The sequence below is a fragment of the Antechinus flavipes genome, chromosome 2 (assembly GCF_016432865.1).
Source record: "Antechinus flavipes isolate AdamAnt ecotype Samford, QLD, Australia chromosome 2, AdamAnt_v2, whole genome shotgun sequence".
Classification (NCBI taxonomy): Eukaryota; Metazoa; Chordata; class Mammalia; order Dasyuromorphia; family Dasyuridae; genus Antechinus; species Antechinus flavipes.
Genome location: NC_067399.1, coordinates 43,247,578 through 43,391,756, shown reverse-complemented (window position 1 = coordinate 43,391,756; position 144,179 = coordinate 43,247,578). Strand labels below are relative to the sequence as shown.

The 144,179-nt window shown below is 40.1% G+C and overlaps 1 protein-coding gene across 2 annotated transcripts; it reads left to right on the top strand.

Annotated features, from left to right (window-relative positions):
- The first annotated feature begins 46,654 nt into the window (after positions 1-46,654).
- Positions 46,655-133,131, top strand: FA2H (fatty acid 2-hydroxylase). Of its 2 annotated transcripts, none has more exons than XM_051974646.1 (7): positions 46,655-46,965; positions 99,614-99,706; positions 123,243-123,385; positions 124,731-124,837; positions 128,728-128,828; positions 130,041-130,293; positions 131,378-133,131. In XM_051974646.1, the coding sequence occupies exons 1-7, from the start codon at positions 46,696-46,698 to the stop codon at positions 131,452-131,454; spliced, it is 1,044 nt and encodes a 347-aa protein (XP_051830606.1). In that variant the 5' UTR covers positions 46,655-46,695; the 3' UTR covers positions 131,455-133,131. The 2 variants fall into 2 exon arrangements, with proteins under 2 accessions (XP_051830606.1, XP_051830605.1); XM_051974645.1 differs by having other exon boundaries at positions 46,660-46,965; positions 128,656-128,828.
- The last annotated feature ends 11,048 nt before the right edge of the window (positions 133,132-144,179 follow it).

Sequence of the window (144,179 nt, the reverse complement as noted above, 5' to 3'; positions counted from 1 at the left end):
GTATAGTTCTACAGTGTTTGATGAACCCAAAGTTCCAAGCTTTTGTGGCAAAAACTTGTTATTTGGCAAAAATTGCTGAGAAAATTGGAAAGCAATTTGACAGGAACTAGGCATAGACCAAAATGTCACACTGTGTACCAAGATAAGTTCAAAATGAGTCTGTGATTTAGATATAAAGACTGATATCATAAGCAAATTGGGGAAGCATGGAAAATTTTTGCTAATCAGATATATGTATAAGGAAAGAATTTATGACCAAACAAGAGATAGAAAGGATTATAGGAAATAAAATGAATAATTTTGATTACCTCAAATTAAAAAGAGTTTGAACAAACAAAACCAATGTAGCCAAGATTGGAAGGAAAATGAAATACTGGGAGAAAATATTTACATCCAGTTTCTCCAATAAGAGCTTTATTTTTCAGATATATGGAGAACAGGATCAAATTTATAACAGTTCAGTACACTCCCCAAATGAGAAATGGTCAAAAGATGTGAACAAGCAGTTTTTAGAAAAAAAAAAAATCAAAGCCATCTATAGTCAGATTTTTTAAAATATCCTAAATCACTATTAGAGAAATTCAAAGTAAAACAACTCTGAGGTAGCACCTCACATCTATATGACAGAAAAAGAAGATGATAAAATTTGGAGGGTTTGTGGGAAAACTGGGATCCTAATACGTTCTTAGTGGACTTGTGAACTTAGTGGACTTCAACCACTGTGGAGATCAGAACTAGGAAAATGTTATGCACAGCAACAATAATACTATAATATTGATCAAATGTAAAAGACTTAGCTATGGGAATCAATTAAATGATTCAAGACAATTCCAAAGAACTACCTCTAGAGAAAGAACTAGTGCAGATTGAATGCAGACTGAAGCATAATTTTTTCACTTAGTTTTTTGGACTTTTTTTTTTTAACAACATAGTTAATATGAAAATATTTTGCATGATTTCACATGTGTAATTGATATCATGTTTCTTTCCTTTTCAATGAATGGGGGAGCAATAAGAAGGAGGGAGTTAATTAAAAACAAAAAAAATTAAATGGATGTTAAAAACAAATAGTAAATATTAAAAAAAAAAAAGAAAGAAAGAAAAGAAAAAATATCACCTTGGTAGATGAATGGAAGATGAATTGGAATTCAGAGAGCTGTGAAACAAAAAGACTAAGTAAAAGTTTATTATAATAGTCCAGATGAGAGATGATGAGACTTGAATGAAAAAAAGTGGGCTTTGTGAGAGAAGAAAAGGGAATGAAGAAGAGAGCTCTTTTAAAGATAGTAATGGCAGGTTGTGAAATGCCAATGACAGACCAGCTGTATTGGCTCTCGCAGAGACCATGAAAGCAAGAAAATAGAGAAACATCAGTGTTTATAGTCAAGATATTTTATTATTGCTAAGCATTCTCTCTTAAGCTCTAAAACAACAATGTTGCTAAGGAAAGAAAAAGAAAACAAAAAGTAGATAAATCAGTCAAGGTATGAAGGGACCATGTGAATTTAGGGTTCAAGGAGAAACTTTAACATTCTCAGAGAAATAGCCTCTCCCCCTATCCATCCTGTTTACCATTCTGTTCAACACATCTGTTCCTGATCCTTCCTAGTCTTTGCCAATCTGCTGGCTGGCTCTTAGGAGGATTCAATGCAAGGTCAGAATGAACTGAAATCCTGCAACTAAGCAGGTGTGATTGCCTGGAGAGACACAGCAGGTTGGCAATGGATTGCACATTTGGGAAGAATTAGAGTAAGGAGTAGGAGATAACATCAAAGTAATGAGCCTAGGTGACTGGTGGAACAGCAGATCTTTGAGAGTGATGAGGAAATTTGGAAAAGAGAAGGAATGAGGGGGCAAGATGATGAGTTCTGTTTTGGAAATAACTACAGAATATTCAGTTCAAGATGTCTATAAGGCTGTTGGAGATTTGGGGCTGAAATGGAGGAAAAAAAATTTGAGTTTGATATAAAGATCTGGAAATTATCTGCATATAGATGTTATTTGAAACCACAGAATTTGAGGAAATCCTTAAGTAAAATAATAGAGAAGGAAAAGAGAGGAGTATCTAGGACAGACATCAGGGGACATTCACACTTGATCATGTAACCTGGAAGAAGAAGCAGAAAAATAAAATGAGGAGTGGTCAGATAAGAGGAGAGCCAGGAGACAGTATTTGGGAGAAAAGGTTGTTGGACAGCATTCAAGGCTGTAAAGAAGGCTGAGAACTGAGAAAAGATCATTGAATTTGGAAATTAAGAAACCAATGGTAACTTTAGGAAAGGGCACTTTTAGTTGAACTATGAGGTCACAAGCCAGATTGCTGAGGATTTAGAAGAAAGTGAGAGGATAGGAAGTAGAATCAGCAATGTTGACTGAATTCTCAAGAAGATTATCAGAGAAGAGAAAGAGAAACATGGAACAATTGGAACCAAGTCAAATAGGTTGAGGTGAGGTGTTTTTCTCTTGGAATTATTTTCCTCAGTGAGCTTTCGTACCTCCTTTTCCATTTGGCCAATTTTGTTTTTTAAGGCATTCTCCTCATTAGCTTCCCCACCCTCTCATATTTAGTGCTTTATTTTTTTTTTACAGGGTTTTCTTTTTCTTTTTTTTTAAGCTTTTTATTTTCAAAATGTATGCATAGTTTTCAACATTTGCCCTTGCAAAACCTTGTATTCCAAATTTTTTCCCACCCTTTCCCCCTTCTCCTTCCTTAGACAGCAAGTAATCTAATATATGTTAAACACATGCAATTCTTCTATATATAATTCCACAATTATCTTGCTGCACAAGAAAAATCAAATCAAAAAAGAAAAAAGATGCTCTTTAATTTTTTATATTTCTTTTTGTACCCTCTCAATTCTCTTCCTAATTTTTCCTCTATCTTTCCTATTTGATTTTCAAAATTCCTTTTGAGCTCCTCCATAGTCTGAGAACAATTCTTATTTTGCTTGAAGGCTTTGGATGGAGGACTTTTGACTTTGTTATATTTTTCTGTCTTCTTTGTCAACATAGTAACTTTCTGTGGTCAGAATCTTTTTCTGTTGTCTGCTCTTTTTCCTATCCTAGCCTATTACTCAGCTTTCAACTGAGTAGGCTCTATTTCCTGGGGGGAAAGGGCATTGTCCCAGGCTTCAGGGGTTTTGTGCAATTGTTTTCAAAAATCCTTCTAGAGACCTGACCGCAAGTAATCTTTTCTTGTTTTTTTTTTTTTCTTTCTAAGAATGATAGTAGTGTTTATAGACAGTAAGAAAGGATCTGGGAAGAAGCTGAAAAGGAGAAAAAGTGAAAATGATAGAAGAAGCAGTCTTCTGAAAAAAACAGAAAGGTATTGGATGGAATCAGGGCATATGCAGAATTTAGCTCCACAAGGAGAATGTTCTGTCTTCAACTGAAAATCAAAGTGAAAGAGGGAATAGAGAAAGAAGATAACTGAGTGATGTGAGATAAGAAAGGGCGAATAGAGAATGCTCAGTCCAATAACCTCCATTATTTTGATGAAATATGAGACAAGATTCTCAGTGGAGAGGGTGGAGGAAGGGTGTCAGGGATGGCTAGTGAGGTGGGGCAGAGAATTAATGGGAGGAGTAGAATGATTGCTTTGCCTATTGATGAGGGCCTATTAGAAATTAGCATAAATTTGTAGTGCACTTGGACAGTGTAGTTTTACAATTTCCTCCAGCTCGATCTAATAGTACATGAATATTAGCAAAGGAAGAATATGGTGGGAATCATTCAGGGTTGGGGTTTGACAAGAAATGATTGGAGAAGACACAAAAGAGTACAGTATTCAAGAGGCTAGGGTAGAATTGAATTGGTTCAAAATATAATTAGTGCAGGACCAGCTTAGGAGAACTGGAGGGAATGAAGGTCACTATATGGATGAAAAATGGGATTATGGGTCAGAAGGCAGAAAGAAAGATAGAATTTTGTTGTCATTTTTAATGGTGTAGAAAGTGAGAAAGAAAATTTGTGTTAATTTTAAAAGGGAAGGGACCCTCCAGAAGTAAAATGTTGTATGAACTTTCAGATGAGATCACTATATTTAAATTTTATTTAAGTGTTTTATTTTGTTACAAAAGAGCTTTCATAATGTAAGAGTAATCTATAAATGTATGTAACATAAAACCTAAACATATTAACAAAATTTTTAAAAATTTAAAAACTTGCATGATGGGGGGGGGGAGGGGAAGGAAAAATAGAATGATTACATATGATCAAATAAAGGAATTTCAGAGTTTGTGAACATTGAAGAGTTACATATGAGGGTGACAGAAAGACAAGGGTCAGTCAGGCAACATTTATTAAGGACCTATATTCCTGGTAGTTATGATACAGTAAAGAATTGGGTGACGGGAAATGAGTAGATTGAGAAACTGGAAAGTGACTTGCTCTTGATCCCAAAGTAAATATTGGAACAGGGATTTGAGCATCTTCCTAACTTGAAAGTTCATTAGGCCAGCCCCCCACCCCCCCCCCCAGTTGTACCTCATTTGCCTCAAGCCACTTCTTGGCCCCTACCCACTAAGGATGCTGATATAATTACATATTTGTATATTTATTTTCATTGTCACAGAGGGCATATCTGTTTTTCTTTTTGGCAGCTATTTGCCACCTTTGTATTCAGCCTGCCCAAGGCAATTGAAATTACAGATGAGCATGTGAAATTCCTGTCAATCCTGTAATAAAATCACTTACCAGTATAAGGATTAAGTCCTGTTTTGAAACTCAAAATATGAGAAGCTAGAGACGGATAAACCTGAATCATATAAATGAAAAAACAAAGCACTCATCAGCTACCTGAAATGATTGAACAACCACCACAACATGTGTAAAGCACAGTCCTAAGCATTGGGGCTACAAATAGAGCAGGGGCTACAAACAGTAGTAGAGTCCCTGGGCTCAAGGAGCTCACAATCTAATAATGGGGAAGGTAACACATATGGAAGGCTGTAGGTGCAAGTTAGATAGAAAAGTCCCATGATCCTTCGGATGCAGCCCCAAAGCATATGGTAATGTCCTTTCCTTAATGTCATTTCCTCATATAATTCTATTAATTTCTGAAGTTTTGTCCATTTGATATCATCAAGAGATCTTACTATTTATAGCAAGAATTTTATGGCTCTCTCTCCTTAGAAACTTCTCAGGAAGATGGCTGAGGGCACTGGGATGGAAACAATGTTTATTCCCAAGATTCCTGTATCCAAGATCATAGACTATGTCCATCAGGGTCTGAGAAGAGATGGTGCTCCAGGTGCTTCTGGCTACTTTTCTTTCTCTCCCTCACTCCTCTTCTCCTTGCTACTTCAGCTAAGCTAGCTTATCTTGAACTGTGAGAATAAAAGTGAATTCCCTCCTTTACCTCTAAAAAACAAAAATCTATGTTCCAACACCAAATCTCTCCATTCCCCCAAATTTGCTGTTAACTAAATTGTGGCAGTAAAGCTTTGGTGGCCTCGGAAGTCTTGGAAACAGTTTGTGAAAAGACTCCCCACCATGGGCAAACTGGAAAGTGGTGAATGCTGGAATGCTTTCATAATGTCCGTGGTTCAGGGGATAATATAGCAACTGGAGGATTAGTGGGGAGGGGAGAAGGGTAAATCTCTTACAATTAATTTGTCAGCTTTAGCCTTTCTTTTTTCTTTTATATTTCATCCATTATCTTTTTTCTATTTTCGTAAATACTTTGGGGATACTTTTTTGGGAGGTGCAAATTTTATACACTCTCTCGCTATGATTCTTTTCAAATATATAGAAGGAAATGACAAAAATACAAATTAATATAACTCTGAGGCACCACCTCAAATTCATCAGATTGTTTAACATGACAGAAATGGAAAACAACAAATTCAAGAAGGGATGTGGAAAAATAGGGACACTAATTCCATGTTGGTGGACTTGTGTACTGATTCAACAGTTTGTCCTTGTTCAGTCTTTTCAATTGGATCCATCTCTTTGTGATTCCATTTGGGATTTTCTTGATAAAGGTATTACAGGGATTTGTCATTTCCTTCTCCAGCTCATTTTAAAGATGAAGACTAAGGCACTCAAGGTTAAGTGATTTGCCTATAATCACAAAGTTAGTAAGTATCTGAGGCCAGATTTGAATTCAAGAAGACAAGTTTTCCTAATTCCAAGCCCAGGGTTCTATCCACTGTGCCACCTAGCTGCCCAATTCAGCCATTCTGGAGAGCAATATGGAACTATGCTCAAAAAACTATAAAACTGCTTATACTTTTTGACTCAGCAATACTATTAGTAAGACTCTATTCCACAGAGATCAAAGAAAAGGGATAGAACCTTTTATTTATATTTATAATAGATCTTTTTGTGATAGCAAAGAATTGGAAACTGAAAGGATGTCAATCAACTGAGGAATGGCTAAACAAGTTTAGCATATGATTACTATAGTGCTATAAAAATTACAAGGAGCAAAGGATATAAACAGACAATTTACAGATGAAGAAATTAAAGTCACCTATAGTCATGAAAAAAATGCTTTAAATCACTTTGGATTAAAGAAATACACATTAAAACAACTCTGAGGAACCACCTCACACCTATCAGAACATCTAAGATGACAGGAAAAGATAATGATAAAGGCTAGAGGGATTGTGGGAAAACTGGGACACAGATGCATTGTTAATGGAGTTGTGAACTTATCCAAGCACTCTGGACCACAATTTGGAACTATGCCCAAAGGGCTACAAAACTGTATATCCTTTGATCTAGCAAGTACTACTACTGGGTCTATATCCCAAAGCATTCATAAAAGAAGGAAAAGGATCCACATGAGCAAAAATGTTTGTAGCAACTCTATTTGTTATAGCAAAAAATTAGATGAGTGGATGCTCATCGATTGAGAAATGGCTGAATACATTGTGATAGATGAAAGTAATAGAATATTATTCCATTGAAAAAAAAAGATGTACAGGCTGATTTCAGATTTAGGGGATCCCTCAGATAGGATCATAAATCTCATAAATCCCACTTTTTCTAGGATGTCAGACCAGAGGGAGTCAGGTACAAGAATGGAACTGGGACATTCTTCTACTTCAGGATTCACCTTTGGGGGGCTTTCTCAAAAACTGAAAAAAGTTTGGCAAAGGCATTTTATTTTATTTTTTTGTTTTTTTTTTCTTAACCTCTCTTTTTTTAAAAAATAACTTTTTATTGACAGAACCCATGCCAAGGTAATTTTTTACAGCATTATCCCTTGCACTCACTTCTGTTCCGATTTTTCCCCTCCCTCTCCCCCCCCTCCAGATGGCAAGAGTCCTTTACGTGTTAAATAGGTTACTGTATATCCTAGATACAATATATGTGTGCAGAACCAAACAGTTCTCTTGTTGCACAGGGAGAATTGGATTCAGAAGGTAGAAATAACCCAGGAAAAAAAGCAAAGATGCAAGTTGTTTATATTCATTTCCCAGTGTTCTTTCTTTGGATGTAGCTGCTTCTGTCCATCCTTGATCAATTGAAACTGAATTAGCTCTCTTTATTAAAGAGATCCACTCCCATCAGAATACATCCTCAAACAGTATTGTTGTTGAGGTATATAATGATCTCCTGGTTCTGCTCATTTCACTTAGTGGCAAAGGCATTTTAAAGAGAAGCATCTTGTATCTCTTTGTAATGAATTTTGGTCATCATATTGTTATGCCACAGTTTTCTTTAACTGTCCTGACTCAGTTTCCCTGTCTCAGTTTCCTTAACTGTTCTGCAAGATAAAGAGAGTAGATTCCTGACTGTTTTGTGTCCTCAAGGATTTACAATATTCCTTTAGAATATTCCAAGATAACCCCGATATCTTTACTTCTTTGTCTCCGGATTTTTTTAGGGTTTTATGGCTTCCCCTCCCTGATAAAAACTTTCCCTCCCTTTCTCTTTGTCTCCAAAAAGGTATTTAAGAAGTTGGGGTTCCTCCATTCATTGCTGGAGAATGGTGTCTGGCAGCTGTATGCTGGACGCTGGATTCTTTGGGTCCTCCAGCCCTGGGACCAATATGCATTCCTTGGTCCCAGTATACTTATCTCTGTCTGAATGGATAATCTGAGACGAGAGAACTGTCCAGTCAATCTTACTCTCCCATTATTAAAATATTAAAACTCTCTAATCTCTCTCCTGCCTCAGTTTCTCCAGCATTACAATATTTTCTGGAGGATGGAGAAAGATGGCCAATTAATGGCAGTGTAAATTATCCGCACTACATTACAACTGGATTGATACTGCAGAAAGGAAGGGAAGTATGTTGAAACATCTTATGTTCAAGCCTTTATGACACTCTCCCAAGACTCTGACCTGAGAGAAAATTATAAAATACCTTCACTAATCCTCTTTTTAAACCCTTACTGCATATGAATAAAATGAGATAAGAACAGGGACTGGATATTCTTGATGATCAAATTTTATCCTCCATCAAGAACTCAGAGCTCTCTTAGACCCTTTGACTCTGGCCTCCAGGATACAGGAGTCTGCCCCTTTCCCATCTCACTATTCTACCCCTGTTCTCTGGTCTGGGACTGTGGCACAAGACTGAGGTGTCCAAGACCTGTGGCAATGTCAGTCTCCCACCCAACCCAGGTCACCTTCACCTAAATCCAACATCTCTTTCTCCTAATACTGCTCTCAGCCCTTCCCATACTCACCAGGAAACACTTTTTTTTTTTTTTTTTTTTAACCTCGACTGGCTTCTGCTCCCCTTCTACCTCTTAGGAAAGTTCCTGACCCCTCTGGAGGTATTATACATCTATATGTCCCATTCTCTATAACTGATTTGACTCAAATAAAGGAAAAGTTTGGTGATTATTTGAAAAATCCCCTTTGCTTTTCAGAATACTTTCACTTAGTATCCCTCCAATTTAATCTTACGTGGTCAGCTCTTAATGTGATTTTGTCTGAAACTTTGCATTATGGAGGAGAAAAGAACCATTTGGAAATATAGTCAAAAATATGGCAAGCTTAACAACTCAAAATATCCTATGGAGGCTATGGCTATTCCCAACAATGATCTCCACTGGAATTATAATAGGAACATAGAAGAAAGGGATCATATTTAATTGAAGGAATGAAGGCAGGCATAAAGAGACTAATTATGGAAAACTCACGGATTCCTTCAAGGACCTGGGGAGAGCCCATAAGAAATAGACTTGGAGAAGCCATTAGAAGTTATACAAGAATTGAAATGGACAAAAGACTGGCCCCCTAATCCCTGGGTCAAGGGGTCTCAGGCTTATAGGAAAATGTTGCTTAAACTAAAGTAAGGGAAGTGTTATGTTCAGACAGAATGCTTGCCTAATAATGTCAGACATCCTGTAAGCTCCCCAGCATCCCCCTTCTCAAGAGCTAGAAGTCGAGTCACTGTTGTAACTGCAAGGCAGAACAAGAATTGCGTATAAGCTTATCTCTATTGGGTTTGGGACAGTATTCTAAGAGGAGTCTGAGAGTCCTTCCCTTCCCCTGGCTGGTAAATAAACAATAAATGATTTCTAAATTGCAAAGCCCTTGGCTGTCCTGAATTTTATTGCCTGGGCTATTTCATTTGGAGGTAACCACTGAGATAAGCCTTTGGCTCAGTCTGACAGGAGTCCCTCTCCCTGGAGGGCAAAAGAGATTATGGATGCTAAGGGGTGGCCACTGAGAGATGTCCTTGGCTCCAGTTTCCAAAAATCTCTCTCTGCAGACCAGGCAAGTGAGATCCAAGTTTTTGAATTTATTCAAAATTGGCACAGAGCATCCTAAAAGCCAGTTCTGGTTAATGAGATTTTGAGGGGCCCCTGCAGCTGCCTAACTATCCTGCAGCCACCTGTCTGGTCTGGTGAATACTCCTATATCTGTAGCAAGTGGGGTAAGCTGGACACAGCACTAAAGCCTCCTTGCTGACCTCCACAGGACACTGTGTGATGGTCCTGGGTGTCTAAATCTGGACACATCTGGTTTGAGCTGATTCTGAGCGCCTTTTTGGGGCACTCTTCTAGTTGTATGTGTTCTGTGTGATTTGTCTGTTTTGTTAATTCTGTTGAGTTTTAAGAACAATGATTAAGAAATTTGGGAATTGGTTATTTGAAAATTTGCTTGTGATTTTAAACTTTTTAACCTGTTGAACTAATTTGTAAGTAAATGGAACTTGGCCATTTTAAAGTGACAGAAAAAAAATTTTTTTTCCCCTTAGAGCAGTTTTTAGAGCCTTCTAGAGTAGAGGGCAATAAAACCTTATCTGACTGAAACTCAGGAAGAAAAAAAATTGATTAGGAACTTTGGGATGATTATGAAAATTGTGAGAAATAATTTTGCTATTGCCTTTGCATGCTAGATCTGTTTATTCTGAGGATAAGATCTTGGAATTTGTGTGAATATTGATACATTTATTTTTTTTTTTTTAAAGCAGCCTGATTTAGTTAAAGAGGAAGGGAAAGAGCAATCCAATTCAAGCTCTGCCTGGACAGATAAGAGAGACAATTGTGGTCAGACAAACACTCAGGCAGAAAAAAAAAAAAAAAAGTTTGATTTGATTCAGTTTAAATGTTAACATTTTAAATTATGCGTTCTTCCGGTTAAGATGGCGGAGAGGAGGCTCACAGCTGCATAAGCTCCGCGCTTTCTCTCACTACCCACTTCATTACAAGCCTCTGAATCAATGCTTGACTGAAAAAAAACCCACATATAGTTACCAAGAGAAGCCATCCTTGAGATTCGCCAAGAAAGGTCTGTCTTTACTGGAGGGCTGGGACGGTTTTAGATCGGGCGCAGGCGGCGGGCAGTGGCAGTGAGAGCACGGGAGCAGACTGGAGAGGGGGTGGGGAGTGATCGCAGCCATCTCTGCGGGGAGAGCTTCGCTACAGGTTTGGATACTTTGCTCCAGGAGCAAGTCAGCAGCCCAGCAGAGAAGCTAAAAATACCGGGGCTGAAGAACACAACCCCAAACAGCTGGAGTCTCTCGGGACCTGGCCGCCCTCCCCCCCCCCCCCACAGTGACTTAGCACGCTCTGGCAACACAGTCCTGCTAGTGCCTCACTGCTGCCCCCTGCAGTCTGGAGAGGAAGCCCGGTAACACACCCAGCCCCTCCCCCAAAGAAAGACTCCAGTTTTTTCTGTTTTTCTTTGGTAGTTTGTCTTTGATTATTAGACAGAATGAGCAAGAAGCTGAAGAGGACTTTAACCCTTGACAGCTTTTATACAGAGAGAGAGCAGACTCTAAATCCTGAGGAGACTAAAAACAGACAGTCCCCAGGTGAATCCCCAAAGGAGGAGAGCATCTGTTCCTCAGCACAGATGAACCTCATAGAAGTGATTAAAAAGGCTCTCACAAGGGAGCTAGAAGAAAAATGGGGAAAGCAGAGTGAGGCTTGGCAAAAGGAGAGGGAAGCTTGGGAAAAGGAGAGGGAGGCTTGGCAAAAGAGCCTGGAGAAAGTTAAAGAGAGAGTGGATAAAGAAGTAAAATCCTTGAAAAATAGGATTGGTGAACTGGAAAACAAAATTGGCGAAATGGAAAAAAAATTCCACGGAACAAAAGAACTCAATTGGACAATTAGAAAAAGATCTTAAAAAAGTGAGTGAAGAGAATACTTCACTGAAAATCAGAATTGAACAAGTGGAATTGAATGACTCGAGGAGACAAGAAGAATCAGTCAAGCAAATCCAAAAAAATCAAACAATGGAGAAAAATGTGAAATACCTTCTGGGGAAGACAACAGACCTGGAAAACAGATCCAGGAGAGACAATCTGAGAATCATTGGACTTCCAGAAAAACATGATGAAAAAAAGAGCCTGGACACTATTTTCCAGGAAATTATCAAAGAGAACTGCCCAGAAGTCATAGGAACAGAGGAAAAAATGAACATTGAAAGGATTCATCAATCACCCACTGAAAGGGATCCTAAAATCAAAACACCAAGGAATATAGTGGCCAAATGCCAGAACCCTCAGATGAAGGAAAAAATATTGCAAGCGGCTAGAAAAACCCAATTCAAGTATCAAGGAGCCACAATAAGGATCACCCAGGATCTGGCAGCATCCACATTAAAAGATCGAAGGGCCTGGAATATGATATTCCGAAAGGCTAAGGAACTTGGTATGCAACCAAAAATAACTTACCCAGCGAGAATGAGCATCTTTTTCCAGGGAAGAAGATGGACATTCAACGAAGTAAGCGAATTTCATCTATTTCTGATGAAAAAACCAGAACTTAACAAAAAGTTTGATCTACAAATATAGAACTCAAGAGAAATCTAAAAAGGTAAAGATTAATCTTGGGAACTATATTTTGACTATATAGATGTATAAAGAATACATGTATACCTTGTTCTAGAAATTGATGTGGAAAGGACATTGTACCAGAAAAAGGGTAAAGTGGGGGTAGTACATCTCATGAAGAGGCATAGGAAACCTATTATATCTGAGAGAAAGAATGGAGGGGGATGAATATAGTGGGTATCTTACTGCCTTCAGAATTGGCTTTAAGTGAAAAATCTTAAGACATATTCAATCTATGGTGAAACTTCTCCCATCTCATTGAAAAGTGAGAAGGGAAAAGTGAAAAGAGAAGGAATAAGCTAAGCGGAAGGGAATACGGGAACTGGGAGGGAAAGGGGTAAGATAGCGGGAGGAACTCTAAGGCGGGGGGAGGGATACTAAAAAGGGAGGGCTGTGAGAAGCAAGTGGTGCTCACAAGCTTAATACTGGGAAGGGGGGGAAAGGGGAAAGAAGGGAGAAAAGCATAAACCGGGGTTAACAAGATGGCAAGTAATACAGAATTGGTCATTCTAACCATAAACGTGAACGGGGTAAACTCCCCCATAAAGAGGAAGTGGTTAGCAGAATGGATTAAAAGCCAGAATCCTACAATATGTTGTTTACAGGAAACACACCTGAAGCGGGGAGATACATGCAGGTTAAAGGTAAAAGGTTGGAGCAAAATCTACTATGCTTCAGGTGAAGTCAAAAAAGCAGGGGTAGTCATCCTGATCTCAGATCAAGCTAAAGCAAAAATTGATCTAATTAAAAGAGATAAGGAAGGACACTATATCTTGCTAAAGGGTAGCATGGATAATGAAGCACTATCTATATTAAACATATATGCACCAAGTGGGGTAGCATCTAAATTCTTAAAAGAGAAACTAAGAGAGCTGCAAGAAGAAATAGACAGTAAAACTATAATAGTGGGAGATCTTAACCTTGTACTCTCAGAATTAGATAAATCAAACCACAAAATAAATAAGAAAGAAGTCAAAGAGGTAAATAGAATACTAGAAAAGTTAGATATGATAGATCTCTGAAGAAAATGTAATGGAGACAGAAAGGAATACACTTTCTTTTCAGCAGTTCATGGAACCTATACAAAAATTGACCATATATTAGGACATAAAAACCTCAAACTCAAATGTAGTAAGGCAGAAATAGTAAATGCATCCTTTTCAGACCACGATGCAATGAAAATTACATTCAACAAAAAACCAGGGGGAAGTAGACCAAAAAATAATTGGAAACTAAATAATCTCATACTAAAGAATGATTGGGTGAAACAGCAAATCATAGACATAATTAATAACTTCACCCAAGAAAACGATAATAATGAGACATCATACCAAAATGTATGGGATGCAGCCAAAGCGGTAATAAGGGGAAATCTCATATCTCTAGAGGCCTATTTGTATAAAATAGAGAAAGAGAAGGTCAATGAATTGGGTTTGCAATTAAAAATGCTAGAAAAGGAACAAATTAAAAACCCCCAGTCAAACACTAAACTTGAAATTCTAAAAATAAAAGGTGAGATCAATAAAATTGAAAGTAAAAAAACTATTGAATTGATTAATAAAACTAAGAGTTGGTTCTATGAAAAAACCAACAAAATAGACAAACCCTTAGTAAATCTGATTAAAAAAAGGAAAGAGGAAAATCAAATTGTTAGTCTTAAAAATGAAAAGGGAGAACTCACCACTAACGAAGAGGAAATTAGAGCAATAATTAGGAGTTACTTTGCCCAACTTTATGCCAATAAATTCGACAACTTAAATGAAATAGAAAAATACCTCCAAAAATACAGCTTGCCCAAACTAACAGAGGAAGAAGTAAATATCCTAAACAGTCCCATCTCAGAAAAAGAAATAGAACAAACTATCAATCAACTCCCTAAGAAAAAATCCCCAAGACCAGATGGATTTACATGTGAATTCTACCAAACATTTAAAGAACAATTAACTCCAATGTTATATAAACTATTTGAAAAAATAGGGATTGAAGGAGTCCTACCAAACTCCTTTTATGACACAGACATGGTACTGATACCTAAACCAGGTAGGCTGAAAACAGAGGAAGAAAATTATAGACCAATCTCCCTAATGAATATTGATGCTAAAATCTTAAATAAAATATTAGCAAAAAGATTACAGAAAATCATCACCAGGATAATACACTATGACCAAGTAGGATTTATACCAGGAATGCAGGGCTGGTTCAATATTAGGAAAACTATTAGTATAATTGACTATATCAATAACCAAACAAACAAAAACCATATGATCATCTCAATAGATGCAGAAAAAGCATTTGATAAAATCCAACATCCATTCCTAATAAAAACACTTGAGAGCATAGGAATAAATGGACTTTTCCTTAAAATAGTCAGGAGCATATATTTAAAACCATCAGTAAGCATCATATGCAATGGGGAAAAACTGGAACCTTTCCCAGTAAGATCTGGAGTGAAGTAAGGTTGCCCACTATCACCATTATTATTTAATATCATATTAGAAACACTAGCCTCGGCAATAAGAGTCGAGAAAGATATTAAAGGAATTAGAGTAGGCAATGAGGAAACCAAACTATCACTCTTTGCAGATGATATGATGGTATACCTAGAGAACCCCAGAGATTCTACCAAAAAGCTATTGGAAATAATTCATAATTTTAGCAAAGTAGCTGGCTACAAAATAAATCCCCATAAATCCTCAGCATTTTTATACATCACCAACAAAACCCAACAGCAAGAGATACAAAGAGAAATTCCATTCAGAATAACTGTTGATACCATAAAATATTTGGGAATCTATCTACCAAAGGAAAGTCAGGAATTATATGAGCAAAATTATAAAAAAGTCTCCACACAAATAAAGTCAGACTTAAATAATTGGAAAAATATTAAGTGCTCTTGGATCGGCCAAGTGAACATAATAAAGATGACAATACTCCCTAAACTAATCTATTTATTTAGTGCTATACCAATCAGACTTCCAAGAAAATATTTTATTGATCTAGAAAAAATAACAACAAAATTCATATGGAACAATAAAAAGTCGAGAATCTCAAGGGAATTAATGAAAAAAAAATCAAATGAAGGTGGCCTAGCTGTACCTGATCTAAAATTATATTATAAAGCAGCAGTCACCAAAACCATTTGGTATTGGCTTAGAAATAGATTAGTGGATCAGTGGAAAAGGCTAGGCTCACAAGACAGAATAGTCAATTATAGCAATCTAGTGTTTGACAAACCCAAAGCTTCTAACTTCTGGGAAAAGAATTCATTATTTGATAAAAACTGCTGGGATAATTGGAAATTAGTATGGCAGAAATTAGGCATGGACCCACACTTAACACCATATACCAAGATAAGATCAAAATGGGTCTATGACCTAGGCATAAAGAACGAGATTATAAATAAATTAGAGGAACATAGAATAGTTTATCTCTCAGACATGTGGAGGAGAAAGAAATTTGTGACCAAAGATGAACTAGAGACCATTACTGATCACAAAATAGAAAATTTCAATTAGATCAAATTAAAAAGCCTTTGTACAAATAAAACTAATGCAAACAAGATTAGAAGGGAAGCAACAAACTGGGAAAACATTTTCACAGTTAAAGGTTCTGATAAAGGCCTCATTTCCAAAATATATAGAGAACTGACTCAAATTTATAAGAAATCAAGCCATTCTCCAATTGATAAATGGTCAAAGGATATGAACAGACAATTTTCAGAGGATGAAATTGAAACTATTACCACTCATATGAAAGAGTGTTCCAAATCATTATTGATCAGAGAAATGCAAATTAAAACAACTCTGAGATACCACTACACACCTGTCAGATTGGCTAAGATGACAGGAAAAAACAATGATGAATGTTGGAGGGGATGCGGGAAAACTGGGACACTAATGCATTGTTGGTGGAGTTGTGAATGAATCCAACCATTCTGGAGAGCAATCTGGAATTATGCCCAAAAAATTATCAAACTGTGCATACCCTTTGATCCAGCAGTGTTTCTATTGGCCTTATATCCCAAAGAAATACTAAAGAAGGGAAAGGGACCTGTATGTGCCAAAATGTTTGTAGCAGCCCTGTTTGTAGTGGCCAGAAACTGGAAAATGAATGGATGCCCATCAATTGGAGAATGGCTGGGTAAATTGTGGTATATGAATGTTATGGAATATTATTGTTCTGTAAGAAATGACCAGCAGGATGAATACAGAGAGGACTGGCGAGACTTACATGAACTGATGCTAAGTGAGATGAGCAGAACCAGGAGATCATTATACACTTCGACAACAATATTGTATGAGGATGTATTTTGATGGAAGTGGATTTCTTTGACAAAGAGACCTGAGTTTCAATTGATAAATGACAGACAAAAGCAGCTACATCCAAAGAAAGAACACTGGGAAACGAATGTGAACTATCTGCATTTTTGTTTTTCTTCCCGGGTTATTTATACCTTCTGAATCCAATTCTCCCTATGCAACAAGAGAACTGTTCGGTTCTGCAAACATATATTGTATCTAGGATATACTGCAATATATCCAACATATAAAGGACTGCTTGCCATCTAGGGGAGAGGGTAGAGGGAGGGAGGGGAAAAAAAAAATCGGAACAGAAACGAGTGTCAATATAAAGTAATTATTAAATAAAAAATTTAAAAAAAAAAAAAAAAAAGAAAATCCCAAATGGGGTCACAGAGCTGGATACAACTGAATCAAATAAACAACAGATGGAAGAAAGAATGAGAGAAAAAAAAACATTTTAAATTATGTTTTATGGAGTTATCTAGCTATTCACTATATTGTGAATCTTAAAAGTTTTGAAGAGAACTGGAAAGAAGAGTGCAGGGATTTAGGAAGGATTGGTTTGTAGGAACAATTAAAGGTTTGCATGATTTTCTGAAGTAAGAGAAAGGTTTTTGGCAACAGAAAGGTGGGAGGGGGAGAGAGAAATGGAAAGAGGATCTTTTGTCTTCAAATATAAAGATTCAACTCACCTCCCTGCTCCACTGCTTTCTGCTAATTTAGCAGTGGAGTGTCTACTTAAAGTATGTAGCATGAAAGAAGGAGAAAATTGGGGATCTGGTAGATTTGGGAAGAAACTGATGGGCTACCTCTTGAGAAGGATTCCTGTGTAAGAAATTGAGTGGGGAACCTGAGGAAATTTTTGTCCAGGAGTACAGGAGTGGGGCAAGGGTGGCCACATGGAATCCTCTCCTCTCCTCACCCCCTTAAGTGTGTAACGGGACAGGCTTATTTTTAGATTAATTGACTGAATATTTGTTTCTTGATATATAATGGTTTTCTTGTTTGGGGAAATGTGATCCATAATTTGGTAAGATTATTTCTAAAAGTTTAATTGCTATTTTTAAAAAAGTGAAAGATTCTCTTATGTGGTATTTGGACATTCTGTATAAGTTTTAACTGATTGTATTGGATCATCCTGGGGTTATTTAAAGGACCTCTGAAAATAATAGTTTTTCATTGTCCTTTTGAAAATATTTCTATTATGGACAATATGCAATTTGTGATATTTTTCTATGTATTGGGTATTTTAAAAGCAAACTGATTTGTATGTATAATGTTCACTTATAAAACATCTACTTGATAATTGTTTATGTTGTGAACTTATTAGGACAAATTTCTTACTGTTATCACTATAAGATTGTAGTAAATATTTGTTTAAGATTTACCAGAAATTTGATTAATGGAACCTGTTATTGGAGGTAAAATTTCTTGGGCTTATAGTTAATTAGTTAATGCTTTATGGGTGTTTTATAGCTCCACTCTCTGACAGTTAATGGGACAATTTATTGGAATAAAACTGGGTCAAAGCTCTTTTATCCTGTATGTGCTGAAGGTTGAGTTTTGACTGCTTATGTTAAGTTCTTACAATTTTTCCTCCCGTAACTGATCTCTATGATCAGGGCAATGATCAACAGAATTGTTAATGCAATTCAATTATATCATGCCTTGCTGTTTTCAGTCTGATTATATGTAATCATTTTATCCTAAATGCTTGGGCAACTGAGTATTTAGCCTGGTCATCTGTCTATTACTGGGTATTTGTGTTTTCTTTTTCTTAAGGTTTCTAAATGATAAGAGGACAATTAACAGTGGTCTGTGAGGTCTAACTGCTGTTAAGACTTGGGACTATAGCTGGAGCCTGTCTTGTAAAGTAGTCATTTCTTCACATAGGAAGCTGCTGGCTCTTCACATTTTGCAGCAGTCTTATGAACCAATCTTTTTATCTCAGATTGTTCTCATTTTTATTTTTGAGACTTGTGTCAAATCACAGATATTGACTTGCTTCTGGGACCTTGCTCAGCTTTGTCAGCATGGCTCACCTACCCTTTGCATGGACTGAGAGCCACCGACCATCTTTGCCAGGAGAAGCTTTGTCCCCTCACACCTGATGGGCTGATTTGGGGATCTGTAGGAATGGTTGATGACTAACTGTTAAACCTTGACTGGGTCATCTGTTACTGTGTGTTTGAGATTTGGGATGGGATTTGTTAAAACTGTGTAACTATTGCTGTGATGTTTGAGGGACTTTTAGGAAATGCTACTGTATTAGTCTGTTATGTATAGGGATTTTGATTCACTCTTGGGATTTATATGTGGAATGGTCATTTGATAATTCCTTTCCATGAGAAAAAAAAAGGGGGGAGAAAGAAATAGAACATTGGGAAAACTAGTAAATTTTTCTTGAAATACCTGAAACAATGGAAGCCTTTATTCTGTTAGAATTGCCCTGGTAGACTCAGTTCTTGGGATTATTTTTTTAGAAACAAACAAGAAAAATTTTAAAGATAAGACACCTGTCTTGGGACTGGCAGTCTCTCTGATCTGTTTCTATAGTCCTGTAACCCCCGTTCATTAATTAGTACCTCAGCATTTCAAAGGACCTTTTTTGATATCAGGCATCTAAAAGTTTGGGGTTTGCCTGCCTTGATGGTTTAACTGTGCATAATCTGCTCTGCAATCTGATCCTTTCTGCAGCCCTGTCTGTTCCTTTGGGCGGGGACAGGTGAAACTACTCCAAGCCTCATCCTTCTCCCCTGGAAAGGGTTGCCCCTCTGAATGGGCCTTGAGCCCTTGAGCCCTGCAGAGACTGAGTTAAGTGCACAAATGACTGCAGACCATCTAACTCACAGGGAACTGTCCATCTCAAACTGGATTCTCTGGCCAAGATGGTGCCCCAACTGCAGAGGACGACATGCTTGCAACAGGGAGCCTTTGTCCTGCTGTTAACTCTGGGGTTATCAGGGAGAGACTTATCCTTGCATTTTTTCTTTTCTAGTTTTATTTTGGTTTATTTGCTTCACATAGGATTCAGAAGAGAGTGTGGAATGTGGTGCCACAGTCCTCTAAATGGTTCTGCCTCAGTTTCCCTAAATTGTTCTGCCTCAGTTTCCTTACCTGTTCTGCCTCAGTTTCCTTAGTTGCAAACCCTCATTCTGGTTCATCGTAGACTGAGGCTCTAAGGTTATAAATTGTTAATGTGAGACTTGAGATAAGGGGGAGTTCAGACTTCCTGGCTCCTATCAGAATGTCCAGTGTCTCTCACCACGCTTTTAGAAGCAGATTGCTGTTCCCACTCTCAATTTTCTGATCCCACCCCTGCCTTGGTCTAACTCACATTCACCACTGGATACTTTGAGAACAAAGTCCTATCCAGTCAATCAAACGCTCCAATTCATAGAATGTTGGGAGCTCTCTGATCTCCTCTATCTTGCCTCAGTTTCTCTGGCCTTATATTTGCCTTCTTAGCTCTCAGGTTGATGCAGATTCTAGAGAGTCTCATTATCCATTTAGAAAAATCAGTGGACTCCCTAGTGGAGGTTGTCAAGTCAGTTGGGGGGTCATTAGGGAATCACTCGCCTCCTTCAGCAAGCAGTCTGGATTTGGTTCCAGAGCCTCCAAGAAACAGCAGTTTCCAGCCCCAACTGTGCCTGAAGCCCGATGATGGACATTCCATTTCAGCCACAGGAGAGTAGGTCTGGATGTTTTAGGACAAAATCTGATCTGTTTACCTGTTTTGTCTGTCTGTGCTAGCATCTGGACTCTCAGAATAATAAAATGCCGGCGGGCATAAATTCTGAGAAGGGTGCAATTCCAGGATGATCCCTCTGATTTTGTGTCTCCTAAGGCACATCTGGTCTGATCTGACTCTGAGTGCCTTTTTGGGCACTCTCTGGTTATGTGTGTTAAATGTTTTGTTTAATGTTGTAACCGTTCAGTCTGTGTGATTTGTGTTCTGTGTTCTGTGTGATTTGTCTGTTTTGTTACTTTAAGAGCTCTGTTAAATTTTAAGAACAAAGATTAAGAAATTTGGGAATTGGTTATTTCAATGTTGCAGCTGTGCTTAGTATAAAAATTGCTTGTGATTTCTAACTCCTTGACCTGTCGTACTGATCTGTAAGTAAGAATAGAAAAATTTTGGCTATTTTTTAACTGACAGGAAAGTTTTTCCCTTAAAATAGTTTTCAAAGCCGGTTAATAGAATTTCCAAGGGAAAGAGCAATAAAACCTTACCTGATTCAAATTCAAGCCTGGCCTAGGCTGGGCTGGGCAGATAGGGCCTTTGGAGCACAAAGGAGTTTATGCTAATTGCTTTGGAACTCAGACAGGAGAAAACCTTTGATTAGGAATGTTAGGATGATTCTGAAATTGTGGGAAATAATTTTACTGTTGTCTTTGCTTGCCAGATGTGTTCTGAGTATTCTTTTGGGCAGTTTTAAAATTGTGGGAAATAATTTTACTATTGCCTATGCAGGCTAGATTTGGTTATCTTTGAGTATAAAATCTTAAGAACAATGGCTTATTAAAGACAAGTTCTGTTAACTTGGCTGAAAGGGGTCACATGCTTCTAATTAGGTATAAAGTATGTTACCTTCTGAAGCACTTTGGGTGATTTGTTATATAATAACATTATAATTTATACTTTAAATCCAGCTTTGCTGGACATGTGGGTTCTATGGAATCATTTAGCTATTCACTGTATTATGAATCTTAAGTTATGAAGGAAAAGAGAATGAAGGCGATTTAGGAGAGACTAGAAGGAAAATTTGCACGTGGAAGAAGGCTGGGTGGGATAGGGAGAAATGGGATCTTTTGTCTTCAAAGGTGAAGATTAAACTCACCCCTTTCCCCCCACTGCTGTCTGCTACTTCAGCAATGGAGCATCTAGTTAGCCTGGGGTGCAGTTTAGCTCACTTTCCCTCCCCTCTGCCTCTTTGGAGGTGGAGTGGGGGGAAGGGCAGCCACATGGAATCCCACTTACCCCCACTAAGTGTGTTCCCACCACTTCCTGCAGAGGCTTGGCTTTGGCAAATGATTTCAAGAGGCAGGCTGACTTTTAAGTTAATTGACTGAATATTTGTTTCTTTTGCTACATAATGGATTCTTTGGTTAAGGAATATGGTCATAAATGTGATCCATACTTTGGTAGGACTATTTCTAAATTTAATATTCTAAAGAACTTCTTGGATTCTTTTATGTGGAATTAGGATATTCTGTATAAGTTTTACTTGATTGTATTGATTGTATCCTGATTGTATTGATGTATGCCCATCATTTAAAGGGCTTCTGAAAATAATCGTTTTTTTTCTTTGTCCTTTTGAAAATGTTTCTGTTATGGACAATATGCAATTTGGGATATTTGTCTATGTATTGAGTATTTTAAAAAACCAAACTGATTTGTATGTATAATGTTCACTTATGGAAACATCTTTGGAATATAAGCCCAGTAATAATACTGCTGGATCAAAGGGTATATACAGTTTGATAGTTTCTTGAACATAGTTCCAAATTGCTCTCCAGAATGGTTGGATCCATTCACATTTCCACCAACAATGTATCTGTGTCCCAGTTTTCCCACATCCCCTCCAACATTTATCATTATCTTTTCCTGTCATTCTAGCCAATCAGACAGATGTGTAGTGGTATATCAGAGTTGTCTTAATTTGTGTTTCTCTGATCTATAGTGATTTGGAGGACCTTTTCATATGACTAGAAATAGTTTCAATTTTATTATCTTTTCATATCATTTGATCATTTATCAATTGGAGAAAAGCTTGATTTCTTATAAATTTGAGTCAGTTCTCTATATATTTTAGAAATGAGGCCTTTATCAGAGCCTTTGAATGTAAAAATGTTTTCTCAGTTTATTGCTTCCCTTCTAATCTTGTCTGCATTAGTTTTGTTGTACAAAAACTTTTTAACTTAACATAATCAAAATTATCTATTTTGTGACCAATAATAATCTCTAATTCTTCTTTGGTCACAAATTCCTTCCTCCTCCACAAATCTGAGAGGTAAACCATCATATGTTCTTCTAATTTGTTTATAATATCATTCTTTATGTCTAGATCATGTTTCTTAGTTTCTTTCTTTTTGATGACCCCTGCTTTATATGGTTTCAGATCAGGTACAGCTAGGCCACCTTCATTTGCCTTTTTTTTTATTAGTTCCTCAAAATTCTTGACCTTTTTGTTCTTCCAGATGGATTTTGTTACTATTTTTTCTAGGTCAGTAAAATAGTTTCTTGGGAGTTTGATTGGTATAGCACTAAATAAATAGATTAGTTTAGGTTGTATTGTCATCTTTATTATATTCACTCGACTTATCCAAGAGCATTTGATATTTTCCCAATTGTTTAGATCTGACTTTATTTGTATGGAAAGTGTTTTGTAGTTTTGCTCATGTAGTTCCTGACTTTCCCTTGGCAGATAGATTCCCAAATATTTTGTACTATCAATAGTTATTTTAAATGGAATTTCTTTTTTTATCTCTTGCTGTTGGATTTTGTTAGTGATGTATAAAAATGCTGATGATTTATGTGATTTTATTTTGTATTCTGCAACTTTGCTGAAGTTGTGATTATTTCTAATAGCTTTTTAGTTGATTCTCTGGGATTCTCTAAGTATACCATCTGCAAAGAGTGATAATTTGGTTTCCTCATTATCTAAATCTTTCTCTAATTCCTTTAATCTCTTTCTCAACTCTTATTGCTGAGGCTAGCATTTCTAATACAATATTGAATAGTAATAGTGATAGAGGGCAACCTTGTTACACCCCTGATCTTATTGGGAATGGTTCCAGTCAAACTACCCATTTGGCAAGTAAATGCTTTTCAATCCCTTGAAAAACCTATTTTCACTGGTTACAAGCTAGGAGAAACAATTAAACAGATCTGTCAGGTCTGCCCAGTTTGTGCCCAAGTAAATTCTGAAAGGACTTTTAAACTCTACCATCCTGAAACCTATCTGGAGGAGGTTGTACATACTTAGGGGAGGACTGAAAGATGGATTTTGCACATATGCCCCCTGAGAGGGCCTTCAAACTGCTTTTGGTTTTTGTTGACACCTTTACTAGTTGGGTAAAAGCCTTCCCTTGTGAGAAAGGAGATCATACGCACTTAAGATTAATTATTATCTCCACTCTGCCTGTAATCCTCTCTACCCAATGGTTAATGCCTTTTAAACAATATGATACTTGCATCCTAGACCATCTGAGCACTCCTTTCATTGTGTATAGGGTCATACTATTCCACCCATTGCTCCTACTTCTCCTTAAAGAAGACAAAAGTAGGGATTTGGGAGAAATGTTCTTTGGTATTTATACTAGGGAAAAGCTGTCTGGATGTGAGATATTCCTGATTATCTCATCTCCTCCCTCCCAGTCTTCCTCTGGGTGGGGCTCCTGAGGGTTCCCTAGTAACCTCATCCCAACTCCACTTTTGTTTTTTTGCTCATATTTGACTCCTGAATTTTTAATGTACTTGTGAGGGTTGTTTCTTCCAGACTCCAAGCCATAAAATCCCAAATACTTGGTCAACCTGTAATCACCTGATACCTGATTCTGACACTTGGCCCCTTGGCCCCCCCGGATGCTGCTGACACCATCTACAAGTCACTTGTCTCCCCTTCTCAGTCAAGGGACAACTTTACATCCCTTGTCAGCCTGAAGCAGCTCCAGAAGATGAGACCTTCTTCCCTTTGTCCCAAATGAATTTGGCTCTGGACTGCTTGAAGGAGGGAATAATGAGATAATGGCCGTAAGCCCACCAGGCCTTGGCAATACTGTAGTTCCAGGGATAACTGGCTGCCAGATACCAATCTGTTGGCCTGTGGTGACAGGGTTTCCAAGGCAAATGGTGGGAGCTGGTGGAAGCAGAGTCTTTGGTTCCCGCTCATTGCTTTAAGGATCATTATCCTATTACCCGCTTGCCTATGCTACATGATGCACTTAATCAGTGGAATAGTTCAAGATTCCTTAGCTTAAATGGTCTCAGTAGAAGCTTCCACTGATGTTCAGGTGTTGGTTCTGGGTGGTAAAGAATGGGGTACAGTTGATACTGAAGAGAGGTATGAACCTGAAGGCCTAGATAATGAGGATATCCTAGTGGAAGGAATGTATTAGGACTAGTGTGAGAACTCCTCAAAGATGTGAAATAAAGTGGAGGGATTAATGGGACCAGTGAAGATTTCTCAGACCACTGTGGGATACAGTGAGTCAGTGCTTTTTTCTGCATTCTACTCCATCAGGATTCCCAATTCATTTTTGCTTTCAAATGGACAGCTCCAGGAAACCCTCAACCTCAACAATTTACCTGGACAGTGTTCCTCAAGGGTTCAGGGACAGTCCTGAACTTATTTGGTCAAATCTTAAACAGAAACCTGAGAGACCTTAACCTAACAGATGGTCAATTAATCCAACATGTGTTTGATATCTCTATTTGCAGTCCTCAGGAATCCTCCATAAATGCTGCTATTGTTATTCTGAATTTTGGGGGTTCTCAGGGGTATAAGATTTCACTTCCAAAGGCTATCTTGGTCATTTTCTTATGCCTTCATCTAGATCCCTAGCAGAACTCATAGCTCTCAGAAGAGCCTTTATACTGGGGAAAGGGAAAACGCTCAATATTTATACTGATTCTGAAAATGTCTTCCATGTCCTTGATGCTCATGGTACAATATGGAAGGAGAGGGGATAGTTAACATCTAAAAACTCCCCTTTCAAGCATGGCCCTGAGATAGTGCAGCTGCTTGAAGCTGTACATGCTCCCAAAGGAATGGCAGTTGTATTCTATCAAGGGCGTCAGACAACTGATGCCTCCAGAGGCGCAAAAGGAAATCAATTAGCAGATGCTATAGCTAAGGCTGCTGTTGAAGGGTCAGCAATTATGGCTCCCTTGGTGCCCCACCACATGCCAGACCTTATTATACAAGCAATATACTCTTCTGAATCTATGCTTTGTTTCCCACTGGATGGCCTACTTCCCCATCAGGATAGCTGTTCATCCTTCAATCCATTATGGGGAAGTTAGTGCTAGCCTTGGTGGATGGCTAAGCTACCCACCTGGGAGAAAGGGCACCTGGCACTCTCCTGAAACCCTTCGAGAAGGCAAGAGAAGTCCCTTGGACTCAACGAAATTATTCCTTGCTTTGGCTTGCCTAGATCCTTGCAAAGTTACAATGGGCCAACCTTCACCTCTCAAATAATAAGGGATGGTATCTGCCCTTTCCATTACTTACAGCCTCCATTCTTCCTGGTACCTTCCATCATCAGGCAAGACTGAAAAAATGAATCACACTTTTAAATGGACCCTTATTAAATTGTCCATTGAAACTAAACTAGATTGGGTCAAGCTTCTTCCTACTGCTCTGCTCTGAATCCACATCATTCCTAGAACAGCCTTACAACTAATCCCTTCTGAATTATTATATGGTAGTCTCACCTCAGATATACTAGCAGACTCTGTTACTCTCTTGCTCCATTACTCTCTGTCTCTAGGGCAGGTGCAAAAGGCTTTGAAAGAGTATGTTAATACTCATCTGTGAGCCCAGATATCCAACCCTCCCTAGCTCCTGAAGCTGTGAATCTGATGTAATATGATTTCATGGTCCCCTGACCTTGGAGCTTCTGTTCTAACAGTAAGTCAGTAGTCCTAAATCTAGTTTTGCAATCTGCTTCAGGAAACTGCCACACCCAATCTGTCTGACCACTTCTTAGCCAGGTAGCTTCTGGCCTCAGGAAACTCCTGAAAAAATAGTGAATAAAATCACTTCAATTCACTGCTGTTCAGTAATAATCTGATCAGCTGAGAACCACTCCTTCCTACTATAAGCCGTAGAATTAGCATATCTATAATTGAAAGCTGGATAAATGTATTTCCTTGCTTCTGTTTCTCTGTTGAAATTCCCTTAAAATTCTAGCCCAATTTTGTAATGGCATTACAATTACTATTTCAATAAAACTTTACCTCTTGACTAGGAGATGGGCTCAAGCCCACAAATTCTTTTGAGACACCTCATGATACCGGTCTAAGACCCCAAACCTTTGAGGTCCCCCTTTCCCAAACTCAACAAATCTAGGGGATCAGGTATATTCCAAATCTTGGAAGTCCCCTGGCTCTGACCCCCTGATCCCAAGTGGAAGGGCCCAAATAGGGTCATTCTGACCACTCCTACTGCTGTGAAACTCGAAGGCATCCCTAGCTGGTATCATGTCTCTCACATTACTCCTGTTTTTATTCCCAGTGCAGAGGAAATTCCTCAGGAGGAAGAGCCAGGTCAGCACATGGGAAAGCAGCACTGTGAACCAGTCAGACTTGAGACTACTATGTAACAGGACATCTACCACCTGAATAGTGGAAGCAGAACATTAAGTCCAGGTCCCATTTCTGCTTATTTTCTCATTGGTCTCTTCCTATTATTTCAGGTATTTGGGCAACTTTCCTCCCATGCTCTTGGAACACCCTTAACAGAGCCAAAAGGCAATGACCTTTCTTATCTATCTTTACCTTCATGAGAACATTGGAGGTGTAGATTCTAGAATCTCAAATCTCACCACATCCGGAGTTTTGTAATGAATTCTCCAGAAGTCTTGCAGGACTTGAGAACCACTTTTCTGCCAGCATTAAAGCCTTGGGACAGCAACAGTAATCTTGGGTTGCCCTGACCTTACAAAACACAAGGGCCCTGATCATCCATCCTCATGGGCCCCAAGGCTGTACCTGTTCTCTCCCTGGGGTTGAGTGCTGTTTTTAGGTCAGTAATTCTGGCTTTAACCTGGCCATAGCTGATGCAGCTGAGACTGATGCCAGACAATGATTTGATAACTTCAATTTTTCTTCTACCCCATGGTCTACCTGGCTAATATCTCCCTTAACTTCCAGAACTGTCCCCTTGTGCCTTTTGTTCATTTTGCTGGCTTGTCCCCTTTTATTTAACTGGCTTGTTTCTCTGGTTTCTTCCCAACTTCCCCAGATCAAGATACCCCCATCATTTATTCTTATTCCCACTTCCTCCTCTATTATTGATGAGGCAACTAGAGCCTTTCTTTGCAGTAGATTTAGGGACAGTTCTATGCTCCATGTCAGTTTAAAGAAGTTACAGAAGAATGTTTTGTGTCCTTGCTTCCAGGTCAGAAATGTGCCCTAGAAATTCAAAAGGTAGGGAATGATGGGAATTTGGGTCAGTCTGCTCTCTCCCTAAGATGAAAATTCCTCAATTCAGTCTGAGAGAGTTTTTCCAAATCTCCCCTGACTTTGTCCTTCAAGTACTTTTCCAGCTCTTCCCTGACTTTTTCTCCCTTTGGATACAGGTGTAATGGGCTGAGGCTCGAGTTGATGCACTGAGGTCCCAAGCACATGAGGCTAAATAGTAATTGGACCATACTCTAATAATATATAAGCTTGGAGAAAGAATGGCCCCGCCCACTCTTTGTGCAAGTCCTGATGTGTTGTATAGGAAATGACAATTTTGGTGGGTGGAGGCAGGGGAGTGGAAAAGGAAGGAGAGGAAAGACTGCTTGCATTTGCCATTGAGATGACCTTTCAGCTCAGGTCTCTCTCTGCTAGCTGGCTTCCTGTAGCAGCTGCCCATATTGCTATTGCAATCCTTCTTGCCCATATTGCTATCGCAATCTTTTTTCACCTCTTCACTTCAATAAAGATTGAAGATTTTTTCCTTAACCTGAATTCCCGACTCCGGCTGATTTTAAATGCGCGGTCATTACATACAGGAGTCCAGCCCAGTGACTAGACCACCTTTCATGCCATAAAGGGTGTTTTTTTTCCTTTTATAGTTTTTCTGTAAGCCTCAGATTCAAGCTTTTGTTATGTAAATTAGGCCTATTTAAAAATACAGTAGACTAACTCAAATTAGCTTACTGAGAGATAGTGCTAAGCAATTTAAAACTTAGTCACACTGATACATTGTTGGTGGAATTGTGAATACATCCAGCCATTCTGGAGAGCGATTTGGAACTATGCTCAAAAAGCTATCAAACTGTGCATACCCTTTGATCCAGCAGTGTTTCTACTGGGCTTATACCCCAAAGAGATCTTAAAGGAGGGAAAGGGACCCGTATGTGCCAAAATGTTTGTGGCAGCCCTGTTTGTAGTGGCCAGAAACTGGAAACTGAATGGATGCCCATCAATTGGAGAATGGCTGGGTAAATTGTGGTATATGAATGTTATGGAATATTATTGTTCGGTAAGAAATGACCAACAGGATGAATACAGAGAGGCTTGGAGAGACCTACATGGACTGATGCTAAGTGAGATGAGCAGAACCAGGAGATCATTATATACCTCAACAACAATAATGTATGATGATCAATTCTGATGGACCTCAGCAATGAGATGAATCAAATCAGTTCCAAAAGAGAAGTAATGAACTGAACCAGCCACACCCAGTGAAAGAACTCTGGGAGATGACTATGAACCATTACATAGAATTCCCAATCCTTATATTTTTGTCCGCCTGCATTTTTAATTTCCTTCACAGGCTAATTGTACACTACTTCAAAGTCCAACTCTTTTTATACAGCAAAATAACTGTTTGGACATATATACATATATTGTATTTAACTTATACTTTAACATATTTAACATGTATTGTCAACCTGCCATCTTGGGGAAGGAGTGGGGGAAAGGAGGGAAAAAGTTGGAGCAAAAGGATTTGCAATTGTCAATACTGAAAATTATCTATGCATATATTTATAAATAAAAAGCTATTAAAAAAACAACTTAGTTACAAAAACCCCAGAATCTGCTGAAATATTTTAGTAGTTCTGTAACTTTAACTATGAAATGTCAATTTTTTTCTTTTAATGTCGCAGTTAAAAGTTTTCCTATCTCTGAACTAGTCCTTTATCTCTGCTAAAAGCTACTTGCATAAGTCCAAATTTATATATAAGTCCAAAAACAAATGTTTTTTAAATCCCAGATATTTTCCTTTGTAATTCGGCTGACTGAAACAGAAGACAAAACACAGGCACATATGGAAGTACACTCACACACACACAAATTGCTCTTCTAAATCAATCCAGCTCATATTCCTGACCCCACTGATGTAATATGATTTTGTGGTCCCTTGATTTTATTTTATTTTCTTTTATTATTTTATTTATTTATTTTTGCTGAGGCAATTGGGGTTAAGTGACTTGCCCAGGGTCACACGGCTAGGAAGTGGTAAGTGTCTGAGACCACATTTGAACTCTGGTCCTTCTGACTTCAGGGCTGGTATTCTATCCACTGTGCCACCTAATTGCCCTGGTCCTCTGATTTTAAAGGGACTTCTGTTCTAACAATAAGTCAGTGATCCTAAGTCTTTGGCTTTGGAGTCTTAGCCTCAAGAAACTCCCACATCAATCTGTCTGATTCTGACCAGTCAGATAGCTTCTGGTCTCAGGATAGTCCCACAGAACAAACTCCTGAGATGATAGAGAATAGACCACTCCTCAATTTATGGCTGACTGGTAATCTGGTCAGTTAGAACCAAATTCCAGAACCACTCTTCAGTTCATTGCTGTCAGATAGATAACCTGTTGGTCAGTGATAACCAAATTCTAGAGACCCCTCCTCTGGGTCATAGAACTAGCATGTCAGTGATAGAAAGCTGGATAAAGGGGTCTCCTCTCTCTTAGAACTATGCTAATTTCTTTTAGAATTCAGTCCCCTCTGCTTGCCATCTGGGAAGGGGGCAGAGGGAGGGAGGGGAAAAATCAGAACAGAAGTGAGTGCAAGGGATAATGTTGTAAAAAAATTACCCTGGCATGGGTTCTGTCAATAAAAAAAACCAAATAGAAGGTGGTAATTATGTCCTAGACCAAGATCTCCAATTGAATAGGAGGAGATTACTATCTGGGAGTTTTACCTATGAACAGAAGGGTGGGGCCCCTTCCAAAGGCAGGAAGGGATTTCAATTCAGGATCTTTCTAACACCCTCTCTCCCCCAAAGATCAGGGGGACAGTTTACATCAATATAGTCCAGAAAGAGAGAGTAGGTCAAGATATATAGGGTTGAATAAATATTAGTGATCTGGGATCCCTGGAGTGGGAAGATTTCCATGGTGGAGTGAAGAAAGGGTCTGCATAAGAGATATTTACAAAAAACTCTCGTAAAGAAGCAGTAACGAAATGGGATTCTGAAAGAGAAGAGGTTCTTCTTCAGGAAGTAGGGAAGATGCAACTCTATACTAAACAGAAAGAAAAGGAATTTAAAAGCACTTTGTGTTTAAGTGTAAGTGTTTTGTCTTCTGTGTTTCTCTTAGATGAATTACAAAGGAAAAGATCTGGCCATTTGGCATTTAAAAGCACTTGTTTGGTATCTAAGTCTCTGTTTGCCTATTATCTTGATTTAATCTAACCTGAATTTTTCTTTCAAGTTAAGCTTTCAAACTTCTCTTCCTAGAGAGGACTGGAAATGACCAGGGCTGCTGCATGTGGACTTGTGTTCTGTCCAGTCTCTCTAAAGAACAGTGGTCTCCTCAAAAATCCTATGCTCTGGAGTCAGCCTTAGTTTCTCACTAAGTGGGTCCCCACATTCCTCAGTCCCCCAGAACTCCAAAACTTTCTCAGGGTACTCTGGATTCTATAAAAGAGTGAGGTCTCTCCATATGGCTTGGAGAAATCTGGGGACATGTTAAAATCTTTTCTCCTTCCCTCTACAGCATTCCTCATGAGTTTAGGGAAGAGTACAAAATTAAGGTGAGGGGGAGTGGAGATAGGAGCCATTGCCATATTGTTCCAAGGGTCTTGTGTCTCCATCTCAAGCTTTAAATAGTTTACTCTCATTTCTGAAAGGGACCAGGTGAAGATTTCTCAAAAAATCTATGAGATGGAGTAGCTTAAATCTTAGGCCTAAATTTCAGGATCCCTATTCACAGAGGTCTGTAGGGCAGAAAACGTCAGACCCTAGGTCTAAGCTTTAGGAACTCACAGGAAGTAGACAGCATTGCTGACCATCGGTCAATGATTACTTCCTTTTCAATCCATCCAATGAATTTTTTTAAATCAACAGGAAGCGGGGTTTGTGTCAGTGTTTAGGATGTATGACCACATTCCTTGGACAATAACGATGAGGATCAGTGGTGGGAGCAATGTTCTGTGTTAGGGATTATATAATCTTCTATTCTGACTCGGTAAAATGCCTCCTTCCCTAGATTGCCTATTCTACTAGAGTGACTCCCACTTTTTGGGAGAATATATAATAAACCTTCATTTTGCTCCTAGAGATATATTCAGCTATTTATTATATGGGATCCCTGGCGCGTGGTCACTCACCTCCCTGTCTCAACCACACATTTCAGAGATTTGGGGAAGTTTAAAAGTAGAGTTTTTGAGGAGGGAGAAGAGTTTTTTTCCCCCCAAAAAAATGTGACCTAAATTTCTGTATGTTTAAATTTAAATTGTATATGATAAATTACTTTCAATTGATACATTTGGGACTAAGATATTTTTTAATTATAGATTTTTATTTACAAAACATATGCACAGGTAATTTTTCAACATTGACCCTTGCAAAACCTTTTGTTCCAACTTTTCCTCTCTTTACCCTCCACCCCCGCCCCTAGATGGCAGGAAGCTGAATACATGTTAAATATGTTAAAGTATATGTTAAATACAATATATGTATACATATTTATATAGTTATCTTGCTACATAAGATAAGCTCTAGAAAGAAGGTTAAAAAAACTGAGAAGGAAAACAAAAATGGGAATAAGATTTTTGAAATATGTGTGCATTGATATTGAAATATTGCTACTTTTGTAATGCCGGAGAAACTGAGGAAGGAGAGAGATTAGAGAGTTTTAATATTTTTATTAATGGGAGAGTAAGATTGACTGGACAGGACTCTCGTCTCAGATTATCCAGTCAGACAGAGATAAGTATACTGGGACCAAGGAATCCATATTGGTCCCAGGGCTGGAGGACCCAAAGAATCCAACGTCCAGCATACAGCTGCCAGATGCCATTCTCCAGCCATGAATGGAAGAACCCCAACTTCTTAAATACCTTTTTGGAGACAAAGAAGAGAAAGGGAGGGAAAGTTTTTATCAGGGAGGGGAAGCCATAAAACACTAAAAAATCTGGAGACAAAGAAGTAAAGATATCGTGGGTTATCTTGCAATATTTTAAGGGATATTGTAAATCCATAAAAGAGTCAGGAGATCTACTCTTTTATCTTGCTGATTTATAACCCGAGAGCGAATAATCCTTAGTTTTACTGGGTCAGAGACAGAACAGTTAAGGAAACTGAGACAGGGAAACTGAGTCAGGACAGTTAAAGAGAACTGTGGCATAACACTTTAAGTTTAAATCTGTTAGATTTGATTTTAAATTTAAAAAGGTTTATCAAAACAAAGTTCTCTGATAACTGAAGAGATCACATGTTTGTATCTCCTAATTAGGTGAATATATTTAAGATACTATGTTACTTTCTAAATTATATATTGGGCAATTTATAAAAATTATATGAGCTATGCTTTAAAATTTTGTCAGCTCTGCTGGACATATGGTACAAGTTTTGTGAAATTTGGCCTAAAGTTATTTAGACATTATCCATATTCTAAATCTTAAGGTTTGTCTTGCTTTCTCCCTTTAACAAAGAAATATACTTAAAGGGTAGAGTTTATAAAATTTTATAGAAAATTTTAAAATATGGTTTTAAAAAAAGGACAAGAAAAATTGATTTAAAGAAGCATTTGATAAGAATAAAAGGGCAACTAGAAGCTTGTATTGGCAATACTAGTAATAATCTCAAGGTGAAAAGGTCTTCATTCTTGTGGTAGAAATGGGCATTTGTCCCTTTTCTGGCTTGTGTGAATTTGAAGATAACTAAGAGGTAATTGAGTCTGAATGGAACATCCAGTTAGTAGCTCATAAGCTAACGTCTGGATTTTTAAAATAACTTTTTCAGTTGGAGTGCATGTTAGAATTAGGAACTTGATTGTAAATTACATGAGATTCCATTTTTGTGATAGGTTATGTTATATCTGTTTGGCTATCACTTATGAAAAATGTGAGGTTGCTTAGAAAACCCCAGAGATTCTACTAAAAAGCTATTAGAAATAATTCATAATTTTAGCAAAGTAGCAGGATACAAAATAAATCCCCATAAATCCTCAGCATTCTTATACACCACCAACAAAATCCAAGAGCAAGAGATACAAAGAGAAATTCCATTCAAAATAACTGTTGATAGCATAAAATATTTGGGAATCTACCTACCAAAGGAAAGTCAGGAATTATATGAGCAAAATTACAAAAAAGTTTTCACACAAATAAAGTCAGACTTAAATAATTGGAAAAATATTAAGTGCTCTTGGATAGGCCGAGCAAATATAATAAAGATGACAATACTCCCTAAACTAATCTATTTATTTAGTGCTATACCAATCAGACTTCCAAGAAAATATTTTAATGATTTAGAAAAAATAACAACAAAATTCATATGGAACAATAAAAAGTCGAGAATCTCAAGGGAATTAATGAAAAAAAAATCAAATGAAGGTGGTCTAGCTGTACCTGATCTAAAATTATATTATAAAGCAGCAGTCACCAAAACCATCTGGTATTGGCTTAGAAATAGATTAGTTGATCAGTGGAAAAGGTTAGGTTCACAAGACAGAATAGTCAACTATAGCAATCTAGTGTTTGACAAACCCAAAGATTCTAAATTTTGGGATAAGATTTCATTATTTGATAAAAACTGCTGGGATAACTGGAAATTAGTATGGCAGAAATTAGGCAAGGACCCACACTTAACACCACATACCAAGATAAGATCAAAATGGGTCCATGACCTAGGCATAAAGAACGAGATTATAAATAAATTAGAGGAACATAGGATAGTTTATCTCTCAGACTTGTGGAGGAGAAAGAAATTTGTGACCAAAGATGAACTAGAGACCATTACCAATCACAAAATAGAAAATTTTGATTATATCAAATTAAAAAGCCTTTGTACAAACAGAACGAATGCAAACAAGATTAGTAGGGAAGTAACTAACTGGGAAAACATCTTTACAATTAAAGGTTCTGATAAAGGCCTCATTTCCAAAATATATAGAGAACTGACTCAAATTTATAAAAAATCAAGCCATTCTCCAATTGATAAATGGTCAAAGGATATGAACAGACAATTTTCAGATGAAGAAATTGAAACTATTACCACTCACATGAAAGAGTGTTCCAAATCACTATTGATCAGAGAAATGCAAATTAAGACAACTCTGAGATATCACTACACTCCTGTCAGATTGGCTAAGATGACAGGAAAAAACAATGATGAATGTTGGAGGGGATGCGGGAAAACGGGGACATTGATGCATTGTTGGTGGAGTTGTGAACGAATCCAGCCATTCTGGAGAGCGATCTGGAATTATGCCCAAAAAGTTATCAAACTGTGCATACCCTTTGATCCAACAGTGTTTCTATTGGGCTTATACCCCAAAGAGATACTAAAGAAGGGAAAGGGACCTGTATGTGCCAAAATGTTTGTAGCAGCCCTGTTTGTAGTGGCTAGAAACTGGAAAATGAATGGATGCCCATCAATTGGAGAATGGCTGGGTAAATTGTGGTATATGAATGTTATGGAATATTATTGCTCTGTAAGGAATGACCAGCAGGATGAATACAGAGAGGCTTGGAGAGACCTACATGGACTGATGCTAAGTGAGATGAGCAGAACCAGGAGATCATTATACACTTCGACAACGATATTGTATGAGGATGTATTCTGATGGAAGTGGATTTCTCTGACAAAGAGACTTAACTGAGTTTCATTGGAGAAATGATGGACAGAAACAGCTACACCCAAAGAAGGAATACTGGGAAATGAATGTGAACTATTTGCATTTTTGATTTTCTTCCCGAGTTATTTTTACCTTCTGAATCCAATTCTCCCTGTGCAGCGGGAGAACTGTTCGGTTCTGCAAATATGTATTGTATCTAGGATATACTGCAACATATTTAACATATATAGGACTGCTTGCCATCTTGGGGGGGGGGGGGGGGGGGGAGGGAGGGAGGGGAAAAAACGAAACATAAGTGATTGCAAGGGATAATGTTGTGTAAAAATTATCCTGGCATGGATTCTGTCAATGCGAAGTTATTATTAAATAAAATAAAATTTATTATAAAAAAAAAAAAAAACAGTCAAAAAAAAAATAAAAAAAAAAAATAAAAATTAAAAAAAAAAAAAAAAAAAAATGTGAGGTTGCTAATTAAGCCATTTGGAGTTATTGTAATATTGAAACTTAAAATTGATAATTAATGTGTGAAGGGAAAAGTCCACAGCAACTCTAAGGTTGGGGAAGCAGACTGAGCCCCTACTCTGGAGTCCCTTCCCCTAATTTGTAAACTTGCCAGATTTGAAAAACAAAAAAAAAAATTGGGTTCAAAATATAAAATTCCAATCTCTTTACACAATGTTAGTAATTGAATATTTGTTTTTATTTTCAGATCAGTGGCTTTTTTAAGGCAGCGTCATTTGTGTTGTTGTACTAAACATTCTACTGCTTAGCAACGTAAGGAACTTTTAAATGAAAATTGTTAGAAAGTTCTCTGAAAATTATTACTTCTACCAAGGTCTCCATCTGCCTTCAGCAGAATTATTTAGTACTTATTTAAATGCATCACAGTCTCATTGTTTAATGAATATGATAGCAAATATGATTTATAGCTTTCTTGAAGAACCTAGAGCAAGATTTTAACCTGACAGTCCTGCATCTAATTTTGACTGTGCTCTACAGACACATGGGATATATAGTTTAGGATCTAAAACCTCTGATTAATTTGCTATTAGGATGAAATCTCTTGGGATTAAACTGTTACTGAATTTGGAAATTATTAAATTAGTAACCCACCACTTGAGAGCTGAGTTGGCTATAAGGTGGGATTGTTACTATGTGATCGGCTGTCAACTATGATAATTATGTGCCCTCACAGGTTGAAAACTAAAGAATCAGTTTTGATGCTATTATAATCATGCCCCTGCTTTTCCCTCTTACAGTAAATTTCTATAATCAGAGCAAGTGGTCAATAGAAGCCATAAATACAATTCAAATATGTAATATTTTGCTGTTTTCAAACTGAACATGTTGAGGGGTGAGATATCCTAACAGCATTTGGGATTCCCTAGGTCGGTGTCCGCAGGTTTGTGAAAGAATTCGAAGTCTCAGTCTCCAAGTAAGATTTGGCCAAAAAAAAAAAAAAAAAAAAAACAGGGGGAGGGGAGTTAATTTTCACTGAGCGGTTCTCAGTGGGCTTGTTTCTGATTAGAAAAGTAGCCTGCTCATTTCCAAAATATATAGAGAACTGACTCAAATTTATAGGAAATCAAGCCATTCTCCAATTGATAAATGGTCAAAGGATATGAACAGACAATTTTCAGATGATGAAATTGGAACTATTACCACTCATATGAAAGAGTGTTCCAAATCATTATTGATCAGAGAAATGCAAATTAAGACAACTCTGAGATATCACTACACACCTGTCAGATTGGCTAAGATGACAGGAAAAAATAATGATGAATGTTGGAGGGGATGCGGGGAAAACTGGGACACTAATGCATTGTTGGTGGAGTTGTGAACGAATCCAACCATTCTGGAGAGCAATCTGGAATTATGCCCAAAAAGTTATCAAATTGTGCATACCCTTTGACCCAGCAGTGTTTCTATTGGGCTTATACCTCAAAGAGATACTAAAGAAGGGAAAGGGACCTGTATGTGCCAAAATGTTTGTGGCAGCCCTATTTGTAGTGGCTAGAAACTGGAAAATGAATGGATGCCCATCAATTGGAGAATGGCTGGGTAAATTGTGGTATATGAATGTTATGGAATATTATTGTTCTGTAAGAAATGACCAGCAGGATGAATACAGAGAGGACTGGCGAGATTTACATGAACTGATGCTAAGTGAAATGAGCAGAACCAGGAGATCATTATACACTTCAACAACGATATTGTATGAGGACATATTTTGATGGAAGTGGATTTCTTTGACAAAGAGACCTGAGTTTCAATTGATAAATGACGGATAAAAGCAGCTACACCCAAAGAAAGAACACTGGGAAACGAATGTGAACTATCTGCATTTTTGTTTTTCTTCCCGGGTTATTTATACCTTCTGAATCCAATTCTCCCTATGCAACAAGAGAACTGTTCGGTTCTGCAAACATATATTGTATCTAGGATATACTGCAACATATCCAACATATAAAGGACTGCTTGCCATCTAGGGGAGGGGGTGGAGGGAGGGAGGGAAAAAAAAAATCGGAACAGAAACGAGTGTCAATATAAAGTAATTATTAAATAAAAATAAAAGAAAAAAAAAAAAAGAAAAAAGAAAAGTAGCCTGATTGGAGTACAGAGTTCTATTTTATTTTGCTTTCTGTGGACCAGGGCTAAGTAGTGATCTCTGAATGAATTGAGGGAATAATCTCCAGGTCAGTAATGGGTAGTGTTTATTCCCAAAACCAGAATCTCCAAGTGAACTGAAGATGGAGATTATTTTATGAATTTCCCAAGGGCAGGTGGACAGGGTGTGGGGAGGGGTTGTCAGAAGATTCAGGGTTTTTCGACCCCTGTCCTCCCACAAACATCAGGGGATCACAGAATCCTTATTACATCAAAAATATGTAGTCATTATATCTTAATTAAATAAATGAGTATTTGGCCAAGTCATCTATCTTGCTAGATGTATATGTCTGTATCAAATAAGGTCCCTAAAGGCTTCAAAATATTGAAGAACAATTGATATAGCTATCTATGGGACCTGTTATTTTATTGATTATTGAAATTAATGCTGAAACATCTTTACTATGGTTTAGAGAAGAGGATTTTAGTATATTCAAGTTTTCTTAAAGGGATGTAACTTATGGAATACTGTTACATCAATGGGAAAATCGATTTTGTTTAAGATTGTTACTAATGTGGAATAACATTTGTTTGTATGTATCTCCTAATTAGATGAATTATATTTAAGGTACTATGTTGTTTTCTAAATTATATATTAGGCAATTTGTAAAAATCATATGAGCTATGCTCTAAAATTTTGTGTGGTACAAATATGTGTAGGACAAACATGTTTTCTTTTGAATGATTTCTATGAAAGGCTGCTGGTCAATCTATATTGGCTTCTCCCAGTCCATCCTACAGAGCCTGGCAAAAGAGGGGGAATATCTTCTTCCTGATTCCTGAAAATGCCATTAAACCCTCTCCTAAAATCTGTTCACAGAGAAATATATATGGACAGAGAGGCTTTACAGACATGCCTCTTGTAGAAGTTTGCTTAATCTTTCTATTTCAATATGCTGCTTTGGACAGATAAATGAGATCTGTTAGGAAAGGATCTTTAAATCCCTCTGTTATTTTGATGGGATTCCCACTTTCTGAAAATTGCTTTGGGTATTTACAGAATCTTCTGGGAAGATATAAGATATAATCTCCCAAAAAATGAGGGATCTGCTCTTAGTACTCTCTTGCTCTCTCTATAGTTCTCTGAGATTTGTTTTCCTCTAGGCTTTAGGCAATTTATCTTCAAATGACCAGCACTAGACAGCTATATTGATCAGCTTTAGGGATGTGACTCAGTTCACTGGATCTTTAATCATCTCAAGTTCCTCCAAATGGCCCCCTGTAGGATGACCCAACTCAACACCCATTCTCAGCAGGAAGTAATTTCAGAAGATTGGACCCCATTTGTTTGGAAGGAACTGGAACTGCTTGATGAATGGATCCCAAACTATTCCATGTCTGAGTGGATCTTCAGTAAGGAGTTTATCAATCCCATGAAAGGAGAAGGTTATTAATGTTACTCCCCTGCTACAATAATATTTGGGACTTAGGATGGGGTATATTGTACAAAGATTTGGTTAATTTTATTACTGAGAAAGAACATGAACAATTAAGTTTGATGCTTTTCAAATTACAAAATTGTAGAGGCTTGACTAACCATAGACAATTAGTTACAAAATTTGAGTCCTAATAGAGAAAGAGGATTTTATATGGAACTGTGTCCAATTTGTAGTAATGTTTATTTGCTACAAAGACTGGATATTTAGAAAATGCAAATCAAAGAGTAAGTTGGGAAGAGATGCAATAGATATAAATCTCTTAGGAAGATTTGGAATCAAGTCAAGGACTTAAGGCAAGCAATAGACACCAATGTCTGGGAAGAATTGATAAAGTATTCTGCAGAGTCTGAACAAAAAAGCAATTTCTATGTTTGTGCTACAATTTGCCCCATGTCCAGAGAGTATTATTCCCTTTGGGTATGGAAAAACATGAGGGTAAATTCGAGTCTGGATCCTGCTGTTCCCAAAATAACATTCCGGGGGGAATTGCAATGTTTTGTTCTATCTTTTTTGTGAGGGACAAATCAGGCTATACTAGCTCCTTAGCTCTGGAGATCAATCAGTTTGCCTCTCATGGCAGGGTAAAAGATTCCAAATTCTAGGGACTGTAGTGGTATGTACCCGAGTCTGGAATATAACTGAGGGTAGGTCTGACAATTTCTCAGAGCATACCCCAAGCAAACCTTAGGTAGTATTGTGAGGGCAGCACTCTCAAACCTGCTTTGCCTGGGAACTGAGTGGGTACCTGTACACTGGTCCAATTGGCTAATTTTTTTGCCCTGGCATTCAAAGAACATTAAAAATAGTAACTGATGAATTCAAACCTAGAAATCTAGTTAGTTCTAGGCTTAGGTCATTCCTATTCTGGTGAGTAAATATTATTGGATAAATTACACCAGAGAGGCAGCAAAGGAAATGGCAGAGTAGTTAGATACCACCAGCAGAATGGCATGGGAAAATAGAATGACATTAGACAAGTTATTGGCAGGAAGAAGAGGTACATGTGTTAAATTGGAGGTAAAAAAATTAGCAGAGAATTTTGTGTAAGAAAATATGTGCAGGGGTTAATAGACTTTTATGAAGTGTCATGTAAAAAAAAAAAAAAAAAAAAAAGCCATTTTGAAAGTTTAGGATGCTGAACCAAAAAGGACCCTGTAAGTTTCTCATGAAAACCTGAACTTAGCCATTTCACAACTAGATCAAAATGACAAGCATGATCATAGAGAGACCTTGCCTATTTCTGATCTTCTGCTTACTTGGGCATCATACCTCTGAAGTGCTTCTACACATAAGATTAGTGTTCCCCCATTCCTCCTAAGGTCCTCCTAAGCCCATTCCCATCATTGTATGCATCCTGTTACTCCCACTATTGTACACATCCCAAATCCATTTCCATCAATGTGTGCATCTGGTTATTACTTTAGGCTGTGAGAAATATAATTTTTTGTATAACAGCTGCCTGATGACCTACCTGCATTCTTTTTGCTTCTGTATCACCTGCTTGCTTTGCTATATAAACGTTGTTCCCCAGTCACTCTGGACAGAACGATTTTTGAAGATGAGTTCAATTCAATCAGCTAGCCTAAACTCTCCACAATTAAAATATTAAAAAGCAATCTCTGTCTTGCCTCAGTTTCTCTGACATTACATTTGGAGGCCTCAGCAAGATATGAGATCTGAGAGCAAGATTAGAGATCAAGCCTCAGCGGGGAGCCTTGAGCCAGCTGGTTCTGTACTCTTTTAGGGGAACCTCACGGGGGACTGGATCCAGCTGTAGCAAGGACTCACTGTTTGACACCTCTCTTTGGCCTAAGTGGAGAATCTGGTTTGAAATCCCTGCAGGGTAAGTTTTCTGTCTAATCCAATGGGATGCCATGTGGCACTATTTGGTCTGGGTGCCTGGGCACAAAACTGGGCACTTTTTAATTGTGTTTATGCAATCTGTGTTTAAGTTTTAAGTTTTAAGAATAATGATTGAAGAATTTGATAATTGGTAATTTCAATATTGCAAAGGTACTTGGCATAAAACAAATGTTTTATGAGTGTTAACTTCTTGATTGGACTTAATTAAAATCTGTTTGTCCTAATTTGGGAAAAAATGGAGAAAGCTTGGCTGCTTTTAAAATCTGGCAGAAAAGCAGTCTTTTAGAAAACTTGTTAGAAGAAAAAAACTTTATCTGACTCAGGTTATAGCTCTGAATGGGGGGAGGTAACAGTGAGAGCAAAAGAAGCCGATGTCAATTGCTTAAGAAAAAAAATATAGCCTGCTTTCAAATTATCTAGCCAGACTTCTGAGGGCCAGTTTTGTAATCAAATGGTAATTCAGTTTGTCTGCAACATTAAATTAATATTTAGGGAAACTTTTTTAAGTAGGGAAAAGGGTATGGATTTTGGGGGCTGTGTATGTTTAAATTGGAATTGTGATTCTGAAATTATGGGAGATAATTACTATTGCCTGGTATATGCTAACTCTGTTTATTTTGGGTATAAAATCTAAGGAATTTGTTTGAATATTGGAACATTACTACTGGAAATTTGCAGCAGCATTTGATTTGATTTTGATATAGAAATAGCTTATTAAAACAAAGTTCTGGTAACTTACCTGAAGAGGTCCCATGCTTGTATTCCCTATAAGTTATGCTTTAAAATATTGTCAGTTCTGTTGGACATGTGTATAAGTTTTGTAAAGTTATTTAGTTGTTTATTGTAGATTTTAAAAGTTTTAAAGAAAAAGAAAAGAAAGGAGAAGAGAGGTGATCTTACATGGGGTGAGATGAATTCCTCCAAAACGACCAGACATATCCATAGAATGCCACGTCACCAGGCAGCATGTATTTTTTTTTTTTTTTTTTGCTGAGGCAATTGGGATTAAGTGATTTGCCCAGAATCACACAGGTAGGAAGTGTTAAATGTCTGAGGCCAGATTTGAATTCAGGTCCTCCTGACTTCAGGGCTGGTGCTCTATCCACTGTGCCACCTAGCTGCCCTGGCAGCATGTATTTCTATCCCACTGACCTCTCCAGAAACATGCAGCTTTCTGCAAGGACATTAGCTAAGTGTTCCCATTGTTCTATGAAAAAAGCCCTATATCAGATATGGCTCATGTTTATATCCATGTACAGAAGATGGGCAAAATATGGTCAGACACAGCCCTGTCCTCGCTATAGACTAGGAATATAAGCAAATAGGACTCAGATTTAAGAAGAGGAACCATAACCTGATACCCAGGCTACAATTATCTACGCAATAGAAGAATTCTGGATCCAGACTTTGAAAAACCTGACTTCAAATTCAACCTCAGCAACTCACAAACTCTGTTTGCCACAGTTTCTCATTTATAAAATTATCCCTATTTTATTTTATATAATATTTACTTTTTATAATATTTATCTCAGGGTTGGAGGATCAAATGACCTCATATTTGTACATGTTTAGCCCAATGCCTAGCACACAGAAGAAGAAATATTTATTGAGCACCTACCCTTTGTTGGGCACCATGCTAAATGCAAGGGATACAAAAAGGGGCAAAAAACAGTCTGGAGTTTACAATATTATGGGAAAGATAATATACAAAGCAAGCTAAATAGGAAATAACAGAGGAAAGTCACTAGAATCAAGCTTAATAAATGCTCATTGTCTCCCTCCTCCTGAAAGTCCAAATGAGTTTTCTTTACATGCACTAACATTTGCTCTGTGCCCTAGCAGATGGGGTTCCATAGCAGATCTAAATCAGAGTTCTGTCCTTGAATCTGTAGCTGAAATAGCTACATAATCTCAGTGACCCAAGCAACTAAAATTGAGCATTTTCTGATTAACAATGTCACAAAGGGAATTTTCTCCCCTGAACCTCCCTTATCCAAGTAAAATCACAGATTAAAAAAAACCCTGCTATTTATTTCCTACAACAAAATTGTATTTTTCTTTTATGCTGTATTAGCTCAGTAGAGTTAAATTGTAAGAGTAGCTGAATGAAGGTACCATGCATTAATTATTTTTCTCCCTTTCTCTATAGAGAGAGACCTATAGAGGTCTCAAGCACTCACTTTGCCACTTCCAGTCAAAAATCCCAGTCATGACCCTGAGGTTAAATTTTCTCAGTTAAAAACTACTTATGGGCCATCCCATGGCTACTGCCTTTCTTTGGGTCAGTCTGTCATGGCCCTCCGCCTTGTAATGTTTTTCTCCTTACCCCCTCCTTCCATGTCACGTGATATTCCCCTAACTCCAATATGTTTCTTAATCCTACTTCTCCTTACAGCTAACCAACTCTTTTGGGGTGCTAAGTCGTTTGCAGAATTTAACCTGCCAGCTAAGGATACAACCCAGCCTCATGGGGGGGCACCCCTACTGGGTAATTGTGAGTTCCACTGAGGAACTTGTTTTTCATAGGCTCTTTCAACTCTATTTCATGTTTATCATTACTATTGTCTATTGTATCTCTTCATTTTGTCTGTAATTTATTCCCCTAAATAAATCTGCCAAAGAGAATGACCATTGTGAATTCTTCATATGACCAAACCCCAATTTTTGGTGTTTGCCATCATAGGGTATTATAACAAGCCCTGAATTTATAATCAAGAAGGCATGGATTCAAATCCTGCCTTTATGACTTACTGTGACCTGGAGGAAGCCCCTTCTCTGCACCTCAGTTTCCTCAACTATAAAACGAAAGGTTGGGCTGCATAAGAACCCTTTAACTCTAAATCCTATTATTTTTTTGAGGGTAGAGGCGGCTAGGCAGTTGAGGTGAAGTGACTTGTCCATTGTTAAGTGTCTGAGGCCATATTTGAACGCAGGTCCTCCTGACTCTAAAGCCAGTTTATCTATTGCAACATCTAGCTGCCCCCAATCCTACCATGTTTAGTTGTTTTAGGTCCTTCCCTTTTTCCTCAGGTTTTTCTCTGGGGCTCACTTTCCCCATTTGTAAAACAGAGTTAATGTTCTCCTCCTTAACTTTCTAGTCTTTTACACACTGTTTTCTCCCTGGTACCTACAGCCTGGCATTTTATGTCCCAGAAAGGCCATCCTACTTTCTCAAATTATCTCTTGCCTCCATGCCTTTGCACTGGCTATATCCCAAGCCCAGAACACTCTACTCATTTCTTCTGCTTTCAAGTTTTCTTAATTTCTTCAAGATTCAGGTCAAGTCCAGCCTTCCTCAGGAGGCCTTTCCCCACCTGGTAATACCTTGCCCTCTGAGATGACCTTCCATCTACTACATCATTAGAATGGAAACCTCTTAATGTATATTTTTGGAAATGACCGGTGTGGATATGCTATATATACATACCTTATGTGTTTGAAAGAATTGTTGGGGGAAAGGCATGGGTAAGGAAAGAGAATAAATGACTGGAGGTTTTAAATTGACAACAGGATTGGTTTTGTTTCTTATATTTCCCAGCATTTAGCTCAGTGCTGGGCACATAGTAGGCACTTTTTGTTTAACCTCCTGGGGGTACATGCCTCTGTCCTTAGTGCTTAGTTTAGCTCCTGGCACACAGTAGGCACTCCATGAATGCTTATTTCCTTCCCATTCCCTCATAAGATTGAACTTCTGGGGAAATGGAGTAGGGAGAAGGCAGGGCTATCTCTTGCCTCACTCTGGGTCCCCAGCAGCCAGTTTAGCTTACAATAGGTATGTTGGCACACAGTGGACACTTTGTGAACGTTTGGAGGCCAGGGCTGTAGGTACTTTGGCACACAACAAGCACTACATGAATGGTGGTTTGAGCTCCTGGGGGGCAGAACCCTCTCTGGGTCCCCAAGCGCACTTTGTTTAGCTCCCAGCACACAGTAGGCATTCTGGCACACACTCAGGGCAGACTGTCTTGCCTCGCTGTGGGTCCCCAGCGGTCAGTTTGGCTCACAGTAGGCACTTTGGCACACAACAGGCACTGCATGGATGGTGGTTTGAGCTCCTGGGGGGCAGGACCCTCTCTGGGTCCCCAAGCGCACTTTGTTTAGCTCCCAGCACACAGTAGGCATTCTGGCACACACTCAGGGCAGACTGTCTTGCCTCGCTGTGGGTCCCCAGCGGTCAGTTTGGCTCACAGTAGGCACTTTGGCACACAACAAGCACTACATGAATGGTGGTTTGAGCTCCTGGGGGGCAGGACCCTCTCTGGGTCCCCAAGCGCACTTTGTTTAGCTCCCAGCACACAGTAGGCATTCTGGCACACACTCAGGGCAGACTGTCTTGCCTCGCTGTGGGTCCCCAGCGGTCAGTTTGGCTCACAGTAGGCACTTTGGCACACAACAAGCACTACATGAATGGTGGTTTGAGCTCCTGGGGGGCAGGACCCTCTCTGGGTCCCCAAGCGCACTTTGTTTAGCTCCCAGCACACAGTAGGCATTCTGGCACACAGTGAGGGCAGAGCTGTCTTGCCTCGCTGTGGGTCCCCAGCGGTCAGTTTGGCTCACAGTAGGCACTTTGGCACACAATAAGCACTGCATGGATGGTGGTTTGAGCTCCTGGGGGGCAGGACCCTCTCTGGGTCCCCAAGCGCACTTTGTTTAGCTCCCAGCACACAGTAGGCATTCTGGCACACAGTGAGGGCAGAGCTGTCTTGCCTCGCTGTGGGTCCCCAGCGGTCAGTTTGGCTCACAGTAGGCACTTTGGCACACAACAGGCACTGCATGGATGCTTGTTCGAGCTCCTGGGAGGGGGGAGGGGGCAGGACTCTCTGTGAGTCCTCAAGCCCAGCACACAGTGAGGGCAGAACTGTCTTGCCTCGCTCTGGGTCCCCAGCGGTCAGTTTAGCTTCTGGCACACAGTGGGCGCTCCATGAATGCTTGGAGGGCTGGGCCCTCTTCGCTTTAAGTCCTCCCCGCTGAGCGCGGCGCCCGGCCCCCACTGGGCGATTCCTGAACTTGGGCTAAGAATTCGGATTGTTCTCGGGACGGCGCCCCACTCTCCAGGCCGCTCCAAGCTCACATGAACTCGAGGCCACCAGACACCCAGACTTGGCCGCTTCCCATCCCGTCCCCCTGGGCTATGCCGCCCTCACCTAGGCGACTTTTCTCCCGCTCAGAGACCCGACCGGACACGCCCCAGGCGGCCCCGCCCCCTCTCCCGGCCTTTCACCAATCCGTTGACGGAGTCCCGGCCCCGGCTTCTCGGGCCGGGCAAGGCGGCCAATGGGAGCGCGGGAGCGGGTGGCATGCAAATGAGCAGGTGTGCCGAGGCGGTGGCTGGCTGGAGCGGGGCCGGGCCCGGGCCAGGGGTTGTAAGCGGAGCGGCAGCGGCTCCCGAGAGCACAAGGGCCCGGGCTCCTGCGCTTCCTCTCCGGCCATGGCCTCCGCTCCGCCGCCGCCAGCGCTCTTCTCGGCCGCCGAAGTGCAGCGGCGCTGCGCGGCCGGAGCCTGCTGGGTGCGGCGCGGCGCCCGCCTCTACGACCTCACGGGCTTCGTGCGGCGCCACCCGGGGGGCGAACAGCTGCTGCGGGCACGCGCCGGCCGCGACGTGAGCGCCGACTTGGACGGGCCGCCGCACCGGCACTCGGACAACGCGCGCCGCTGGCTGGAGCAGTACTACGTGGGCGAGCTGCGCGGCCCCACGCAGGTACCGTGCACGCGCGCATCCCCCGGCCCGCGCCCGCTGTCGCGCCCACCCGTGCCATGCCGTGACCCTTGCCCTTCACCCCCGCTGTTCCCCCCCTGTCACACCTTCTATGCCGCGCCGAGCCCTCCCGCCTCTCGGTCATCTCTCTCCTCACCTGTGCCCTCATTCACCTTGTCCTCCTCTGGTTCAGCCCTCGCTCCACTCACTGACCGCTTGTTTGCCTGTCCCCTCCGCCTCGGCGATCTCGCCCGGGGAGCTCCCGTGCGCTGTGCTGCCCTCCCCCATGCCCACCTGTCACCTCACGCGTAATCTGTTCTCCTGTACATCTCCCCGCTCACTGACCGCTTCCGCCTCCGCGATCCCGCTCGGGGACCTCCCGTGTTGCCGTCCCTCACGCCTGTCTGCCATACCCACCTGTCACCTCACCTGTACCCAGTTCATCTATCCATCCCCCCCGACTCTGCTGTCCATCTCGCCCTCGCTGACCGCTGCGGTCTGCCTGTCCCCTCCATCTCCACGACCTCAGCCCCTCGGAGCTCCTGTTGTCCGTCTGTCATCCCTTCTGCTTACTCGTCGCCCACTTGTTTTTGTTCCCCTCCCCACTAACTGACCACTATGATTTTGGGGAACTCATCTGTCCCCCTTCCTGCTCAACTCTCCTCATTCATCTACCTCTTTGTTTCCTTGTACTCCTCTCTGATTCCAGCCGACTCACTGGTGAGTCTCTCACCTGTTTTCCGTTCTCCTAAGCCTCGATTCCTGTCTCACCTGTCATGCTTCCATCACCTGCCCCCAGTCACCACTCCTGTATTTCTTTCCCCTCTCTTCTGTCCATCTGCCACCCGTCCTTGTTATGTCCCCAAGTGTTCCCCTAATCTGTCCCTTTTCCTACTCATCTGTCTTCTCTCATCTGTCCACGTCTCCCCCTCACACCACCCCCTATTTGAGAGTGAGCCCCTCTTCCTGCCTATCTACTTTTGGATATAGCTAGTTCATCTGTACCCCAGCAGCTTCGCTTGAGATTCCTGCCTCTGCCTTTCTATTCCACCTGCCCTCCATGCTGCTCGGTTCACCTCAAAAACAAACTTTCTCTATTGTTTCTTAATTAGCAATGCAAATGCTTTCTCCTGGTGCCCCTTCTTTATCCTTAGTCCTTCAATCCCTTTCTTCTAGCTCTGACCCCTAGTTGATTCTATCTGATTTCCCACTTCAGTTTCTTCTCTGGGTTATTTTTCCTTCCTGTGTCTTCTGCATTTCTTCTGCTTCAGGTCACCAAACCCCAAATCTGGTCCTAAGATTTCACACCCCAGCTCTTTTCTCTTTCACCTCTCCCCTCCAAACAGCCTTTCCTTCCCCCGAGTGCCCACTGCCAAAACTAAGTGATTCAGCTCCCCATGATAGGTTTGGTTTCCTTGCTCCCTCCCTGAGACTCACACTTTGGGATCCCTCAACTTGCTGGAAGCAAAGAGTGCTTTGCTCTTCCTGGTTTGGGTTTCCTAGTGGATAATCCCTGCTCCCATCGAGGGTTTTAACTCACCTTTAGATCCTATGATCCCTGTGATTCCAGGGACATTAGAAGCAGGGCATATTTCTGCTGGTCCACTCTAGCAAAAATGTGGTAGTTTGGTTCTTGTCTTGCTTGCCTGGAAAGGAGAGTCTGAATACCTAATATTGTGGTGGATAGAAAGGACCTAGTCTCATCTGGGTCACTTCTCTTTGAGCCTCAATTTCTTTATCTATAAAATGGGATAAGGAAATTAATAATAATGGCCTCATTCTATACCTCTCAATTGATTTTAAGGAAAAGGTTTTTCTCTTGTTTTTGTTATGAATTGTAAAGGGGTTGCACAAACATGAGCTGCTCTTAGTATGCCTTTGAGTCTCTCGATTCTTGGATTTTTGTGGTTCACCCGACAAATGTGAAATCTTTGGGAATTTACTGATCATAGTCTCTAGCTCTGACTACTCTTTTCTCATGGAGCCAGAGGTTGTCTCCATTAGGCTCTCTTACCTAATTCTCAGTTGTTAATGTATCCTCTGGAATTGTTTGATAATTGGGCTGGGCTGAAGATGCAATCTGTAGTCATAGTCATGAATTAAGCAGGAAAGATTAGGTTCTAACTCCCAAAGCTCTAGGTTCTTGTTTCATCTACTGTACCCTTCACAGCAGAAACTTTTCAATATATCTCTCATAACCATTAAGCAAAATGTGTTGCCAAAGTGTATACTCAAAAACGTCTACTGAAGGAGCAAACGTATGCGAATTTCTTCTGTGACTCCAATTTAAAACAGTATGTTCTGGTGTTTCCAGCACCTCGAAAGAGAACTGAGTAGAAGGTTTTCCTTTTGGGGGGAGGGAGGAAATAGGGGAAGGGCTGAAGAAGGGGGGGACGTGGTGTCATGCCTCATTCTCTCTCCTTCATTTCTCAAGTTCCCTAGGAGGTGGTGTCCTTGGTCCTGAGCATTCCTTCAGAACCCCACTCTGCTAGCCATCCTGACAAACCCAGCTTCTCTCACTCCTTATAATCCCACCTCAGTTCCCCCCCACCCCGCCCAATCATTCACAGAAAAATGAATAAAGTCTACACCCCCTGCCTTGTTTTAGTCGGGTTGAACAGCTGTTACTGTCATCTTCTGCAAGCCGGTTCTAGAGTAGAGGTGAGAGTTTTAGTGAGAACTTGAACCCTGCCTCCCTCCCCAACAAAGACATGGCCAGAAGCCAACTAAGGCACTGCTCCCTGGAAGAGATGTGGCTGCTGATAGACACTTGTTGCTCCACATTCCAGTTACCTGTTGCCTTAAATATTTTAAAAAAAATTTATAACATAAGTTATAAACTTATTTAGTTTGAGAGGGTTAAAAATTTTTTTAAAGTAAATCTTCCTCACAGATGCTTCTTGTATTACAAAATTAACCTAGACCATTCTCCTAGACCTAAAAAAAATACAACAAAAACTAATGAAGAAATAATCTAACCAAAAGTGGAGTAAATCTTCAAATGATAAACAAATGTAACCATATTTCAATTAGCAATAATTATATATAATCTATGCATATATCTGTGTGTATATGTGTGTATATATATGCATATATACACAGCTTAACAAAATAAGAAAAAAATTGCTGCATCCCATCTTCATCTGTGCTCAAAAAGATGCATTGCCATTTTTTAAAAGGTGTTTTTGGCCTAAGTGTGTGCACTTTTCTTATTCTGTTGACTTCTTTTTGTATCTCTTCATATGGGTTTTTTCTTGTTGTCTTCATACTTAGAAAACTTTATCCTTGTTTGTTTAGTGTGTGTTGTGTATAACATCTGTGTTCATTATTCTTCTGAATTGACTGACTTGGATTTTCATTACTTATTAAAAGTCTTTCCATGTTACTTGTCATCTTAACTCAGTTTCTTATCATCTTCAAGTCTTTCCTTAACCTAGGCAAGCACACCCGGCTCAGGATCTGGTCTGTGTCTGATCTGCAGGAAGGTATTGCCCTGTGTTTTAAAATCTTCAAGTGCTTTGGGGTAGTTTTAAGTGAAAACATCAGAAAAGAAATTATGAATAGTATATCATAAAAGGAATGATAGCTAGCATTTCATATGTTTTTACAAGCATTATTTCATTTAAATTTCATAACCAACCCAGTGAGGTAGATAGGAAAATTACCTATATATAACTCTGTAGTCAAGAGATTTGCTTTTTGAAAGCTGTAACTAATCAGTTAATCAACATCCATCATGAAGCACCTACTCTGTGCTGAGTCTGGAGAATACAAAGGTAAAAATGAAACAACCCCAGGCCTCATGAAGCTTACATTCTAATAGGCATGGGCATATACAACACTACAGGATGGGCATATAGATATGTATAGTAGAACATCTATGAAATATATAATGCACAGTATATGTGAAATAAATACAAGGTAATTTGAGGAGAAAGGGTGAAGGCAGCTGGGGGTGAGGAGAGAGACTAGAAAGCAAGAAAAGTTTTTTGTAGAAGATAACCCCTAAACTAAATTCATGAAGAAAAGCCGGGTTCTAATAGGTTGGCATCTGTATAGTCCCTCTAGTCAGGGCAATGGGAAGTAAAGATTAGTTAAGAGGATGGTGACAGGAATATAGAAAACAGTTTTCCAAGAGGAAGGAGAGGTTTCAATCAAGTTTTGTTATTTTAGGCTGCACTTCAATAGGATGAGCAGGATCCAATATCTCAAAAACTTCTTTCCCACAAGATGCCACAGACTAAATCCATTTTCTCATCTCTTTGGAGGTCTTGGGGTAGAGATAGGAATGTCTGGACTCCACATGGGAAAGGTCAATGCTTTCTATACCTTCCTGGGATCCTCCTCTTCCATCTCTTACTTTGTTCTTACCCCCCTATGTCCCTCCTCCTCCCCCTCCCCGGGAACAAGTCAGACAAGTTTGAGCTTCTGTTTTAGCTACTGGTTAAGGAAGGACTGAAATTGGCAGTGAAATTGCTGATTAGGGATTTCTACAGCACTTTCCAGATACGTCTGCTCCTCAGGGTCCTGGGTGGGAATTAGGCTGCTACTACAGGTGTAGGGCGTTTGAAGGAACTGGCATCCTCAGTCTAGAGAGAAGAAAGCTACAGAGGACTAATGGATAGTTGTGTCCAAGATGGTGACTATTCACTCTTCACTAGAGATAGAACCAAAGGAAGTGGGCTTAAGCTAGAGCATGAGGGTCAGAGGTGAGGAACAACTTATGTCGAGTTCTGTGTCGTCAGCTTCTGAAGGCTTGTCATGTGACAAAGAGGGCCAATTGTGTGCAAATCCTGGCTCACTGCCTAAATGACTTTGAACAACTTTGTACAATCTCTAGGTCTCCATTTTTTCGATTTTTAAAATGAAAAGGTTGGACTCTGTAATCTCTTGGGTACTATGTAGCTTTTATTCTTTGAGGAGTAGATTATTATCTGGCTTTAGAAACTTAACACTTCTTGCTGTGTGACCTTGGGCAGGATTGTACTTTCACAGATTCTTTTTAGTTTTAGGATTCTACTTGAACACTTTGTTGGATGATCTATCTTGCCTCACCCCACCCTACCCCATCACCTCTAGTCTCATCATACAGATTGTGGTGCTCCAATCTTCCTCCAGTGTCAAACTCTCTGAACTTTCCCAATGATCTGGTCTCCAGCTATTCATTCTCAAGAGTGTTTTCAGGTTTAAGCATTTCATTTGGATTTATAAGCCTGACCTTGCTATCTTTATACATGTAGAATTCTGTTTCTATTCCCCTCTCTCAACTGTCCCATCCCCTTTAGTGATCCTGAAGTTTGGCTATCCCTCAGGGACAGTCTTGCAAAAAGTATATACTGAAGGGCTATTAAAATCTTTTAAGTTAGCTTTTGAAAGACTTCTCATAGGAGAGCTTCTGTCACTTGGGCCCCCTTCTGGAGTGGTTTATGCTCTAAATACCTTTCTCAGAGATAATAATTTCCTTTCTGCATTTTTTTTTTTTTTTACAACGGACCTCTGATTTTTTTTCCTCATCTGTGTGAGGAGACTTCCTAACTCTGTCAGCATCTGTCTTGCAACCTTTAACCATAGAGTTGTCTAAGATAAGGCTTCTTTTTTTTTTTTTCTAGTAAATTTATTTATTTTTGATATGCATTGCTTTATGAATCAAGTTGGGAGAGAAAAATCAGAGCAAAAGGGAAAGATCATGGGAGAGATTAAAAAAAAACAAAATAAAAAAGAAGTGAACATAGCATATGTTGATTTATATTCTGTCTCCTTAATTCTCTTTCTGGATGGTAGATAGTGTTTTCTATCCAAAGTTTATGGGATCTTTGATCCTTGCCTTGGAGTGAGGATAAATAAGTCTGTCACAAGTTGATCATCATATAATCTTGCTGTTACTGTGTACAATGTATTTCTGGTTCTACTTGTTTCATTCAGCATCAGTTCGGGTAAATCTTTCTAGAGCTTTCTAAAATCGGGTTCATTCATCATTTTTATAGAACAATAATATCTCACTACTTTTATATACCACAACTTGTTCAGCCATTTCCCAATTGATGGGCATCTACTCAGTTTCCAGCTCTTTGCTACCAGAAAAAGAGCTGCTACAAAAATTTTTGCACATATGGGTCCTTTCTTCCCTTGTGATTTCCTTGGGATACAGACCCAGTTATGGCACTGCAGGGTAAAAGGAGATACACAGTTTGATAGCCCTTTGGGCATAGTTCCAAATTGCTCTCCAGAATGATTGCATCATTTCACAACTCTACCAATGCTGTATTAGTGTCCCAATTTTCACACATCCCCTTCAACATTTATCATTATCTTTTCCTGCCATTTTAGCCAATCTGAGAGGTGTGAGGTGGTCAAGACAGGGCTTCTTAAACTCACAGCCCTTTTCACCCAAGAAATTTTGATATAATTCCAGGTACATAGATATATAAAATAGGTCTGTAAATCAATCACACTGATAATAAATCATAGTTTTGCACCCACCCCATTCCATTACATGACCTCATATAGGGCTGTAACCCACAGTTTAAGAAACTTTGGCCTAACATACTGAGAAGTTAAGCGACTTGTTAATCTGATGTAAAGCTTGAACTTAGGCCTTCTCGACTTTGAGGCCCACTTTCTATCCACTGTCATTTTGTCTTTCCTGGTACTAAATGCCAAAAAAAAGTTACAGAATCACAGAATGTTAAAGCAAGAAGCAACCTTAGCCATCATCAGTCCTATCCATAATGTTTTATTCAAGGGGAAACTGAGGTAAAAGATGGCATTTCAACAGAATGATTCAATCATTTTAGTCCCTCTTTTCTATGTTTCTTCCTGTCCTCATCGTACCAGTTTAGGGGGCAGTGCCCTAACTTTTCTGACTTGCCCACAAAACCCCTGACCAGTGACTTTCTAAAGAACCAGCTCAGTCATGGGCCTCTTTTGTGGCTCCTGTGGAAACCTGGACATCACAGGAGGCGTGCAGCTGAGAAAGGCCCTTCCTGAAATAGAGGCCGTATCTCAGATCCAGTGCCGAGGATCTGACCTGCCTGAAGCGACAGAGATGCCTAATGGCCACTGACACTTACCCTCAGCTGCTCTGCCTTCCAGCCTACACAGTGCTTCAATCCAGAGCCCGGCTGGCCACAGTCCAACACTCAGAGCAAAGCAGGACTGATATCTCCTTCTCTTCCATTCCAAAGCTTAGCCCCGAGTGCTGTGAAATCCTGACATCTAACGGGTTCTCTCCTGTTGCCCTGTCCCTGCAGTGGGGAAGGAGCTGAAATTTAGTGGTCAAGTCTCCTGATGGAAACGTATGCTATAATGGAAACGGCATTCATTCATTTAATGCGCATTTACTAAGGATTTCCTCCAAGGCAATGGATAGAGTGCTGGATTCAGTCAGCAAGGCCCGACACTACTAGGAATATGACGTTGGACAGCCACTTAGGTTATGCCCACTTGATTCCTCATTTGAAAAATGGGGATATTAACTACCTCAGAGTTGTTGAAAGGATCAGATACGATAAAGTGCTTTGCAAACTGCAGAGCACTATATAAATGCTAGCTTTTTTTTTTTTTTTAAAAAGAATTATTTGCCAGGTACTTTGCTGGGGTACAAAAACAAGAAAAGAAACAGCCTTAGATTCATTTGGATGACTTACATTTAAATGCTCTTCATTGACAGCTTAGCTGTGACCTTAAAGTGGATGTATTCTTTCTGGGCCTCAGTTCCATGTGTCAAATGAGGAGGTTAGGGGTGGGGAAGGGGTGGGGGAGGGGAGTGTGTGTGTGTGTGTGTGTGTGTGTGTGTGTGTGTGTGTGAGAGAGAGAGAGAGAGAGAGAGAGAGAAAGGCAAAGGGGGGGGAGGGGAGGAAAGAGAGGGAGACAACCCAGACAGAAACAGAGACACAGAGACAGAACATGACAGAGATCGAAAAAGAGACAGAGACAATAAAGGAAAGAGAAGAGAAAGAAAAAGAGAGAGATGAAAGAGGGGGGAAGAAAGGGGAAAGAGAAAAGGAGAGGGAGGGAGGGCAAGAGAGAGAGAGAGAGAGATAGGCAGAAAAAGAGAAGAAGAGAGAAGAGGGAGGGAGGGAGAGGGGAAAGAGAGAGAGGAGAAGCAGCTATGTCTAGTGAATAAATGAATAAGGCATTTATTCAATGCTAAAGATATGCAAAGTTCTGTGCTAGGAGCTGGGCAGACAGAGCAGAGTGATTCTGGCCCTGCTCTCGAGGAGCTCACATCCTAAGGACACAGACCACTGTTAGATTTGCTCTGCAAGTCGGATGGAAGAGTCCTGGGGCTCATTGGGTTGGATGACAAAGCATCCTGGTGGATTCCAAGGCTAGGGATCAGCCCCCCAATGCTGACCCTTGTACACTGGTTAGGAACTCTGCTCTGAGACCCGAGCTGCAGCCTAGCTGTTGGTGGGAGGTTCCCCAGATCCATAAGGAAGCTTGGTGGCCAGAGAGCTGGGCCTGGAGTCAGGATAGACCCGAGTTCAAACCCGGCCTCAGACATTCACTAGCTTATGACCCTGGACAAGTCACTTCACTTGTAAATTTGCCTTAATTCACTGGAGAAGGAAATGGGAAACCACTCCAGTGTCTTTGCCAAGAAAACACCAAATGGGGTCACGAGGAGTCAGACGTGATTGAATGACTGAACAATAAATTCCAAGGAAATTTTAGATTGAGGCCTAAGATAAATAACATCATTGATTTCTCATGGGAAGGGACCTTCGAGGTCATCCAAGCCAAACCTCTCCTTTCCTGAACCGCAGGGGGGCTGCCTTCCCCATGGTCACAGGGGTTGTGAACAGGGCTGCTGTGGTCCCGATCCAGATCCTTGACTTCAGGTCCTCGGCTCCTGCCACTGGATCAAGATGGTGCCACAAGTGGCAGAGGACTTTCCTCAGAGCTCCTGGTACTGTGGAGAGCTCAAACAGTGCTCTGAGGCCGTGGGCCTTGGCAATAAGAAGCTTCTGCTATTCAGGTAAGAGTAATTGAAAATGCTCCAAGTGCCTCCAGGCTTAGGACCCAAGTATTAGAAATGGGGGCATAGGGGCGTAAGTAGCGGGGAGTCCCATGGGATTAGTGCCCCGGGACATGCCCCCTGTTGTGCCCACTCGGGAATACCTCACATCCTGGCATTAACCAGCCAGAGCCTAGCGCCCCATCCTGCTGCTGTACAACAGAGGGTGGCATCTCGTGCCTGGGGAACCTGCCAAACGGCTCCGGCTGCTTGAGCAGGGCGGCAAGTGGAGATAAGGAGCGTGTCAGCCCCAGGGGAAGGAATTTATTTCTGTGTACCCAAAGGGGTCCTGCCCGGGTGTAACGGGTGCTTGGCCAAACACATGCTGCCCTAATCCCACCCAACATTGGCCCTTGGCTGTTGATGGTAGATTAAAAGCCCTGGCACAGGCTTCCATGGAGGAAAGTGGAATCAATCAGTTAACCAATAAGTATTTGTTAAGTCAGTAGGCATTGATTAAGTGCCTACTGTGTGCCAGGCTCAGGATATAAAGAATGGGGGGGACAAGGAAAAGAATAATCTTTGCCCTTAGTTTGGAGCTCACAATCCAAGAGGGGAAGAGGAGGAAGGGAAGATAAACCTTGCACACGACCATTTTCAAACAAGATATATGCAGGATAAATGGAGATTATTTTAGAAGGAAGGCATGAAGGGGGATCAGGAAAAGCTTCTTGCCAAAAGTAGTGTTTTAGCTGAGTCCTGAAAGAAGTCTGGAAACAATGGTCTGGAAGTGAGCAGGGAAAGTGTTCCAGAACTGGAAAACAGCCATTGAAAACGTCCAGAGTCGAGAAATGAGTCTATTATGCAAGAAACAGCACAGAGGCCATTGGATCAAAGAATGTGTTGTGGAGTGAGAGGCTTAAGAATCTGGAAAGGTGGCAGAAGTGGGGATTGGAAGCCAGTGATAATAGGCTTTGAATGTCAACCGGAGGATTTTGTATTTGATCCTGGAGGTAAGAAGGAGCCATGGGAGTTTATTGAATAGAAAGATGACTTGGTCAAACCTGGGCTTTAAGAAGAAGACTGATAGTAGAGTGGGAGACTGCTGGAGTGAAGTCACAGGAAAAAATCATAGGGAAGCTTAGTCGGCTACTATTTAAAGGGCTCCAGGCTAAGTACTAGGTCACTGGTACCAGGACTGATTGCTAAGTCCAAGGCATCGCCTTGGTGGAAGGGATGTCACCAAACTAAGAGAATCCAGAGGGCAAGATGGACCTATACGTGTGGTGCCAGGTGACTAGAAGTCCCATCCCTCCAGCTCCTACTTTCTGTGGGGTTTCATCCTTGCCGTCTGTTGTTCCTGCAGTCCTAGGAGAAGTGGCAAGAGATCCCAAATGAAGGAACTGAAGAATCCCTACTCAATCCTGGAAAAATTTCAGTTCCTTGGTAACTGCTATAGAAACTAGTTACTCTACCTTAGATGTCCTGAGACTAGGATAAATGAGTTTTCTCCCCATTGGTTCCTTCTAAACTATAGCTTTTACCGAAGGGGGACTGAAAACACTTTCAAATCAATTCAGTACATATTTATTAAGTACCAATTATGTACTGGATTCTTGATATTGAGACAAAATTCCTGATATCAAGAAGTTTACATCCTCCTGCAATGATCTAACGTATCCAGTAGAAAATATAAGATGGTTTCAGGAAGGGGAGAGCAGAACAATAGAAGGAAAGAGAAAAGGCGTCATGTGGGAGGTAGTAATTGCACTGGTATTTGAAGGAAGCCAGGGATTCAAAAAGCAAAAAATAAGGAGGAAATACATTTTAGCCATGGAAAATCATCTGGTAGAAAGAGCAGAGGTAGGAGACAGTTTGGCTGGAAGGAAAGTGATATGAAATGAATCTAGAAAGAGAGTTGGAGCCAGACTATGGAGAGTTATAAATGACCAATAGAAGAATTTGTATTTTATTCTGGAGGCAATAGAAAAAACTTAAGGATTCTAGAGCATGAGAGGGATACAATCCAACCCCTACTTTAGGGAGATGATTTTGGTAACTATATCATGGATGAATTATAGAGACGAAAGATCAGGAGCAGGGAGAGCAATTTGAGAGGCTGTTGGAATAGCTTAAGGCAGCAATTCTGAAACTGTTGGATCTTGAAACCTCTTTACACCCTTAACAACATTAAGAACACCTCCAAAGAGATTTTATATGGATTCCATCTGTAAATATTTACCATTTTCAAAAGTAAAATATCATAGTATTATTATGAAAATTGTTTTGGGCTCCAAACCTCAGTTTGAGAACTGGTGCTCTGGAGAAGAGTTGGGGAGAGCCAAAGCAAGAGTGGTGCTCATGAGTAAAGAAAAGGGGAATCTGTGATTGAGATGGGGATACGGAATCAATAAAACATGACAACTGATGGAATACTAAAGGCGCCAGAGAGAAGATTTGCAGATGATTACAAAGAAGATGAGTTAGAGGAAAGAGAAAGTTTGTTTAAGTTTAAGATGCCAGTGGATTATCCAGTAAGCAGTTAGTGACATGAGATTGGAGTTCAGAAGAGAAATCAGGTCAGAATATTTGGATCTGGGAACAAGATCTTCCAAGAAAGACTGAACTTCCAAGAGATCATCAGTTAGCAAACATTGAGCAAGTGCTTTCCTATAGGCCAGGAACTGTGCTAAATACTGGGAATTCAGACAAGAGCAAAGGCCTCACAATCTAATTCTTGGATCACACCAAGATTTAGGATGAACAATTCAGTGAAGGATCAGATAGGTAAGAATAAAACCAGGAAAGAAGAGGGGCTTGAAAACCAAAAGAGGAGGTGGCTGGAGAAAAAATAAGATGAGTGATCAGCCAAGTCAGAAGTTGGAGAGAGATGAAGAAGGATGAGGATTGAAAGATTTAGTTGTCTGAAATCATCCATCAAGAGATGAATCTTCTCATCTCTCAAAGACCAAAGAATCTAATGAGTGCTTCAGTGCCAAGAGCAATTTCCCAGCAGACTGCCAGGAAGCCATCAGCCATCTCTCTTAGAGAGAGAGAGAGAGAGAGAGAGAGAAATAGCAATCCTGAGTCAAAGAGCAATAGAATAAGAGAACATCCAATCCCAGAAACAGACAGAGCTTTGCCCCTAGCACTAGGTTTGGCCATTACTGCTTTGCTCCCCCTCATGATTCTTGCCAACTTTGTTGGAAAACAAAAACATCTGAGGAATTGGACCACCTCATAAATAGAATGTACCTATGAGAAATGTGTTTTTAGTGCTGAGTGGCTGAGGAGGATGTTTCCATTGATAATTTATCTAGGTGACAGATTCTAGAAATTAATGTTTTGGGGGATTTGTACTAAGAACACTGAAAATATATATTTTTAAATTTTTAAAATATATATTTGAAAATAATTTTTCAAATTAAAAAATCTTTGGTCTTATTCCTTTTAACTATAGTTAAAATATCTTCCTCTGACAATATTCACTAACTATTGATGTATCTATAATTGTTCATTGTAAGGACTGCACTAGCACCCCGGACACCCCGGAATCAGCCGGAGTCAAGATAAGCAAAAATCCTTAATCTTTATTCTTGGTCCCCCGATGCAGGATTGAACAGGATGGAAGCAGATTCTCTGCCACCGCCTTCCCTCTCCTCTACCACCGAGAGTGTATCCCTGGCTAGTCTTACTCCATCCCCTAGGCCCTCCTACAATCCTCTATACACCAATCATTGAGCCAGTACAGATAGTGGAAAGGACCATTTCCCAAGCATATGCCCATAGAGTATTGTCCAATCAGTAGTTAGCCTCAAGTGCTCAGCAGTCCCGATCTCAGTGCATCAACCCAATAGTTTCAGCCCTCTACAATTCATGGGATTAAAATAAAATAAGTCAAAGACTGATTATAGTAACCTGTGCCTGAAAATAGAGAAATGTAATGTAATCCGTTTGTGGCAATTATTGTGGCAATGCAAAGAGATGGCCTTTCTGTGACAATGTTAACATTTCACCGGATTTATTGAAACATTTATATATACACACACTTGCATATATACGCCCATATACATATATCTAAATATGCACATATATTGAGAACCAGGGCCAACTAAAATATAAGTTGGGCATCCCTAGCCTCTCCTTTCTAGGATCTTCCTGTCCCTTCCCCATTTTAGATATATAGTGCCTTTCCTTCACACCTCATCAAAACCTGCACTCAGCATGGATTTCAAATCAGTCAGTTCTACTTTAGTGTGAATTTGTCAACATGTAGGAGATTAATTTGAAGATTGGATGGTGGGGGGCTATTTACAGAAAGAATTTGCTCCTTTCCTTTATTCTAATTTCTCTCATCATAGATTCAACAATTACTATTTCATGAGAGTTTCTAATGTGATGCACATTAAGTCTCTATTATGTATAACACCTTGCTCTCCTTTAAAAGCACAGATCATTTACATATTCACCACATGTTCAATTCAGTGTATTTGCAGGCAAAATGTTGACAAAGATTCCAAGAAATTTTAGATAACCTCAATTCTGTGGTTTAATAAAATATGCCAGTTCTTACAATTTAATTTTTAAATTCTCTTTTGTTCCATAAATTGACATTTTGTAACTTGGACTCAGCTACTCAACATCAAATATATCCATTTCAGGACACGTTAGTATTTTCAGACATAACCGACAGCTGGCTCAGAGGTTGATCATGCTCTTTGGTCTGCAAGATCTTGAGAGATTTATGTGGTTCCAGTGCTCGTTTAATACTATGATGTGACCTAGAGGCTGCCATATTGGGTAAAAATACCATTAGGGATGTGTGTGCATGTGTGTGTGTGCATACATATATACATACACACACTGCCATGGTATTTCCATGCACTGTAAAAAAAAAAAAAAAAAAAAGTCAAGTGCATTGCTTTTGTCCATGAATCTCTGTGGCAAATCTTAAAAGTCTTTTAAAAAACATCGTAGATGGACAGAAGCAGCTACACCCAAAGAAGGAACACTTGGAACCGAATGTGAACTATTTGCATTTTTGTTTTTCTTTCCGAGTTGTTTTTACCTTCTGAATCCAATTCTCCCTGTGCAACAAGAGAACTGTTCGGTTCTGCACACATATATTGTATCTAGGATATACTGCAACATATTTAACATATATAGGACTGCTTGCCATCTAGGGGAGGGGGTGAGGGAGGGAGGGGAAAAATCGGAACAGAAGCGAGTGCAAGGGATAATGTTGTAAAAAAATTACCCTGGCATGGATTCTGTCAATATAAAGTTATTATAAAATAAAATAAAATATTAAAAAAAAGAATTGAATAAACAAACAAAAAAAAAAACATCATAGAACAATTTATTTAGGTCACCATAAGACTAGTGAACCCTGTACTAAAAAAGTTTATTTTTGGTAGAGATAAATTATCTGATTATAATATCACAATAGTAAGTAAAACACAAGTTTTAGAGTAGGTGCCATTTCTGCAACCATGAATTAGATTTTTTAGGCCAAATCTTTCAACACATTGTACAATTAGGACACCGCCTCAGCTTTCTGAGAAATTCAGATATTTGCCAACTATACCTTTCTCATCCAGCATAACATTACATTTTCTCCAAGAGTAGTTTATAGAGATGTAAATGTTATTTATGATATGTACAATTTATTTTCATATGTAAGGATGTAACTCATTGTCATACACTATAAAATTGAGACAGATAAGGCATGCATCTTCCTATAGGTCATTTTTTGTACTTAAAGAATTAATTAATGCAATTAATGTAATTATGTAATGTAATTAAAAAATTAAAACCAAGTTTAGGATAGCCATGGTATACAAATACTTAAAATAATCTATGTAAAATAATATTGCTCCAATAAACCCCATTTTATTCTTTTTAAAAAGAAAAAAAGAGATGCAGCTTCTCTCCCTAATGCTTTCTTGACTACAACTTTTACCAGAGGAGACTGAGCACATTGAATTTCAAGTTAATTCAATAAATATTAAGTATCTACCATGTGCTAAGCAGGCAGCTAGGTGGCACAGTACATAGAATGCTATACTTGGAGTCAGGAAGACTCAACTTCCCAGAATTTAAATCTGACCTCAGACACATACTAATTGTGATCCCTGACAAGTCACTTAACCCTGTTTACCTCAGTTTCCTTATCTGTCAGAACTGGAACTTTGAACTAGAGAAGAAAATGGCAAACCATTTCAGATTTCTGCCCCAAAAAACCCTAAATAGAATCACAAAGTTGGATAAGATTGAAAACAATTGAGCAACAATTGCAGATACCAAGACAAAATCCCTGACATTAAGGAGCTTATATCCTCCTGAGAGGATATAACATGTGTCCACATAGATAATTATGAAATATTTTTGAGAGAGGGGCATTTGGTATATGAACTGAGCAAGTGAGAACTATTGATGGGGTTGAAGGTCACATCCTAGAAACTGAGAAGGAGGTTTTCTTTAGGAATTTCACTATGAAAGGGAAGATAAGTATAGGATACTAGCTTAAATGGAAAGTAGAATCTTTTCGGGATTGGAAGAGGCTAGAGCATGCTTACAGGAAATTGTAGATGAGAGACTGAAGATGAGAAAGATGAGATAATTAATTCCAGGGAAGATAGAAAAGATCAGATCCCAAAGAGAAGAGTTGACCAAATTTAGATTTTTTTTGAAGTTAGATATTGTTTTGTTTTTAAGATAATGGCCTAATAGTGCCTAGTATATAATAAGTGCTTAATAAATGTTTGTTGATTGGTTGATTGGCTTGGATAATGAGAAGGACTACCTCTTTGTCAGAGATTAAAGTGAAGGAGAAGAGATTGGGGGTTGATGTGTGATGTGAAGAGAAAGCTATTGCTTTTATCTCCTAAGTAAAATAGCAGAGGTCCTTGCAGAGAGGGAAGGGACAAAGAGTGGTATAAGAGGCTCTGGGGGAGAAGATAAAATTTAAAATAGTCATATTGCACTGATACAGAGTGAAGTAAATAGAACCAAGAGAATACTGTACATAGTAACAGCAATATTATATGATGAACAACTGTTAATGACTTAACTATTCTCACCAATACAATCCAAGACAATTTCAAAGAATTAATGATGAAAATGTTATCTACCCCAGAGATAGAACTAATATTTGAATACAGACTGAAGCATATTATTTTCGCTTTCTCTTTTTCTTCCTTTTTTCTCCTTTTTTCTTTCTCCCTTCCTCCTTCCATTCCTATCTTCTTCTTTCCTTCTTTCCTTCTTTCCTTCTTCCCTTTTTTCCTTCTTTCCTTCCCTCCGTCTTTCCCTCTCCTTCCCTCTGTCCACATATCACACCCTTACCTGCAGATTCTTAAAAACAAATTTCTTTTTCATCACTGAATCCTCCCAAGATATCTTGGGGTTTACTGACTATATTTCTTTCTTAAAGATCATTTCTTAAACCTAAATCACTCTGACTCTCATTGATTGGCCAACAATAAGTTCCAGGCCAAGCCCCACTTTGAGTCCTGATTGACTGAGAGTTATTTCTGTTTTGGCCAGAAATCCTAAGGGTCTTCCTTTCCCAGATTTGTCTGTTTTATTTTATTTTTTTCTGATTAGGTGAAAAAGGAGGGTTTTGTTTGTTTGTTTTTGCCTTAATTGCTACGGAGCCTTAATCACTGAATGGACTTTGCCTCAGACAAACTAAGATCTGGTAAAAAAAAAAAAAAAAAAAAAAAAAAAAATCTTAGCTTAAAAAGGCCTAAGGTCTCCCATTTCATCCAGGGCCATTCTAGTTGTCTTGATCTTTATTTGGTTCCAGATGGCAGTGGAAGAGAAAGTAAAGCAGACGAACTTGTATGGCCCTCCCTCACTTAAATCCAATTGATTTGCAAGTCATAGCAATCACCTTCCAAGATGACAAACAACAGTTTAACGCGGTCTCTCTTTTTATTCCATCCTTCCTCTTCTTCCCAATTCCTGAAGTCTTGTTTTATGTTGCTTGCCCAATGACTTATTTGCTTCCAGGAAGAAAAAAAATTTGTAATGCTTCAGCTCTATATATTTTTGTTCCTTAATTCTAGTGCTTTCTCTCTGTGGACTATTTAGAATTCATTTTGTATATATCGTTTGTACTTATTTGTTCACATGTTGTCTCTCCCATTAGACTGTAAGCTCCTTGAGGTCAGGGACTTTGTATCCCCAGTGCTTAGCACAGTACCCTAGCATAGCAGGCACATAATCGATGTTTATTGACTGACTCATTGACTTGCCAGCATATTCTTTTGAAGAGCAGCTTCCTCCTACGTGCATGCATGTGTGAACTCTTTGATCTACACCTCTAGTTTTTGGCAGGTATTTCTAAATCTTTTCACGAAGAAGCTTCATAATTGGCTTCAGCACAGGGTGGAGCAAATAGCTGCCTGCATATGATGTAACCTCAGATGTCTCCTGGTACATAATTAATGCTTAATAAATGTTTGTTGATTAACTGATTGATTGGCTTAGGTAAGGGGGGAAAAAGCCACCACCTCTTTGTCAGAGACTAAAGGAAAGGAGAAGAGAATGAGGAATGATGTCCTCTGTGTGATGAAAAAAGTTCAGTTGTGTCCAACTCTTCATGACCTCATTTGAGATTTTCTTAGCAAAGACATTAGGAGTTTACTGTTTCTTCTCCAGATAAAGTGTGGTTCAGAGCAGGAGAGAGATCTCATGATAAATGATGCCACAAGAAAATGAAATCATGAATGGGATTAGAAAATCTTTTCTATCTTTTCTGTGAGTGGCAACTCACAGAACATGTCCTCAGACAATCAGACATGAAGACAAATCTGAAATTGAGCTCTATGATATGTTAGTCTTTTTGTCTATTCCTTTGTAATAAGTTTGGTGACCTATTCTTCAAAAACCTCCAGTTAAATCCATTCTCTAAAAGGTCTAAGCCAGAGTTAGTCATAATATGAAACAGTTGCTCTGTGATTCTCATGAGCAAATTTTCTCAACCACTTGTTTTCCTATAAGTAAGAGGAAAATGTATAACATGAACTTTGGATGTTGATGTGACATTTTCTTCCTCATGGTTAATTCAGCCAAAATAAGACTCTATTGTGTTCTTAGAGAATTCTGTCTTCTTTCCTTTTATGACACAAATATGGTGCTGATAGTTAAACCAGGTAGGGTGAAAACAGAGAAAGAAAATTATATACCAATTTCCCTAATGAATATTGATGCAAAAATCTTTAAAAATATATATTAGCAATGAGAATTCTGTCTTCCCTGGGAAGAAATCAAGAGTGATTCTAGAAAGCACCACACTTGCAAAATCTTCATTCATAAAAGAATAACTTTGTCAGTGATTGCTGGGCTTATTGCAACAAGATTACTTTTATGCTTTTTCAGATTGGATGCATTTAACAATTTCATTGTGAAGAATTTGTACATCCTTTGGAATCAGCTAGATGGTACAATGGATAGAGTACAAGACCGTGGTCATTCAACTAATGTGGGTAAAAGGCAACATCTGAACCCAGTTGCTCTTAACTCCACAGTTGGCCCTCATTCCACCATGTCATTCTGCCTTTGTATAATTTAAGTCTATTTCAGAAAATAAATTGATAATGCCCACCTTAGATCAAATTAGGAATATATTTAAAGTGTATTTCAGTGGATCATCACACAGAGATATACATTCTGCTCCTGGCAGAGACACTGGACAGATTTGCAAATTATGTGTAGAAAAGAGAGCTCATGATAAATAATGCTACAAGAAAAGAGAATCATGAATGGGATTAGAAGGTCTTTTCTACATCTTAATTTAATGATCCTCGAATCTAAAGATCTGATTTTATCTCCAATAGAGAGTAGTGTTGAAAGCAAGGTGAGAGGAAACCTTGGTAGCCTTCATCATTGTTATTTTCCTTTTCTCTTTTAGAATGGTGTAAAACTGACTGTTCTTACAACCATGATCATCTATGGCTTTAAGCTAGGGTGGGAGAACTGGAGAATGGAATTGTTTTTTCCTTTCTGTCATTGCTCAAATGAGAAAAACTAGCTACAAGGAAGAGTCCTACCTAAACCTTTGTCTGGCCCGATGTGAAGTAAGACTTGAGGAGGAGGACTGGGGATAGGGAGGGTGGAAGAAGCAAATTGTCTTCCACTGAGAAACTATCATTTCTTCTAAAACACTGAAAATTCTTTCTGAGAATACAGTAGTATGTGTAATAGGGGGGGTGTGTTTGTGAGTGATTCCCATTCTCCCTGGCTTGTGACATTATCCGTGCATACGTAGTTACTGATTAACTGGTAGGTCAAACCTCCTGGCAGTGATAGTTGTCCTTTACAGGGGTTGGAGAAAGGGAGGGAGAACCTTCAGAGTGGTGAGAATGCTGGCCACTATGGGGCCATCTGGGATTATGCCCAGGAGCTCGATGGGGAAGGTATCAGGGAAGACCATCCTATTCTGTCTGGTGCTTTCAGTCCCTCGATGTTTATTTGGATGTTTTGGCCTGACATCAGTTAAATTCCACAAATAATGACTAATTGCCCAACGTTTTTAAGGCACCACGCTAGGTGAAAAATGTCACCATCTTTGTCCTCTCGGAGGGCAGTGCGGCATATGAAGAAGCTCAACCTTTTCTGGTTCATGGCATCATTGACTCAGAGCTAAATGAGACCTAGAGATAACTTGCCCAAGATCACAAAGGCAATAATGGTAGTCTGAGGACATCTGGCACTCCTTGTACTCTAAGGGTCCTTTCTCTGGTTGGGAGAAAGAACTACTCATTCATTCATTCATGCATTCATGCAATTAAGCACTAATTTAACATAATGAACAAATCTGGGTTTAAATCCTGACCCCAGCACTTTCTACTTGTGTGATCATTGCAAAGTCTCCTAAACCTCAGTTTCCTAATCTGTAAAAATGTAGATAATATTAATGGTTTCAGATTCACAAGGTTCCTATTGAGAAAGTCTATAAATCTTAGAGTGCTATATCCTTGTGAGTTATAATTAGGAGGATTGGATGTAGGCAAGCTTGCCTTCATGCAGCTGTTATAATGTGAGTTATAGTTAGTACCATGGGATGTAGGATGCTGTTCTGGGCATTGGGTGAGATGGAATATTTAGATAAGACAACCATGCTTGCCTTCATGCAGCTGACATTTTCATAAAGGGTTAAGAAAGCAAAGCCTGATCAGAGAGGCAACTAACCAGTACATGATTTTTACCAGCCTTGTCCTTTAATAATCCTGGAAAGTTGCTTCAAGGTCAGGGGAAGCTGCAGGCTCCCTGTATCTTTCCCATAAAACCTCTGGCTGAGGGGAAATGTCCCATGAAGCTGGGTGAGGCTCCAGAAGAGATGGTGAATTCAGAGGAGTAACTTCATAAGATTCCTCTCTCTCCTTGCATCACCAAACAGGTTGAGTGGAATTAAACATCCCAGTTTTGGGGGAAGACAAAGGGAAAGGGAGCAGAAGAGGGGCATCCCAACCACAGAGTTCATAGACTTCTGAAATCAGAGATCACACACAGCCACTGCTACTCAAGGCTTTCCTTCACCCCCTCTGGCTTAATAGGATCCTCTCTCTTTGTCTGAAATTACTTTGTAGAGAGTAGACTACAAGTTCTTGAAGGCAATGCCTGCTTCCTTTTAGCATCTGTATCCCCACACACCTAGCACAGGACCTTGAACATAGTAAGTACTTAGGAAACATAAGTGCAATTATGTATATATATCAATGTGCTAAGCAGTTTTTTTTTTGTTTTGTTTTGTTTTGTTTTTTACAAATGCCATTTCTTTTGGTGCTCACAACACTACTGGAAGGAAGGTTCTGTTATCTCCATTTTACAGTGGACAACACCAAGGCAAAGTTAAATGATCTGCCCCAAACCATACACCTAGTAATTGTCTGAGACTGGATTTGAATTTGGGCCTTCTGTAATCCAGGCTCAGTATTCTATTCACTGGATCTCTAGCTACAGCTGTTGCTTAATAGAATGACATCCACATAATAATAATAAACATTTTTACTATGTTTTGAGGTAAAAAACAGCGTATCATCTTGTTTAATGCCCATAACTCTACTGTTATTCCTATTACATCCAGGCTTGAGTAAAGTCAGAAATATGGGTCAGCATCCTTTTCATGCCCAAATCATTATGATTGTTGACCCCAGCCACGGCTAGGAGAGTTTGAAAAGCCAAGTTATATCAATGAGAAAACTGCATTCTAGAGAGATTTAGTGGTCACTCTAGGTCTCTGAACTCCTTGATTCTCTGCCAGCCTTTGTTGTGACCTTGGGTATGGTAACATTTTCTCCACCAAAAAAAATGACCTAAGAGAGTTCACATCACAACAGTGAGGATCTTGGAATAATGACTCAGGATTGGAGTCTTCCCAAAATAATGATGTTTGGGGTAAGAAGAAGGGAGGGGAAGTTCTTTTAAAGTAAATAATGTAAATGTAAACAGAGTGATGTAATCTAAAATGGGTACGATTTAACTTACCACAGCTCACTCAATCAGAGCAAAGCCTGTGGCTGAGCCAGGAGAAGAAAAATCTGGCCTCTCCTTTACCTGTGGCTCACACACCTAGAAAACCTGAGTCTGAAGCTGTTATCCTATAGTCAGAGAAGGTGAGCTGTCTCTGTCTCTGTCCCCACCCTTTGCTCTGATATTCCTAAGAGCACAGCCAGGTGCCTGTCAGGAAAATGGTGGAGGATAGAATAAAGGGAGATGAGATCCAGAGGTTCCTCAAGGAGGTTTTCTAGAAGGAGCAATTCTAAAAAGAAAGTCTCCGGTCAGAACCCCCAGAACCTTGCTTGACTCCCAGGCCAAAGCATGATCCATTGACCCACATACTCAGGACTGAGCAGCAATTGATCTTGCTTGGTTCTTCCACCAGGACAGATTCTGGGAATTAATTACCAGGGAGAGAGAAAAGGCTTTATTGATGTAAAAATTCTGAGATAGAGAAGCTTTAGTTCCTATTGCCCTTCCCACTCCCCCATGCCCTTTCTCAGGATCAATATTTGCATTTTTTCCCCCAAAACCCTTTCATAGTTGCAACAGGTTTTTTTTCTCCTTACATATGCTTGGGTAATATTATACATGGCTACAATAATAATTATTACTTACAATGCAAATTATAACGATAATTAACTGACATTTTCTTAGCACTTTTAATTTTTAAAATACTTCCCATCTTTTCTTACTGAACTTCACAGCAATCCTGTGAGTATTCCATGAGAATGCTGTGGCTGAGAGAAGTACGTTATTGGTATAAGGTCACCCAGCTCTGAAGCAGCATTTGAACTTTTGGTGCCAAATTCAGGATAGTAAGAGATCATTTAGCTGTTTGGGGTGAATTAGATCCTTACCCCAGATCTTCTAAACTGAATCTGAAGCCCAAACTGAAAGTATTGGCAGATGTGATTGCTCAGCCAACATCAGTCATATCTGAAAGACCATGAAGAATAAAGGAAACACCTGAGGACTGGAGAAGAGAAGAAGACAATAGTCTGCAAACTCTAGGCCAGTGAGCTTGACTTCTGTTCCTGGGAAAATTTGAGAAATTGTCTTTAAAAGAGATTGTTAATGAACATTTAGAAAAGGAAGTCATGAATACAAAGACCTGGCATGGCTTTATCAAAAACAGGTTCTACCAGATTTATTTCCATTTTTCACCCCACAAGGGTATGATAGCTATAGTTTATCTATATCTTAATAAAATGTAAATAGCAGTACTATTTTTGTGAAAAAGATATGTGGATGATGTGATCATAAAATTAGATTGATTAGGATTGATGAATATATTGACTCTAGACTTGAAGAGAGATGAATAATGTTCGAATATTAGCTCCAGAGAAGGATCTCATGGATCTGTGCCAGTAATTGTTTTTATCAGTGACTTGGATAATAATAATAGCTATATAGCACTTGCTATGTGCCAAATACTGTGCTAAGAGTTTTGCAATTATTATCTCATTTGATTTTCACAATAACCCTTAGGTGCTATTTTTATCTGTATTTTACAAATGAAGAAACTGAGGCAAACTTTGTAGATGTGCTCATCAAATTTGAAATTATAAAAAGCTGAGGTGGGTTGGGAGGGAACCCTAACCATTTGCATACAGGATCCCAAAAGATCTTGATGGGCTAGAGCAGTGAACTGAATCTGATAAAATGAAATTCAATAGGGCTAAATGTTAGCCCTATTAACTTGGGTTCAAAAAATGAATTTCAGTATTACTAGACAGGGAGCAATGGTTAGACTTTGGTCTGCATGAAAAAGATTTAGGGTTTTTAGTGACCAAAAACAATTTGAATTTACAGTATAATATGGCAGCCAAACAAAGTAATGTGAACTTGTTCTATGTTAGGGAAGACATAGCTTCTAGAAGTAAGGAGGAAACAAGCTCTCTGCCTTGGTCATACCCTACCTAGAGTGTCATGTTTAGTTCTAGATGCCACAATTTAAAGAGGGCACTGATAAGCTGGAGAACATCTAGCAGAGGTTGCCATGATGGTGAAGGTCTTTGAGTCTTTGCCATTTGGTGACTAGTTGAAGGAGCTGAGGATGCTTAAACTGCAGAAGACAAAACTCATGGGGACCATAACAAATGTGTTCAAGTATTTGAAGAACTGCCTTGTGGAAGAGGGTTGGATTTGACCCTCTCAACAAAGTATGACAATGAGTCAAATATAGGCTTGATGTCAGGAAAAAAATATCTCATCAATTATATTGTCCAAAAATAGAATGAATTATCTTGGTAAGTGAGCTCTCCTCCATTGGATGTCTTCAAATTCCAGTGATATCACAGAATTAAATCAGGAGTCAGGAGTCAGCTGACCTGGGCTTGAATTCCAGACATCAGTGGAATTATCACTTTTGGGGTGAACTCATTGTAGTGGGAATCCCTTATTGTTGTCTGGGTAGTCAATGAGGTCCCTTCCAATTAAAAAAATTGCTGATTTTTGGTGCAATTTTTGTGATCTTCTAGTCTCACCTGGAAGAGAAGGCTCAACCCCTTGGTAAAATACAAAGTAGGGGAAGTTTTTGGTGAAATAGAAGAAGTATTGAACAGATAGTCGGGAAATATGGGAATAGTCCCACTTCTACTATTACTACACGATGTTGGGATTGTCATTTCCCTTCTCCAGGCCTCAGTTTCCCAAAAAGGCCTTTGAGATCTTGAGCAACTCTGATATTCTGCAGTTTTAAGTTTATTTTGGGGTATCCTTCAGATACTTACTTCTTACTAATCCTGCTCTAGCTCCTTTTATTTGCCTTGTATTTTGAACCAGCTGTCAAGCTTGGAAATAAGCTGATAAATTGATGTGAGTAATTGATAAAAGCCTAAAGTACAAGGTATTTGTTGTAATTAAACTTATGTGGAATCACAGGATAAGAAAGTGCCTTGAGGGATCACTCAGACTGAAGTTTTCCAGTTAGCTGGCACTAAAGTGCATCATGGAGCAATCTTTGGCATGTCATGGTATTTTGGTTTTCCTCATTCTTTTTGCTTGCCAATTTTTATACAGAAAAGTAGAGTTGTTTTGGCCACAGTGAAGGAAGAGGGAGGATGAGGTGATATGTAGATAATATGTTTGCTAATCAAGATCTGCAGATCCTGATATCATGGACCTAGGCAACTTGCTGTGGTGAAGGAACCTTGGATTTGGAATGGAATCAGAGTTTCTGGGTTTAACTATCAGCTCCAATTTGAATCACCACTTGTGTGACTTCCATGACCCCCACCCAGGGCTCACCTGAGAGCATCAGAATTTGATTCATGTCATTTCCTAAAAGGGACTTCAGCTCACACAGGCCAGATTTTATTTAATCCAAACAAAAATACAAGGAACTCACTCCTGAGCAGAAGAAGTCTGCACCTATTCCTGGACTTACCAAAGGGAAGCGGGGTTTTCCTCGAGGCAGGCTTGGGAAGAGTTGTTTTTTTTTAGGACTTGCAGGAAGAATTCCAATAAGAGCTGCTCTTCCTGCTCTTTAACACAGCCCCTTTCGCTTCATGGTAGCTTTAGTGTTAGAAAGTTTTTTCCCACATTAAGCTTATTATTCCCACAATAATATTATTATTACTTCTTTGTGTCTTTTATTTGTTCCCATTCCCATTTTCATGCAACAGTCCTTCAGATACTTTGAACTTAGCTGTCATGTTCATGAAAGTCTTCTCTTCTTCATTAACCTAAGCATCCCTAATTCCTTCAACTAACCCACATATAGATGGAATGATTTTAATACAATCCTTGCTCTCATCTTTCCCAAGAAGTGGGAGATATGCTTCATTGGTCTTATGAAATCATAATGGCCATTTGCTTCCTCTATCCGAATTCTGTACCCTTTCAAAGTTGCTTTCTTTTACATGATTATGATCATTATGTAACTTGTTCTCCTTATTCTGCTCATTTCACTAAGTATATAAATCTTCCCGAGTTTCTCTGAACACTTCATAGTCAACATTTATCATTTATTAATATTGTATTCATATACCATAATTTATTCAGCAATTCTCTAAATGATTGGTGCCCATTTAGTTTTCATTACTTTTCTACAATAAAAAGTATGTATGTAAATATATATATATATATATATGATTCTTTCTATCTGGCCTCTTTGAGATGTGTGCCTTCATTGAGTCACAGGGTATGTACATTTTGGTAACTTTGGGGATATAATTCCAAATTGCTTTTCAGAATGAGTAGACCAATTCATAGTGCTACCAGCAGAGAATTAGTGTGCTTCTCCTCTCATTGTCTCTCTAGAAATTTCCATGTTCACTTTTTGTCATCTTTACCAATCTAATGGGTATGAACTAGAACTTCAGACTTATTTTAAATTGCATTTTTCTTATTGTTCATGATTTGGACAATTTTTAAGGGGCTGTAGACAGCTTGGTTTTCTCTATTTGAAAACTACTTGTTCATATCTTGTGACCAGATACCTAGTGGGAAATGGCTCTCATCCTTTTATATTAGAATCTTTTGCATTGAAATATTAGAATTGAAATTTATATTTTATATTGGAATAGTTAGAATATGAAACCTTAGAGATATTTGCAATAAAGATTTTTTCCCTCACTTAACTGCTTCTCTTCTACTTCTAACTGCAGTGATTTTGCTTGTAGAAAAGATTCAAATTTCATGTATTGTAGATAAAGCTTTTATTTGACACTTAGACATATTCCTGGTACTATGCTAAGCCCTAGGAACATAAATGCTTGCAGGAACTGGTCCTCATTTACATTTTTGTGGAGGAAGATAACACACCAAAGATAGATGGAAAGATGTGGAAAGAGTCCAAGGATAAGGTGAAAAAGTCATCTGGAGAGTCAATGGTGATTCAGTCAGCAATGAGCAAGACATGGGTGTTTCCATAAATGGAGATTCTCAGGAGGAATTTACCAGATAGACCAGGAAGCCACAAAAGGGGAAGATACTGCATAGGAGGGCTACCTGGGACAAGGTTGGAAAAGTCATCCAGGGCACTGGGGCTGAGCCAACTTAGAAGATATAATTAAGATTAGAAGAAGATATTGTTCACATCTAATAGGATCATCTCCATGCCTTGTTTAATGAAGAATTCAACCCCTAAAGATGTCCATATCCTTTGACACAGAGATCACCTCAAGGAGCTCAAAGATTAGCAAATTCTGTATGCACCAAAAATCAGCCGGTGGTCCCATTTCTGCCAGACCACGTTATAGTTTCTTAGAAATTTTTGTTGAATAAGGAGCTAGTATAATATATAAAAACTCCATAGACAATATAGTCTGTGCGGCCATCAAGACTGAGCATGAATTGGACATGACTGAACAACTGAGCGACAATAACGATAGCAGTTGGTGACCTTGTGCAGTTAAACACTGCGCTACTAGGGTCACTTGCTCCCATGTCCTGTTTTCCTAGGGGCGGCTGGTGGTTCAGGGGATACAGTGCCAGACCCAGGCTCAGCAACACCTGAGTCCAAATGTGGTTTCAGACTTTTATTAGCTGTGTGACCCCACGCAAGTCCCTGTTTGCCTCAATCCACTGAAGGAGGAAATGGCAAATCACTCCAGTGTCTTTACCTGGAAAACTCCATGAATATTATTAACATATTGTGATCGACAGAGTCACAAAGAGACACAACCGAGCAACAACTTTTTTTTTTACCTAACCTACTGTATTCATCAATCTGAAATGGTTTTTTATCAGGACCAAATGATTTTGATAATTTCTGTTTTCTATTTACCTTTTAGAAATACTTATTTATGCATACATCTTCCAATAGAATATAAGATTCTTGAGGGCAGGGACTATTTTACATTTTTCTTTTTAATCTGCAATTCCTAGCATAGTGCCCGATACATAGTACTAAATTCTTGTTAATTGATTGATAACTAGCAGTGGTTTATTTTGTTCTTACCTATGCTGAGTCCCTCAATTTCTTTTCCTTGTCTAATTGCTGTACCCCTTTTAAAACTATATTAAATAATAATACAGAGGGCATTCTTGCTTTTTATTAGAAAGACTTTTAGGACTTTTCTATTATAGATAATGATAGCTCTTGGTTTTAAATATACTGGTTACATATTAAGAAAAAATCCATTTTCATTTTTTTATTTTAATCTTTTTTAAATCTTATTTTAATCTTTTGAAACAAGCTTTATTTTAGCAAAAAATTTCTGAAGCTATATAAGCATGTGATTTTTATTATTTTTGCTATTAATACAGTCTCTTATGTTTTCTGAATATTGAACCAATGATACATTCTTGGTTTAATCTAACCTAGTCATAGTGAATAATATTATAAATATATTTCTACAACTACTATTGAGATTTTTATCAATATGCACTAAAAATAGTAGGTGCCATACAAATATGAGAAATATATATATTTCTTGTTTTTTTTTCCATTCAATAGTGTTTTATTTTTCCAAATTTATGTAGTTAGTTTTCAACATTCACTTTTGTAAGATTTTGTGTTCCAAATTTTCTCTCCCTTACTCTCCAAGATAGCAAGCAAACTGTTATAGATTATAGATATACAGTCCTTTTAAACATATTTCCATATTTGTCATGTTATCCAAGAAAAATCAGACAAAAAGGGAAAAAAACACAAGAAAGAAAAAGCAAACAAACAAAAAAAGGTGAAAATTATGTATATTTCTTGTGATCATAATTCGTGAATCACCAGACATCTGTTATATCTAGCTCTTCTAAAATTTTGTTCACGTATTTAACTTTTTTCTTGTTTCTTTGTAAGATTTATCTAGCTTATGCTACATGTTAAAATTCTAATAATTATTGTTTTACTATTTCTCCTTGTAGTTCAGTAAGCTTTTCTTTTAAATATTTAAATGTTATAGCATATATATTTAATACTTACATATGCTTAATAAACTTATATGTAATATACTTCTATATGCTTAATATTATATATACTTAATACTCATTTTTTTAATGATCTCTGATAGCTTTAAGCTTAATGTAGTTTCCTGATTACCTGTTTAATTATGCCAGTTTTTATTGTTGCTTTGTTTGATATTATGATTTTGTTTTTGAGGGTTTATATTAGCCATAATATAATATAATACACATATATTACATTTATAAAGTACAATTTGTTTAACTATTCTTCCATTGGTTGGCAACCACTTAGATTCCAGCTCTTTGCTTAAATTTTCCCCCCCTTTTTAATACACTCTTCAGGATTAGGAAGTTTGTTTTGCTTGTGACAATTCCCTCCCTAGTATTATCCTTCTTTTTAACCTTATCCTTTCACTTCCATCCCTTCTTATTTTCCTATTGAGTTAGAAGTATTTGTGTCAAATTGTGTGAGTGAATATATGTGTATGTGTTCATCTCCCTTTTGTGTACTTTAGAGAAGAGAAAGGTTAGTCTGTTTCCTGTTTTATTCCAATAAAAGTCCATTTTCTCCCTATAGGATTATATCAGTTTCACTAGATAAGTTATTTTCTTTTTTTTTTTTTTTAATTTTTTTTTTAATTTTATTTTATTTAATAGTAACTTTGTATTGACAGAATCCATGCCAGGATAATTTTTACACGACATTATCCCTTGCAATCACTTATGTTTCGTTTTTTCCCCTCCCTCCCTCCTCCCTCCCCCCCCCCCCAGGATGGCAAGCAGTCCTATATATGTTAAATATGTTGCAGTATATCCTAGATACAATACATATTTGCAGAACCGAACAGTTCTCCTGTTGCACAGGGAGAATTGGATTCAGAAGGTAAAAATAACTCGGGAAGAAAATCAAAAATGCAAATAGTTCACATTCGTTTCCCAGTGTTCTTTCTTTGGGTGTAGCTGTTTCTGTCCATCATTTATCCAATGAAACTCAGTTAAGTCTCTTTGTCAGAGAAATCCACTTCCATCAGAATACATCCTCATACAATATCGTTGTCGAAGTGTATAATGATCTCCTGGTTCTGCTCATTTCACTCAGCATCAGTTCATGTAGGTCTCTCCAAGCCTCTCTGTATTCATCCTGCTGGTCATTCCTTACAGAGCAATAATATTCCATAACATTCATATACCACAATTTACCCAGCCATTCTCCACTTGATGGGCATCCATTCATTTTCCAGTTTCTAGCCACTACAAACAGGGCTGACACAAACATTTTGGCACATACAGGTCCCCTTCCCTTTTTTAGTATCTCTTTTGGGTATAAGCCCAATAGAAACACTGCTGGATCAAAGGGTATGCACAGTTTGATAACTTTTTGGGCATAATTCCAGATCGCTCTTCAGAATGGCTGGATTCGTTCACAACTCCACCAACAATGCATCAGTGTCCCCGTTTTCCCGCATCCCCTCCAACATTCATCATTATTTTTTCCTGTCATCTTAGCCAATCTGACAGGTGTGTAGTGATATCTCAGAGTTGTCTTAATTTGCATTTCTCTGATCAATAGTGATTTGGAACACTCTTTCATGTGAGTGATAATAGTTTCAATTTCTTCATCTGAAAATTGTCTGTTCATATCCTTTGACCATTTATCAATTGGAGAATGGCTTGATTTTTTATAAATTTGAGTCAGTTCTCTATATATTTTGGAAATGAGGCCTTTATCAGAACCTTTAATTGTAAAGATGTTTTCCCAGTTTGTTACTTCCCTACTAATCTTGTTTGCATTCGTTCTGTTTGTACAAAGGCTTTTTAATTTGATATAATCAAAATTTTCTATTTTGTGATTGGTAATGGTCTCTAGTTCATCTTTGGTCACAAATTTCTTTCTCCTCCACAAGTCTGAGAGATAAACTATCCTATGTTCCTCTAATTTATTTATAATCTCGTTCTTTATGCCTAGGTCATGGACCCATTTTGATCTTATCTTGGTATGTGGTGTTAAGTGTGGGTCCTTGCCTAATTTCTGCCATACTAATTTCCAGTTATCCCAGCAGTTTTTATCAAATAATGAAATCTTAGATAAGTTATTTTCAATCATAAGCCAGTGTCTTTTGCGTGGAATATTGTATTCCAAGATCTTCTTTCATTTTTATTAGAAGATACATTATCTTTTCTGATTTGACTATGGTTCCTTGGTACTTAAAATATTTCTTTTTGCATGCTTGCAATATTTTCAAATATCTTCTCTCTAGTGCTTAGAGCATGAAAATGTTATGCCATCTTTAGAACTTTAGAATTTTATCTGTAAATAGCTAAAAAGTTACTCAACTTAGTGAATTAATGTTAATAATGATGTTGAAAGGGATCAGTACCTGGAAGGCCAGAAATTTGTGACCTATGAATTTTTTTTTAATTAAATTGAATGTTATTTTTAAACAGCCTTCTCTCCTTCTGAGTTTCTCCCTTACCTTGTTGAGAAAATAAGAGAAAAAAAATTGATACAAACATGTGCAATTTAAGCAAAACAAAATTTCTCATTGATCATATCTCAAAATAAACTATGTCTCAATCTATTTTCTATCACCTCCCTATTGGGAAGTAGACAATATGTTTCATCATTACTCCTCAGGAATTGTGGCTGATCATTGTGCTGATAAGAGTTCTTAAGTCTGTGTGTGTGCGCACACACACACACACACACATATATACATATAAAAAAATATGTGTGTGTAAATTTAATATACATATATGTACAATTCATATGTGTATGTGTATTTTTCCTTCTTTTGACTAATTCAGATAAGAGTGAAGTTCAAGTGTCAGCCACTTTCCTCTTACCCTTCTTTTTGTTTATGTAGATTATCTACTTTTGCAGCTTCATCATGTGAGATAATTTTCCCTAACCTTCCTTTTCTTTTCTGTCCCTCCTCCAAAATATTCCCCTTCTCTTCTTTCTCCCCTTCTCCCCTTGCTGTTGTTTACTTAAGATCATCAAGACAAAATAGAACTACTAACAAGTCTTCATTTGGATTCCATCTATGAACTCTATTGATGATGGATATCAAAGGGAAAACAAATTTCATTTCCCCATATTTGCATGTAAATAATTTATCTTTGTTTAACTCTTTATTAGTCACTGTATTCTTATTTTCTGGATGCATGGAATATTTTTTTCTTTGGCCTGGAAGCTCTGAACTGTTTCTGAAAGTTTTCTTATTGGGATACCCTTCTTGAGGTACCAGTGAATTACTTGCCCTCTGGTTCTAAGAAATCTGGGAAGTTTTCTTTTAGGATATTGAACTAGGATATATAAGTACTTCCTTGCTTTCTTTTTCTTTTTCTTCTTTCTTCCTTCCTTTCCTTCTTTCCTTTCTTTCATCATTGCATAGATAGTCCATTGATTCTTAACTTTTTTTTTTCTTGTTTTTCAAGTCAGTTGCTTTTCCCTTAAGATACTTTTCATTTTCTTTTTTTTTCCAGCCTTTTGACTTGGTCTCATTATTTCTTAGTGACCCCCTTGAAGTCATTAGGTTTTATTTTGGCCATTTGAATATTCAGGGAGTTTGTTGCTTGGACAAGATTTTGTACCTCTTGTGCCAAACTGCTAATTTCTTCCAATTCTTTCTCTCAGCGTTCTCATTTCTTTTTCAGGTTTTTTTTTTTTTTCTCATTCCATTTATGAAAATAATTTTTTAGCTTTTTTTAAAAAAAATTCTTCCTTTTTCTCTCCTAGGAATTCAAGTTGGATCTGTAACCAAGCTGTGCTTTTCTCTAAGGTGATGCTTGTAGGTGTTTTGGAACCATTCTCGTCTTTGTGTTTGTGCCTTCTAATTATGTTGGTTTTCTTTCTTTTACTTCCTAACTTTGGGTTTGCTATTAGGGCTGGGCTTTGCAGAAGGAAAATTTGGACTAGTTCTATTACTGCTTTCTAGGGGTATCGAGTGTTGTGTTATTCTAGAATCTCAGGAACCTGAGAATAGGGACCTAGAATTTTCAGCACTCCCAAAGTGGTCTGATTCAGGGACAACTTTGCTATTCTGCAGGTTCCTGATATAAATTTGGATCTGAGCAACTATAGACTGTTACTGAAGTCCACCCTTATCAGGAAAGTTCTCTTGGCTTAGAGTGGCAGAATTGAGGGTCCCTTTTGGACTGGAATTCCAGTCCTGGTTATTCTTTTGTAGTTTGGCATAGATAATGGAAGTGAGACCTTGCTTTGTACCTAAGGTCTGAGCCACACCACTGTTATTGCTTCTGGCTTCTTAACTTCCTCATTTTTCTGAGTTCCATGAAAGACCATCCCAGCTTGGATCACCACAATTATGCTGGCATTGGGCAATGATGCCAGTCGGTACCCATCTTCTATTGCAATACCCTGCTGTGGTTGTCTTAGTATGGGGCAGAAACCTACTTGTAAACCAGTTTTCAGCTTCTTCCTAAATGCTGGAGTTCTCAATTCATCATGTTGTTGTGTGCTATCCCCACTGTCCAGAGAACTCCCTGTCTCCCTGTGCTAAACTGGGCTAGGCAAAGAAGTCACGGAGACTTTTTCTGGATTCTTCTATCAAGATTCATTCTGGTGCATTTTTTAGATCTGTTGGATAAATTCATAGAGAGGAGCTCATTGCCTAAGCTTCCTATCACTCCACCATCTTGGTTCTTGATCTGTGTATTATTTCTACCTTGTTTTTGCCCATCTCTTCTAAAAATTCAAGTAATTTTTGTTTTTTGAGGGCTTTTTCTTTTGGCTTGGTCATAATTTTCAGAGAATCTAATGATTCTTAAATTATCTTTCCATCTTGTTTTCCAGATCAATTGTTTCTATTAATAGATACCTTATACATTTTAATTTTCTAGTCTACTGACTTTCTTCTCATTTCCCATCATATTACTAAACTTTTCAATTAGTTTTGCTCCATTTTATTTTTCAGGCTGTTCATTGTATATAATTGTAAAAAGTCATGTTTATGAACTTTCTTTTTTAAGCTATTCTCCTAATAACTATGCTTTCTTGTTTTATTCTTTGTCTCTTTTTTCCAGCTCTTTCTTCATTTCTTTTACTCACTCGTGTAGTCCTTGGGGCCAAACCATTGTTTTTTCTTGGATTCTGCTTGGAATTAATTTCTTCTGAGGTTTTATCTGGGATAGAAGTAGTTACCCCTGATTCTACCTCTCACCACTCTGCTGCCATATATCAGCTAATGCCTTTCCTTGATGTAATCTGGTTATGATGCCCTTCCACCATGCTTCATGGGGTGGCTAGGTTCTGACCTAGCTATTTCTTTTCCCATTCTCTGTTTGGGAAACTGCATTGTACCAAGTCTCACTTCTTTATACTGCAGGCCTGGGACCTGGAATTGGTACCACACCACCCACTCTCTACTCCATTCCTGGATAGAATGGCTCACTGCAGTTTCTCTTTTGAGTTTATTGACTCAAAGTGGATCTATTCAATAGAATCTTGATTCATTTGGGTTCATTTGGGGGGTTTTCATTGTTCCTGATAGGGTTTTTGAGGGAGCTGGACTTGACCAGAACTTTTCACTGGGCCACTTTTCCTATCATAATCATTATAGCCAGACAAAACAAATTTCTGCATTGGTCCTATCCAGAAAAATATATGTCCCATTCGGCACTGAGAATCCTTCACTTCTATCAGGATGTAGGCAGCATATTTTATGAATGTCCTTTGGAACGGTTGGTCATTATGCAACTGATCAAGATTCAGAATTCTTTCAATTCTATCCTATTGTTATCATTGTTTGAATTGTTCTTCTGATTATCTTCAATTCTCTCTGCATTAGTTCATGTAAGTCTTCCCAGGTTTTTCTGAAATCATCTCCTTCCTAATTTTTTTACAACTCAATGATACTCTACTATATTTATACACTATAACTTATTTAACCATTCCCCAATTTATGGGCACCCCTTCAGATTTTCAATTTCTGTCACCTCTAAAAGACCTATAACTTTTTTTTACATCTTTAGAGTTTATTTTGCTTAGGACTGATTCCTCCTTTAATCTACTCTTTAATTCCTCTTTTCTCTTTCTCTTTTTTCACTCCTATTGAAGGAAATGTATTTTTGTACCTAACTCTGTGTGTATGTATGTTTTTCCTTTCTTTGACCAGTTCAGATGAGAGTGAGATTCAAATATCAGCCATACTCCCCGACTCCCTCCTCATTGTTTGTATAGATGTGTACTTTCAAATCTTGTGTGAGATAATTTTTCCTAATTTTCTTTCCCTTCCTCTTCCCTCCCTCCATGGATTCATTTTCACCTGTCCTTCTCTTAAGATTATCAAGACATGACAGAATTATTTCAGATCTTCTTTTTAATTATACTCCTTGTTTGAACCCTGATGATAATAGGGTTCAGCAGGGACACAAATATCATCTCCCCATATTAATGCAAGTTCTTATTTTATTTTTGTTCAGTCTTTGATCCTTGTTCATCTGTGTTTACCTTACTATGTTTTTTTAACCACTCCTGTGGTTTAAACTTTAGAATTTCTAGGTAACACTGGGCTTTTCATCAGAAATGTTTGCAAGGCTTTTATTTTATTAAAGATCCTCTTTATCCCTGTAGATTATATTCAGTTTTGCTAGGTAAATTATTCTTGGTTTTTTATCTTCTGGAATATTATATTGCCATCCCTCCACTGCTTTACCTTGGTGATTAAATCATGTGTGCTCCTGACTGACTATGGTTCCTTGGTCCTTGAATTCTTTCTGACTACTTGCAGTATTTTTTCTTTAACTTGGAAACTCTGGATTTGGGCTATCATCTTCTCTCATTTTGGGATTTCTGTTAGAAGGTAACCAATGGATTCTATTTCCATTTTGTCCTCTGATTCTAAGACATCTGGGCAGTTTTAAGATTTCTTGAAATGTAATTGTATAGGCTCTGGTTTTGCTCATAACATTTAGGTAGTTCATTGACTCTTAAATTTTTTCTCAATTTTTTGTTTTTGCTGTGAGATACTTTTCATTTTTTTGTCTTTTCAGTGTTTTGAATTTGTGTTAGTATTTCTCACTACTTTATGCAGTCATTGGCATCTATGTGGTCCATTTTACTATTCTCAAAGAGTATCATTTGGATAATTTTTTTTTTTATCTCAGCTCTTATTTCCCAATTGTTTTTCCTCTAATGTTTCATGGCCAAAAATATTTTTAAACTCTTGCTTTATTTCTTCCAGGAATTGTTGTTGTATTTGTGTTCAAGTAGTGTTTCTCTTTGAGGCTTTGCTTGTATATGTTTTGAAGTTATTCCCTCTTCTCAGTTTGTGTCTTGAGCATTCCTGTGATCATAATGGTTTTTTTAATGATGGTATATATATATATATTTTTTGCTCATTCTCCAGCATACTTCAGATTTGTCATTAGGGCTAGACTCTGTGAACTTCTGGAAAGAAAGTCTGGGCTGATTTTGGTGTTTTTTTCTTAGAATATTGAGTATTGAATTGAATTACAGCTCAGGCTAGGAACATTTTGGTCTCCTAAAGAGGTGTGGTCCAGGAAAAGTCTAATCACTGTCTTCCTGGCCTGACCTCTAGATATTAAATAAGCCTCATCCACTAGCTGGGAAGCTCTGCTGGTTCAGAGCATCATAACTGCAGATTCCCTTTGGATCTGGGATTCCTGCCCTGGCAACTCTGGCAATACTGTGACTTATAGTTACCTGTGTTGGTATCATGTTCCCCCTTCTCCTTCCCAACCAATAATTGACTCTGAATTCTTTGATTAAGGGACCATAGTTTATCTAAACTTTGTTTCTCTCCCTACTGCCTGGTGAATGTTCCTTCACACAGTAGGCTCTTAATAAATTCATTTCAACATACATTTGTCAAGATGTCCTATGTGTAAAGTACTCCTGTAGGCCTGGGAATTCAAAGATAACTTTAAAAAATCCCAGAAAACTTGCTAGACCTCCTTTTCTATAAACTACGAAATGCCCAGAAAGTATCTGTACATAATTTTCAACTTTCTATTGCCTGGCGACGTTCTCATTGGCACTTTACCAAAACCACTCCCTCAAGGTTAACAATCTTTTCATAACCGCTGAATCCAATCGCCATTTTCTCAGGCCTCATCCTCCTTCCTCTCCTTGAAGTTTGTGACAATATTGACCAGATACTATCTCCCCCTTTGTTCTCCCACTCTTCAAAGCCATGGTTGAATCAGTAGTTACCTCCTGGCCCTCTTCTTCCTTTCCTTTCCTTCGTATCCTGTGAATTCTGATATTTCCTAATCCTTCCCCTCCTTTTCACTTATGTCAGGAGCTCGTTAGCTCATCAAGGTCTCCATTTCTACTCTCTCTTCTTTTGTGCCTTCATTAGCTTCCATGGGTTCAAGCTGAGATTTTCACGTGTACTACCCAGAAGTAGTACACGTATAATAAATTGTCATTGTCATCTAATAAATGTGTCATTAGGGTACACAGTACCCTAAAAATAGTAAGGGTTTTAATAATGTTTAATGAATCGAATTAATTCCTTAAAATTGAAATCAGCAGCATGTTCAACAAATATTTATTAAGTAGAAGGAAGAAAATAAGATGGCGTTTATCACGTGTTTACTGCGTGTCAAGCACCATGCTAAACAATTTACAATTACCTTATTTTATCTTCACATCAACCCCAGGAAGAAGATATTCCTATTTTACAGATAGAACTGAGGCAACAAGTAGAGCCCAAGTGACCTAGGTGTCCAGGGCTTCACAACTTGTGAGGGTTTGATGTAGATTTTGAACTTGGTTCCAGAAATCCTGGGCCCAGCACTCTACACAATGCACTGTCTAAATTGCCAAAATCTCGCTAGATATCTTAGGGTTCACGGACTGGACTCCTTTCTTAAAGACTATGCCTTAAACCCAAAACCATTCAAACCTTACACCTCAAACTCAGACCCAATCTGGCTTTCATTGATTGACTAGGAATAGGTCCTAGGCCAAGCCCCACTTGGTCATTCCTTGGGTCAGATTGTCCCAGAATGAATGTAAATAGCAATTGTTTCTGTTTGGACCATTAACTCTGAGAGCCTTCCCTCCCTCTCCTTCCCCCCCCCCTCCCCCCGATAGATTATTTTTTTTAAACTAGATAAAAGAGGCCATTCTCTGCCTCTTTCTTACCTAGCCTTAGTCCCTGGTTGGACATTGCCTCCATCAGACTATACACCATGGGAGCCCTGGGGCTATTCTCCACCTCACTCCAGCTCCCAGATTCTTTTGCTTTGGTACATCTCTTTAAAGACTCTCTTTAACTAAACAAGTCTTTTTTTTTTTTCCAACTTATGTTTTAATGCATTGTCTTTTTTTTTTTCATAATTATAACTTTTTGTTGACAGAACCCATGCCAGGGTAATTTTTTACATTATTCCTTGTATTCACTTCTGTTCCAACTTTTCCCTTCCCTCCCTCCACCCCCTCCCCCACATGGCAAGCAGTCCTATACATTAAACAAGTCTTTTATTTCTTTCTAATGTGTTGAAGCCTGGTCATGTCATTCACGGGAGTATCTCATTTAGCCTTTGACGGCTTGGGATGAAAAGATAAAAAAAAGCACAATTCCTGCCCTCAAAGAGCTCACCATCTAATCTGTGGGAATAGGATGTATGCCAGCAAGTAAAAGGTCTATGTTATACCCGATTGTCCCCACTGATGCTGGGGCTATTCCCAGGACTCTGCGGCAGGACCTCTTCTCCCTATGCTCCCTCCCTTAGTGATCTCCTCTGCACTCATAGGTCCGGTTATCTTCTCCATCCAAATGGAGGGAATAAGCATTCATGAAGCCCCATATATATGCCGGGTCCTTTGCCAAGTGCTTTACGAGTATTACTTCATGATTAACAGGTCAGTGTTTCCAGTCAGTCTCTCTTCTGAGTTCTAATGCCACATCATCGACTGCTTATCAGGCATGTCCAGAACAGAACTCATTCTATCTCCCCTAACTCTCCTTTTCCCCGCATCCCTGTTACCATGGAGTCCACCACATCTTTCTGGTCTGACATGTTTGCAACCTTAGAATCAGTGTTCAGACTCATCAAAGTTTCTTTAACCCCTAAAAAACCATTGGTTCAAGCCCTCATTCCCTCTTATTAGGATTATTGCAATAGTCTCCTCACCAGTCTACCTGCCTTAAGTCTCTTTCCATTCTAACCCATCCTCCACACCGTAGACATAGTGATTTTCCTAACAGATAAGTCAGACCACATCACCTTTCTACTTAGTAAATTCTAGAGGTTCCATATCATTTCTAGGATCAAATACAAACTCTTGTTTGGCATTTGAAGCCTTTACATTGTGACCCCAACCTACCTTTCCAGTCTTAATATTTATTGCTCCCCTCCTTGTACTTGACAGTCCAGTCACACAGGCCTTCTCTGTTCCTTACATTCTGTTTTCTGTCTTTATGCCTTTACAGTTTGTGTCTCCCATCCCTTTTCATCTCATCCTTTTTAAAATCCCTGGTTTCCATTAGGACTCAACTGAGGTCTGCCTAAGGTCTTTCCTGGTCCTTTCCGGCAGCCACCGCCATCCTGCCACTCCCCGCACCCCCAAAATTATCTGCTTGTATGTGAGGGGTGTGCATCCATGTGCATGTCCTAGTCCCCCATTAGAAGCGAAGCCCTGCAAGGACAGAAACTATTTGATTTCTTTCTCTTAGCATAGTGACCAGTACATAGTGGCTTAATAAATGCTTTTTGGTGGAATGATTGATTTAAGCAAGGTTACCCTATAAATTGTCTGTAAATTATTATTCCTTAGTATAATATATTTCCTTTTGGTCACTTAGTCTACTATGCATCAGGCACTGTGCTAAGTGCTGGGGTAATAAAGGATTAATCCCAGACAGATACTAAAGGACGTTTGGGACTTCTGGAACCCTGAGACTGAAGGGAAATACCAGGGTTTGAGATATATATATATATAGATATATAGATACATAGATATTTTTTTTCTTTAGAATTGTCAGCCCCAATCACATATAGAACCAGCAACCTACCAACATTGATGTAACTTTTTTTAGGGTCTTTGGCATAATAGGACCAGGGAACTGTGAAGGTATCCTAGCTGGTGGCTACGAAGCCCTGAACTGGGTTCGTGGGGCATCGGTAGCTGCCTCCCACACTAGTGTTTGTGACTGAGTCAGGGCCCCACCAGGCTCCAGTTAGGATAGCGGTCCCTCAAATTGCTGGGCAGGGACATCAGGGCCTGGGCATCTTCTAGGATGGGCATGATGCCCATTCTAAGCTGTTCTAGAAGTACTTAATATCTCCCCCTCAGGCTGACAAGATTTACAGTTGGCGGTCACCTTAGGCCATCTAGTCCAGGGCCCTCAGTGACCAGTGAGGAGACTGTAGGTAGTCATGCTAATTCTAACATAGGTCTTCTGACTGCAAATCAGTGTTCTTCCTGGGAGAAAGGAAGAGAACAGGCCTTCTCCCCCACCTCAGCCCCATGGTCCCGGGTGTCCAGGAGGCAATTGTGCACCAAGATTCCTTTTCTTCCTTGGGCCCACTCACCCAGCGATCCTTCTCTCCTGCCCAGTTTCAGAAAACAAAGGAAGCTGAGGAAGGCTGCTTCTGACTTTATCTGGGTGGGGCCTGAGGGTGTGGAGCTGGCCTGGAAAAATGCAATCTAATCTGACCTTCCAGGACTATGGCTGCTTGTGTGCCCTGTGCTCACATGGGCCGGGCTGAGCCCACGCAGGCAGACGGCCCTGAACCAGGAGCCCAGCAGGGGATGGGGAGGGGGTGCCCAGTGGGTGTCCCTCAGTCATGGAATGGTAACAATTCCAAAAGGGAATTTTGACATTCCAGGCAGAGGGAGTGACCCCCCAGAAGCTGCACATTGTTTAGAATTATTCTTCTGGGTAGTGTGCCCGTATCATGAGAAAGGGTGTGTATCACTCCTATCAGCTGGTATTCAAATCCAAATTTTCTGATTATATCAAATTGTTTTTTTTTTTTTTGACCATGTAACATTGTCTTTTCTTTTCTTTTTTTTTTTTTCTTTTCTTTTTTTTTTTATTTAATAATAACTTTGTATTGACAGAATCCATGCCAGGATAATTTTTACACAGCATTATCCCTTGCAACCACTTATGTTTTGTTTTTTCCCCTCCCTCCCTCCCCCCCCCCCAAGATGGCAAGCAGTCCTATATATGTTAAATATGTAGCAGTATATCCTAGATACAATACATATTTGCAGAACCGAACAGTTCTCCCACTGCACAGGGAGAGTTGAATTCAGAAGGTAAAAATAACTCGGGAAGAAAATCAAAAATCAAATAGTTCACATTCATTTCCCAGTATTCCTTCTTTGGGTGTAGCTGTTTCTGTCCATCATTTATCCAATGAAACTCAGTTAAGTCTCTTTGTCAGAGAAATCCACTTCCATTAGAATACATCCTCATACAATATCGTTGTCGAAGTGTATAATGATCTCCTGGTTCTGCTCATCTCACTTAGCATCAGTCCATGTAGGTCTCTCCAAGCCTCTCTGTATTCATCCTGCTGGTCATTCCTTACAGAGCAATAATATTCCATAACATTCATATACCACAATTTACCCAGCCATTCTCCACTTGATGGGCATCCATTCATTTTCCAGTTTCTAGCCACTACAAACAGGGCTGCTACAAACATTTTGGCACATACCGGTCCCTTCCCCTTTTTTAGTATCTCCTTGGGGTATAAGCCCAATAGAAACACTGCTGGATCAAAGGGTATGCACAGTTTGATAACTTTTTGGGCATAATTCCAGATTGCTCTCCAGAATGACTGGATTCGTTCACAATTCTACCAACAATGCATCAGTGTCCCCGTTTTCCCGCATCCCCTCCAACATTCATCATTATTTTTTCCTGTTATCTTAGCCAATCTGACAGGTGTGTAGTGATATCTCAGAGTTGTCTTAATTTGCATTTCTCTGATCAATAGTGATTTGGAACACTCTTTCATGTGAACATTGTCTTTTCCAGACTAAGAAGCATTCCTAAGAAAAATCAGATTTGTGCCTATCTGGCCTGGGGAAACATTCTCCCCCTACCCCACCCTATCTCTCCCCACCTTCAATACTATCTCTTCCACAATCCCCCTACTTTTCCTTTCCCCACTACCTCCCACTCCCAACCTTACGTCCCCCCTCTTCACCCTGTCTCCCACCTCCTTTCTACCTTCTCTCCACCATCACTACCCCAGATACTATGGTCCTTTTCCCAAGGGGAAGAGGAGGGGACTGAAGGGAGTAAGGTAGGTGGGGGCTAGGTGAAGGAGAGCAATGCTGGAAATGTTTCACAGAATTTTCTGATTGGAAAGGATCTCAATTGTTTGATTGGCTATTGATTAACTGACACCTTTCCCAAAAGGAATTCCTACTGTGACAAACCCAACAATTGGTCATCTAGCTTCTGTCAGAAATTCTCCAAGGAAAGGAATCCCTCACTTCTCCAGCAGCCTGTCACTTGGGGCAGTAATGACTCTTGCCATTTTCCCTTCTCTGCTGCTTAGGAGACTGAATTATTAATCATGTCTCCTCCTTCCCCTCTGCAGATTAGGGTTCCAGTGCTGGAACCTATTTGTGGACAAGGCTTGAAAGGCAAAATTAGACAGCCATATTGTATACATTGTCAGAATTCTTGGCTACTGGACAGCTTTTCCTAGGAGTCCAAACCACTGTTGTTCTTTTTCCACCTAGAAAAGTTCAGGTTATACTGTTTCAGTAAGTGTCAGTCCACTTAAAAATTTGAAAAAATGTAAAAGTAAACAAGCCCATCCATCTCATTAGGATGCAAATTTGCTTTCATCGTTAATAAATGGTAAAATTACACATTTTACTTATATATCCACACACCACAGAATCATTTTAAAATAAATTTCTTTATGATTTATTATCAGTAAATGTTTGGTTTGCATATCTTTTTTATATACCTAAAAACCCGAAGTCACATAAAAATTTCTTGGCCGAAAAAGGATGGTAAGAAGAAAAGATTTAAGAAGCCCTGTGCTAAAAAATGCCTCAACTGACCAATTATTTAGTAATGAACTCCTTTTTAATGAAACTGTGTGAAAGAAAGAAAGAAGAAAAAGCCAAACCTTATAAGTCCTAGGAATTTGTATGTTAATGTTGCGACTGAGGTTGGGGGGAGGGGTAGGAGAGGATTGTATCTTTCTAAATTCTCTTTTATAAAATATTCAGATCCTATATTTGCTTTGAGATTATTGGTATATATAGTATGGAATGTTAGTCAAAACCTCATTTCTGTCAAAATATTTTTCAGTTTTTTCAGCAGTTCTTATTAAATAGGGAGTCATTCCCCCACATAATTTAGGTTCCAAGGTTTATTGAACACTATTAAGTTCAATTGTTTCTAATTTTTATTCCACTGACCTGTTTTACCAAATAGTTTTGAGATTGTTGCTTTATCATACTGGGAGTAGAATTCTTAAATAAGGGGGATTGAGATGCTGTAAAAGATAAAACTGAGAAAAACTCTCTTACAAACAAAATTGATGCAGCTAGGATAAACTACCAAATGGGAGGGAAAGGTCTATCTCCAGATGTAGTTATTGGACCCTGGTACACCATCTATCAGGGATTGGGGAAGGTGGGGGAGGAAGGGAACTGGTCCAATGGTCCAAGCAGAATTGTACCTTCCTTTCCTCCCCAACAAGAGAAAAGGCTCTGGGCATTTAGATATACTGGTCACTGAAATCACACTCCCCTTTCTCCAATTTCCCTCCCCCCCCAAATCTCCCATCAGATCTAAAGATTTCTGATCTTTAAAATACCCAGCCCCATGCATGGGTGCCACAAAAGTGGACTTGTTAACCCAGCTTTCCTCTACTGAGCAGAGCCCTTCAGTGAAGTAAGATCTCCAACTCTAACCTGAACTTCAGTAAACAGATGTGGCTAAATCTCATCGATAGTGCCTCTTCTTTTATTGATCCTTGTCCTAACCTGGGACAAGTCTATCCATTTTTCAGAATATCCTGTTCCCTCACTTAATTAACCTCAAGTGGAGAAGTGAATGGAGTTTATGGATGGCTTAGCAGAGGAATGAGCTCTCCATTTGATTGATGTGAAAGTTTTTCCAAAATCCAGGCTACTAAATAAAAGGCTATCTGTTCCTGAGTGCCCAGAGTCTAGAATTTCCCGAACATACACTCTTTTATGTTGTGCTCTCCTGCCTCTTCCTGATCCCCTTACCCACTTAGCACACAGACTTCTTTCATTGCCTAACTCTATAGGTGCTTGTTAGAGTTTTTCAACTGTTGTGCCATTCCTTGTTCTCCCTTACCCTACTCCACCCCTTCTTCCCCAAAATAACTCCTCCAAAATCCAGGAATTTCCCTCTGGACTAAGGTAGAATTCCAAAGGACCCCTGATGGGAGTGACCATTGACTTTTCTCCATGCAAAGGGATGGGTCTTAGTCTCTTAATAGGAACAGTATCTGTTGTGTTCCCAAAAGGAACTGGAAAATCTGGGTTCTAGTTTATCCTGATCAATGACATGGCTCTTAATTCATTTGGGTCTCAGTTTCCTTTTCTTTAAAAATGGAAATAATACTTGTTCTACTTGTGTTCTAAATTATAAATATCAAATGAGCTCATGGGTGTAAAAGGATTCAAACAGTCACAAAACATTTTTTAAGTGCATATTATATTCGGACACCAGTAGTAGGTACTAGAGATACAGAGATATGATACTCAAGAAATCCATAGTATAATTGGAAGAGTTGGTTAGAAGGCAGATACCTCTGCTGCAAGGGAAAGTGAGATGAATGCAAAGGGAAGTTCCAACCTAAGGTTAAGGTTCTGGCATATTGGATCAAGGAGAGATCACTTTGGAAGGGAAGGAAAAAAGAATTGGAAACATTCATAGAGGAGGTTGAAGAAGGGAAAACGTTCTAAAGATGGAAATGGGTGAGCATGAGGGTGGTGGTAGGCAGGGGCATTATGGATATCAGAGGTAAAAACAGCAGAAGTCTTAATAGAATAAGGAGTTCCTGAGCCTGGCTCAGAATGTTATTCTTGATCCTGGTCATACTGCATACTTAGTCTAACCTGGGGTGAGGTTAAACCTGTGTGCTTTGAGCTCAACCCCTTTCTTCTGCTTACAGAACCCAACCTTTGATATCTCAGTCTATCAGCCTCTTTAAAAGTAAAGAAAAGCCCAAAATAAAGCAAAAGCACAGGGATTGACCTCCTGGCCCCCAAAAGCTCTAGGATTCCTTAGAGCTTCCTCTGGTCTGAGACTCAGAGGAGAAAGGAGGAGATGAGGATCACAAGGGACTTTGAAGGCCTTTCTCTTCTTCCAAGTAATTGTCTGTCAGGGCTGTCCCCAATGAGCCTCTCCTCTGCTCAAAACCCCTATCTGCTAATTGCTTCTTACAGACCCAAAGATCAAGACACCTAGAAGGGCCAGATCAGAGGGCATCCAATTCAGTCTCTTCATTTTAACAAATGAGGAAATTGGAGCTTCTGACAAAGGCCAGTGGATCCTGCTCTAGATCTGGAAGGAGCCACAGAGGTCCTCAATGTCAATCCCCTCCTTTTATATATCAAGAAACTCGCCTGCATGAGGTCACAGAGATTGTATTCGGAAGTGGAACTGAGGCCCAGGTCTTGTAATTTTAGAACTCAATCATGTTTTTCCTATGTAATCATGGCCAGCAGTTAGGAAGTGAGAATATGTGTAGAGTGCTTAGCCCCAGGCCTGGCACGTAGTAGGCATTTCATAAATACTTGTTCCATTCCTCTTATTTTGACCAATAAATTATTATTCCCAATAGCCCTATTTCTGAGGCCCAAAAGCTTCTTCACCTCCCTTTGAGCCTCAGTTTCTTCATGTGCATATTGAGGGAATCATGTTAAATGTTATGAAGGTACTTCCCAGCTCTGAATTTATAGTCCTAATCTTAAATATAATTATTAGCCTTCATCTTTCTTACATCTCGGCAGTTTTTGATATCACTGGGCTTTTCTTTACTTTTAAAGAGGCTGATAGACTGAGATATCAAAGGTTGGGTTCTGTAAGCAGAAGTCATCTTTACAAACTGCTAACTCATTAGAGTTGATAGATTATTGATCTGCTCTTACAAGAAGATGTTTTGGGCCAGAACCTGAAACAAGATACTAAGTAGAACTAATTGATACATTGCTTGTGTTTGCACCTTTACTCATTGGAGTTCACACGTTGGGGAAATTTCAGGGTTTAGTATGAGATATCTGAACACCTTCCTTGAAACTCTTAGGGCCAGAGAGCACTATGGGAGAAATCCCATTCTCTCAGAAGAGTCATATATAAGCCAGTGAAGAGTGATTCATTCAAATATATTTTCCACTTGGCTGGCTGGTAGCGGAAGAAGAGTTTTGAGAAGAAGAAGCTACGAGTTGAGAGTTGAGCGGGAGATTGAGAAGGTGGCTGGGCTCCTGCACTTCCCCCACTGAGACCCAGCTGGTTTGAAAGACTCACCAGAAAGCTAGCCGAGCCCAAGTGAAGGAGACAAGAGATTCATTCCATCTCTGTGCTGGCTGGAGGCAGAAGAAAGCAGAGGCAGAGGCTGAAGGACAAAACCTTTGGATATGGAGACATTCGGAGGGAACTCTTGGAACCAAGCAGAGAGAGAGGCCTCTAAGAATCTAGCTATCCGGGCCCAAGCAAAGAGACAAGAAGGAGAAATAAATATTTGTATTTTTACCAGCTGGCTGCATTTGGGGTAATTATCGATCTGAACTGATACTAAAGCTGCCTCCAAGAAAACCTCCCCAAGAAACCTACCTGCTCCCCCAGAGAGAACTATTCTATTTATTTTAAAAGAAGATCACCACAACTGACCAACCCCTCCTCCCGCAGTTCTCTCTTCTCTGAATCACTTACTCAAGACAAATAAGCACCTACTATGTGCCTGGGCGCTCTGCACCAGGAACCCACCAGTACAAAGAAAAGCAAACAGTCCTTGCTCTTAAGGACCTCAGCATGCAAGAAACTATGCCCATGCGAGAGAGATTGTAAATGTATTCACAGCTCTCTCCTGGTACTCTTGCTCCCTGTTTGGCTATTCCTTCCCTAACTCCTTTGTTGTAGCATTTACCTCCCACCCCTCATAAAGGGGTGTGTCCTTTTGCCTTGGACTAGACTCTCCCGTTCCCTCTCTCTGTGTCTCTGTCTCTCCTTCCTCTCTCTGTCACTCTCCCTCCTCTCCTGTCCTTCTTCTTTCCCTTCTTCTCTCCCTCCTTCCCTCCCTCTCTCCTCTATTTCCCTCCCTTTCTTCTTCCCTGGCCTGAGACACAAAGAAGCAAAGATTGTCTAGATCCATGAAAATGATGGAGAAATTTTTAATAATGCAAATTTAACTCAAAAGTGTGTACTCAGGAAGCCAGTTATTAAATATTTACCAATATCCCCCTGCCTAGGTTCCTAACCTTGAGTCATGGATTTAGAGGTAGAAAGAACTGACTTTTTTGTCATTTGTCTTGTACTTCAGTACCTATAAAGATCATAATTTTCAGATCATCTGAGGCAGGTTCAGGAATAGATGCTTGAGAATATACTGTGGAGTTTTCAGAAATCTCATTCTCCAGCTTTATTGAGGTGATCACTGAAGGAGAGGCATCCTGAGCCTGCAACACTAGGGAGGCTACTAAGAACTGAGTCATTCCAGTTTGGGTAGAAATGTTAATTATTCCCCCCATCACGATAATTTACTAACACATTACTCATTCTTGTGTCCTTCAAAAGTATAGTAATGGAGAATGATGAATTGTGGATTGTAATGATGGATTAATGATATTCATAAATTGGGCCATGACAGGGGTGTGGTGCCTGAGGCAGGAATCTGAAAAATCACTCTTCCAATGGCTCACCTGGGTGGTCAGCAACTGTATTCTTCGCTGTCTTACTCCCCCATCCTTGCAGATAAAGAATGACCCTGATATATCTTATTTAAGCTGAGAAGAGGGAGTGAGGATGCTCCCTGCCTCAACCATTCCTTTGAGCCAAAAGAATCTTTTCCCTCTTTCTTGCTCTAATACAGGCATTCAGGGCTGAGGATGCTGATAACCTCAGGTCCACACTAGACTTATGTAGAGAATTATCCCAAAACATTCAGCCACTTCTGAGATAAAGAAATGCTGGCTTTGCCACAGTCGTTCAGTGTTCCCTGAAGGGTCGGGTCTTGCTGGGCAAGCCTTTTGCAGGTAAAGAGTCTTTGTATCTTTGTCACACATTTTAACTTGAAACTTTTTGAGTTTCAGGCCACTGGACGTCTTTGATAATTGGAGACTCAGTGGCCACTTGTCAGTAATGTTTTGGAGAGGATTTCTACTCAATGACCTCAAAAGTCCCAGCTCTTAGAGTCTTTGATTTTCTTAATCATCTTGTTGATCTCACTTCCATAGATACATCAACTACCCAAGCAATCCCTGTGGTGCTTGGGAATCACAAGAGGAAAGATCCCTTTTGCCCCAGAGTGAGTGGCAGTAATATTTGTATGAGTTCTCAAATGGCTGGGAGGGAGGAGAGGAAGGACACATTTACAGTTTTGCTTGGGGGTATAGAATTTAGTTTATTATGTATTATAATGTAACACCATTATAAAATATATACTATATTATATATAGAATTAAATTATAGATTACATACTAAATTAAATTTATTCCATTGAGCATAATTATTGCAATTAAATCACAGAATTCCCCATCTCCTGAAGCCAAAAATGTTTGATTCATTCACTCTGTTAAATATTTAAGTACCTACAGGTCTTCTTAGAGGGGTATCAAGGTGCTATAAAATAAAGGGACTGGTATAGATCAAAGCTTCTTAAACTCTGGGTCATGATCCCATATAGAGTCATGTAACTAAATATAGGTGATTATGAAATTATGATTTGTCATCAGTAAATGTTTGGTTGGTTTGTATATCTTTGTTTACTAGGGACTGCATAAAAATTTCTCAGGTAAAAAAGGAGTGGGAGTGGAAAAAATTTAAGTAGCCTTGGTCTAGCTGATTTTTTAGGTCCTTTCTATCTCATCTATGATTTTATACACAGAGAATCTTGAAGGGTCAATCTATTCTGAAATCTTGTGATACCTTTTCCTGGCTATAAAAGCTTCCATAAAGTTTTCCTGGAAGGGTGTGGAGATTGAAGCTGGTAGGAGAGAGCATTCTTGGTGAGGAGAGTTGCATCAGCCAAAGTGTAGAGGGAGGAAAATACAAAGTTTAGAGGGCAGCAAGTAGTTCAATTTGATACTCAGCCAGTAAGCATTTATTAAGCTCCTATTATGTGCTCACGACACTATGATAAGTGCTGCAGATACAAAAAAGTGGCAAAAGACAATTTCTTCCCTCAAGGAGCTATAATCTAATGGAGGAGACCACAAGCAAACAAATATATGGGTTAATAGGAAATTATTAAAAGAGAGAAGGCATTATAAGTAAGAAGGTTGACAAAGGCTTCTCTTGGAAGATGGGATTTTAGTTGGCATTTGAAGGAAGTTGGTACAAGAAAGCTGCCAGAACAGCCACAAGAAGATGAGAAGGGGGAGCATGAAATGCCCAGAGTTGAATGATGAAAGTGTCTCAGAGAAACAGGCAGGAGGCCACTGAACCTGGATCTAAGAGTAAAAGAGTAAGGTATAAGAAGGCTGGAAAGATAGTGGGGTGAGGAGGGGGTGAGGAAAGGAGCTAAGTCATGAAAGGCTCTGAACATCAGATGATTTTGTATTTTATCATGGCAGTGGTAGGGAGCCACTGGAGTTTATTGAGTAGGGAGATGACATGGTTGGACCTGTGCTTTGGAAAATCACCTTAGTGGCTAAAAGGTGGATGGATTCAAATGGGGAAGGCCTTGAAAACAGGGACATCTAGTACCAGGCTACTGCATTTGTCCAAGAATGAGGAGTTAAAGTCCTGCTCTAGAGTGGGGAGTAAAGTGGGGAGTAGAGGAGAGAAGAGAGAATATTGGCAAGATGTTATCATTCAGTCGTTTCTCAGTCATGTCGAACTCTGCATGATCCCATTTAGGGTTTTCTTGGAAAAGATACTTGGCTGTTTTGCCATTTTCTTCTCTGGCTCATTTTACAGATGAGGAAACTGAGGCAAACAGAGTGAAGTGACTTGTCCAAGGTCACATAGCTAAGAAGTGTCTGAGGTCAAGTTTGAACTCAGGAAGATAAGTCTTCAGACTTGATTCTATCCTCTGAAACATTCAGGGAGAATATTCAGTAGAGTTAAGGTAGTAAAAAGAACACTGAATTGGGAGACAGAAGAGAGTTGGATTTAAATCTTACCTTCGAGTCCTTCTGTGTAGTCATGAAAAAGCCATTTGTCTCCCTGAGCAGTTTCTTCACCTATAAAATGGGGATAACAATGTATATTCAGCATGGGATTGTTGTGCAAGGGAAATGTAAAGCTTAAAGCTTAAAGCATTCATGTCTATTATTATTATTGTTATTACCATTATTCAAGAGCCTTTTCTCAACTCTTAGCCTTTTGGACTTCTGCAGTATTTGGTTGATCACTCTCTCCTCTTGGATACTTATTCTTTTCTGGGTTTTTCTGTTCCTCAGTGTCCCTTGTTGAATTATCATTCATATCCTCTTCTCTGTGAGTATACTCCAAGGTTCTAGCCTCAGTCCCCTTTTCTTCCCTGTCTATACCTTCATATGTGGTGACCTCATTATCTCCCCCAGGTCCAATTATAGTTTTCCTATGAGATGACACTAAGATCTATACATCTGCCCATCGTCTCTCTCTTGAACCATTGTTCCTTATCAACAATCACCTAGTGGATATTTCAAACAATGTGTATCCCATAGGCATCTCAAATTCCACAGATCTGACTTTTCCCAAAATTCTCCCCTCTTCTGAGCTTTCCTGTTTCAAGGGTACCCCTGGGCTCCCAGTCACCCCAATTTGTACCCTTTCAGAGTCATCTGTGATTCTTCTCTCTCCCTCTTCTTCCACATCCAGCCACTTACCAAGACTTATCCCTTCTACCTACATGGTGTCTCTCCCCTCACACCCACCACCACCTAGACCATGTTCTCAATTCCCATCTCACGCATTTATCCACTCAAGTCTCCTCTTTCTCCAATCCTCCATGCAGCTGCCAGGGTGATCCTTCTGGAGTGGCAATCTGCCCAGGTCACCCTGAAAGTGGATCTCCGTGATCCCAGAATCAAATACAAACTCCTCTGTTATTCCTTACTCTTCATCATCTTGTTCCAGCCTGTTTACAGACATTCAATGCCCTTCGTAACCAGATTGTAATGACTTCTCTCCCTGTTTACATATCATTCCCATTCACACAATCTTTGGTCAAGCCATCTTAGCCTTCCCACTGTTCTTCACACATGGCCTCCTGGTCTCTGTGCCTTTGCCAAGGCGGTGCCCCATGACCAATCTGCCCTTCTTCTTCATCTCTACCTCTAAGAATGGCTAGTGTCCTTCAAAGTGCAACTCAAGCCCCAGACCTTTCCTAATCACCACTTGTTCTGCCTCTTTCCCCAGAAATGACCTTGTATTTATCTTTTGTTTCTGTGTGTAAGTTTTGTTTCTTCCTATAACATGTTAACTCAGTGAGGGCAGTGATTGCTGTACTTTTGTTTATGGCTTAGTAAGTGTTTAATAAAAACTTGTTGACTAATTGCTAGTGCTTGATGGTAATGATAATTACTTCCTGGCAGCCTGTGTAGAAAGGACTGGAGAAGGGAAACCTAATAAGAAGCTTCTGCCTCTTTACATGTAATTGGGGGGAAAACTATTAAATCTGAAAAAGAAAAAGCAGCAGCTATTCAGGGGATGGAGGGAGGAGGGTAGGAGAAGAGAGCCCTGAGGTTCCTGGAATCCCACATGATTGCCCCATGTAAAAAACTCCCTTCTCCCCTTGCCTTTGGGGAACCCTAACCCCCTCCTCCTAGTTGAAATTGGGTCAGAGTGAAAGTGGAAAAGAAGAATTAAAGGTAGATACCAGGCCTCTTCCCAAGTCTGTTGATAGTTCCTTTCTTCAGTGTCTTCCATGTAGACTTCTGTTTATCTCTCCGACAGAGGAGAACATCAGTTCTTTGCAAGGAGAATTGTTTCATTCATTGTACTTGCCACATGCCCATCACTTAGCACTAGGCCCAGCCCCAGAAATACTTGCTAAGTGAGTCAGCAGAAAGCCCTTATTACAGATTGCTCAGAATCTACTTTGACTGAGGTTTGAGCTGAACTGAGGAAGATGTAAGGGAGGGAGGTAATTTTCTGATCTCAGCTTTGCACCCTGGACCTCTGGGTATTTTCACTGGTATATTCTGCTTCCCCTTTGATTTTTCTTACTTTGCTAATATTCAACATAACCTTGAATCCACTGAGACAAGCTTCCTCTCCTAGCTCCTTCCTTCACATCTGAGCTGAGGGGCTGGGCAGAGGGAGCTGATGGAGATGAGGAAGTCATCTCTAATTCTCCAGGATTCTAAATGGCACACTGAACCATGGCCCTGGTGGGTGGATGGGAGGAAGAGAAAAAGGAAAAGAAACCCTCATCTCCATCCCCAGGGAACTTCTGGCACCAAAGGTAGACCTGATCATAGTGCCGCAAGATGCCCTGGGGCTCTCATGGTACTTGTCTCTGCCTGAGCCTGGCCTCCTTCTGAGTGATGGCTGCCTGACAGGGCCAAAGAAGCTCTGGGCTCAGGAGCTCCCCCTGATCCTTGTTAATGATTTCTTATTCTGACTCTATCCCCACTCTGTCAGTAAGCTTGTCCACCTTCTACTGCCTGCCTGTCCCCCAAAAGGCAGTCCTTGTTTTCAGGCTCACTCTATTAGTTCCTTCCTACTCTAGTTCTGGGAGTCTTAATTATATTAACAACAACAACATGTATTTACATAGTATTATAAGATTTATAAAGCATTTGTCCCACAACAACCCTAGAAGGTATATATGACAGATAGTATTATCCCTATTTTACAGACGGGGAAACTGAGGCTCAGAGAAAGGAAAAGGACTCAAGGTGACATCTATTTAGAGTAAGAGCTAGAATTCAAACTGAGGTCTCTCCTGACTCTGAGACCAGTGTTTTTTCCACTGAACCAAGCAGCATCCTTTAATAGATAAGTTTTCAACTGTATCATAGAAATAATACAGTCCAGGTGATCCAGAAACTTGTCTCCAGCTTCACATGGAGCAAATAACGGAACCCCAGCTCTGAACCTGGGCTCTCTACCTTTCAGTTCATCGGTACTTTTACTGTAGTAAATGTGGATAGATTTGTGGCAGATTCTGTCCTTGCACACTTCCTTTCTCACTATAAATTCTTCTCTTTTCATCCTTTACCAGGATTCTCAGGAGAATGGAACTGTGACCTATGCCAATGCCCAGGATGCAAATTCTGATGTGGATCCAAGGTGCAAACCAGTGGATTTCGAAAAGGTAAGCGACTCAGTACAATGAAGGCAAGATGTGGTTGGCCCACAAAAAAGACTATTGTGGTCAAATTATGGCGGGGAAGGGGAATAAGTAATTATTGACGATGAAGAGAAGCTGCTCAGTTAGTCTGGGCCAAAACCCATGGCCTGGGCTAAAACATATTAATGGTGGAAGTGTCCTGCTTTCTGCCACAGAGAAGGAAGGAGAAAAAAGAAAAAGAGAGAAGGAAGAAACAGAGGAAGGGAGGAATGAAAGGAAGAAGGGAAGGAAGGATGGAAGGAAAAAAGAGGGAGGGAAGGAAGACAGAGGGAGAGAGAAAAAAGGAAGGAAGAAAGAAAACATTAAATACCTACCATGTACTATCTTTGCTGTAATATAAAAGAATATCTCATTTGATTCTCACAACAATTCTGAGTAGTTACTATTATGGTCACCTTGTACATATAAAGAGATTTAGGTAAACAGTGGTTAAGTGACTTTTCCAGAGTTACACAACTAATAAGTTTTGGAATGATTATTCAAAGCCAAGTCTCTATTCACTTAAAGTTTAACACTTTGCACTGCCTTTGTCAGAGAAATGAATAAATGAGTAAGTTAACGAAAGAATGAATGAATAACTCTACAACAGTGGTACTGACCTGGGGAATGAGAGGAGAGATACGTTCTATGTTAACTATCAGGGAGAATTAAAACTTTTTTAGTAGGTTTTTGAGGCATCACCTCTGCTGTTTCAGATGACAGAACTGAGTGAAGACTCATTAGATTGGATAAAATAATGGAGCGAATTGAGAAACATAATTTGGGAGGATTTAAGGGTGTCTCAGAAATCCAAATGACTCAAAGAGGAGTTTGTAAGATCAACATCCTGTTGTTTGAAGGCAAATACCATTTGTTAATTAGGCTTTCATAGGTAATTAAGAATTGGGCCTCCCAACTTCAAAAATGGGGATGTTTAGTAGTTGAGGTAAAAAAAGGAGGGGAGAAGAGATCAGTCCCTTGGGAAGTGCCCAGCCAGAACTGGGGGATCGTGGTGGATTCCAGCCCTACCCAAGGGGATTAGGTACTTAGCCATAGAGCAGGGAGAGTGGGCCCGCCAGTCAAGCATCCACAAATCAATCATCCAGTCAATCCGTACTTTATTCACATTTATTAAGCCCATCAGCCCTCTTTGTGTCATATAGGGCTAAATAGAGGTGATTCCAATGAGAATGAAACAAGCCCATCTTGGAAGGAGCTTACATCTATTGGGGGGCAACATGAAGTTAGGTGGATAGAGATATATATATGTATCTATGTGTATATGGATGTATATGTGTATGTGTATATGTGTTTGTGTATATTTAGAAAATCACATTTATAAATGTAGTTGTTTGTCCCTTGTTCTCAAAGGGGACCATGACATCAGGGAGCTGATGCCGTGACATGCAAGTGAATTGGATTTAAATGAGACCGTGCTGTACAAAGTCTCCAGCCTCACTATCTCTTGCTAGACCTGGATCAGAACCACAGGAGATGGTCCTAGAGGCAGTGGGACACCTTGGCCTTTTTAAGCACAGGTCTTTCACAGTTTGCCTGAGGCAACACCCCTTTAGTGGGTGGGCAAACATGTAATCAGTTTAAAAATATTAGGGGACTTTTGGTCATTGGATGAAAAGCAGAAAAGCAAACGTCTTGTCAAAAAGATCCCAGCACATCTTTAGGGCTATATGTAAAAAGGACAATTGGTCAGTGATGAACTCACTTGAGCAATGAGCCAGTCAAATGATGGAGAACTCTGAGGAAGCAGGCGCTTTCTATTATACGATAGGGCAACTAAGAATGAGACTGAAGGAAGTGGTACACTTACATTCCTCCTATTGACCTTGTTAAGAAATGGCAAAGACCGGGAGGAGACAAGGCCTCCAGCCAAGTCTAGGAAGACTTACTGAGAATAAACAGATTTGTTTAAGAAAAGGCTCCGCGTGAGTGCAGAGGAAGACAAACGTGTCTTTTTAAAAAATACATATAAGTTGGTTCATGAGTACCCTATGCATCCACATTAGTCTGTGCACAAAGCTCCCCTTTTGCCTGTGCATTGGAATTGTTCCCTTTTGTACCTTCAGAATTTCTCCCTTAAAAGCTTCCCTTCCCCTCCAGAGCTGACTTCCCCTGCCCTAGATTGTCTCCTCTGTGTGACTCCTATCTTCTTAAACATCACAGGCCGAATTTGTAATAACAGCTGACATGTTTAAAGGGCTTGGGAGGTTTTATTTTATATTTTTGATTTCTGTTGTCGCTTCATCACATTTATTTTTGAATATTCCCCCTATCCAATAAGCTATCCCTTATAACAAAAATTTAAAAAGAAGTAAAAAAGCATTTCCGCAAAATTAACAAAATGAATGTGTCTGACAATATATGCAATATTCCCCACTCAGTCTCCTTCTTCTACAGAGCGAAAAAGGCAAACTTCCTTAGCTCTTCTCCAGGATGCACTTGCAGATGGGTCTTGAGGCCCTTTCCACCTACCCTACTGTAGTCCTATGGCATGGTACATTATTTTCCTGTTTCTGCTTTGTTCATAAGTCTTCCCATGCCTCTCTGAATTCTTCCTAGTATCATTTCTTGAGCGATACTAGTCTTTCACTCATGTACCTCAAGTCTCTTTTTTCCTCCTCCTCCTCCCCGAGGCAATTGGGGTTAAGTGACTTGCCCAAGGTCACACACCCAGGAAGTGTTAAGTGTTTGAGACCAGATTTGAACTCGGGGCCTTCTGACTTCAGGGCTGGTGCTCTATGGGCCGCGCCATCTAGCTGCCCCATGTACCTCAATTCTCCAATCAATGAACACTTATTCTATGTCCAATTCTTTGCTACTACCAAAAAAAATGCTGTTATGAGTATTTTGATATTTTGCAGTTCTTCTGGCAGTCAGGTACGGCCAGCACTGTTTGGCACAGTGAGCAAGGTGCTCCATTGGGAGTCAGAGAACCTGCGTTAGAATTCTTCTTATTCCCTCGGCCCCTTGAGGCATATCATTGGACCTCAGTTCTCCTCAAAATGAGAGCTGAATCTGATGGCCTTTTCTAAAGCAGGAAAACTAGGAGATTATGATCCTTCCCTTGTTCCTTGGTGGCGGAGCCTCTGGCTCTAGTATGCCTTCTTGGATAGCTCACCTTCCCTCCCTAACATTCTGCACCCATTTTCCCTGGGTGGGGCTGCCTCACTGTGATCCAGGAGAGGGTGTGGTACCAGGAGTTGGGTTTTGTTTGGTAGTGGCTGGCTGGCCTGGAAGGCAATAGCAGACAGATTCTAAAGAGGAGAAAAAGCTGTCAGACAAGGAGTAAAAGAGGGAGAGGGAAGGTAGAAGGCTCTTTAGGAGGATTTTCTGCTCTCAGGTTTATAGTATGAATTCCTCTCCTGGCCTCCTTCCCAACCTAGTCATGCTGAAACCCCCGCCCGGGGAAAGCTGGGTTTTTCAGGTTGTAACTTAGAAAGAATACACAGAAGTCCTACGTCTGCCTACCTTAAACAAGTGTACTGTAGCTGGGGCCTCTCCAGGCCAAGTAATGTCCCCTTTTGGAGACCCCAGAGCAAGCTGCTCCTATGTCAGGGCCTCTCCTATGACCAGGGGGACTCTGACCACTTTGAGCATAATAAACAAGCTACAGATAAAGCGCTCAGTGTCTGTGTCTGCTTACAAGTATGGAGCCTTCCACAGAGGAGCAAATTGAGTGAGAAAAGAGAAAAGAAAAAGAAAAAAAAGAGAAAGCTTGGAGGGAGAAAAGGAACTCATAGGCCTTAAGCGGGGATTATTTACATGTCTGCTCTGCCGCCTAAGTTAATCCTTTCTAATTTGCATTTTTTACCTGTATATTTAGGGTGGAACAGAGATAGATGAAATGTTAGGAGAGGTGCAGAGACCAAGGAAAGCTGTTTTGTAGGCAAGGAAAGGAAGCATTTAGCATCTATTAAGTATCCCTAACTATTATTTCCTTTGATCCTGGACCTGGGAGATTGGTGCTATTATTATTTCCATTTTACAGTTGGGGAAACTGAGGCAGATAGCATGTAGATGATTTGCTAATAATTGCCTGGGGATGGATTTGAACTTGGATCTTCTTGACTCCAGACCTAGGACCTTATTCACTAAGCTTCCTAGCTTCAGGACTTCAGGGGAAGAAGTAAGAAAGTGGAGAGTGGGGAGACCACTTGGCCAAAATATCTTTACCTTGGGTGCAAAGGAGCTTCTTTCCTATCCAGCAGATGCCATAATTACAGCTATGAGCAGATACAGAACCAGTCAAAATTCTAAGTAACTGTTTTCTAGCCAAATATTTTGGGACATTCTGGGGTAACTTGAAAGCTCCTTTGGTGCCTTGTACCTAAGAGGTACTTAATGCAAGACTTTTTTGTTTTTGTTTTTGTTTTTGTTTTTAATGAACTGTACCATGATTTCCTCACAGCATTCAATCCAACTCCATCCAATTCAACAAGCATTTGTTTATTGCGTTCAAGAGTGTAATAGGTTCTAGAAGTCCAAAAACAAACCCACACCAACATTAAAGATCTTATTTTCTCTTGGAGCAAGGAATGGAGAAATACAACACGTACATTCATGGACAAATGTGACCTTTGTTCAAAATAATTTCACAAAGGATAAAGGACCTGAAAATAAGATGCTCTTGGGCACCCAGGAGCACTTTTGTGCTTTGGAGGATTCTGTAAAACTAGTGATGAAGCAGAGAAGGTGTTTCAGAAAAGGGAACCAGGTTGTGCAGAGGTGGAAGAGAACTGTACTTGCAGAACAGCTCACAAGTCAGTTGACTAGGGCAGAGAGAGAGTACATATGTGAAGGGAAGTAATGAAAACTAAGACTGGAAACAAAGGTGAGGACCAGAATGTGGAGGCAGGTATTGAAAGGCCAAACTGAGGCATATAGGTTTTATAGCCTTTTTGATATTCACACTTTAGACCATAAGTTCCTTGAGGGTAGGGACCCACTTCCTTAGCTCCTATCACAATTCCTGGCACATAGTAAGAGCTTAATAGTTAGAAGATGAATGGCATAATCAAGTCAGATGTTTAAGATAATTAATTTGACAGCTGTGAAGGATAAATTAGAGAATGGAGAAGCTGCGGGCAAAGAGAACCATCCATAAGCTTTTGCAGTAGTCTAAGTAAAAAGACCTGAGCTAGAATAGAGACAGAGTATTTGAGTGTAAGTATCAGAGGCTGGGTTTTCATTCAGTTTTCCTGACTCCCAGGCCAATTACCTAATCCACTGTGTCGCCTAGCTACCCACTCGTACCATTACTAAATCTATACCCCAAAGAGATTAAAGAAACAAAGAAAGATCCATATGTAGAAAAATATTTAGAGACGCTTTTTTTGAGGTAGCAAAGGATTGCACATTGAAAGGGTATCCATCAATTGTGAAATGACTGAATACATTATATTATTCCATCATAATATTGTACTCCAAGAAATGATGCAAGAGATGACTTCTGGGAGGACTTATATGAATTCATAGAGAGTGAAGAAATAGGTAACATGCCATGTTACCATATCTTTTTTTGATGATATTTTGTTATTATTTGCTCATTCTTCTAGCCTGTTCCTGACTTTAGATTTTCTATTAGGGCTAGACTCAGCGTGCTGCTGCTTACTTTTTTTTTTTTTTTTTTTTTTGGTGAGGCACATGGGGTCAAGTGACTTGTTGAGATCTGAAATCACTCTGAACTCAGGTTCTCCTGACTTCAGAGTTGGTAGTCTATCCACTGTGCCATCTGGCTGCCCTTTCTGCATGCTGTTTTCTGGAGGGAATGAGTATTGTGTTATTGCAGTATCTCAAGGACAGCTGAGGGGGGAACCTGCAGGCTCTCAGGACCCCCACAATGTCTGATCCAGGGCAAAGTCTGATAGCTGCTTCCAAGTACTGCAGGTTCCCAAGCTAGGTTTGAATAGGGGTCACCATCTGTGGGCTTACCCTACTTTGAGTTTCAAGAGATTGCTTCTGTATTCAACTACCATCAGCCACTGACCTCAGAGTATCAGAAGAAGAAATGTCTGTTAGAAGGAGAGATGGTGTGAAATGGAGGAGACAGAGTCCGGAGGCTTAGGTTCCAATCCTACTGCTGGCAGTTAACCAATCACCTCTGCCTCTGGAGCCTCCTCATCAGTAATAAGGAAAGCAATCTTTGTCTCACAGGAGTTATGAGGAAAGTGCTTAGTAAACCTTAAAGTGTCTGATAAACATCAGTTGTTTGGTCAAAGTTTAGCTATACTCTCTCTATAAAACCGGTGCCTGCCCCTCCTCCCTCTGCAAACGTCATCAGAAGTTTCTTCCCCACTTTCAGCTTCCCTCTGAGAATACCTGAGGCATCTGTAGGCCTGGAATATAAATTTTTGAATGGATAGGTGGATGGAGGACTCAAATGACAGATGATGGCGATAAAACCTACTGAATGTCTATGGAGCCTACTTCCAGAGCTCTTTGTCCTTCCCAGTACTGCGGATGTCTTTGCCTGAGGCTACGTGACCTACCTTGGCTTTCATGGGTGGTTGGGCTCACTTTTTAGTTCTGACTATGCTCAGGGCCTGCCAGGCCAGGGGGAGAAGGCTGGGTTTGGAACCAGAGGACCTGTATAAATCCCACTTCTACTTAACTGTCTCTGTGACCTTGGGCCAGAATGAGGGCTCACTTCTCCAAGTCTCAGATTTCTCATCTGCAGAGAGAGTAACATTAGATGATCCATAAGGTCCCTTCCTACTCCAAAGGTCGAATCCTGTGATGGATCCTCCTTGCCCCAACTCCCATCCTGCCCCCAAACCCATATGCACACATAACCAGACCCACCTACTATCAGCAGAGTTCATTTGCTATGTGAAAAGTCCTTCCTGGAGAGCAACGTTTAGAGTTTTTGAAGAGCCTGGCAATGAAGTTGACCTGGGGAGAGGGCGGGAAGCTAATTCTTTCAGGACCACTGAACAAGACTGTTCAGGTTAAGAAAGACTTGTCCAAAATCCAAAGTAAATACGTGTTTCAGATTAGAAGAATCAGTGTTATAGGTTTAAAATGGGATAAAATTTGAGGGAAGAACTTTCCTCCTTGGAAGGAATCTTGTGTCCCGTGCCCTTCTGTGTTGGTGCCATGTGGGAGCAAGGAAGGCAGAGGGAACCAATAACTGTGTCTGGTGCTAGAGCAGGTAGAGAGGCCTTCTGCCTGCCCCAAACCTGTCCCTGATCATTGGCAGGACCTCAGCTGGAAGTCTGCTGGATAGCCTGCCTCGTCGGCTGCTTTGTGGCCTGAGCCCGAGGAGTCACTTACCCAGCAACGCCATGGCGATCTCCCCAAGCTGTAGTTAGGTGAAGGACAAATATTTCTTCGGTTGACTTCCAAACCTTTTTGGAATTTTCTGTTGCTGTAAGTACATTCTGAACCGACCCAGCCAGGATGAAGTGGCGAATGAATGGCCCAGTGGCTTGTTCAGTCTCAAGCACACTCTCTACCTCACCAGAAAGCAGTCTCTCTCTCTCTCTCTTCTTCCGCGTCCCTTCTCTCTCCCCCAAAGGATGATGGGGCCAAAGAACAAATCACAGAAATAATAAGTAATACTATCAAAAGACAAAATACCCAAACTTTTGGAATATAACCAGTCATTCTTGGGGGAAGGGAAGTCCATCTCCCAATTTGTTCATTAACAGAAGAAAGAGCTGATCAGAGAATTGGGCATGTGGTTTAAAAATGGGAAAATCTTTGAATAATTTAAACAAAACAGCCAGCTAAACACAAAAATAAAAATTCTAAAAGTCAAAGAAAAGATCAAAACTGAAAGCAAAATCTCACTGAATTGATAAATAAAATCAAAAATTGCTTTTAAAAAAGGCATAGGGGCAGCTAGACAGCATAGCGGACAGAGCACTGGCTAAAGTCAGGAGGACCTGAGTTCAAATTTGGCCTCAGATACTTAACATTTCCTGGCTGTGTGACCCTGGGCAAGTCACTTAACCTCAATTGCCTCTGCAAAAACAATTAAATAAATAAATAAGCAGTTAAGTAAATAAATAATGATTAAAAAAAAATTTTAAAGGCATAGAACCACATTACATGTAAATAATACAATGGCTATATCAGATGATTTATCCTAGGGGTGTCCCACCTCTCTGCCATGAGTATTATGGTATGTTTCATTATCTGTTCTAGAACCTTCCAACATTTTCTAGGGACTCCAAATTCAGATTCTTTTTCACGCTCTTTTCATTTACTGTCTGTTTAGTCTAACATTGTATAAATTGTTCCTTTAGTTCTCTAGATCAGTTCATATTCATCTTCCCATGGTTTTTTGAATTCAGGCAGCTAAGGATTTGGTTTGGGTGTGGAGAGATAGGGGGATGATCAGATGTGTTCACAAATTTAACATGAAGTGAAGCACTGGCCCTGAATTTGGGCGGACCTGAGTTCAAATTTGGTCTCAGACACAGCACTTCCTAGCTGTGTGAGCCTGGGCAAATCACTTAACCCCAATTGTCTTCTCCCCACCAAAAAAAATTTAATTAACATTTTTAAAAGATTTTATATGAAGTATAGTGTGGAAGCATATGAAAGGAGCAAGTAGAAGACCCAAGGGGCTCTTAAAAGAAGAAAGGCTAGGTAGAGATGTGATTTTCCTCATTCTATCCCTTCATCCTCCTCACCCCACCCCACAACATTGCCTTCCCCTTCTGTCTGAGCCTTTTACCTGGCTACTACAAACCTGACCAACAGAATGCAGTCCAAGTAAGGTGTGCCAGGGGTAGAACACAGAGACAGGGGCAGGGAGCTGTGAGTCTGAGCTGAAAATTACCCATAGTCAGAGCCTAAGCTACTTTTGAAATCTGATTTCCTAGAAGTCCTTGGCTAGAAGTAGAGTGAGTTGGAGGAGATAGGGCACCCCTGGCATGTTATCTCCTCCAACTCACTGTTTTTCTTCCTTACCCTTCCTCCTCTCTTTTCCAGCCTTTCTCCTGTATCCAGAAGACTGGATGTTTCCCATATTTCAGATTTGAGTTCACTAGAACATTTGGCTCTGACAATCTCTGACTCATTCTGCAGTAGCACTAGCTGTCAAGGGTCTCCTTCCTGGGTCTCCCAGACTAGAGGTGACATGATGGCTGCTTTGTGCACAAATCTTTGGTGGCCCGGGAAGGCTTCTTGTTTGATGATACCAAGGGTCCATGGGAATGAGGGAAATGGTGGCTGAGTGAGAGAGAGAACCTGTAGGTTGGGAGTCTCTGGGTCCTGCCTTTCTCCTTTTCTCTGGCCGTTGCCTCTCTCCCCCTCATGGCTTTTCAACAATGCCCTTCCGGCTGGTGACTGTTGTTACTGTCCTGCCTACTCTCAGTGGCCCTTTCCCCCAGTGCCCTAACTTCTGTGGGGTGCCACATTCCTGACATAGCTCCCTCTGTCCTCCTCTCCTCTCTTCTCCTCTCCCCTTTGTAGCCAGAGCCCCAGAGCCCTTGGGAGATATGAGGAAGATGGCTGAGGAGCAGAGGAGGGGGATGGCAGAAGGCGATGGGGCTGCTTGGAGAAGGGGCACGGGACGAACACTACTGACTGGCTCTGTTTCCCTGGCATCTTGCCCAGTCCACATGTATAGGTCTCTTTGCCCTGCAAAAGGACACCACTTCCACGTCCGACCTGATGCTCACAATGCTGCCCGGGCAGCTTTCTGATGCCAAGGGGAGTGTCACTTAGAAAACTGGAGGGAGGAACTTTCTTTAGCAATTCTTCCTCTTTCAATAGGCATCGTCTCCTGTTGCCTGGCTTTACCTAGAGTCTTTCTTCCCTGAGCTGGGCTGAGATGAATTCTGTGGATGAATTCTCTTGAGGAGACTGGAGGAGCAAACACCCAGGAGACACTCAGCGTCTTGTCCTCCTTCCCCTTCCCACTCCCTTGAAGAGAACTAGAGGTCTGTCTCTGTACACGTAAGCTTATGTGGACTCTCAATTCACTGAATAGAAAGGCACCTGGAGATGTAGCCTCAGCCTGAGAAAGATGGAAGCTTTAATGGAAAGGTCTTGGGACACAGCCAGCCCTAGGAAAGATTGTGAAGTTACCCAAATCTGTTTTGTTTTAAACTGTGATTTATGGGTGTCTATTGTTTTTACATCACAATCATTTAACTCTTTCCCAGCCTACCATAAGGAACCTCCCCTGTTATGATACAGTAAGCCAATTAGACAAACAAACAAATAGTTACTTCATTCTATCATCATATTCCCTCCTCTGTCGTGAGGAGCAAATTATTTTTCAGTATCTAATTTCTGGAAACACTATTGATTTTGTTTAGTCATGAACTCTTCTCCTATCCATGTATCTGAAATGTAATGTCTTTATTTAATTTCTCTGTAACAAGACTTTAAAAATCTAAGTCACATATCCATTTGGAACTTACCTTGGTATGTGGTGCAAGATATGGGTCTATACTTAATTTCTGCCAGAATGCCATCTAGTTTTCTCTGGAAAAAAATTTGTCAAATGGTGGGTACTTCCCCCAACTGTGGTCCTTGGGCTTATTAAACACTAGGCTACTATATATGCTTCTCTGTATATGTTCCTAATCTCTTCATAATCTGTCTCTCTTTTTTTAACCAGTACCAAATCATTTTAATGATTATTGCTTGATTGTATAATTTAGTATAGATCTATCTCCTTTCCTTCCCATTTTTTCATTATTATCCTTAATATTCTTGAAGTTTTGTTTATCTATATGAATTGTTACTTTTTTCTAGTTCTGTAAAATACTTCTGAAAGTTTGATTGGTACAGCATTAAGTGAACTAATTTAGATAGTATTATCATTTTTATTATTTTGGCTTGACCTTTCTATGAAAAATTTCTTCCCCAATTATCTAGGTCTTGTATTTTTACAAAGAATGTTTCACAGTTAAATTCATATATGTCCTGGGTGAATCTTAAAAGATAGACTCCCAAGTAGTTTATAATTTCTATGATTCTTTTGAATGGAATTTCTTTTTCCAATTCTTCTTGATGAATTTTGTTGGTTATACATAGGAATACTTATGATTTATGTAAATCTAAGATTCTGCAACTTTGCAGAAATTATTAATTATATCAATTAATTTAATTGAATTAATTTTAATCCTAGGTGTCTTTATTTCTCTTTCCTTTCTACCCCACTCCCACAACTAAAATTTGTTCACTTGGATTTAGCCTGCTAGAAGTCGCATGGCAATGGATCAGACAAATTAATCCATACTAAACTAGGAGATACAAGTAATGAGCAAAGAAGCAAAATGGGACTTTCAATTAGGAGTCAGAAGAGGTTTCTAAGCTTGGCTCTGAAACTAAATTACTGTGTGGCTTTGGAATGAATGAATGAATTTTCATTAATTTCTTATTAATTAATATTATTTAATTATATATTATATACTTATATATCATATATTTTATTATATTATTATATCATATATAATAATGTATAATAGTAATTATATAATTACATAATAATTGTATAAATTAATAAGAATTTCTTAGGCATTACTATGTGCCAAATTCTATGGTAAATGCTTAGGATACGAAGAGAAAATCAAGACAGTCTGTGCCCTCAAAGAGCTTACATTCTAATAGAGGGAAACGTCTCTGGCAATTTCAGTTACTAGTCACATGGAAAAGGGTAGTGATCCTTGGGGTGCAGCTGGGAAGCAGATTGTAATTCATCTTTTTTAGTGCCATTGATAAAAACATTTATAATATTGAATGATTTAATGATGCCCAGGACTTCATTGGTGAGAAAATTCTCCTCTGGGTTTTCAGCATTTGCTGAGAAGATAAGTGTTGTAGCACCTGAGGTTTGCCAGCTTCGATTCCCACACGGGTTATTTCCCTTGATGAGGTCCACGGTGGACTGGCTGGAAGCAGACAGGGGTTGGGGGTGGTGGTGTCTCAGAGTCTGCTATTCCCAGGGCTCTAAGGCTTAGCCGCCTGTCAGTGGTCGTGGGTGGATGGGTGGTGGTGGTAGAAGCGAGGAGGGAGTATATTCCAGGCAGGGGGTACAGCTAGAGCAAGGACACAAAGATACAGGAGAGTATTGAGGGAGGACCTGCAAAAAGACCAGGGTTAGTATAGGGGAAGGGAAGACATGCATAAGAAGGTAAGTTGAAGCCAGGTTGTCCAGGTTAAGTGTAGATGCCAAGCAGAGAAATGGATATTTGATCCTAAATACATTTTATCATCTGCAAACAGACATCATTTGTAATAAATATCGCCATCTATAATGCTCATCCCGCTATCCCAGGGACCCTTCCTCTTGCCTCCATAGCAGCACTGTGCACAGTATATAGAGCACAGTCCAAAGTCTCCTTTGACAGCCTTATTGTTGTTTGTTTTCAAAGAGAATCGTGACATCCTGCAGGTGATGCTGTGACACGCAAGTGAGTTAGATCGAAGGGAGGGAGGACTGGGCAAAGTCAGCAGCCTCCCTTAGGTGTTTAGGTCTAATTGGCACATAGGACAAAACTATCATGTCCTTACATTATGATAGTATAGAAATACTCCTAACCAAAGGCAAGTGCAGCCTATGAACTTCTTGGTGACGACCCATTTCAAAGCCAGTAATTCCAATCTGTGAGTGTTTATGTCTGTGACAGTGACGGCATCCATCTTCCCTGATGACCGTCACTCTCAGGCAGGCTGCATCCAGTCCTTCCAGGCTAGCATCCATAGGCAGAACAAAGGACTTTTGTGGCTCTGTATGCTGAATGCGTGAGGCCATTGACCAGACTTGAAGACTTGCTTCGTATTTTGTCAGTTCAACATTCTTGAAATTATTTCAGCTGTGTCAGCATAAATTGACCTATCTTGCCTTTTTGCTTCTGATTCTCCTTAATTGTAAATACACAAGTGAGATAATGCAGTAGTTTCCCAGTGATAGCTTAATTTTTAATAATGATAACACTTATATAATCTTTTGAGGTTTGCAAGATGCTTTACAAATATCATCACATTTTATACTCCGAACAACCCTAAGAATGAGGAGTATTATTATCTCCATTTTACAAATGAGTAAACTGAGGCACGCAGAGGCTAAGTGATTTGTCCAGGGTCACATAGATAGTAAGTATGAGCAGCTAGATTTGAATTCAAGTCTTCCTGTCTATTGTGCCACCCGGTTGATTATCTAGTTCTTGACACTGTCAACATAATGGCTGCTTAAAAAATGAAAAACATCCTTAGTCTGAAAGGTTCTATAGAGGTGACCAGTCAGAAATGCTTGTGTCTGGGTCAGGGCTCAAATCTAGCTAAGACATTGTCCCATGTAAATGTCAGAAGCATTGCCAGGTTGCTCTTTGTCAATTAGACCATCATTTTTTAGATGATTCAAAGATAAGAAGATCATCTGAATCTTCTAGCACCTCCCCGTGGCTCATATCTCCAGTACTATCAGGTTGCCTTCAGATTCTTTGGGTCATGTGCTCAAACTGGTAAAATCTGGCTAGACAATAAAAGCTATCTTCCTCTGTGCTAGGAATCCAATAAAATCTAATCTATAAATTCAACACTGAGACTTCCCGGCTGTGGCTATCAGAAGATCCAGAGCATCTTGAATACTTGATGTCATATACTATCTATCCGTTTCAGTTTCCTTGTTCAAAGTCTGGTAGTGAACACACGTTTATATTTTCTCTTTCTTCTTCTATACTACCACTATAGGAAATATATATGGACTGCTAGACTCTTGTATAACATAGGCCAATAGTTCATTTGGATAGATTCTATCACAAATGAATCTCTCCAAATAAATTTCAGAAAATGAAATGCACTTGGGCAAGATTTTGTGAGTAGCTTCTCAGGCACACCCCACTCCATTGAATCCTTGCAGCAATGAGAAAGCACCTGTCCTCCTGAATTTATCTCACAACTGATCTTTCCAGTTTTCCAGTACCAGAGAGAGAGACACCAAAGTCAAAATCCTCAGGCCATATTGGATGATTTGGGGTTTTTGTGATGTTAACCTGCTCATTAATTTCACTTCTTTTCTTCCACAATCACTAGCACTACTGTCCTTGTTTAGTTCTAATAGACATTTACTAATTGTGTGACTCCAGCAAGTCCTTTAACTCTTATCTGCCTTAGTTTCCCACATTTGTAAAATGGAGATAATATTAGCATCTGTCTCCCAGAGCCATTGTAAGGTCCAAATGAAATATTTATGTCATATTTTGTAAACCTTAGAGGGCTATATAATTATTTATCATTGTTATTCTTCTAGTGTTAAAGTGGTGGTTATTTTAGACCTTTGGCTACTTTCACTATTCTGACCTTGTCTACTTCTTGAGATTGTGCTCTTCTTTCTAACGTTCACTTTGAGTTTGTGCCCTTTTTACTTCCATGCTTTGGAATAAAGAAATGACTCACAGTACAAAATCAAAGGGTCCCTGGCCTATTTGCTAAATTTATCTAGAAGCTTGCATGGGGCTAACTACTGCCAATGTGTCCTTTCTTCACAGTCATTGTCATGAAAGGATTTAAAAATCTGTATTCTCCAGTCTCTGTCCATAGACCTTGTATGCTTTTTCGCTGGTTAGCTGTTAATCAGTAAACATTTATCAAGTGCTTATTATGTGTCAGACATTATGCTAAGCACTAGAGATAAAAAAAGAGGCACAGGACAGTCCCTAGAGCTCAGAACCCAAGGAAGAGATAACAAAAAAGCAAGTATACCTAACAAACTCTATACAAGAAAAATAAGAAATACTTAGCAGAGGGAAGATATTAGAATTAAGAGGGCTTAGGGGAAAGCTTCTCTGTGGAAAGTAGAATTTTAGTTGACATTTGATAGAAGCTAAAGAAACTAGGAGGTAGAGCTAAGGAAGGAGAACATTCCTGGTATTGGGGACAGAAAGAGAAAATGCCCAGAGCCAAGGGCTGGAATGGCTTATTTGCGGAATAGCAGTTACCTACCTTGTGTGGCTCAGACCTTGCCAATTCTAGAAGTCTTTTAGTAGCATGACCTGCCCAAATTTAAACAGAGTATTTCCCCAAAGGCTATAGGCTCCTTTCCTGAGAAGAATCCTGATTTGGACAATGACTAATTTCCCTGTAATGTGAAAATTTGTAAGACTATCTGTAGAAGGATCATCTTTTCCCCTACTTATTGTGTTTTTTAGTTTGTCCACAGGTAGATATTCCCGGCCTATTATAGATAGAGTTATAGATATGTATGTTCTTTTTTTTATCAGTGCCTCTTCTTCAGATAGATGCATAGTGATCCATTTCCAAGTACCATTACTATCTCAGAGATTTTTTGAATGATCAATTATTGATTCATAAGAAACAGCCTGAGACTAAGATGACAGGAAAAGATAATGATAAATGTTGGAGGGAATGGGGATAAACTGGGACACTAATACATTGTTGGTGGAGTTGTGAACTTATTCAACCATTCTGGAGACCAATTTGAAACTGTGCCCAAGGGGCTATCAAATTGTGTATACCTTTTGGCTCCAGCAGTGTCTCTACTGGGTCTGTATTCCAAAGAGATAAAAGAGAGAAAGGGACCCACCCACATTTGCAAAAATGTTTGTGGCAGCCCTTTTTGTAGTGGCAAGAAACTGGAAACTGAGTAGATGTCCATCAATTGGAGAATGGCTGACTAAATTATGGTATATGAATGTAATGGAATATTATTGTTCTATAAGAAATAATCAATAGGATGATTTCAGAAAGGTCTGGAGAGACTTATATGAACTGATTCTGAATGAAATGAGTAGGACCAGGAGATCATTGTACACAGCAAGAACAAGATTATGCAATGATCAGTTCTGATGGACGTGGCTCTTTTTAACAATGAGGTAATTCAGACCTGTTTTAATAGACTTGTGGTGGAGAGAGCCATCTGCTTCCCGAAAAAGGACTATGTGGATCACAACATAGTATTTTCACCTTTTTTGTTGTTGTTGGCTTGCTTTTTGTTTTCTTTCTCTTTTTTTCCCTTTTTGATCTGTTTTTTCTTGTGCAGCATAATTGTGGAAATATGTATAGAAGAATTGTACATGTTTAACATATATTGGATTACTTTGCTGCTAGGGGAGGGAGTTGCGGGGGGAGTAAGGGAGAAAAAATTTAGAACACAAGGTTTTGCAAGGGTGAATCTTGAGAACTATTTTTGTATATATTTTGAAAATAAAAAGTTATTATTTAAAAAAGAAAGAAAGAAAGAACCTGAGAAAGGAGGAGTTCCTAATCTGAAGTCATTGATGACACATAGTTCTCTCCAAACCTGTTATAAGTTAATTCAGTGTTTTGTTAATGTCTTTATTTTTATATCCAGAATCTACTCCAAGGATTAAAAGACCTCTTGATATTTTTCTTTCCATTAATTCACACTATTTTTCTAAAATTTTGGCCTCTATTTTGCTCAAATTTTAATTAAAATTTTATTATGCAGATGAAAACAATAGTAACTCCACGGTGTGTACCAACAGTTTCAATATGAAAGACAGCAATATTCAGGAAGTCAGTCCCATGAGAAAATAAGCAATGATGTTATTAGCAGCACACAACTAAAAGCTGAGTTCATTTCTAGCAATGCAGTATTTCAGGTATAAAGCATTAGTTGTCAATAAAATTCATAAGCACAACACATCTGGAATCCTATGAAGTACAATATTTTATTGCTCAGTTATTTTTTTTTCAGTCCTATCTCATTCTTCATGACTACATATGAGGTTTCTTTGGCAAAGATACTGAAATGCTTTGCCATTTCCTTCTCCAGCTCATTTCACAGATAAGGGAATTAAGGCAAATAGGGTAGAGTGACTTGCTTAGGATCACACAGCTAAGAATCCAGATTTGTCCCCAATGAGTTTTCCTGACTCTAGGCCCAACACACTATTCTGCCCTCTGATAAGTATCATAAAAGGGGAAAAAAATTCAAATCAAAACTTGAAGTAGAATTAAGTAATTTCCTGTAGATATGTAAGAAAAAATTCAAATTTAGAACCAGAAAGAAAAAAATTAATTCCAAGGGAAAAAAAGCAAAAGCTCCCAAAATAAAAATTGATTACAAATTTGGAAATAGAGGAGGTGATTTAAATCCAGAATGAGTATCATCAAATTTGAGTCCTGTGCATCAATAAAACAAAACCCTAAGAAAGAAATCACAGTATCACAGATGAGTGACCCCTTATGTCAGAATTGTGTATATACTATATGGGATACTTTCTGTGTACACTGTTACACTTGAGGTCTCAATATAATCAGTGCAAACTAGTGTCGAAGCTGCTTTCCTTAAGCTTACAGAAAGGCCGTGTGTTACTTTATTAACTATCCTGCAAGGGATATAATGTCTGAGTTGTTCACCTTGTAGCTCTCCACTGAAGCCAGTAACCTCATGGTCTTGTTCGTTTCTCTCCCATATGGTGGCGATTCTTTCTCTACTACAACTCCATGATTTCAAGTGGCTCTCGGAAGATCCAGGGAGGCTTTGCAAAGCAGAGCTGGCTGGAGGTGCCTCAGTTTTTTATGTTGACCTCAATTGCCTCTACCTTTTTTAGGAATACTCAGATTCCTCCTAGCCCTGATTTCTGTTGTTGGGGTATATCTTGGGGTACCAGGGAGTGGGCTATGGTGTCATCTCTGAAAGAATTTAGGCTCAGACCATCTCCAAATTAAACATGGGCATTTACTTAGGATAAGGGATGATTCATCCCATGGGCCTCCTCCTTAAGCAAGACAAACAACCCGCCAAAGTGAGGCAAGTGTTTGTATGGAGAAGGAAAAAAACAGGAGAATTGAGCAGAGTAGAAACATTGGATAATCTCAGATGAGATTTTGGACAATCTCATATAAGGATGCTTGGGGAAAGTCCCTGTGATGTGATTGGATTGTATTTATTTCAGATAAGGTATACCTGGGAAAAGGTTATTAATGATCTTTTCATTCTAATGAGCTTGGGGGGAGATAGCGGGAGAGGGGGGGGAAGGCAGGAAGGGAGACAGACAGATAAGATTATTGAAGCTGGGCAACAGTTAAGATTCCATCACAGTGGAAATAAGCTCCTCTCTACTGACTAAGGCTAGCTCAATTCTTCCTAATCATTACAGTGGTGACTTTGTAAGATTAAGAAAGAAAAAAAGGGAGCAAAAAAGGAAGAAAATGCCTCATCCTAGATCTGTGATCCTAAAACCCAAAGGATTCTGCCCCATGGAATGGGAAGAGATTTTCCATACTTCATCCCTGGTAGGGATACTATTCTCCTATCCTGATTCTCTCCTGGGTTTTTTTTTGAACCAATCAGTGTTTCCTTCCCATATGACTGTTGTGGTTCTCCACCACTTGTCCTGTCTGAAAGTTGCTACTTCCATTTTCCTAGACCTCTGCCCGGGTTTTACCATGGCATCAATGTTGCTACCAAAGAGATGTCAGAAACAGAATGCTCAGCCATGAACAGAAGATATGGCTGACCCAAAATGGTATGCCTGAAGTTCTGTTCTGTTATTCAGTTATAGCTGACTCTTCATGGTCCCATTTGGGGTTTTCTGGCAAAGACACTGGCGTAGTTTGCCATTTCTTTTTCCAGCTCAACTTCCAGGTGAGGAAACAGAAGCAAACAGGATTAAGTGATTTGCCCAGAGTCACACAACTAGGAAGCCTGGATTTGAATTTAGATCTGAATCCAGACCTGGCAATCTATCCACTGCACCACCTAGCTGCCCTGCTCTATTCTGTAGAATAATCTGTCTCATCTGATGACCTCTGTTAGCTGGTATCCTCCAAGGCCCCTCCCAAAAGACTACCTGAAATATGGGTTACCTGTTTCATTCCTAGAATCTTTTTGTTTAAACCTTACATGTCTTAACTGGCTATTGCTCCACATCCAGGAAAGAGCAGTTAACCATGTGGTTAACCTAGCCCATTGGTGTGCCAATCTGTGGCAGCATCTGAGGCAGTGGATATTTGACTGATGCTGCACTGTCTCCTTGCTCTCCCCATCGAGTACTACCTTTTTTTGCCTTAGGACTGGAAGAAGAATAACAGTGTCAGGAGCCTCACTATGGTCCCTGTGATATCCCAGATCAAAAGGGAACCAAACTTTTCCAACGCAGGTCACAGCTGGGGCACGAATAAATTGTCAGGAGTTCCCAATCGCCCAAACTCAACACTTTTGTTTGTCTCCTATAGCTTCTCCCTGTCCATCTCTCATAACCAATCACCAAGTCCAGTCAAATTCTTCCTATCATCATAACAATAATGATAATAAACAACATTTATGTAATACTTACCATGTGCCAAGCGCTGGTGTATTGGAAAGAGCAATGATTGGCAAATTAAGTAGACTATGATTCAAGTCTGCCTTTGATATTTATTGGTCATATGACCTTGGATAAGCTTGAATTTATTTTCACTTAAATTTAGATATGTTAACAAGACTTTTATTTTTAAAAATGCATACTATTACTACTGAAGGTTTCCCACTCAAAGAGAAGATATTTTAAGGAGAATTAACTGGCTGTCATGTGCAGAAGGACCTGAGACCAATTAGGAGGCTTTCCCAGCAAGATGATGAAAGCTGAACCAGAGGGGCAGCTGTAGCGATGGAGAGGAGGAAAATGATATAGAGGAGACATTATGCAGGATCCAGTGAGATAATTCCTTACTTTGGAATCTGACATTCAAGGCTTTTTATAATCTAACCTCAGCCTTTTTTTGGAGGGGGTGGAGAAGAGTTTCAAGCTTCTTTATTTATTTAATATTTCCAAGTTACATTTAAAACAATTTTTTGAACGTTTGTTTTAAAAATGTTGAGTTTTAGATTCCCTCCCCTTATCCCCACTTCCAATCCCCATTAAGAAGCCACAATATGAAATTATGTAAAACATTTCCATAAAAGTTATATTGTGAAAGAAAACAGATTTTCTACCTTAATTTTTTTCTTTTTCTTTTTTCTTTTTTCTTTTTTTTTTTTTTTTTTTTGCAAAGGCAGTTAGGGTTAAGTGACTTGCCCAGGGTCACATAGCTAAGAAGTATTAAGAGTTTAAGGTCAGATTTAAACTCAGGTCCTCCTGACTTCAGAGCTGGTGCTCTATCCATTGTGCCACCTACCTGCCCTCCTATCTTAATTAAAAAAAAAAAAACTCAAGAAAAATTATATTGAGAGAGAGAGAGAGAGAGAGAGAGAGAGAGAGAGAGAGAGCGCAAGCGCTAGAACGCCTGTATTCAGACACAGTATCTTCTCTGGAAAGGATAGGATTTTTCTAGCTCATTGTACTGCAGAAAATAGCAAAGTCATTTATGGCTGATTATCCCAGAATTTGTTATTACTTTGTACACAGTGCATTTCATTTTGCTTGAGTTCATGGAGGACTTTCCAGGTTTCTCTCTGAGAGCATCCCGCTCATCATTTCCCATAAAACAATAACATTCCATGACAATTACATACCACAATATATTTGGCCAATTAATGAGCATCTCCTCAGTTTCCAATTTTTTGCCCTGAGAAGAGAGCTGTTACAAATATTTTTGTGCATATAGGTCTTTTTCCTTTAAAAAAAAAAATCTCTTTTGGTATTCATGCTTAGTAGTGGTATTGTAAAGTCAAAGGATATGCATGAATTTATAGCCCTGTGGGCATAGATCATATCTTTTGATCCTTATCAGTTAGGACATAACCTCATCCTCACTATCCAAACTCATCTTCTACAGTTTCTTAATAGGATTAGCAGCCCTCTGCTTTAGTCAGTCTGGTCTATTTGATAGTTTCATCTTTCTCAACCCTAGGTCTTTCTTATGCTGTTCTTCTCTCACTCAGAATGTCTCCCCTGGCCTCTTCACGCCTCTTCAACCAAACTCCTGTTGATCTTCCCCTTCTCTGTACAATTCTAGTACTCAGGGCCTCTGTCACTCATCTTTAATGATTTATTGTAATCTCTAATTTTTAAAATAGTATATTACTGCTTTTTATTTTCATATCATAATTATTTCTGGATAAGGCTTCCTATGCCATTGTTAGACTTCCTTTGTTAAAATAATAATAATAAGCAAAATCAACTCCAACAGTAACTATATCTAAGAGCATATACAGTATTTCAAAACCCAATTCTCCTACAAAAATTCCTTATCTATATCATTCAATTATATTCTAATATAATCTATGATAAGCCAGCTTACCTATCTCTGCTTCACCATTTTATCTGAATTATAAACTCTGGGAATGTAGGATGATGACTGACTTATTTTCTGTGTGTCCTGTTGTGCCCAGCATGGTAATAGGCCAGAGTCCCAACTCCTTAGCTTGGTATATCAGATTCTACCCAATTTGGCTCCAATCTACTTTTTTTAACTTTTTTTCCCCATTATTTCTCTTCAAGCATTTGAGTCCAACCAGACCTAACAAGTAGCTGGACACTAAATTCAATATTCAGTCTCCTATTTCCATAACCTGAAATATATGACTTCTTAATTTTCTCTTCAAATCTTAACTTCTTTTCTCTAAACCTTCTCTTCAAGACTCAGTTTCAGCTTCCTAATTTCTTGAAGCCTTTCCCAAATCCTCTAGGACACAGTGCCATTCTCCTAGCCTGAGGAAATCATATTAAAATCTAATTGGAAAATATCTAACAAGTGAAAAATATTTTAATTTGTTGGGAAATTTGAAACAAAATAAAAATACAAAATGATATAAATAATGTTAATTTGAGGTATTCTAAGTCAGTATGAGACTGGCAGGGATGAGATTTCTATTAGAGTTTGACCCCCTACTCTAGGAGACAGTATTCTCTCCCTCTGTAAATTTGTTTAGATCACTTTAGATTATTTCTTTGTCCCCTCATTTCCTAGCTTATATTATTCTCCACGTTAAGTGTTGTATCGTCCTTCAAATGGATTGTAAGCTCAGCAAAGTCAGGGACTGCTATATCTGTCTTTGTATCTGGTAGCACATAGAACATTCTTTTTTTTTTAATTTAATAATAACTTTATATTGACAAAATCCATGCCAGGGTAATTTTTTACAACATTATCCCTTGCACTTGCTTCTGTTCCGATTTTTTCCCCTCCCTCCCTCCACTTCCTCCCCTAGATGGCAAGCAGTCCTATATATGTTAGATATGTTGCAGTATATCCTAGATACAATATATGTTTGCAGAACCCAACAGTTCTCTTGTTGCACAGGGAGAATTGGATTCAGAAGGTAAAAATAACCCGGGAAGAAAATCAAAAATGCAAATAGTTCATATTCGTTTCCCAGTGTTCTTTCTTTGGGTGTAGCTGCTTCTGTCCATTATTTATCAATTGAAACTCAGGTCTCTTTGTCAAAGAAATCCACTTCCATCAGAATACATCCTCGTACAATATCGTTGTCGAAGTGTATAATGATCTCCTGGTTCTGCTCATTTCACTTAGCATCAGTTCATGTAGGTCTCTCCAAGCCTCTCTGTATTCATCCTGCTGGTCATTCCTTACAGAACAATAATATTCCATAACACTCATATACCACAGTTTACCCAGCCATTCTCCAATTGATGGGCATCCATTCATTTTCCAGTTTCTGGCCACTACAAACAGGGCTGCTACAAACATTTTGGCACATACAGGTCCCTTTCCCTTCTTTAGTATTTCTTTGGGATATAAGCCCAATAGAAACACTGCTGGATCAAAGGGTCTGCACAGTTTGATAACTTTTTGGGCATAATTCCAGATTGCTCTCCAGAATGGTTGGATTCGTTCACAACTCCACCAACAATGTATCAGTGTCCCTGTTTTCCCGCATCCCCTCCAACATTCATCATTATTTTTTCCTGTCATCTTAGCCAATCTGACAGGTGTGTAGTGGTATCTCAGAGTTGTCTTAATTTGCATTTCTCTGATCAATAGTGATTTGGAACACTCTTTCATATGAGTGGTAATAGTTTCAATTTCATTATCTGAAAATTGTCTGTTTATATCCTTTGACCATTTATCAATTGGAGAATGGCTTGATTTCTTATAAATTAGGGTCAGTTCTCTATATATTTTGGAAATGAGGCCTTTATCAGAACCTTTAACTGTAAAGATGTTTTCCCAGTTTGTTGCTTCCCTTCTAATATTATTTGCATTAGTTTTGTTTGTACAAAGGCTTTTTAATTTGATATAATCAAAATTTTCTATTTTGTGATCAGTAATGGTCTCTAGTTCATCACATAGAACATTCTGAGAGCATCCTGCTCATCATTTCCCGTAGTACAATAATATTCCATAACAATTACATACCACAATATATTCAGCCAATTAATGAGCATCTCCTCAGTTTCCAATTTTTTGCCTTGAATAACAATGCCATAATAATTGTTTGTTGAATGAATGAATGAACATAAATATTTAGTAAATACTTGGATAGATGGATGGATGGGTGGGTGATGAATGGATAGATAGTTGGGTGAATGTGATTGACCATGCCAGTTTGGCAGCCAGAAGAGAGTCTGTATTATGGCAAGAGAAATCAGTATAATTTGTGGCCCAGAGTGCTAATGACGCCCTGAATTGCTCTGCTGATTCATTCACTGTGTCTTCTTTGTTGAAGGACCTGGTCGATTGGCAAAAACCCTTGCTGTGGCAGGTGGGCCACTTGGGAGAGAAGTATGATGAATGGGTGCACCAACCTGTGGATAGACCCCTCCGCCTCTTCCACTCAGATTTCCTAGAGGCCTGCACTAAGACTTCTTGGTGAGTCCTGCCCTGGGTCTCCAGAAGTTGATGTCATCCCTATGTAATATTAAGCAATTATTGACAAGAAGGGCAGGAGAGGACTCAGTCGTTGTGGAAGGATCTGTGCTCCTGAAAGCTGGAGGACTTTTCCCTGGGGCTATTGCCCCAAAATCAGCTTGGGAAAAACGAGTGATCTGTGTGTAGGGATGTCTGTCTTCTACATCCATGAAAATTTTCATCTTAATCATAATTCAAAATGCCAGAGGTTCAATGGGAAAGGAGAGTGGATTTGGAGTGAGATTCTGGATTCAGAGCTCAGCTCTGCCCCGTATTATTTGTGATCCTCTCAATCTCTCAGTTTCCTCATCTGTAAAATTAGGAGGAAGGGCTGGATAACCCTTAAGATTCCTTCCAGCTCTTAATCTATAGCCTGTGAACAGAAGCAAATGTGATCTTAGAATTAATAATCAGAGAGTCAGATTCTAGTATTTGCCTAAGCAAATCTGCTTTTCTGTCCGGGTCCCTCTTCATAGCTGAGACCTTACTACACTCTCCCTAAAGCAGGCAAACCAAGGTCAGATTTCTGTGCAGAATTGAGCCTCTTAGAGTGTATTTCTTGAAGCCAGAGCTCCCTCAATAGCCCCAAGATCACCTCACTTCAGCCTCTATGTCCTCAAGTCCACAGTCTAATTGACTGAATCCCCATATGCAAGTGGAGACAGTCATTCAATACTTCTCTGAGGTATCTCTAGGTTTCCAACTACAAACATTTATTAAGCACTTGCTGTATAAAGAACAATGTCCTTAGTGCTGGGAGGAATAGGGGACTGGACAGGCTGACAAAGCTTAGGGAAAAACCCCTTCCCTCGTGGAGCTTTGAATTATATCATTCTCAGAAAAACTGGGTAATCAGGATTCCTCCTGGGCCCTATACAGGGCCACACCTCATAAACTGGGCCGTAACCCTGGGGCTAGAAATGTTTTTGCACAGCAAGAGGGTAACTTCTCAGCATGATGTCAGGAGTGTCTCCTCAAATGAGGGCTGGTATGTTTTGGCCACCCTCCTTCCCCTCTTCAGCTTCAGGCTTTAGTTCCCCTTGGAGCAATCTCTCCTTCCACTGATCCCTACTGCTGCAAAAAGCCAGCATCAATGCTCTTAGCTCAGGTCTCCCAGCTCCGAGGCACAAGCCTCTAATCTGTCATCAGATGGCCACACGGTCCCCTCTGACTCCAGGCCTTCCCATGAATCATCTTATCCCCTCTGTTCTCCCCCGATACATCTATGAGGAAGCCAGACCCTTCTCCTCACAAGTTCCCTTTTGGGACCCTCTCTTTTTTTCTCGCCTCTGTGGCCCTCCTACAGGTATATTGTTCTCGCTGTTTGGTCCCCATTGGTGATGTACCTCACCTGGTTCTACTTTAGATCCCTCACTCGAGACAACGTCCGGCTCTTCTCATCATTCACCACAGGTACCAGATCCTCAGGAAGCTCATTTGCCTATCGCTACGTTGGGAGGGAGGCCATCTGATTTTTCCTATTCAGTTTCTCTTGCCCATTTTGGAGGAAACATCCCTGAGTGTTCATCCCAGTGGTTGTCAGCAGAAAGCCCAAGACAGAAGGATTTGGCTGTAGTCTCTCCCCCAAAAAATCTAGTATTGATCAAACCAGGGAATCCTTAGGGAAAAAAATAATAGGGTTTTTATACAGACTAGGTTAAGCAAGAAGGAAGAATTCCTCAAGACAGAGTATCTAGTCTAGAGCAAGCTCTGGGAATTGGGATGTGATGACATAAAAGATACTTCATTAGACACCAATCAGTCATTCAACAAGTGCTGTTTGTGTGCCACACACTGTGTCAAACAGCTCTGGCTCTGGGAAGCTTATATTCTAATCGGAGATTGTACATAAATCAGCGTGTTCAAAAAATACATAAAACAAACCCAAGATGATCTGGGCAGCTGGATGCTCCATGTTGTTGATGTAGTCAGAATAGCCATTCCTAGTTCCAAATGATATGTTTAGGGTTCAGTACCAAATGTTGGGGTTTGTCATGTGAAGAATTCACAATGACCATTCTCTCTGGCAAAGGGTAGGTTTATTTAGAAGAAGAAGTTACTGAAAAAATGAAGGGATACAGTAGACATCAGGAATGGTAAGTATGAAATAGAGTTGGCAGCGCATAAAGTTAGACACCAAAGTGGTTTTTACATTTAACAATGGGAAAAGACAAGTTCCCTAGTGGAATGCACTATTAATCAGGAAAAAGGGTCTATACTCCCTGAAGTGGGAGCATGCTCTTTACTGACAGGCTAAATCCAAAGAAGAGTTTAGCACTAAGAAGGAGAAAGTTGAGGAAAAAAATGTCACCAGGTAGAACATCATGGCAGGCTTAACCCAAAGGGCTTCAACAAAGATGGCATGAGCCATGGACGGATTTCTAGGTGAAATTTAACCTCAGAGATTTGACATAACTTGAATTTCTGACTGGACATAGCAGGTGGGGCTGCCCACAACCTCCATAGAAGGGACACTAGAAGGGTAAACTGATTCCCATCAGGGCCTTTCCCTGCTTGCTTCAGGAAGTAATTTTATCAGTACCTCAGGCTCTCTCTGCCAACCTCACCTAGTAACCCAGGACCTCATGGCCATCTCCAAAAGCAAAGAACTGAATCTAGTAGCCTCTGTTTGTCTGAATCTTCTGGTACTTTCCCACACCCCGCCCCAGTATGGGAGCTTCCTTTGGGCAGGGGGCTCAGACTGGGAGGTAGCAGTGGACATGAGGAGCCTGGGAGGGAGGGGAAGCAAAAGAAGGAAGCCTGAATCCATAGCCATGACCCATCTTTTAATTCTGTGCTCTTCCTTCTGCTCCCCTTCATCCTTTCCACTGGGGAAAATTGGGGATTCTCTCCTAAGCAGTTTTGTGCCCAAGCCTCTGCCAGGTGTGCCAAGGGAAGGAGTTTATTAAGTTCCTACTCTATACAAAGTTGAGGAATACCCACTGAGCGCATGGGATGGGGGGGGAGCAAGCTGAGACACATTGTGGAGAAGAAGCAATCGAGAGGATGTCATCAGAGAAGGCAAGGCTTGGGGGGATGGGACGGGCCTGGTCCAGAAGGGGCTGTCTGTCCCCGTGCCCCATTCACAGCTGCGAGACAGCAAGCAAACGGGAGGAAGGGCACGCGCGAGGCCGAGTCGGCAAGGGTTAACAAGCCTGTGAGCCCCACGGCCCGGCAGCCGGGGCCACTGCTCCCGACCCACGCTGAATAGCTCCTGGACAGGGCAGGGCTTGTTGCTCAGAAATTCTGCTGGCTGAATTGCCCACTGTCTGCCCTGGACTCCCTGAACAATGGCAGACAGTGGTGGGGCTGCTTGGAGACTGGCTGGAGGAGGAGGGGCAGGGGGCGGGCAGGGAGGAGAAACTGAAGCTTTGGCTGGCATCCCTTCCCTCATCTCTGAAGGTGCCACTCAGTACCAGCTCCAGGGCAGGGGGCGGGCAGGGGGTGATGCTGGGGTGAGGGGGTGGGCAGATTCCTGACCTATAGGAATAGGCTTCCCTAAGTGGGGGGGAACCACAGCGGAGACACTTTTTTGGCCTCAGGCCTCAGATGACTTTATGGCTTATGAAAGGCTTAGCCAGAAGGCTGGGGCTTTGCATTAAAGGCCCTGATTAAAGGTGAACCTAGCAAAACAAAGCCAGACTACCGGGATTCGAACCCTTTCACTCATGGAGGCCTGCAAGGATGTAAACTCCCACATATCTGTGCTCACCTCACTTTTGTTGTTGTTGTTTTCCATTTAACCTCTTTCAACTTATAACAAGCATGTGTAATCAAATTAAAACACGCTCCCCCATTGGCCATCCAGCTTCCTCCTTCGAAGGTGGGCATTTGTTTAGGCCCCCTCCTCCCTGGCTGTGATGTCCTGTCTTTCAGAAGGAAGTTTTGTGTGAGGAACAAGGGAGCCTCAGCTTGGGGGCAGCTCCCTCTATGAAACTCTCTCTTGTTATCTCCCACCCAAATCAGCTCTTGGGCTTGTCTGCATCCCTGCTGAGTGCCAGGAGAACAGAAGCTGTTGGTGGGCAAGAACTGCTTTAGTTCTGATATTCCCAGTGTACCTCATTTGTAATCAATATGTGGAGGATCAATCAGTAAGCATTCAGTAAGTTCCTCCAGAGTGCCTGAGGTCACCAAGTCAAAAATCAAACTATCTCTGATTTCAGGGAGCTTACACTCTGCTAGGGAAACCACATGTTTTTGTTTTTGTTTTTGTTTTTTAAGTTTATTTTTAATACAACTTGCTTTATGAATTATGGTGGGAGAGAAAAATCAGAGCAAAAAAAAACCCAGAAAAACCATGGGAGAGATAAAAAAAAAAAAAAAGTGCGCATAGCATGGGTTAATTTATATTCAGTCTCTTTAGTTCTTTCTGTGCTTGCAGATGGCATTTTCTGTCCAAAGTCTTTTGGGATTGCTTTGGATCACTAAGCCGCTAAGAACCAAGCCTTTACTAGTTTATCATCGCACAATTTTGCTGTTATCATGTACAGTATATTCCCACTTCTGCTTGTTTTGCTCAGCATCAATTCATGTAAATCTTTCCAGGCCTGTCTAAAATTAGCTGAAAATCACATGTTCTAGAACTAGTAGATACACATAAACATAAGGAAATTTGTGAGAAGCGTGTCCTCTCATCCAGCCTGATCAAAAAGTCCAGTCCCCTCCCAGGGAGCCAAGTCTCAAGGTCCAGTTTAGCTTTTGTTTGCCTAATGGAGGTGTTGACAAAATGCTTTTATGAGTAAGCTGGGGTTTAGTGACCTGCCAAGTGTCCCACAGCTAAAAGCAGTAACTAATACTTGAATCAGAAGTGTCCAGACTCCAGTAAGGGCTTCGAACCTTTCCTACTCCCCAAGCCCCACTGATGATCCAAGGGGGTTGAATTCAACTTGTTCTGTTTGGCTCCAAAGAAAAGAACTGGCTTGGACGTTGGAATTGGCGAGGCTGGGAGTGGAAGTGGCAGTGAGACCGATTTCCACTTTTAAGGGAAATTTTCCCAACAATTAGAGTCGGTCAGAAATGGAGGTGCCTCGGGAGGTGGTGGATGCCCCATCACTCTTCAAGGAAGGCCAGGTGGCCACTTTTAGGGATACTAGAGACTCCTCTTCAGATAGTGAGGGATGAGATGGGCGTCAAGGTCTCTTGCCTTGGGGGTGCTGTGATATTTGGCCCAGCACACGGGCTCTGTGCATCCGTTACCTTGACCCAGCTCACCTCCTTCTCTCTCCATACAGAGTACGCCATCCCTATGTCCAAGTACGTATTCCCATTTTTCTTTTGTTTTGGGCTGTTGTTGTGGACTGCAGTAGAATACGTCCTCCACCGCTTCCTATTCCACATGAAGCCACCTGCTAGCAACTCTTACCTCATCATGCTCCACTTCCTCATCCATGGCCAGCACCACAAGGTGAGGGGTCCTAGGGAGAGGCTGGGGCAGGCGGTCCCTTCCCTTCCCCTCCAGTAGGATAAATCTTCACGGAAGGGAGTGGGCTCGGGATCCCCAGCCCCAGCTGCTGTTCTCCATCATGAGCACCAAAGGCTTCCTTGTGAAGGAGGTAGGGGATGGGGTGGGGGAGAAAGCCATGGGAATTCTGGAAGTCCTCCTGACCTGAACTGAGGCTGTCAGAAGGTAAAACCCAGCTGAGGTGCTAGGCTGTGAACAGCAGAGCAAGGTTAAGGCCATCTGGTGGGTAGACACAGCCTATGGGAGAATTGTGGAGGAGGCGAGATCCCTCTGTGGCGTCCTCCTGCTCCTCACCTAGTGTTCTCAAGCTTCCTTTTGGCTCCCTGGGGCCAGGTCTGCCCTACTCCTGTTCTAGGTTGTCCTTTTCAACTAAGGCCCATTTCCCCATAGCTCTATTCTCTCTCTATTCCTATGAATCATAAAGATAAGTGAATCCAACCCAACATGGCAGCCAGCTGTTAGGGCGCACCTTCCCATTTACACCCCTCCACCGTCTCTCACAATGTGCGTCTCCAAAAGGCCCTCTTGGAATGTCTCTGATCAAGGGCATTTCAGGGAGCAACGTCTTCCGGCAGGGAGGACTTTCCGTCCTTCTCAAGTACTTAATGGCCACCTTTCATCACAGACTGTGATGGGGGATATGAAAACAAATTTGCCTTGATCTCCAGAAGTGCTGTCCCCAAACTTAGGGCCATACCCAGCAGCCCACCTTGACTTGGGAAGTGGGTAAGAGGTCAGATGGACCACTGAATGGTCCCAGGAGCCCCAATCGTATCGTTGTATAGGAAGCAGATTTTAGCTCAGTAGGAAGATAAACTTGTTGGTCATTAGAACTGTCCAGGAGTTGCCTGGGATGCCTGGGAGAGGGATCGAGTTCCCTGTCACCAGAGGTCTCCAAGCAGAAGCTAAATGGTCATTGTCAGGGGTATCATAGAGGGAATCCCTGCCCAGGAAGGAGGCGGACTATTTGGCCTCCCGGGATCCTAAGCCTGCACCACATCATGGGAAGGAGGCAGCCTCCTGGGCGGTTGCCAGTATAGGTGCCAGCTCAGGATGTTCAGCCTGGAGCCTGGCAGGAGGTGAGCTTAGAGTCGTCGGCCCCCCAGACCTGGTCGGGGGTTCGCTGGGCTGTCTGACGGGTCTCTCTGTTCCTAGTCCCCGTATGATGGCTCCCGCCTGGTCTTCCCCCCTCTGCCTGCTTCCCTGATGATCTTCTCCACCTACGTCATCCTCCGCATCTTCCTCCCTGAGACCCTGGCGGGCATCGTCTTCACAGGCGGCCTCCTGGGCTACATCACCTATGACATGATGCACTACTACCTGCATTATGGGTCGCCGTCCAAGGGCACCTACCTGTACAGAATGAAGGCCTACCATGTCAAGCACCACTTTGAACACCAGAAGTCAGGTAGGAGGGCTGGGCCGGGGAGAAGGACCTCTATGTCCTGAGCAGCAGAGCTAAGATGAAGGGAGCAGCCCCCCACCCCAGCGTGGTAGGGGGTCTCCTGGAAGGGAGCAGGACAGAAGCAGTGACGCAGTGCTCCTGCCCCGGGTCTCCCTTTCACAGCAGCTGGGCAGTTAGCCTCCCAAGAGAGCCAGTGACATCTTGGGGTGATGGCTTTGGACTGAGCGAGGCAGAACTGTCCAAGTCTGCTCCAGAGCACTAGAGCTATAAGGACCTCGGAAGAGACCGTCTCATCCAAGAGGTCTTTTCTGTGCCATGGACTCTTGTCAGCAGTCTGGGGAAGCCCATAGCCCTCTCAAAATCATGTTTTTATTTGGTTTTGGGTGGGGGAGGCCCTTGGGGTTAAGTAACTTGCTCAGAGTCACACAGCTAGTCAGTGTCTAAGGCCAGATTTGAATTCAGATCCTCCTGACTGCAGGGCTGGTGCTCTATCTATTGTGCCATTCAACTGCCCCCCAAATCATGGATTGGTATCTTTTTAATTAATCTTCTTATTTATTTTCAGCCAACTGGGACAGTTTTGCTTTTTCAAAATCATGTTTTAAGTACATAAAATAAAATATGTAAGATCACAAAGGAAAACAATTCTATTTCAATACAGTTATCAATTTTTTTAAAATTTGTGATTTGTCACTATATCTAGCAATGAGTATAAATAGCTACAGTAATTTTGAAGCAGTGATGAGCATGAATTAGATATTTCAGGATTTCTGCAACATCTTTAATGTGCTCTGAAAATATCTCTGGGTGACAGAGGGACATATCTCAAACATAGTTCTGGGTTTGTTGCCCGTATTCATGATTGTAGAAAATGTTCAATTAGAATTAGAGCTCTGTGAAAATAAAGATGTAAATTTTGCATTTAAGGAAACTGAGGTGGGGGGGGTTATTTGCAAAGTGAATGGCCCAGGGTCACCCAGTAAGAGTCTGAGGCAGAATTTGAATTCAAGTCCTGACTCCAAGGCTAATGCTATCTACAGTGACACTCCTTCGTTCTTCTGACTTTGCCCGTTTTCTCCCTCTCCAGGGTTTGGCATCTCCTCCAAGATATGGGATATTTTCTTCCATACCCTCATTCCAGAGACTTCGGAGAAGGAGCAGTAACACCTTCCCAGCCCCCCTGCTTTTTTCATCCTGGAACCACCCTTCCTCCCTCCCGGCTAACACTTCCTCCCCTCACCCTTTAGCTGGTGACCCCCGTGGGGTACCTGGGGCACTGAGTGGGTCAGTCTCACTGGCCCAACGAGAGGGGGTAGTGATTCCCCGAGGATCAGAGGGACCAATGTCTTCCTAACCAATCCCCCAAAAGTGAAGGAGTTCTTCCCAAGACTCCCAGGAACCGAGAGACCCCAGCTTGCCCATGGAGCGCCCTGCTGGAAACCTGCCCGCCTGACTCACTGGGCTGCTAACACGCAGCCAAGCTGACCGTGGCCTCTGTCCTGCAGCAGAGTCCAAACGCCTCCAGCCCTAGAGAGGAGTGAAGGAAACAGACCCCATGGGAGGAGGAGCAAGGAGCCCAGCCGAAGGTGGGCAGAGAGGGGCCCCTGCCAGCCCCAAGTGCCTAGGGCTCCCCTGTAAGAAAACCCTGATGATGTCCATGGCCGTGGCCTCCATGCTCCTGCCATCTCCCTTACTCCCTCCTGGAGCACTTCTTTCACTTCCCTTCAGGGGAGGAGCAAGCTGGTCCCTCCACTCTCTTGCTTCAGGGAGATGGCAGAGCAAGGCCTGAAATACATGAAGGGTTCTCACTCATTGCCCATGTTCTCCTGTCGATAACTCCCTCAGTGCCTAAGTCTGAGGCTGGCTCTGCCCAGCTGCCTCCAGCAGGTATCCCCTAAAAGTGCCAATTCTAAAGCCAACTAAGTGCCTCCTGGACCGACAGCCTAGGGCCTGGCGGGCATTCAGGAAGAGCCTGGGGACCGCTCACACACCCCCTCACACTGCACCCCTGTTCCCCCCCCCCGACTTCTCAGAAGTGCAGAGTCCACAGGGGCTGGGGTCTGCTGGAAGGCCGGCCAAAGTCATCGCCTCTTCCCTTCCATCACTAGCGCTCTGTGCTGAGAAGTTGCCCTTGTCGAGGACCCCTAGCCAAGGGGAGGCAGGCAGTGCCACAGTCCTGCTGGGAAGGTGAATGGCCAAAGTGCCTCCTTTCCTCAGACCAGTCTAGCACCTGGCAACAGTCCCGTCACTCCATCTTCCTAGGGCCTCGGTCACCTTCCTCCCAGCAACTCCCAGCAACTCCTACTGAGATGGATGGCTGTGTGAGTCGGTATCTTGGGGCCTTCATCCTCCCTGCTCCCCCAGCTCCCAGTTTTGCCCATCCAGCCCGACTGCCCTCCCTCTGAATCCTGCTTCAGGCCCATGACGTGAAGCACCCTCCTCTTCCTCATAACCAAACCCCTCACTGCTTGAAAGCGGGTCTTATGTATAAGCCATTTGAATTCTCCTTGCTTGGCTTTGGGCCAAGTTTGGTTTTCACTGCTGCCTTTCCTAACTTCATGTATGGACCTCTGTGTAAGTTTGGTTTTTCTTGTTGGTTTGTTGTTTTTGTTTTTTTCCTCTATTCCCGTCCTCAAACAGTTAGTTCTTGAAAGTTTAAAAAAAAAATCCACTAAGTGTCAAAAGACATGGTTTGGGCTGATCTTGTGATTTCTAATGTTTACCATGGAGATATTTAAAGGTTTTGGAAGAAGTCTATAGAGTTGTAGTTGTGAAATAAAGATGTAAATATTGTTTATTTTGAAAAATAAAACTTTAAAAATCCTCAGATCAAACAATAAAGACTTTATTGTTATCTATTGGAGCTTCGGGTGAGCTGGGGACAGAATTCCCCTAGCAGGCTGACTCATACAGAGTCTATCCCAATCCAGCTGGCTTTCCTGTAGGAGAAGGAAAAAGATTTGGGCAGGAGCTTTCGACAGGGGAAATGGGAAAAATAAAAAGTGAGCTCTATGAGAAGATAGAAGACCATTTCCCTTCCCTGACCGTGCGCCAGTGGCAGCCTTCACCCCCAGCTCTCCGCCTTGCCCCTGACCTGGAGCCCCCTTAAACTGAGCACCCAAAATACGCTTTCCCTTGGCTCCTGATCAAAAGGAGAACTTGGGCCAGAGCTAGGGAATGGTAACATGGTGAAGAAACTCCTTCCAAACAGTCCAATTCAAAAAAGGCCCATATAAAAGGAAACCTTTAGCAGGAAATTGAAAATATTATTTTCCCCACTATCTTAAAGATCTAATAATCTTGTATTGAGGAGGTAGTTATTGGAAAAATGTATAAAGTGATTAGTAGAGAATGAGTATAATATAGAAAAGAGAGTTCTTGAACTTTTTTATGTGCCCTGGACCTCTTGCCAAGCAACCTGATGAAACTGAGGGACCCCTTCTCAGAATAAGGGTTTGAAATGCACAAAATAAAATACATACAAAGGAAACCAACTATGGTGAAATAGTTACCAAAATATACTTTAAAACAAGTTCATGGCCCCCAAGGTTTTAAGAACCCCTGAACTTAAGCCAATCTGTAACTGACACATTTAAGCAGCTCTTCATTCTGTTCCCCCAAAACTGAGAGGCTGATTCAAAATTCTCTGCTGGAGCTGCTATGGAGTTAGAATTATGGCATAATGATAATAATAATAGCATTTCTATAACACATTAAGGTTTGTAAAGTGCTTTACAGATATCTTATGAGATCCTCACAACAACCCTATGACCCAGGTGCTATTGCCAGCCCTGTTTTACAAATGAGGAAACTGAGTCCAAAAGGGCTTACGTGCCCGGGTTCACACAGCTTGCAAGGCAGGATTTAGTCAGGTCTTCCTGATTCCATGATCCCCACATTGCACCACCCAGACAAGTAGAAAATTGAAAATAAGATCACATGGGAAAGGAAGAATTTCCTAGTCTGGGGTGGGGGAAACAATGAACCCGTTGAACAGGGATCAGCCAGGAGCCAATTGTGGGCTCTCTGGGCAGGGCTGAGGCTGGTAGGTGCTTCCAAAGTGCATGTCTGTGACTAAGACTCAAGGGTGGATCAGGAGAACTGAGATGGATAGCACTGGGCTGGGCAGGAACAAATTCTGGAACTCTGCAAAGCAGAAAGGCTGGGTGGAAAGGATCAGAGACAATTTAAGATGGAAGGTGGCGTTTGACAAGGCAGCCACACCTGTGATGGAGACCAGACACGCCAAAAGGGTGAGGTCGGGGCAGCAGCTGGAATTTCTCCTAGAGAAGCTGTCAGAGGCTCCTTTTCACAGGAGACGCTAGAGTTCCCCGGACCGTCCGTCCAGATCTTACAGGTGCCTGGTCTTTCTGGATTCTGAATCTGCTAAGGGAGGGGGCTTCTAGGATTCAGAACTAAAAAGGCCAGTGCCTAATATCTTTCCATAAAATGAGATAACATGGGAAAAGACCCTGGGGTTGGGAAAGATGAAAGGCAAAAGGAAAAGGGGGATGTCATCCCAAGGGCCAGAGTGCTGAACCGGTGACAGTGGGCCTAGACTTGCAGAATCTGGAATTCATCCAGCTCCCCACTTCCTCCTGCCCTGAATATAAGGCTGCTCTGCTCTGAGTTTCCCTTCCTTCATGACTTAAGTTAGGCTGGTGTTAGGTGCTAAGTGATGGCGGAAAAAAAAAACAGTCCCTGACCTCAAGAAGTCGATATTCTATAGAGGAGATATATCTACACATACATGTAATGAGGATTATATACAAATAACAATACTAACAGTCCGTTAGGATTTACAAAACTTTTCCCATATATTACCCATTTCATCCACACAAGAACTCTTTTAGGGAGATACCATCATCACCACTTTTGGTAGTTAAGCAGTACCCTATTGTAGAGAGTGCCAGACCTTGAGTCAGGAAGATTTGTCTTCCCGAGTTCAAATCTGTCCTGAGACGCTTACAGTGTGATCGTGGACAAATCATTTAACCCTGTTTGTTTCTGTTTCCTTCTTTGTAAAATGGGTTAGAAAAGGAAATAGCAAACCAAGGAAACCCCAGATAAGGTCACAAAGGGACATGACTGAAAAATGACTGAACAACAGCACTCAATTTATCGTTATTTTCCCCCTGGGCCTGGAATGCTAGTTGTAATGATTTACAGAGACCTCGTCATACTCAGGTTTCTGATGATCACCATTCTCTACAATTTCTCACTGGGGATCCCGGTTTCTTAGGGTTGCCATTTTCCCCTCTCCATGAGCAACAGAGAGGAAGCTGGATAACAGGAAATAAGTGACGTCCTGAGAGCTTCATGGCCTTGAACGGGTCTGGGACAATTTTCTGGAGGTTTCATCCTTGAGAGAGGTTTTTGTCAGGAGATGGGAGTGCCTTGGAGCCCGAGCTGCAGTTCCCACGCTGAAGAGCAGCCTCTGACTTTGGGGACTGGGATGGGGGGGGTGCCAGGGACCACACAGACTGCCCCAGGCAGGAATTCTGTCTGCCGGCGGTCAGGACCGTTGGAGGAGAATCATTTCCTGAACCCACAGTGCCGGGAGACCCAGACAGCAGTGCTCAGCACAGCAAGACATACATTCCTCGTCTCCTCTTCCTTTTCCATGAATTGTAGGTGGGGAAAGAGGTTTGGAAATAAAATTGGAATCTCCATGTAGAAGCTATCAACCTTCTTTTCATTTTGATCTATTTAATAAATAATATGGCCACAGTCTGCTGATTACCTTCATGTACAAACATGGGAACATGCAAAGAAAGGAAACTGCAGATTTGGGGTATGGGATGGAGCCATAGATTTTCTGTTTTTAATATTCTTGAGCAATATTTCATAATATCCATAAATTAATTTGGAACACAGACAACATGGATTTCAAATTGCTCTGTGCCATTTGGGGAATCACATGGTGATCTTTCTGCCTGGATAACTGTTAAAGTGATACGTTGTTTTTCAGAATTAAGAATTTACACACTAACTAGTTAAGACTACCAACATAATGATAGCACCCCTTATCTCATATGCATGCCCATAGATATCACTAGAACTTTTTTGCACTTTAGAGAAAATGGAAATTTTTATTTGAAAAGGAATCCTAGATATAAAATTTCTTCCTCCCCCCACCAAAAAGCATCCCCAAAGTATTTATGACAATAGAAAAAAAAAAGATAATGGATAAAAAAAAAGGGGGAAAAGGGGCTAAAGCTGATAAAAATAATGGTGAGAGATGTACCCCCACATCTAATCCTCTAGTTTCTATATTCTCCCTTGAGTCACCGGACATTATGAAAGCATTCCAGGTAAAGAATTCACCACTTTTCAGTTTGCTCATGGTGGGGAGTCTTTTCACAAACTTTCCAGTTAACTGAAAGTTTGGAGGATGGAGAGATTTGGTGGGGGAAGGCAGGTTTTTGTTTTTTAAAGGTAAGGGAGGGAGGGAATTCATTTTTATTCCCACAGGTCAGACAAGCCAGCTTAGCTGAAGTAGCAAAGCAAGAAGTAGTGAGGGAGAGAAAGGAAAGTTGCAGAGGCCCCTAAGTTGGACCATCAGTACCTTGACCGCCATCTCTTCTCAGACCCTGATGGACATAGTCCAGAACCTTGAACCCATGAGCATTGGGAATAGCATTGCTTCCATCCCATTACCTTTAGCCTTCCTCCTGAGACGCCTCTAAGAGACTGCCATAACTACTGAAGACCCAAAAAGTTTTTGCTATCAATAGTCCTTGTGATATCAAATGATATTGATAGGATTATATCAGTGGAAATGGCATTAAAGGATGCGACTTGTACTACAACTTTCTATATATATTGTCTCCCCCATTATTGGATTGTGAGTTTTTTAAATGCTCATCTGTAATTTCAATAGCCTTGGGCAGGCTAAATAAAAATTCTTTCTTGCCTATTTTTCCAAATAGTTTATGTGGTATTGATATTAATTATTCTTTAAATATTTGGTAGAATTTGCATGTACTAAATTTAGAATTTACATCTGGTCCATCTTATGCTCATTTATGCTTGTTCAATTTCTTTTTCTAAAATATAATTATTTAAATATTCTAATTCCTATTCTGTTAATCTGGGCAATTTAGATTCTTATAATTATTTATCCATTTCATTTAGATTATCAGATTTAACATTTAATATGGCAACATAATTCCTAATAATTTCTTTAATTTCATTTTCATTGGTGGTGCATTCACCCTTTTCATTTTTTTTTTTTTTTTTTTTTTGCTGGCAGTTTGATTTTCTTAGTTCTTTTTAAAAAATCAAATTAATCAATGGCTTTTATCTCTTTTTTTCATAAAACCAGTGCCCAGTTTCACTTATTAATGGGTTGTGTTTGATTTCTTTTTTTACTTAAAATTTTTCTAATCTCTCCTTTTTCAGGATTTCCATTTTGATATTTAATTAAAGCTTTTAATTTGTTCTTTTTCTAGTTTTTTTAATTAAGTGATTCATTGATCTGCTTTTTCTCTATTTTATTGATATGAACATTTAGAGATACACAATTTCCCCTAAGTGCTCCTTTGACACTACATCTCACAAAATTCAATATATTGTCTCATTATTGCTATTCTTTTTAATGTGATTATTGTTTCTATGATTTGTTCTTTGACCCACTCGTTCTTTGGGCTTAGATTATTTCATATCCAATCAATTAATTTTTAATCTATGTTCTTATGGACTATTATTGAATATAATTTTTATTGAATTATCATCTGAATGTTACTACTGGGCTTATATCCCAAAGAGATCTTAAAGAAGGAAAAGGGATTTGTACGTGCAAAAATGTTTGTGGCAGCCCTTTGTTTAGTGGCGAGGAACTGGAAACTGAGTGGATGCCCATCAGTTGGGGAATGGTTGGGTAAATTGTGGTATATGAATGTTGTGGAATATTATTGTTCTGTGAGAAATGATCATCAGGATGACTTCAGAGAGGCCTGAAGAGACTGACATGAACTGATGCTAAGTGAAATGAGCAGAACCAGGAGCTAATTGTACAAGGCAACAACAAGAATATATGATGATCAATTCTGATGAATGTGGCTCTTTTCAATAATGAGAGGATCCAAACCAGTTCCAATTGGTCAGTAATGAAGAGAATGAAATGAGTATGAGCCACAACATAGCATTTCTACTCTCTCTGTCATTGTTTGCTTGCATTTTTGTTTTCCTTCTCAGATTTTCACGTTCTTTCTAAATCCGATATTTCTTGAGCAGCAAGATAACTGTATAAATGTGTGTGTGTGTGTGTGTGTGTGTGTGTGTGTGTGTGTGTGTATAGTATTTAACATATATTTTAACATATTTAACATGTATTGGTTTACCTGCCATCTAGGGGAGGGGTAGGGGAAGAAAGGGAAAAGTTGGAACAGAAGGTTTTGCAAGGGTCAAAGTTGAAAAACTACCCATGTGAAAGGGACCTGTATGTGCCAAAATGTTTGTGGCAGCCCTGTTTGTAGTGGCTAGAAACTGGAAAATGAATGGATGCCCATCAATTGGAGAATGGCTGGGTAAATTGTGGTATATGAATGTTATGGAATATTATTGTTCTGTAAGGAATGACCAGCAGGATGAATACAGAGAGGACTGGCGAGACTTACATGAACTGATGCTGAGTGAAATGAGCAGAACCAAGAGATCATTATACACTTCGACAACGATATTGTATGAGGACATATTTTGATGGAAGTGGATTTCTTTGACAAAGAGACCTAACCAAGTTTCAATTGATAAATGACGGACAAAAGCAGCTACACCCAAAGAAAGAACACTGGGAAACGAATGTGAACTATCTGCATTTTTGTTTTTCTTCCCGGGTTATTTTTTACCTTCTGAATCCAATTCTCCCTGTGCAACAAGAGAACTGTTCAGTTCTGCAAACATATTGTATCTAGGATATACTATAACATATCTAACATATATAGGACTGCTTGCCATCTAGGGGAGGGGGTAGAGGGAGGGAGGGGAAAAATCAGAATAGAGACGAGTGCAAGGGATAATGTTGTAAAAAAAAATTACCCTGGCATGGATTCTGTCAATATAAAGTTATTATTAAATAAAATAAAATAAAATATTTTTTTAAAAAAAGAAAAGAAAAAAATAATTAAAAAAAGAAAAAAGAAAAACTACCCATGCATATGTTTTGTAAATAAAAAGCTATAATATAAAAAAAAGAATTATCATCTGAAAAGGATGTACTTTATATTTCCACTTTTCTTCATTTGTTGGTAAGGTTTTTATACCCTAATACATGAACAGGTTTTTGAAGGTGCCATAGACAGTTAAGAAAAGGTATGCTCCTTTTTGTTTCTATTCAATTTTCTCCAGAGGTCTATTATATCTAACTTTTCTATAACTCTATTCATCTCAATTTCTTTCCTATTTTATTTTGTGGTTAGATTTATCTGGTTCTGAGAAGGAAAATCTGAATTCCCTCACTAGCACAGATTTATTTGCTATATCCTCCTATAATTTAGTTTTTCCTTTAAGAATTTGGATGCTCTGCTGAGTGAAATGAGCAGAACCAGGAGATCATTATATACCTCAACAATGATACTGTATGAGGATGTATTCTGATGGAAGTGGATTTCTTTGACAAAAAGATCTAATTCAGTTCCCATTGATCAATGATGGACAGAAGCAGCTACACCCAAAGAAAGAACACTGGGAAATGAATGTAAACTGTTTGCATTTTTGTTTTTCTTCCCAGGTTATTCATACCTTCTGAATCCAATTCTCCCTGTGCAACAAGAGAACTGTTCATTTCTGCACACATATATTGTATCTAGGATATACTTTAACATATTTAACATGTATCAGACTGTTTGCCATCTAGGGGAGAGGGTGGAGGGAGAGAAGGAAAAATTTGGAACAGAAGTGAGTGCAAAGGATAATGTTGTAAAAAAATTACCCAATGTGCAACAAGAAAACTGTTCAGTTCTGCACACATATATTGTATCTAGGATATACTGTAACCTATTCAACATGTAAAGGACTGCTTGCCATCTGGGGGAGGGGGTAGAGGGAGGGAGGGGAAAAATCAGAACAGAAGTGAATGCAAGGGATAATGCTGTAAAAAATTACCCTGGCGTGGGTTCTATCAATAAAAAATTATTTTAAAAAATTACCCAGGCATATGTTCTGTCAATAAAAAGTTATTAAATAAAAAAAATGCTAAAAATAAAAAAAGAATTTTTATGCTCTTGAAAAGCCACATCATATTGGAGGCACACAACTCCTGTTAGGAACCACCTCTTCCCATTCTCTGGGACAAGATAAAGTGTCATAAGCCCCCTCCCCAACCTCTGTTCCTGTGCTTGGCAATTAAAACAACAGGCCAGTTCCATGTATGGCATGGGGGTCCTTGCCTCCAGATGCCCAGATCCATCCATGTCAAGGCCTCCAATGGGACATGTATCTCTCAGGTGAGTTCCCCAGCCTTGTCCAGGACTTGGTATGGAGGAGGTAGATGGTGCATCTTCCAGGGTAAAGCTAAGAAAATGATTTCTTTGTGAGACCTCAGCACCTAGGACCCAGACCTAGTCCTGAGACTGTCCACTTATCTGTATCTCCATGATCAAAATTGTCTTGTCTCACATGCCCCAGCCCCAGAGCAGACTGTGTTGATATGAACATGCTCCTCCTTGACTCAAACCCTCTTGGAAGCAATGTACTATGGTTTCTTAAGTGCCAGATTATAGTACAGGCTACAGTTTTCTCAATCATTTCCTTTATCTAATTCAGAGATTTATGATATTAAATTTTACTTATGGGGGGAAAAGGATTTGCCAATGGTCTTGTGATGAAGAAAACCATTTGTATCCAGAGAGAGGACAGTAGGAATTGTCTTTTTGCCTCTTTTTTGATCTCTTGGGATACAGACCCAAAGTGATAATGTTGGATCACAGGGTCTCCATACACTCTGTGCCTTTATGTTGCCTGGAATTCACTCTCTATTCCCCTATCCTACCAGCTTCCCTGGCTTCCTTCAGACCCAATTCAAATTCCACTTTCCATAGGAAGCCTTTCCTGCGCCACTTCCTCTTTCCTTCTGAGGTGACCTTCCATCTGCTCTCAGTCCATCTTGTTTATACCTAGTTATCTCTATGTTGCCTCTCTCATTAGAATGTGAGTATTTTGCTTCTCTCCATCTCCTCAGCTCTTAGCATAATGCCTGGCATTTGTGTGCTAAATGCTTAATAAGTGCTTTTTGACTGGCAGACCAATACTTCCAAAATAGTTTTAGGTCTATGATTTAGACTTGACTATGTATATGTATATATACATATGGATATTATATGTATCATCATACAGAGTCATATGTATATGTATTATATGTCTCCACACTTCATTGTAGCCTGCTGGAGGTGGAAAAAGGGGGGGGGGGCGATGGGGGGAAGAATAAAGTAAAATGTACACAAGAAAGAATAAAAGAAAACTTACAAGAAAGCAAAGCAAAGCTGGACAGCTCTGAATACAGTGTGTAATATCTAGTATATATGCTTTCTTGAAATGAAAATTTATTGTTTCATATTTTTAATCTTATGTTCTGCTGTAATGTGACTATATCTTTTCTTTTTTTGTTTGCTTTTTTTTTCTATTTTGTATTTAAATTTTAAATAGATTAAAAAACCAAATCTTCTGATTCTAAATCTAACATTCTTTCCCCCTTGTACTACACTGCCTACATAACATTATTTATCCCAAATTGCATAGGGAACAAGAGTCAGGATTTGAACCCAGGCCCTCTGTTCCCAATCGAGTACTCTGTCTACAACACCATGCATCTTTGTTAAAGGAGATTGAATGAATAAGTCATTTCCATTAGATCTAACAAAGAGCACTTATATGTCGAGCCTTTGAAAAATGACAAAAATCCAGGGACAGACAATAGCTAATTGGTGGAGACTGTAAGGCAATAATGGATGCCAAAATGAATAAGCCCTTCCCATCTGTCTGGCCAAACAGAGGGCAAGGGAGCACAATAGAGTTTAGCGCTATCTTGCCTGGTCTCCATTACTAGGATTCCCTCGTCCACTTTCTAGGGACTGCACATTTTTATTCTCCAAGACAAGTAATTTGCCTCAAGTCTGCATTTGATTTTCATTTCCTTAATTTGGGCGAGTTTGCTTGTTTCAGCTGTGATCAAACCCTTGGATTCCCCCAAAGTCTGCCTCAAAATGCAAAGGATGACCAAGAGTCACAGCAGATGAGCAGCAGTTCTATTGTATGTGACCAGCATTGACCAGCACGCTGACCGCTTTCCCCAAGGCTCCCCACAGAAGGCTGCTTAGGATAAACTCAGCCACTCTAGCACATCCAGAGTCAAATGTAAACTCCCCTGTTTCATTTTTAGTGACTCTAATCTAACCTGCAAACCCCAGTATGGATCCCTCCCCATCTCATGCTAAGGCTGACACACTGGCTACTCATGGGTATCTGGGTGGACCAGTGGAGAAAGCCCTAGCTCTGGAGTCAAAGGATCTGAGTTTAAATCCAGTCTCAGATACTTAGTTGTATGACCCCCCGCAAATCATCTAACCCAATTTGCCTCAGTTTGCTCATCTGTAAAATGATCTAGAGAAAGAAATGGCAAACCATTTTGGCAGTGAGAAACCATTTTAGCAATGGCAAACCAGCATCTTTGCCAAGAAAACCCCATATGGGGAAATGACTGAGAACAACAGAATAATAAAATATTAGGTGCTGTGCTTACTGAAAGATCTCAGACAACACACAAAAAAGGAAACTGAAAAGCTGGGAGGAAGGAAAAGTAGTATCTTTGGGAGGTAGAGTGTGATATGGTAAAGAAATCCAAAGGAGTAGATCTGAGTAGGTGATGGAGAGATGTTGGCCTGGGGACCCTCCTGAAATGGAGGTCCAAGGGGAAGCCCCTCATTCTTCCCTCCAATCAGAGAAGTCCCTGGGACAGAATATACTGAGGACATGAGAATCCCAATACTGACTCTAATATGCAGGTTAATGAGGTTCCTGATGAGGAGGTTTTGGGGGAGCATGATAGTGAAGTCCAGAGTAACCAGATTATATAAGAGATGAAAAGAAGTATGGGAAATAAAAAGACTTTTGGGCGCAATTGACACTCCCACCCTACCCTCAACCCACACACATTCCTTTTCTATTTCTTCAGTCTGTTGGTTTTTCAATGGGTATTAACTTGTTTTTTTAATTAAAGCTTTTATTTTCAAAACATATGCATGGATAATTTTCAATATTCACCCTTCCAAAACGTTGTGTTCCAAATTTTTCTCTCCCTTCCCCCTACCCCCTAGATGACAAGTAATCCAAAATATGTTAAACATGTGCAATTCTTTTATACATATGTCCACATTTATCATGCTACACAAGAAATATCAGATCTAAAAGGGGGAAAATGAGAAAGAAAACAAACAAACAACAAAAGAGTGAAAATACTATGTTGAGATCCATATTCAGTCCCCCCAGTCCCCTCTCTGGGTGCAGATGGCTTTCTTCATAATAAGATCATTGGATCTAGTCTGAATTACCTGTTAAAAAGAGCCATGGGCATTAACTTATGACAGCATTTTTATTTCCCCTCTTTTTTTTGTAATTATACCTTTATTTTATTGAGGGTTTTTTTTTTTTTTGTATTTTTAGATAAGCGTCCTATTTCTATACCTGTATATAGCATAGAGGTGACTCTGGATTTTTGAAGGCTATTACAGGTTCCAAAATACCACAAAATATTGAATATGGTTCTAACCACTGCTTTCTGAGGACCAGATTAAACATAAGAAGGCTCATTAGTAAGCTGTTTATTTGATTTAAAAAAAAAAAATTAAAATGGTCCTCATTCCTGAATAGTCTTTAGGCTTGGCAGTGATGCTGGC

Coding starts and splice junctions, on each gene's coding strand:
- FA2H (XM_051974645.1), top strand. CDS start 46,696: ATGGCCTCCGCTCCGCCGCCGCCAGCGCTCTTCTCGGCCGCCGAAGTG. Junction 46,966..99,613: donor AGCTGCGCGGCCCCACGCAG/GTACCGTGCACG, acceptor ATCCTTTACCAG/GATTCTCAGGAGAATGGAAC. Junction 128,829..130,040: donor TCCATGGCCAGCACCACAAG/GTGAGGGGTCCT, acceptor CTCTGTTCCTAG/TCCCCGTATGATGGCTCCCG.